Here is a 142,252-nt window from a genome sequence, read left to right on the forward strand (position 1 = left end):
CTAAGCAACTCAGTGAGACCCTGTGACTAAATACAATATTAAAAAGCGCTGGGGGTGTGGCTCAGAGGTAAAGCGCCCCTGGGTTTAATTCCCAGTACCATAAAAAAAATAAATTAAAAAAAAAAAAACTAACATGGTTTAATCAAAATTTCTGAGCATGAGAAAGAAAGGGCTGAGAGAGAGACCCACACAGTCCCCGACTCAGGTTACAGATTAAAAGCCAGGTGCAGCATGGGGAAGGGCAGAGGGCTCCGTGGTTCTCGCCTACTCTGCCCCGGTTTCCTCCTTGGGCTTGCGGTGTCTCCGGGTGCCCTTGGACAAGCGTATTGCCCTCCCTGCTTCTCCAGGTCCTGCTGGTTTGTGAGGGCGCAGCGCGGAGCCGGGCCGGCTGCCTGGGTCTGAGCCCACCTCCACCACGTTCCCGATCTTGGACAATGGGCGTCTCGCTAGGCTTGTCTGCAAAGTGAATGCAGAAGTCGGTGTCAGCTCCCAGAAGGATCCACACCTGCTCTGCGGGCTTACTGACCCGGGCCACGCGCACGTACCCCAGACGCCCTGAATCTCGCTCCTCCCTCCAGGGAGGCTTGCTTGTCTTTCTCTGTCCTCCCTCTTCCTCGTGGATTTGTGGCTTTGTTCTTGTTTTTCTTGCAGAGCTGAATCACAGACACACACGCACGCACAGGCCAGCACAGAGTCCTGCCCCAACAGTGGCCCTCGTGACACGTCCGTGGTCCCATCTGTATTTAACTGTGAGCAACCAGAAGCCAGGGTCCTGGGAAATAGAGGCCAGGCTTGAAGGGGAAAGAAATGATTGAAATTGTAATTTCCCCGATCCTGCGGAGACATCTCCTTCCGGCCTGATGATGAGATGCATCGCACGTCCGTCAAAAACTGCTGCGTCTCCCAGCGAAGGCCAAACAAGCTGTTTCTGCTGGGTGACAGCGTCAGCTCTGTTCTGGTTGCTTTCTCCCCCTTTTCTTTTCTCTTTCTTCCTCTGAAGCATTTTGTCTCCAGAGCTGTTTGTGCGACGTGCTCCTATCTCCCCCCGTTCTTCTTCCTCCTTTTGCAAAGTATGGCTCCCACCTCAGGCTGGGCCCACTGAGAGCCCATTTCCCATTTCTACTCCGTTCCCAAGTGGCCACGTCTGGGCAGGCAGAGGAAGGCCATCCCTGGACGTCCTGAGTGACAGGTGGTCCAACCCACATGGGCCAGCGGTTGGCAAAGAGCCCAGGAAATCCATGGCCAGGGAGGGAGAGGGTTGGCACGGATATTCCTGGGCTATATTCAGGCACTTTCTGGGCCTCAGGACCCTAGCTTGGAAGTCCAGTCGTGACGGCTTTGAGCAGCGAGCTGCTTCCTGGAATTTCCACTGACTTCGGGCAAATCCCAGTAATGGCAGAGCAGCCTCCTCAGGGGCTCCTCGTCTGGATTTATTGATGGAACGGCCTCCGTGTCCGTGCCTCGCGCGGCTCCCCCACCTGCTTCCAGCTCTGGCTCTCCTGGCTGCCTCCCGGGCAGGCCAAGGCTCTGGTCTCGGGGAGACAAGAGATGGAAAAGTCCAGGGATGTAATTAGCACCCCTAAATCTCACTCCTTGACAGGACCAAAAACTTGGCAGAGTCCAAAGCAACGTGCGTTCGGGAGCAGAAACCCTGAGAGCCAGTCTGAGGAATCTGGATGAATTGTTCTCCAAGAAGAGATCGCTAAAGGACCCGTGAAATAGTTCTAAGGCTCTCGCGAGAGTTGAACCTGGAGAAGAAGATGCAGGCCAGCGCTGGGAAGACTGGGGAGGGTTGGGCGCCTACTGTATACAATCATGAGAGCCACAGAAGGGTTTCCAGCACAGACAGGTGATCCAAATTTGCATCTCAGAAGTCCACTTAGGCTGCAGGGTGACTGGGACTAGAGCAGAGACCACTGACCACTTGGCAAGCTGTAGAAATCCAGGTAAAACAGCCAGGCATGGTGGTGCCAACCTGTCTCAAAATAAAATGAAAAAGGGCTGAGGATGCAGCTCAGTGGTATAGTGCCCCCGGGTTCAAGCCCCAGTACTGTAAACAAACAAAAAGAGAAATCTAGGTTCCTGTTTTTGAGACCTGTCTCACGAGGGCCTCACTAAGTTGTTGAGGCTGGCCTCAAACTTGAGATCCTCCTGCCTCAGCCTCCCAAGTCCCTGGGATTACAGGCAGGCGCCAACACGCCTGGCGGCAAGGGATGAACTTCTAAAAAGCCTCCTTACCGCGAGCTTATCTAGTACAAGGGCCTATTGAAATGTTTTGTTTTTTAGTTGCGCATAGTGCTTGATCCGACCAGCTCTGAAATCAGGCTGGAGAGAGGATCAGACCACTGATGGTCAGCCCAGGTCAAGATCAGCACTCAAAAATTTAAATGGTTTCTACTGAATGGGTGTAAGCGTGCACCAGGGTAAAGTAAAAAGAAAAAAAAAAATCATCGCAAGTTAATCCATCTTAAATCCGGACTGTCCATATTCAAAACCATGAGCTGTTATTATTAGAACTTTCCATGGAGCCCCGCCTGACCTCAGTCCTCGGGATCACATGCTACTTAGCGCTTTTAATCTCCCGGCTGGCATTTCCCACTGGGAGCGGCCTGAGCACCCCTGAGCTGATAGAGTCGGGTTCAAGGTTCCTCCTCGCAAATGCGGAGCCGGGAAGGTTGTTCGAAAATGAGGAACACATTGAATTTGAAAGGAAAGCAAAACAATTGTGTTTTTTTCCTTAAGACGGGATGGGTTATCTCCAGGGGAAGGGAGTTGTCCAAGTTCTGAAGATGGCTGAGATAACGTGTGTAAAGAGCTTAGTGCAGTGATCAAAGCAGCCCCCGCGGCCTCGCCCCTACAGCCGGTGCCTGTGACATTCAGTCCAAGTCTGTTCTCCATCCCAAGCTCAGGGGGCATTTAAAAATGTTAGACTACCACCCAACCAACCAGGAACCCATTGAAAGACTACAGAGTGCGCGATTCCATTTCTTAAAAAGATTTAGTTAGAGCCAGGCATACTGGCGCACGCCTGTCATCCAGCGGCTCGGGAGGCTGAGGCAGGAGGATGGCGAGTTCAAAGCCAGCCTCAGCAACTTAGTAAGGCCCTCAGCAATTCAATGAGACCCTGTCTCTAAATAAAAAATAAAAAGGGCTGGGGATGTGGCTCAGTGGTTAAGCGCCCCTGAGTTCAATCCCCTGGAACAAAAAGAATTAATTAATTAATTAATTAAATAGGCAAAACAAACAGTAGGAAAAATCCACAGTGGCCCCTGGGGGCAGGAGAAGGGGTGTGGATGACATTTTTTGTTTGTTTTCCTGGTACTAGGGTTGGACCCAGGGATGCTCTCTCACTGAGCCACATCCCCAGTCCTTCTTCTTCTTATTTTTTTTTTTTTTTTGAGACAGAGTCTTACTAACTTGCCTTGACTGGCCTTGAACCTGCTATCATCCTGTCTCAGACTCCCAGCCACTAGGATCATAGGCATGCGCCACCGCACCCGGGCTGTTATCCGTCTTGATAAGGGTGTGGGACGCAGAGGTGTGTGCCCTGGTCGATATTTAGGGAATGACAAGCTTGACATTGGTGCATTTCACTGTGTGTAAATTTTCTCTTAAAAAAGAAATGGACCTATCAGCTCAGCTGCTCAGGAGGCTGAGGCAGGAGGATCGAGAATTCAAAGCCAGCCTCAGCAATGGGGAGGTGCTAAGCAACTCAGTGAGATTCTGTCTCTAAATAAAATGCAAACTAGGGCTGGGGAGGTGGCTCTGTGGTTGAGTGACCCTGAGTTCAGTCCCTGGTACCAAAAAAAAAAAAAGAAAGAAAGAAAGATATGTAGACAAGCCCTTAGCGATATGCAGGCTGCAGTGTTGGGAGGAGATCGCTGATACTCCGTAACCTTGAAATGCAACAAAACAATAAAAGGAGCAGATGAATAGGCGGGCAGACATGTGACAAAGCAAATACAGCCAAGCCTTGCGTGTAGAGCCCACCCGGGGACACGTGGGTTCTCACCAGACAGATTTTCAACCTTCATGGGCTTGACTTTTTTTGTAAATGAAATCTTTGGGAGGGTGGGAGGTAAGAGAGACTTATCAGTTCTTGTTTAACTTCTCCTTTTATTCAGAGGCAAAATCAAAGCTCTTAAAACAGTGCACAGATTCCGAGTCATCTGGACCCCTGCCTCAAATCTCTGGCCTCATCTCCCGTCATCTAAATGTGGCCTTTTCAAAAGTAACTGAACTGGCTCCACCACTCTACTTTCAGCCACAGAGCCTACTAGTTCTTCAGACATAACTGGCACCTTCTGACCTCAGGGCCTTTGCACATGCTATCTCCTCTGCCTAGAACAATGCCTCCCCCCTCCCCGCGCCCCAGAGCTTCACAAGCCCCATTCCCTGATATCTTCAGATCTCTACTCCAAAGTCACTTCCTTGACAACAGACAATAGATGTCCTTCCTCTGGTCACTCTCTTCCATTCGTCTGATTTATCTGCCATGTTTTGTTTCACCCATGAACACAACATTCTTTTACTTAGTATCTGCCACGTGAGGCAGGAGCTTTGCTTTGTTCCCTGTGGCAGGCCGGCACCGAGGATGGCATCTGAAAGACAATACCGCTCAGCAAATACTTCATAAATTCATGAGTAAACAGGACGAGGCCAGGGCCTACAGGAAGAGCTAATCTCCGCTGAGCCCTTGGTAAGCGCCTGGTATGGGGCTCAGCCGCGGACCTCCATTATCTCATGAATCCTCACAACAAAATTACTGCTACTTTTTTCCCCCCTTTTGTGGTTCTGGGGATTGAACCCAGAGATCTCTACCACTGAGCTACAACCCCAGTCCTTTTCATTGTTTTGAGACAGAGTCTCACTAAATTACGGAGGCTAGCCTTGATCCTCCTGCCTCAACCTCCCAAGTCACCAAGCTGACAGGGCATATGCCACCGTGCCTGGTTTATGGCTACTTTTACAACTGAAAAAGATTTAGGAAAATTTTATGATTTAGAAAGATTAAGTGATTTATCCAAAAACACATATCAAGGCTGGGCAAGTCCAACCCTATTCTTTTGGCTCCAAATTCCAGAATCTTCCCACCTCGATGCAGGACAAAGAGGGTCTAGAAGATTATGAATGTGTCTGTGGGTCACAACGTGTCCCGACTGGACACAAATCTCAGGCGCTGTGAGGGCCTCAGATTCTCAGTCATCAAACTTCAAGGTCACTCACCAGGGCCCTCTGGCCCCTGAACGGCATTCCTGGGCTTCCAGACTTGATCGTGTTTTTTGTTTGTTTGTTTATTTGTTTGTTGTGCTAGGAATTGAACTCCAGGGCAATTTACCAGCCCTTGTGTTTTTTGTTTGTTTGTGTTTCTGTTTCTTATGTTTTTGAGACAGGGTCTAACTTGCCGAGGCTGACTTTGAACTTGCAATCCTCCTGCCTCAGCCTCCCTCCCGGGTCACTGGAATGAGAGGCTTGCCCCACCGTACCTGGCCAGAGAGAATTTTTTAAATGAACAGCTCGCCCTTCTCATCCAGGAAGATGAATGTCCAGCGTGCAGTGTTCACAGACGCACCCAAAGGCTACTTTTCTCGTGATCGACTAGTTCATATCTGACGATCAGGTTCAGTAGCTGAAAGACCACAGCGAGGCTCTTGGCCGTCGGGTACAGACGGTCAGTGAACAGGCGTTTGGGAAGGGAGGGGACTCTGGCTGGAACCCCATGGACAACGAGCCCCTTCCACACACCAGACCTGCTACCAGGGGAAGCACCCTTTTCCCCGGGCAGAGGGGAAGCCATCTGTAAGGCACGGCGGCTCCCAGTTCAACTCAGAAGACTGAGGCAGGAGGGTGGCAAGTTCAAGACCAGCCGGGGCAACTTAGCTAGACCTGGTCTCAAAAGAAAATTTTTAAAAAGGGTTGGGAATGTAGCTCAGTGGTAGAGCCCCCAGGAGTTCAGTCCCCAGTACCAAATAAAATAAAATTCAGACAGAAGAAGGAACTTGAAAAAGACAGCATGACTTTACACTGAAAGAGCCTCTGGTTCTTGTCTCTTCCGTCTCATGGGAGAGATGCAGAGTCCATCTGGTGAAATCCGGGAGGGCTTCTTGGAGGAGATTGCGATTTTGACGTTGTTCTCAGAGGCTACATTATGACTTTTACAACCCAAAGCTTCGCCGTTGTCTTTCCAGCCTTGTCTTTAACCAAAGCGCTCTCTCTTCTGAGCATTGAGATGCACGAGGGTCACCACCCAATACCACTCGCCCCTGTCCCCCCTGTCCCACATTTAAAGATACTCAAGAAAGCAAGACCCTGCTCAGAGACTTTGAGAACCCTTTTCCACCAGCGGGTCACGTCAGACCTCCTTTCTGTCACTTGAAGGCAACATAAAAACAACAAAAAAAAGGTGTGTGGGGGGCGGGTAGCCAGAAAAACAGAAGGACATCCTCAGGATGGATGACCACCAGGCCACCATTTCAAACACACATGTTCTGGTGGCTTACAAGGACTTATTTGTTAGGAAAGGGCTTCTTCTCTTCCTTCCCCATCTCCTCGCTGTATATACGGCAGAAAGGACGGAGCTGGGCGTAGGAGATTTTTTTTTTTTTTTCCTGTGCTGTGTTTATCCACCCAAGAAAGTATTTTAAGTACTTTGTTTCCATTATGCTATTCTGAGCCATTACTTGCTAGGGTGATTAAAGATTGCTTTTGGCAAGAGAAGAGAAGACAATGTGTTTGTTACTTCCACGACTGTTAGCCTTTCCCAGGCGGTCTTCAAAGGAAAAAACATAAACACATGGCATACAAAATACATATTGGCTTGGGAGCCGCAGCCTGGAGAATATCTGCCCTTCACCTTGGCCTGGAATCTGAGCGGCTGGGACAGAGGCACACCGAGAGTGCTTTCTAGGGCACCTGGGAGGCTACCCACGTCTCTGGGCTCTCGTGTCTTCCTCCTTGAGCATGTGTATGTGTGCTTGCACACGTGTTGATCCTTCCCATTGGATGGGCCTTCCGAAGAACTTCCTTATCCTTCCGCAGACACAGCCATGGACCACACAGATGAGCCCTCTGCCTTCATGGAAGGTCAATCTAGTGCTGTGACGGGACCTTAATCAAAGAATTTCAAAAGCTGTGCTTTTAAGAGGTGACACATTGCATGATGTAGAAGCACAGAGCATGTGGCCGGACCTGGGGGCACACGCCTATCATCCCAGCCACTCTGGAGGCTGAGTCAGGAGGATGGCAAAAGTTTGAGGCCAGCCTCGGCAATGTAACAAGACGCTGAATCAAAATCAAAATTGAAAGGGCTGGGGATGTGGCTCAGTGGGAATGCATCTGGGTTCAATCACCAGTAGAAAAAATAAGTTCAGGGTGTGGAATGTAGGTGGGAGTAGAGACCGCTTTCTTGGAGGTCGAGTGAGGTTCCTTGGATGAGCAAAGCTGAAAGATTAGCAGAAACTGAGTAGGAAAAGTGTCTCCTGGACGTAGACAACATTGCGGAGGCGAGAGGGGTTGGTTTGTTCAAAGGGAAGGAAAACAGGGCAGCTGAATCCAGGGCCAGAGTAGCTAGAGATGCCAACGGGGTCAGAGAGGTCAGGAGCACCCAGTACAAGCACAGAGTAGGCACCAGATATCAGTTCCTTTAAATGCCAGTGGCCAGAGGGAAGCTGTCTAGCAGGAGACGCCAGCCCCTGATTTCTTATCTCAACATGGGGCAGCCCTCCAGCAAGATGTTCGGCTGCTCTAACCCACATTTCCTTATCGGTCAAACGGTATCATTAATCCTACTTCCAGGGGCTTGGGGTATATAGTTGGAGCTCAATAAGTGCTGGCTTCCATTTCCCCTCCCACTTCTCTTTGATGACTTCCTCTTCTTGTTTCACTTAGCATCTTGTTGTCTGATGGCTGCTTTGGGTGGTGGAGATGGAAGTCAAGGCCTCACTGTGCCAGACAAGAGCTCTTCCCCCGAGCCCCGACCCAGTCACCTCTCGTCTTGGGAGACCGGCTTGAAGCCCAAAGAGCCCCGGCAGCACCCGGCTGCTGGCTGGCCTGTCTGAATGAACACCAAGGCCTGACTGGGCAGGGTGGCTGTGATCCCTCGCGTCAGATGCCATTTCTTTGAAGTGAGCAGCTGATGCCTCAGGACATTAGCATCACCCTGGCCTATCTCCCAGGCTGCGGTGACAAGCAGTGGAGATTAAAGGAAAAGGGTGTGGGAGGCTCCCGAGAGGATTCCTGCTCCCCTCCCTCGGCCAGGGGAGAGATCCGCCTGGGTCTAGAGTTACACGTTGCACAAACGCGTCTTCTCTGACCCTCCAAGGCAAGCCCGGGCCTGCCAGGGGCGCCCCACCGCCTGGGGGCCGGCTCCTCCCCAGCCAAGTGGGCGAGCGCAGAGACCCGGCGTCCGTGCGCAGCGGGCCAGTGGCCGCCTAGAGCGCAGCTCCGCTCAGCCCTCTTCCCTCCTCGCCTCCGCAGGCCCCGAGAGAGCCATCTGGATCCCGTTCTCACGGAGATCAGCTGGGATCCAGTACCTGGCACAGCCCCGGGCTGGACACCAAGGGCAGAGCCCTGCTCCGAACGCGCGGTTCTTTGCTCTTCTTGTCTTGGTGGCCCTGAGCTCCCTTCCCTCCTCCCTGCCAAGCACGTTCCCGGCTCCCAGGGAGGCACCTGGGACTCTGCTCAGGTCCGACAGTGGATCTTGCTGAGCTGAGGCTGGATTCGGAGTTCTGGAGACGCCCCGGGGTCTCCGGGTAACTGACGGCCACCCCTGGGTGCCGCTCTGGAAGGCTCAAGCGCGTCCTCACCGCACACACCATTGACTAAGCACCTGAACTAGGCAACGCTTGTTTTCTCATTCAACCAACTTAAGAACCCTGTAAGATGGCTGTGAGTATCGTCCTCCCCAGTTCACAGCTGAGGAAACTGAGTTTCAGCCCAGGAAAGAGCCTTCACTTCAAGTCCCAAGAAAGTCTGCAGCAGAGTCAAGCCTGGGAAATGACGGATGCAAAGTTCAAGACCAGCCTCCGGAAGGACGGAGACCCTATCTGGACTTTTTTTTTTTTTAATCATAGTTTGTCTTTTGTTTTGTTCTGTTTTTGTTTGTACCAGGGGTTGAACCCAAGGGGTGTTTAACCACTCAGACACATCCCCAGCCCTTTCTATTTTTCATTTTGAGACAGAGTCTCCCTGAGTCACAGGACCTTGCTAGGTTACTGAGGCTGGCTCTGAACTTGTGATCCTCCTGCTTCAGCCTCCCCAGTCATTGTGGTTACAATTGTGTGCCCGCGTCCAGCTCTTGTTTTATCATTATCAAACTGGATTCTGGGCTGGGCCGGTGCGTCCGTGGTCCAGGACTTGCCTGGTCTGATTCCCAGCGTCACACACACACACACACACCCCAGATTTCTTACCTAGAAGGCTTCTTTTTTTGCAAAAGAGAAATTAAAAACGGGTCCTCAGACCCATATCCACAGGTAATTCCCACAATTTATTTGCTGGCAAAACCTAATCTCATCTTAAAGTTAAGATGTTTCTGTTAATATTTATTTTTAATTAATACAACCTGCATATCTTAGTGTACAACACAACGTTTCATTCAGAACTGTCTAAGAGCCAGAGAGAGAACCGGGTTCTAATCCCAGCTCTGCCAGCAACTACCTGCATTTTCCTCATCCTTCTGGAAGACACAGATTCAGCTTTTTAAAAAATTATTTTGAGCCGGGTGAGGTGGGCACACATCTGTAATCCCAGTGGCTCGGGAGGCTGAGGCAGGAGGATCCAGAGTTCAAAGCCAGCCTCAGCAGCTTAGCAAGGTGCTAAGCAACTCAGTGTGACCCTGTCTCTAAATAAAATATAAAAAAGGGCTGCGGATGTGGCTGAGTGGTTAAGCACTCCTGGGTTCAATACCTCAGTATTTCGACACGGAGTATCTCTCACTAAGTTGCTTAGGGTCCCACTAAGTTGCTGAGGCTGACCTCAAACATGCAATCCTCCTGCCTCAGCCTCCTGGGTCTCTGAGATTACAGTATTTGCTTCATTTGCTTTATTATTATTATTATTATTATTAATTTTACAAAAGCAAATCGCTTTAAGAAACAGCCAACCAAGGCCTGGAGTACTGCTCAGTAGACAAGCACTTGCCTAGCATGAGTGAAACCGTGGGTTCAATCCCAGTACCCCAGTACCTCGGGACCTGGGGCAGGGAGAGGCAGGGCAGGGCAGTAGGGTCAGTGTGCAGGGAAGTAAAACAGTTTTTAAAATCTTCCAGCAGCTTCTCATGACTTTAAAATAAAATCCAGGTCGGACGTGGTAGCATATGCTTGTAATCCCAGAGACTCGGGAGGCTGAGGCAGGAGGATTACAAGTTCGAGGCCAGCCTCAGAACTTAGTGAGACCTTGTCTCAAAATAAAAAAGAACTGGGGATGTGGCTCAGTGGTGGAGCACCCCTTGGTTCAATCCCCAGTGCCAGAGTGAAGACAAGAATCAAAGAATCCGTGTCACCCTCCCAGGTGGCTGGCCTTCCAGTCGCTCCTCAGCTTGGTCAGCGCTGGGATGGCCTGTCCCTGCGCTCTCGGCCCTGCAGTGGGTAGGTAGAGGAAGCCCATCGTGTTTTCCCTTTTATTTTTCCAGTGACGGATGAGCTTGAGACCTTTTTTCTGGGATCTCTGATTATTCACGTATCTTCTGTGAAGCGTCTGTTAAAAACCTCTTGCCCGTTTCTTAATTGGGTGATCTGTCTTCTGATGACTGAATTATGGGAGTCTTTTAATATTCTGGAGACATATCTTTTGTCAGATAAATGATTTATAAATAGTTTCTTCCAGACTATGACCTGCCTTTTCATTTACTTAACAGGGTCCTTCGAAGAAAAAAAAGCCAAAAATTTTTTTTTTTTTTTTGCTGCACTGGGGATTGAACCCAGGGCCTTATGCATGCCAAGCTAAAAGTATTAAATTTTGATAAAAGTCATTTATTTTTATTTGATGGTTTATGCTTTTTGTATCTAAGACATCTTTCTCTAGCTCAAGGGCACAAAGATATTCTTTTTGAGGGTTACCTATGATGAAGCCCAGGGGTGCTTAACCACTGAGCCACATCCCCAGACTTTTTTTTTTTTATATTTTATTTAGAGACAGGGTCTCACTGAGTTGCTTAGCACCTTGCTAAGTCACTGAGACTGGCTTTGAACTTGAGATCCTCCTCAGTCTCCCAAACTGCTGGGATGACTGGCATGCACCCTAATGCTCCAAAGCGCCAAGATATTCTAGCGTGATTTCTGATAGAAGTTAGACTTCTTAACATTTAGCCGTATCTGAAGTTATTTTCAGTGGGTTAAAATTGAAACTGTGCATTTGCCGTACATTCAAGCAGTACTTCTAGGTGTGGACCCAGGAAGATATCACGGGTCCACAGAAAAACCCAGCACTTGAAGGTTTCCAACAGCATTCTTCATAGTTGGCAAAATCTGGAAGCAACCTGCGTGCCCGTGACCTGGAGAGGGGATCTGCCGTAGCATCTGCTCCCAGGAAGTGGCTCCAATAGAAAGGAGCAAGCCAGGGATCCCTGCCAGGCTGGGGAAGGATCTCAAAAGATGATGCGGAGCAAAAGAGGCCAATGGAAGGAGATCCCGGTGGACAGTCTCATTTACAAACTAGAAACAATCAAGTTCATCTAGAGTGACAGAAAGCAGATCAGTGGTCACCCAGGGTCAGAGCGTATGTGTGGGAGGCAACATCTGGTCACGGGGAAGAACGTCCTGGTCAGGGACATAGCTCAGTGGTAAAGCGCATGCTCACCACGCCCAGGGCCCTATGTTCGATACCCAGTACAGGAAGGGAGGGAGGAAGGGAGGAAGGAAGGAAGGAAGGACGGAAGGAAGGAAGGAAGGAAGGAAGGAAGGAAGGAAGGAAGGAAGGAAGGAAGGAAGGAAGGAAGGGAGTGAGTGAGTTCCATGGTTTGATTGTGCTCTATCACGCACATGCATACACTTAGCAAAACTTGTTGATCTGAGCCAGGCACAGAGGCATGTGCCTGTCACCCTGGCGACTCAGGAGGCTGAGGCAGGAGGATCCCAAGTTGGAGGCCAGCCTGGGCAACTTAGTGAGACCTTGTCTCTAAATAATAAATAAAAATGGCCAGGGCTGTGGCTCAGTGGTAGAGCACCCCTGGGCTCGATCCCCAGCACTAACAATTAAAACCTTCTTATTGATCTGCGTGCTTGAAACGGACATGTTTTATTTTTGTGGAAATTAAACCTCAATAGAGTAGACTTTATAATAAAGACAGCAAAACAGATACTGGTGAGAGATGGCTGCAGGGTAGGGACAGAGAGGCACGTGAAGTCCCCGGATCACGCCGGCGGAGGATGGTGGCTTCCTGGAGGTGGCAGTGGGTCATGTCATCGGCGCTTGGTGGTCCTTGTCTGGCTGCAGATCGCCTTCAGCCAGGGACGCGCTCTGGTGAAGCAGATCCACCAGCCCGCGGCCGGCGGCAAAGGCTCTGCTGAGTCATCTCTGAAGGTTATCAGGAGAACAAAGGCTTTGTCTTCCGCCTGGGCATCTCCAAGAGCTGACGCACACACTCAGGAAACCATGTCACCGGCCAGGGCGACTGAGATCTCCTGGGCTGCCACCCACGCGGCCTCTCTCTGCGTCCCCAGCCCCTCCCCTCCCCTCCAGACCTCTTCCTAGAGCCGGGTTCAGTGCGGCGCCCACGGCTGATGGTATCTGTGAGCCAGACGCCCTTCTTAGGGGACTGTGTTGGTTCCCCGGGGGCTGCCAGAGCACAGTGCCACCAGCCAGGTGGCCCCGACAGCAGAACTGTGTTCTCTCAGGGTTCTGGAGGTCAGAAGTCAGAAACCAGGGCCTGGGCAGGACTGGCTGTTCTAGAAGCTCCCAGGGAGAATCTGTCCTTCCCCGTCTCCCACGGTTCTGGTGGTTGATGGGAATCCTCCATGTTCTTCAGCTGTCTTTATGTGGTCTTCTCTCTGTCTGTTCCTCACTTCTTTCTCTCTTTCTGTCTGTTTATCTACCTACCTATCTATCTACCATACTGAGGATTGAACCCAGGGGTGCTCTATCACTGAACTAGACCCTTTTATTTTTTGACTTTGAGAGATTCTCTCTAAATGACCGAGGCTGGCCTCCAACTTACTGTCCTCCTGCCTCAGCCTCCTGAGTGACTGGATTGCAGGTGGGCACCAAGGCACCTGGCGTTTCTCTCTTAAAAGGAGACTCGTCGCCAGGTGAGGTGGCGCACCCCCTATAATCCCAGCAACTTGGGAGGCTGAGGCAGGGGTGCTACCAGGTCCAGGCCAGCCTGGGCAGATTAACCAGACAGCGTCTCAAAATGAAAGATAAAAACGGCTGGGGATGTGGCTCAGTGGGAGAGCACCTCTGGGTTCAATCCCCAGTACCAAACAGAGAGAGAGAGAGAGAACACTAAGGGCCCAGGCCAATCTGATAGGACTTCCTCTTGTGATCACATCTACAAAGACCCATTTTCAAATGAGGTCACGTGGCAGGTGTGCATGGTGGAACGCGGTTGTGCTTTTGTGAAGGACACACTCGGCCCGCTACACGGCCCTGGCTTTCCTCTGACATAACTGAGTTTGCAAGGGGACCAGCTGACTGGAGAAGGGGTGGGGAGGGGAGAACCCCGGCCTGGGAGGCGCAGGCCTGAGCCCCTCACTTGGTTCTGCCCACTTACCGTGGGCTGCTACGCCCACTACTCACCTCCGGTCACCCTTTGTTAAATGGACCTGTCAGTCCCAGCTGGGTCACCCTACTCTTGGAAGTAATGGGTCTGGTTAGTGTTTAGTGAGCACCTACAGCATCCCAGGGAACTTGTAAGCCTCGCACGCCTCGTATCTCATTTAAACCCCACAATGACAAGGAGGGCAAAGGACTTGGCACCAATGAGGAAACCGAGGTTCTGGGAGTTTAGTAGCTGGCATGCCCCGCACCCCATCCATCACACACACCTCTCTCGGTGCCTCTCTGCTCCATTTTCTAATGCAAGGCATCCTCATGTCTGTCTTGGATTCTCAAACTAGCTAACCTCTCACCTTTCCCTCACCTTAAATCTACCTCTGAAGCCCAAATGATTTACATTTTTGGGGAAGTGGGGGGCAGTGAAGCTCCCTTGCATACATTCTTCAGTAGCTCCCTATTACCCTCAGAAAAAAAGGACCAAATTACACAAGGAGGACAAGCAGGCCCTTCCTGAGCAGAGTCCGAGCAGACTCCACCCTGGCCTGGCCCCACGCCCTTCCCAGAGATACTACGGGGGGGGGGAGTTCCACTTCGAGGCCGCTGCCTCCAGGCAGCCTTCCTGGACTGCTCCTGGGTAGCAGGGGGCTCCTGCTCAGCACTCCAGGATCATGTGTCCTACCCTGCAGTCCTGCTGCCTGTCACCCTGTCTCCTCCGGCGACACTGACCATACCACTTTGCACCCTGTTTCATATTTGTCAAACGCCGTGGGCCACACAGCCACACGCGCACAGAGCGAGGGCGGGATTGGAGGCCACTGCCGGTGAGCCCGGGGCTGTGTGGTCGCCGCCCACGCGGTGCTGGAGGAAGCCCCGGAGTCTGGACCCCCAGGCCGCTTGTGCAGGTCCCTGGAAGCACACGGCCACCTCCTCCTCCCCTGGCTCCCAGGCAGACACCGTGCCCGGATCACCAGCCTCCTCCCTGCGGGCGGGCTCGGCCAGGCCTCCGCAGCTCTGTCCCAGCCGCTCCTCCCTTGGCACGCACGTTTGGGAGAACCAGCGGCAGGTCTCCGGGCTCTGCTCTGTGCTGTCACTCCTGGCACCTGAGCCCAGCCCCTCCTGCTGGGTGGCCCACGACCCTCAGGGCCTCTGAGAAAGCGGCATCCCTGTGGAAGGGCGGCTCTTGGAAGGCTCCAGGGACAAAGTCCCCTTCTGGGGACGGTCCAGGGTACTTTCTTGTCCTTCCTTATTTTAAGCTGCCCAGAGGCCTCGGGGTCTGTGTGGTCCCGGGGCCCCAGCAGGTGAGCGCACGGCTGCACGCCCCCCAGGATGCGCAGGACTCCCGGGCCATGGCCTGCTTTTCGCTTCTGCGGAAACCAGCGCTGTGTTTGGCGACGATTTTCGGTGAAACGGGAAAGAGGCAAAGACAGCAGAGAGCCCCGTCCCCCCGCCTGGCGCTACCAACGTCACCACCTTGCGTAATTGCGGTGGCTCGTGAGTCAAAACTAAGAAACCCGCCGTGGGCGTGGCCCTGGGCCGACTCCAGAGCGGGGCAGATGCCCCCGTTTTTCTTCCCAGGGTCCAGCCAGGGTTGCCCTGGCAGGGGGCTCGTCCCCTTTCCTCCTGGCAGCCAATTCCAGAGTGGAAGCCGACGGACCTGCTGGTTGCTGCTCTGGTTCGTTTCTCGGCCTCCATTTTTTTGGTGCTTGGTTTTGGTGGTTCCGGGTGGTGGGAGTGGGGGGTTTGCTCTTTTTTGTTCTGGGTTTTTCTTTCCTTTTCTTTTTCAAAACAGGGATTGAATGTGGGGGTCACTACCACCGAGCTACCCCCTCCCCAGCCTTTTTATGTTTTATTTTAAGACAGGGGCTTTGCTAAGTTCCCCAGGCTGGCCTTGAACTTGCGATCCTCCCGCCCAGCCTCCCGGGCGGCTGGTTTTACGGGCCTGCACGCGCCGCCCAGCCCCCTGCCCCCACTTTAAAGATGTGATTTGGGGGCGAGATCCACCTAACTCTTTCTAATATTATAAGCAACCTTTCTTGGGCCACATTCATTTTTCCTCTTTCTGTTTTAAGATTTAGTTCACATCACCAAATGGCCACTGGCGCTTCCTGGAGAATTTGGCACTGTCTTTTACTGTATTAAAAAAAATAATAATAATAGTCCTGCTTTTTTGCCCTAGCCAACCCCCTCCCCCCACCCAAACTTCGTTTGTTCTTTTATGACTAAGGATATTTATCTCCTGCTGGCTTTAGAAGTTTATGAGCTGCTTTTCCTTTGAATTCCAGGCCAAGGTCAGCACGGGGGTTGTGATGTCACGGGGTGTTGCCTTGGTTACGTCTATGACGTCATCAGACCAACCTTCCATCCTGGGAGCGGGTGGTGGGGAGAAGCGCTTTGAAACCCACTGACTGCTTCACCTACAGTTTTGATCCTGCTTTTGGAAATGGCGGGAGGCGAGGAGGAAGGTTTGCCCCCCACCCCCACCAGGATGCCGCCGACCCCTGAAAGTCAGGCCATAATCAAAGGCTGCCAAACTTCTGAAGCCGGGAAAAGGCTAGAGAAATAAATGCCTTCCTGGAGACCAGAACCCTCTATTTGCGAAGAGACCACCGGTGAGCACACGGAGACACACATGCAATCCACTCTATCGGCCAAATTGCCTCCCCGTGGCAGTATTTCACGAGGTGTCCCCAAGTCTTTAATCTAATCTAATCTGTCTCTCCCTCGGCATAAAAGCAAAAGTAAAGAAAGGAACCGGGAACGGGCAGTGCTTGGTTTAAAAGGCTTTTTAATAAAAGGAGCAAAGCAAGAGAACAAAAGAATCCCGAGCAGACAGCGTTCATGTCATTAAACAGCATCTTGAAAAATGTTCATCTTTTTTCCCCCCCGTAGGGTCAGGGGAAGGGGAAAAAATGTGTTTTTATTGTGAACATGTGTCAAGAGGACTTCATCCTATAAACTCGGTACCCACAATAAGTATATTTGTGTAGTAATTAACGTGAGATCAGAGACGTAAGTTTTGCCAGAAGGCCGCTGTCAGTATGGGGTACATTATGCGGGTCAAGAATCCAGTTTTCCAAATGTGGCATACATCGCGTTGGCTGTAATTAAGTGTTTTGTCATCTAACGACAAAGCAGGCAAGAGTGTCTCCCAGACGGGATTATACCTAAAACACAATTTCCAAATGTCTCTTCTTGGCAAATCTTTTAAGGAAACTCTACGCGGAAGGAATGTCAAGACATCTGTAATGAGACCTCACAGCCACGGGGGGAGGGTTGCTGAGGCCCGTTTTCACTTTTTCTCCCCAAGAGCCGCCATGTAATCCTGCGACCTGGCTGTCCCGGGCCTTACCCATCACGTGTCCTCGGGTTAGCTCTCGGGAGGCCGGCTTTCAGCTGGGCTCTCCGGGAACAGGCTTCTGTGGCCAGTCCTCCTCCAGGAAGTTTATCGCCACCTCTCTAAAGGCACAACCAGCGACAGCGAGCCATCTGGGGCCAGGCCTGTGCTTACGGCCAGTACATGACATTTCCGAAGGTTCTGCTTTGTCATGGGCCCTGAGGCTCATGAGGAAAGCGGAGTGGAGGGCGGGCATCTCGGAAGGCATTCCTAAGGCAACACAGCTGAACTGAGAAGAGTCACCAGGATCCTCCCGTCCCCTGCCTTTCAGTCCTGGAGGGGCACAGGGAGGCCTTGCGTACTGAGCCTGCATCCCGTCCAGGTCTGACGTCCGAAGCGCATCTCCAGGCGGGGCAGTGGTCTGGGTGGGTCTGTGCCACCTGGGTCCCCCGAGCCGCCAGATGGCCTGTGGACGGAGGGCCGTGCCGGGTGGCTTGCCGCACGCACAGGGGCACTTAGGGCTTCACGTCCGTGCGCAGCAGAAAGCTGGGAAATACACGTGTCCATTACACTTTGCATTTTCCCAACCAACAGGCGATCCACAGGGATCCCGGCTCCTCGTCACCCAGATGCCATCTCAGGGTGTTCACAAAGTGAAGCACATCATAAATCTCAGGCGGGCCAGAACCCCGGGAGTCCCCGAGAGGAAGAGGAAAAGGGAGGGGCTGCTTTCTTTCTTTTTCTTCTTTGGTACTTAGAATGGACCCAGGGAGCTTTACCACCAAGCTGCCTCCCTGGTCCATGTGTCTGTGTGTCTCTGTGTGTTTGTGTGTGTGTGTGTGTGTGTGTGTGTCTTTGTTTGGGGGGGGTTGTTTGTTTACTGGAGACAGAGTCTTGCTCAGTTGCTGAGACTGGCCTCAAACTTGAGATCCTCGCGTCTCAGCCTCCCAGGTGGCTAGGATGACAGTCAGGGATCCTGGTGCCCCAAGAAGAAGGGCTTTTGGTTGAAGTGTCTCTGGCCCTTGGTGAAGCAACTTCTCCGGGACTTCGGAGCAGTTTTCTCTCGGTGGGATCCATCCTAGCGTTTGGGATTCTCCATCTCACTGACCGCCCACTTCTCCCTGCTGACAGTGGAGAACAGATGTGCCCCACTTTAGAAATGCTGACCAGCTGGGGAGGCCACAGCAAGCATTAGGAGCGCTTCCCAAATGCTGATGGCTAAGGGGGCCTCCGGGGTGAGACTAGATGTCTCTCCCACACATTCTGGAACTCACTTGCTTCCAGAAACTTGCTCAGGTTCCCCACCCCTCCAAAAAAAAAGGTCTTAAAAATATATGGACTATCTAGGGCCTTTGCCAGGGGGCACCCACGGGGCTGCATAGTGTTCCCAAAGACCCCAAGTAGGAGGACGGTGATCTAAACAGAGATGGGCCTGGCCTGAGTGGCAGGGATCCAGGAGAGAGCGAGGTTTTTCCTTTAAACGGGCACCAAGAGGCCGCTGGGACGGTGTAGATTATGCTTCCCCTTTAGGAGATTCAAAGGGCCGCGTGTTGGTAGAAGTCGCCACCCAGCAGGTTGGTCCGTTTCACGAGTCTGTGTGCAGCTTGGGAAACACAAAGGCAGGAAATTCAGTGCAGCGCAGCCCGCGACATCTCTGTTTGGGGAGTGTGTGTGCGTGTGTGTGTGTGCGTGTGTGTGTGTGTGTGTGTGTGTTTGCACAGAGGCCGACAGCGTGATCTCATCCATCAGATCCTGCTGGAGTAGACTCCGTGTTCTCGCAGCTTCACAAACAGCTGGAGGGATTCTAGAAAACACCTTGAATAAAGCTGCTTGCAGACTGTCCCCTACAGGGTTTGGGAAGACGAGACCGGTGTGATTTGGATTTTTCCTTTCACTCCGTCCTCTGGGATTCTCTGAATGGATTTGCGTAAGATGAGCGTCCACCCTCAGCACACACACAGCTTTGTGATCAAGAGTGATGTACATAGGAAAAGGCTTACGTGAGCAGACCAGCACGCGATGAAGAAACAGACATCCCCAGAAGTCCACAGCACCTCTTTCTAGCACTCTTCCCTTCTCCCCCAACCAAGCAGCCTCTGTCCTGATGGATAGTGGGACAGATTAACTCTACCTGTTTCTGCACTTTATATTAACGGAAACAAACAGCATCACACTTATTTGGCTTCTTTTGTGCAAAATTAAGTGCATGAGATTCACCCGTATTAGTCTATGTATTTGAAGATCAATGATTTCCTTTTTATCTTTTTTTTTTTTTTTTTGGTACTCCAGTTGGACCTAGGGGCACTTTGTCACCAAGCTACACCCCAGCCCTTTACACCTTTACACCCTTCTTATTTTGAGATGAGGTCTCGCTAAGCTGCCGAGGGCCTTGCTGAGTTGCTGAGGCTGCCTTTGAACTTGCAGTCCTCCTGCCTCAGCCTCCTGCGTGGCAGGAGTTGCAGATGCGTGCTGCCACACCGCAGGTCACTGATTTCCAGCGGGGGTGATTGTGTGTCCCCAGGGGACATAGGACAATGTCAAGAGACAGTTTGGGTCATCAAGAGGACACTGGATCCCAGCCAGGGAGGCTGTACTGTAGCTCACCACACGCAGGACAGTCCAGAGCAAAGAATCGTCCAGCCCCAAACGTCCACAGCGCAGGCTGAGCGCCCAAGCCCAGACCCCTGCCTGTTGGTTCCGCGCTCATTCCTGAAACACAATTCTGGCGCTTCCTGGATGCTCACGCGGATGCAGCCGAGTGAGCCTAAGCTGAACTTCAAGTTCAAAGCTCCGTGGAGGAGGCTGGTCTACTGACCTCGAGTTTTATGGCCCGGTGGGGGCGGGGAGGTGGCCAGGGGACTCAGCAGAGACCAGGAAGACGGAAGCGAGCGCACAGGGCCCTCAAGATTTCTTAATCTTGTCTGGCGGTGAAGTCACCCTCAGAAGTCCCCGGCCAGCCACATGTGCTGCTTTGGCAAGCAAAGGAAGGAAATGACAGAAAAGTTCTTAGAACAGAGCCAGGCCAACGTACACAGACATAAACAGACAACCGCGCAAGTCCAAACAGATGCCCCCACGGCTCCGAGCACACGCGGGCGCACGCACGCACGCTCGCCAGCCAACACGTGCGCGGGGCAGGCTCCGCAGACTCGCCGATGCAGACAGAGGGAGACCCACGCCAGACTTAAGGGACCCCTCTCCAAGTCCCGCTACCTACAGAAAGAGTCGAGATGACCCAGCCAGGCCTCCACCAGGGTGTCTCAGATTTGGCCCTGTCGATTAGGCCACCATGGAATTTTCTGGCTGTCCCAAGCAGTGCAAGAGTCAGTAACGGTTTCTGGGGGTCGGGGGTGGGGAGTTGCGGTCCCAGGGATGCTTTACCACCGAACCACCTCCCCGGCCCTTTTTACTTTTTATTTTTGAGACAGTTGCTGAGGCTGGCCTTGAACTTATGATCCTCCTGCCTCAGCCTCCAGAGTCACTGGGATCACAGGTGTGTGCCACCATGCCCATCTGAGTTAACAGCAATTCTGAGCCCCTACACACTAGATACACTCCAATGTGACAATTCAGATTGTCTCCAGTGTCCCCTGAGACATGACTCCTGGTGAGAATCACTGGCCTAGCTCAGGGCTGGGCTGGTAGAAGCAGGCCCCAAATGAAATGTTTGTTGATTGAATGAGCGACCCACTCTCAGGCTTTCCTGCAATCAACAGCCCCTGAGCATGGAAATGGAGTGGTCCCTGGGCTTTTTCTACCAGGGATCTCTGTGCCTAGAGCTCAGACCTGGGCAGAGGGTGGTGGAAGATCAGTGCCAGTCATGACAGCCCTGGAAGACATGTCCCCCAGAGAGAGGCCTGCACCCCATGTGTTCGGTCATGAGATCGAGGGACAGCCACACGCCTTCCCGGACCCTGCGTGGGTTCTAACTGTGTCTGGAGCCCGGCACTCCCCACGTACCAGCCAAGGTTGCTGCTGCCTGCAGAACTGCTCTCCCCTCCTCCTCTTTCCCCTGGTGTGTTGGTCACGCTGCAGCCAGTGCCGGCCAGGGTAGGCGATTCGGTCCAGAAAACATACCCACAGACGTTCCCCATGTGAACCAAGCAGGCTCTTGAGCTTCCTTTACGTGGCCAGAGAAGTCATGGTTCCGAGGACCGGCTGGCTTAGCGGTGGGCGCAGGTGTCAATAGTCCGCTTGAGGATGCTCTCCGCCATCTCCAGCCCCGGAAGGTCAGATATTCATTCAGCAAACGCCCTTTGGACGTCAGTGTGTGCGGATGCTGAGGGCGAGACATGAGAGGGCTGTCTCTCAGCAGGAGAAAGACAGACAGCGACAGTTCAGGTCTTCAGCGCGTGCTCGGCCACCAAGCCACGTCCCAGCCTCATTTCAGGGGCTGAGTCAGGACTTAAGACCCCACAGTGGTTGGGCTGGGGTGGTCCCTCTGCATAGAACTGTTAGCCCCAAATGTCGAGAGAGCCCGGGGAGAGAACCTAGGCCAGAGGTTGGTGTTGTACCCACTGTGCTACAGCCCAGGCATGTCCTGGGGACAGGCTGAGCCAATCGCGGGATCCTGCCGAGGACGCACTGCTGTGCGTGAGGACCGCTCTTGTAATGCACGAGGGAGCAGCCACGCTGGCTTGCGGCCAATCTTTGCTTTGCCCCCTGAAGTTAGGACGAGTTCCTTAACCTCAGTTTCCTCATCTGTTACCTGGGGATATTTTTAAGAGTCTATTATGGTAGAATTGACACACGAAGAACTTTCCATCTTCCAGGTGGACAGGCTGAGGCATGGGGACAGACGCACCCCCAGTGACATATCACCACAGTCAAGGTAATAGACAAGGACGTAGCCGATACCTCCAAAGATTCCTGTGGCCCTTTCTTTTGGTTTCTTTGTTTTATGATAAGAATACATAGCCAGGCACGGTGAGGGGGGGGTGGGGAGCGGCAGGCACGCCTGTCATCCCAGCGGCCCGGGAGGCTGAGGCAGGAGGATCATGAGTTCAAAGCCGGCCTCAGCAAAAGTGAGGCACTTAGCAATTCAGTGAGACTCGGTCTCTAAATAAAATACAAAACAGGGCTGCAGATGTGGTTCATGGTCAAGTACCCCTGATTCAATCCCCGGTACCCAAAATTTAAAAAAAAAATAAAGAATGCATAATTTTTGAAGTGTCAGATGTCATATTAACTCTAAGTACTGTGCTGTCCAGCACATATGGAGAATTGCTCATCTTCTATAACTGGGACTTTAGACTCAGTGAACAAAAACTCTCCATTTCCTCCACCCCGTGGCCCCTGAAAAACACTTTGTCACACTCCGCATCTATGAGTTTGACTATGACAGAGGCGGCATACAGGTGGCATCAAGCTAGTTCTTTCTGTGCCTGGCCTATTCCACTTAACACAATGACCCTGGCTTCATCTATGTGTCTCACTCACAAGATCTCCTTCCTTTTCAAGACTGAATAATATTCCATTGTGTGTATAGATCACATTTTATTGATCCATTCATGTTTTATGGGATTATAACCCAGGGGTCCTTTACCACTTGAGATAGGGTCTCACGGGGCGTGGTGGTACAAGCCTGTGATCCCAGCAGCTCAGGAGGCTGAGGCAAGCAGATTGCAGTTCAAAGCCAGTCTCAGCAACTCAGCAAGGTCCTAAGCAACCTAAGCAACCTATCAAGATCCTGTCTCAAAAAATAAAGGGTGAGGGATGTGGCTCAGTGGTTAAAGGCCTCAGCAGCAAAAAAAAAAAAACAAATTTTAAAAAGGCGGGGAGACTGGGTTTCACTGAATTGCCCATGCTGGCCTCCAACTTGGGAACCTCCTGCCCTGGCCTCCTAGGCTGCTGGGATTACAGGTGTGCACCACTGCACCCAGCTCATTTCTTTCTTTTCTTTTTTTTTTTTTTTTCTTGCTAAATTGCTCACTAATATTGCTGAGGTTGTCCTCAAAGTTTTGATCCTTTCTCAGCTCCCCAAGCTGCTGGGTTTGTAGGCATGTGCCACTTTGACTAGCCTAACTGCATTTTTTGCACTGTGTTTTTCCTTTATTTTTTTAATTAAAATATTTTTTATTTTTACAGACACATTTTGATTCATTGTACACAAATGGGATACAACTTTTCATTTCTATGGTTGTACACAATGTAGATTCACACCATTCACGTAATCATACATATACATAGAGTAATACTGTTTCATTCTACTGTTTTTCCATCCCCACCCCCTCCCCCCTTTTCCTCTACACCCTCCAAAGTTCCTTCATTCTTCTCTTCCCCCCGTCACCCCCCCTCGTTATATATTGTCATGCATTTATCAGAGAAAACATTCAGCCTTTGGTTTTTTGAGCTTGGCCTATCTCACTTAGCATGATATTTTCCAACCTCATCCATTTACCAGCAAATGCCATAATTTTTTCTTCTTTATGGCTGAGTAATATTCCATTGTATATATACCACAGTTTCTTGATCCATTCGTCAGTTGAAGGACATCCAGGTTGGTTCCACAATCTAGCTATTGTGAATTGAGCTGCTATGAACATTGATGTGGCTGTATCTCTGTAGTATGCTGACTTTAAGTCCTTTGGGTATAAACCAAGGAGTGGGACAGCTGGATCAAATGGTGGGTCCATTCCAAGTTTTCTGAGGAATCTCCACACTGCTTTCCAGAGTAGCTGCACCAATTTGCAACTCCACCAGCAATGTATGAGTGTACCTTTTCCCCCACATCCACGCCAACACTTATTATTGCTTGTGTTCTTAATAACAGCCATTCTAATTGGAGTTAGATGAAATCTTAGGGTGGTTTTAATTTGCATTTCTCTAATTACTAGGGATGCTGAGCACTTTTTCATATACTAGTTGATCACCTGTGTATCTTCTTCTCTGAAGTGTCTGCCCACTTCCTTAGCCCATTTATTGATTGGGTTCTTTGTATTTTGGGTGTAAAGTTTTTTAAGTTCTTTATAAACTTAAACTCTGTCTGAAGTGTGTGTGGAAAAGATTTTCTCCCACTCCGTAGGCTCTCTTTTCACATTATTAATTATTTCCTGTGCCGAGAAAAAACTTTTTAGTTTTAATCTCTCCCATTTATTGATTCTTCCAGCTCATTTCTTAATTCAGTAAGTGTCATACATTCCATTGGTTCTTCATTCCGTTGCTCAGGTTTAATCCTGGCTGCACATCACACTGTGTGTGATCTCGGACTGATCTTCAAACCTTTCTACCCCACATTTGTCTATTAAGTGGGTTTTAGTGTATCTCCCTCTGGCAATTTTAAATCCTACCCCAAGATTCTTTGAGATGAAGGTCAAAGAACCCTTGGGGCAGGGTCCATATGTGGATCTGGGTCTCCTTCCCATGAATGTGGGTGAGTCCGTGTCTCGCCTACAGCCCAGTTGTTCAGGGACAGTGAAGAAGGTTGCAGACAGACCAAAGTGAGTGTCCAGAAACAGCCCCAGGGACTGTCAAGTCATGAGGCCAGACCCAAATGAGACTGGGAATGGGGACTGGAGAGCCAAAAGCCAGGAAAACACAGGAAGTCAGAGTATCCTGGTGTGGGGAGAGCGGGGGAGGCCAAGCCCCAGGGCTGGCCTCGCTGTTGGTGAGGCTGTTTTAGACACCATGGCCGAACCACCAGGTAGCTGATCCAAAACCGTCCCCAAGATCTCCTCCTCCCCTACCTCCTACCACATGGTCTAAAAAATGAAAGATTCACGTCTCTAGCCTCTTCCCAGATACAGCTGGGCATGCAGCACAGTGTGGGTCAATAAAATGTAAGCAGAGGTCTTTTGAAAGGGTTTGAGGGAGAATTTTGATTAAATTCTTATAAAGAAGGAGGTTGGCTGGTTGCGGTGGCTGACTCACGCCTGTAATCCCAGTGAATCAGGGGGCTGAGACAGGAGGATCCCAAGTTTCAAGCCCAGCTTCAGCAATTTAGCAAGACTCTGTCTCAGAATGAAAAGTAAAAAGAGCTCAGGAAATAGCTCAGTGATAGAATCCACCAGGGTTCAATCCCCAGTACAAAAAAAGGGGACCAGGTGTGTTGGCACACACCTGTAATCCCAGTGAGCCCAGACACCGAGGCAGTAAAATCACAAGTTCAAGGCCAGCCTCAGCAACTGAGTGAGGACCTAAGAAATTTAGCAAGACCCTGTCTCAAAATAAAATAATAAAAAGGCAGGGGACGTGGCTCAGTGGTTAAGCACCCCGGGTTCAATCTCCAGTAACACACAAAAAAGGTTTTTTTTAATTAAAAAGTTGGGGGGAGGGGAAGAGGGCTCAAAAAGAGAAAGGCTTTTGATGCCACTCATTTTTCTTTCTTATCTTAATGACAGAAGTGACGCCCGGAGACGCGGCAGCCGTCTTTGAACAAGAGGCTAGCTAGACAGTTGGCACAGGCCACCAGAAGACATGGACGGACTAAAAAGGGGAAGGCCAAGGATGGTGGAGTGAAGAGAGGAGGCCGAGGTCCCAGTGGCCCCACGGGCAGCTGAGCCACAGCCCACCTGGGACCGCATGGCTCACAGGGAAGGGACCCTCTTGGGTTAAAGGGCTGTCATGGGAACTCTGCTGCCAAAAGCTCTCCTGGGGATTTTGAATCTGTCTTGCTGAACAGAGCCGGGGGCGGGGCTGGAGCACCTGTGTTTGACACAATCTCATCTCACAAAGCCTTGGCAACACAGCAAGTAAGCCAGGAAGACAGGGGATCAGCCCTCTCCTCCTCTTTCTTTTTGAGACAGTCTAACTAAGTTGCTTAGGACCTCACTGAGTTGCTGAGACTGACCTCAAACTCATGATCCTCCTGCCTCAGCCTCCTAAGCCACTGGAATTACAGGCACATACCACCATGCCAGCTCCTCCCATGGTTTATTCTTATAATAAGCACAACCCAGGCCCTAAGAAGTGATGGTGTAAACCATTTGACCCAGCTCTCCCACTCCTGGGCCTATACCCAAAGGACTGAAAATGACCATACTACAGTGACACAGTCACATCAATGTTCATAGCAGCTCAATTCACAATAGCTAGATTGTGGAACCAACCTAGATGACCTTCAATAGATGAATGGATAAAGAAACTGTGGTATATATACACAATGGAATATTACTCAGCCATAAAGAAGAATAAAATTATGGCATTTGCTGGTAAATGGATGGAGTGGAGAATATCATGCTAAGCAAAAATAGGCCAAGCCCAAAAAGACCAAAGTCCGAATGTTTTCTCTGATAAGTGAATCAGGATACATAAGGAGAGGGGGTGTGGCGGGGAGGGGAAGAGGAGAGTGAAGGAACTTTGCACGATGCAGAGGAAAATCGGGGGTGGGGGGAAGAAGAGGGGAAGGAAAGATAGTAGACCGAGACAGACAGTATTACCCTATGGATATGTATGATTCCATGAATGGTGTGAATCTACATTGTGTACAACCACAGAAATGAAGTTACACCCCATTTGTGTACAATGAATCAAAATGCAGTCTGTAAAAATAAAAATTTAAATTAAAAAAAAATAGAAGCGATGGTGTAGAGACAAATCTATTGACACGGAGATGCCCATCCTGTATTTTTAAGATGCTTAAAAAGTTTATTGAGTAACATGTAAAGAGACACCTAGATAGGTGCTCACTGGAAGGTAAATGGAAGGTCCAGTTGGAAGTTTTGCTGTCAATCTCTACTTTCTTCATTATTTTAAATGCACAACGGTATACATTCTTTATATTACAATATAATACTATGATGTCTATTATATACACACATTTATTTATTTATTTATTTATTTATTTATTTGTTTGTTTATTTATTTATTTTGCAGTCCTGGGTACCAATCCGGGGCCTCACATGCTAAGACAAGCACTCTACCCACTGAGCTACACCCCAGCCTACATCATATATTAATGTATGATTTTGCCTAATGATTTTGTTAGCAGCCTCTGCGTGTAATATTTATTTTTATCACAAACGCCCTGACCAGGCCGGGGTGCGGTTCAGGGGCAGCGGGCTTGCCGAGCACGTGGCCACCCTGGGCTCATCTCCAGCTCGGCAGAGGAGGGGACTGCGCATGCGCCTCCGCACCGGGCCCTGGAAGGGCGCGGCTGGCCAGCGGCTCAGGCCGACCTGTGGGGCTTGCAGGCGCAGCTCCTGTTCTTCCTTCTGCTCATCGGCCGGGGCTCCTTGTTTGCTAGTGACTATGTATTGCGGGTTGAGTTTCTCAAATGCTGTCGTTTGACAGCTGCTCCTTTTCCTTACATGTGCCAAAGCCTCAGAGCCTCCGGTGGGAAATCGCTTAGTCCAATCAAGGTCTTCGCCTCCTGGCCGCAGACCCCGGCCGCTCTTCTGTGAAGTTAAGCGTCCAGGAGGTTGTGAAATCAGGAGGTGGCCAAGTCCCCCTTTCCTGGCCATCCTCAGCTCTACAGAGCTGGCAGCCTAGGGAGTTCTCCGAACCACCGGATGCAGCCCAGGGTGCTGCCTTTACACCCCAAAGCAACAGAGAGGGTGGGAAGTGGGCAGTCCCACCTTCTGACGGCCGCGATAAGGAATACCCTCCCTGTCCTTCCAGATAAAGCACCTGACCCACCCTGCACAAAGCCCCTCTAGGAAGAAGAGCCGCAAAACTATGGAGGGCAGAGCATTCGTACAAGGTTGGTGGGATGACACAATGACGGGAAAATATACGAGCCATTCGGGGGACAGAGGCGGCTGTCCGTCTGGGGGCCCTCCAGAGTTCAGGCAGGCCCATAGAAGCCAGGACAACCCAAAGACTCCCCTGGGAGAAAGAGATCTCCCTTCAAATCCACCCTGTCACCTAGCATGGGGGTGGGGGCAGAAATTCCCCTGGGGAGCAGGAATTGGTTTATCGCTGTCTAATGGAGTCAAGATGGAAAGAAGAAGGCCAGGAGTTGAACAGAGAGTCTCCTCCCGTGACTTTGGGCTCCGGATCTTCCAGGGGAAAAAATAAGAGAGAGAGAGAGAGAGTCCCTCTGGTGCCCTGGGGTCCTGGAAAAGTCAGCCCAGAGAGGGACAACCACAGAAAGAAGACCCTAGGGGCGGCGGGAGGGCATGTCCAGGGCCCAGTTGCTGCTGTCGAGTAGAGCTGACACACAGGTCCCAGGCGTGCCTGACCTCTGCTCACTGCAGCTCTGCTGATCAAAAGGAAGCTGCTCGTCCACCCTGCCCGGGCCTCCCCGTCAGCTCCGTGGCTGGTGTGGCTTCCATTAACCCGGAGCTTGGTACTTCGGACTTGGGGAAAAGCTGAGCATCCGACGTCATGAATCACGAGAATCCAATAGCTCGGGCCAACCCGGTGACCTTTCAGGCAAGATAATATTACTTGAAAAGAACAGAGCTGTGGGCATTAAGATAAACAGGACTGCTCGGACAGTCCCTGGACTCCACGGAGGCTCACCAGCCCGCTTCTCCCACCCTGGTTCCCGCAGCCCCGGCCTCCCTGGGCCAAGCGCACTTCTTTCATTCATCCCGAGATAAACAGCAGTGCTCCTGGGAGCCGGGGTGCACGCCCTTCACCCCGGCGACTTGGGAGGCTGAGGCTGGAGGATCATGAGTTCAGAGCCAGCCTCAACAACTTAGCAAGGCTCACTAAGCAACTCAGAGAGACCTTGTCTCTAAATCAAATGTAGAAAACGGCTGGGGATATAGCTCAGTGGTTGAGCACCCCTGGGTTCAATCCCTGGTACCAAAAATAGATAGATAGATAGATAGATAGATAGATAGATAGATAGATAGATAGATAAGCTCATGCCACAGTTTGATGGGGGCCCTGAGAGATCATTTGCCACCACGAGATCCCAAAGGATTTACTGCATCAAAACCAATGAAATGCTCATCTTTGGCTTCCTGCCTGCTGCAGGGGACATGAATACTAGTGATGTGCCCTTCCCAGCATTCTCTGGGAGCCAGAATTGTCGTAGGTGATCCAAAAGATCATGTGTACACGTGTGTGTGCGCGCGCGCACAGTTTCTTCACTGCCCAGAGTTGTGCCTGGGAATAGACACCGGCTGGTTGGAGTCCTAAACAGAAACCTCACTTCAAGAACTCAGATCAGTTTCAGGCAGGGCCTGGGTTCAGTGAGAGGCCAGTCTCCCCAGAAACGTAAACCAGTTCCAGCCAGGACAAGGTGAATACTCACCAGACAGACGACCCACGTAGGTTCAGCTCCAACGCACACACCAGAGCACACATGCATACACACACACACACACTCACACGCACGCCTGCACACACTAATTTTGTGCTTAGCTCTCATAAAACTTAAGACACTTATACGAGGGTGAAAGGTCAGGAGGGGAAACATTATTTTCTGTTATTAATTACACCTTATCCATTCTACATGAGCTGCACTCGCCTTAGATAAAGTTACAGTTCTATTTTATTAGGAAGCCTCCAGGATCATGTACAGGGGGATTTTGGATGGAGACAAAGGAAATCGCGGGATGGGGAAGGGGGGTCGGGGGGGCTCATTTGTTCTCCTGCCCAGAGGCCCAGCCTGTCTCCTTCTCGGCCATTTCCAGGACTGAATGTGCACATTCTTGAAATAGCTCACTCTGCACAGGCTACATGAACCGGGTCCCAGAACCAGCTCAGTCCTGAGTGGGCCTTGGGTTTCCGGAAGGAATGAAGGAGACTGGGAAGCAGAGAACAGACTGAACCGAAGCAGCCAAGCTGCTGCAGGGCTCAAAGACAGAGTGAGGCCAGACAATCGGGGTCCACAGGCAGCTTCCTGTGAGGATTCTCAGCTCCCTGGGGGCTCCCATGGATGGGCACAGGCAGATGGAGGGTCTCAGGTCAGACAGGAGGGATCCTTGAATCCCATCACCCTTGGCCGAGCAGACAAAACTGGAGTGATCGGTCATGGGAAAGAAAAACCCAAGACTCTGCAGCCCGTGGGTTCCCCAGCTGGCAGGATGGAGAGAGGGGTTGTCCCCAGACAAGATGGGGAGCCGCCTTCCAGGACAGCAAAAACTGGACAGGAATCCTAGCCCCAACCTCTTCCTTGGGCACGTCCCTGGCTCTCTGTGAGCCTCAGTTTCCCCAGTTTGGAAACTGGGAGAGATAGCATCATCATAACGTGGAGAACAAGAACAGCAACCACGACATCCAAATGTCTACGACAAGGACCGGGAGGTAATCGGCCCTTCCTAGGGTACCGTAAGATAACGTAATGAGAAGCACATCAGGACCCGTAAATCACGGCGCAGATATAATTTATTGTTATTAATATGATCTGCCCTGTCCTTCCCCAGCCCCTCGGGCTGCCAGGAGAGCCTGTGCTCTGTCATCACGCACTTGAAGACAGGTTGTTTTCTCGTCCCTTCTCTCTCCTTGTCTCTAATCACAATGTTCTGATTCTCCAGCTGAGCTTGAATTCAATTCTCGGCCGGAGCTCAGTGCCATACATTACTCCCTGTCGGGGCTGCAATCTGGCTTGTGTCTCAGCAGCACTTGCAGTCGCCCTGGGCCGCCTCCCGAGGTGCCAGGCGCTGGGCTCTGCTTTCGGCTCCACACTTAAGGCGCCACACTTAAGGCGCCAGCGGGCAGCTCGGCCACCGAGGCATCTGTGAGACCCCCTTTTACAGCCGAGGGACTAAGGCATGGGGCACGAAGGGGACTTGGTTTCATCCCAAGGACATCTCACTGCCGACCACTCACATCACCCCACGGGGCTTCACAACTCCAATAAGCAGATGTTTATAGAATGCGTTTCTAGAATGTTCCTTTCCCATACAAGGAACCAGAGACCCCAGAGGAGCGGGCCCTGCCCCTCCGGTTCTGCGGTTCTGCGCTGCCTTCTCCAGCTCTCAGCTGGGTTTCCAGTGAACGTGGAGGAGGAGGAAGAGGGAAGAGGGAGCTGCTGGCCGCCTGGAGTTGGAGGCTTCCTATCTGCACATCAGAATGTTTCCTGGGGGTTCGGCCAGGAATTCAGGCCTGGGGGCCCCCCTGGGAGTCCTGCCAGCGAATCCTTTGATCCTCTCCACAGTCCACCCCCTCCTTGATGTGATCCTGTCTCGCAGCCCTGATGTCTAATTTGTGATAGCCCCACAGTGTCCCCAAGGGCGCCAGGTCTGGCGATGCTGATAGGGATCCCACTTGGGGGAGCAGGGGGGTCAGGAAGGCGGATGGTGGGAAGGGGCACGTCTCAGGTGTCACCACCGCTCACCGCTCCTCTCCATTCCTCTCTCTCTCCTCCTGTCTTCTGTTTCTCTTTGCTGGTGTTGGCCCTCCCACCGACTCTCTCTCCTGCTGCCCCTTTTATTCTGTCGCAGACTCTTTACCTTATGTTTGTCCCTCTTGCCTCCCCCCTCCGCGGTCTCTGTCTCCTCTAACTGGCCTCCGTCTCTCTTCACATCCCCTCGCCCTTCTGCACCATGGACTCTATCTTTCCTTCCTCTCTGTCTCCCAGGACACCAGGAAAACCCAACCATTCCACAGAATGACCTGGAAACAGCAGCGTAGAAACACCACACAGGCCTGGGAGGCTCAGTCCAACGCAGAGCCCACCCAGAGCATGCAAGGCTGGGACGAAGCTGGCCACACCCTGTTCACCAGCTCCATCCCAAGAACCAGTCCGGGCTCACAGAGGACCAAGGTCAATCCCAGAAAGTACTGCTGAAGGGCACTGTCCCAAACCTTGCTGAATGGGAGGTGGTGGCTCAGCAGCCTGCTCCCCCTGAGAACCTTCCGGACTTGCAAATCGACTTCCAGTGCAACCTCCCAACGTCACTGGGGGGTGTCCAGCCCACCCTGACAAATCGACTCTTACCTTTCATCTGTCCCATTGGTTATCACAACCAAAAATGTCCCTTTAGCTGAATTCTTCAAGCCAAATGAGTCCACGTAGGTGGACGGTCAGGGCCTCTTTGCTGCAGCACAACACACACACACACACACACACACACACACACACACAAAGTGTCTACCAAGAACCCAGCATTTGCTGAGGCCATTTCCTTAAAATTATTTTAAATTTCTCAATAGACCCGTGAATATTATCAATCCTATTATTATCAGAAACTGGAAGAGTGAGATTCAGATGAAGGAAGTGACTTTTCCAAGGTCACCTAGCCAAGACCATGGGAGCCGGCTGGTCATCTACCTGCTCGTGTTGGAAAGAGCAGGAACCTGGCGCCAGACACTGCCGTCGGTGACCAGCCTCGCACTGGTTTACGTTAGAACGGGGTTTGGTTTCCAGGGCCAACCGTACCCTGTCACCCAGCTTCTAGAACAGCACCCCCGTGCAGAGACAGGATTTCTCTATAGGAAACTGCTTTTCTGGCCTGGGAAGCTCTGTTTTCTCTATTTAGGAACACCAGGCATTCGCATATTTAGATTTATTTTTTTTAGAAGGCAAATTTGGTATACAGGATCGTTTTCTGCCTTATTAAACTTTTCAGAAACTGTATCTCTTTTAAACAGCCCGTGGGGGCTCTTTCCCCACCAAATGCCTCCTCAAGGACATCTCCCTGTCCTCAGAGGCCCAAGCCAAAACACGGCACAGGAAAGCCCGGAGGAAGGGCGAGGCAGGGAGAGAGGTCTAATCATCGCGGAAGCTTTGAAAAGAATCTTGAGCAAATCCAGTTTGTCTAAAACGCATCCAGCATTTAACGTTTAATAGGAGCTGATCCAGTTAATGCGCCACATGCTTGGGGTAAATGGATCCTTCCCCTTTAAGGGCCTGTTGACGTTAGGTGAAGGAGAAAAACAGTTGTTATGATTCGGAAACTCAGGATGAACTCAATTAATCAATGCTGAGATGATTTGAATCATGTGGCAAATGCTTGGTCACCTCTCTGATATCCTATCCTCATCCCTCGGAAGATGCAGACGTGATTAATGTCACCTGTGACCACCACGTCTCCAGGCAAGACCCCCCCAAACCCAGCAGACAGAGAAACAAATTAGATCCAAAGGCAGGGGATCAGTTTCAGAGGGGACAGGCCCCCGGCTGGGGAGGGGGGTGGTCTCTGGGGGTGCCTGGCCAGGCCCAACTGTCACAGGCGGGCAAAAGATAGAGACCAGACCATATGGGGGCTGGGAGGCAGGAGCCCGGGAGTGAGGGCCTTGGACTACTCCCCAAGTCTCTGCCGGGCCCTGAGCACGCCTGCGTCCCCAGGGCCTCCTCTGCCTCTTAAGGTTACAGCCAGGCAAGTCTGCCCCAGACCTGGGCCGGGAGGAAGTGGGTTTTGGAGAGAGAGGGTGGGAGAGTGTTGATCAGAGTTATTTTGATTGCTTTGAAAGTCTGCCTGTTACACACACACACACACACACACACACACACATTTCCAATAGCTTCTGGAATTTGCCAGCCACACCGGGGACCCATTTCCTCCCCCTCCTTCCTTCTTTTCTCTCTCCTACATCTTCCACCATCTTTCTTTCATTCATTCAACAAACATTTCCAGAGGGCTGGAGGCACCTCCCGGGCTCTTCCAGAAAGAAGAGAAAGTCTCTAGGCTGATTTCTAGGAAAGATAAGCAGCAGGAGGTAGCAAGGACGCACATGTCCTCATTTTTCTCTTCTGCTTCCAACTCAGCCACCAGCCGAGGGAAAGAGCCTTAAACCCGCTCTGAGACTCCTGGACCAGCAGCCCTGACCCTAGGATGTCATCTGGCACCACCCAGCTATCACCGAGTTCTTCTTCCCCTGGGTCCCTTATCGACCTTTTCCACACTGTGTCCCCAGCATCCAGCCCCTGTGAACCTCTGTTGAGTACCTGAATGAAGAGCGGGCCAATCCGCCCTTTGATGTCACCCTGAGGACTGGACGCTGTGCCATTGGAAGGGGCAGGGGGTTGCTGGGAGCGTATGCAGTGGTCAGCACAACCCAAGGCTCCGGGGTCCGTCCCCAGCACCGCCCACAAGAAAGAACAACTTGCTTCCTTCCAGAAAAACTTAAAGATTACCTACGATGGGTTTCTCTAGGTTCCAAAGGGTTGAAGTCCATCACTCAGCGTGGTGGCTCTGGGACCTGCATTTCATCTGCATCTCTGGCTACTCCCGTGCACACTCCTCAGACAACCCTATTAAACATCTCCTGCAGCCACTGAGGCTCTGAGAGCAAGCGCATGACTTATCAGTAAGTGGCTGAAGAAGGTCATGCTGGCCCCAGTCTAGAAAATGAAGTGGAGAACCCAGAGGTAGAGAGGAGAGATGAGCTAGACCACCTAAGAATAGAAGTTCCAGAACCTTCTTTCTTATGAAAAGAGTTTAGTAGGGCTGGGGATAAAGCTCAGTTGGTAGAGTGCTTGTCTTGCAAGCACAAGGCCCTGGGTTCAATCCCCAGCACCGCAAAAAAAAGGGGGGGGGTGGGGTTTAGTGGACTTAGCACATGTTCACTGGGGTGTTTTAGAAGAACACACAGGGATTTCTGGGAGGCTAACCCAGGAGATGTAACTCAACAGTAGAGTGCTTGCCTGGTATGCACGAGACCTGGGTTCGATCCCTCCTACAGCAAATAAAAAAAAAAAAAAAAAAAAAAAAAAAAACAACTAAGCCTTCCTAGGGTTCGTTGTTCCATGGAAGGAAGGCCATTAAAATCAAGAAACAGGCAAGTCACAAAGCTGGAATGTGCGTGGGGAAAGAGTAATGAACAAGAGGAAAGAAAGTCCCCTTTCTGCAGTTCCTTCCTCCCTGTTTCTGCAAGCCCCTGAGTGGCCCCCAAACCTGCCTTCTGAAGGGACCAGGCTTACAGCTCCTCCCCTCCCAGGGCGCTCACTAGAGCATCTGGCCGCGCACCCTGGGCTCTGGCTGCGGCATCTGTTTGCAATGTTGGACGCGGTAGTTTTATTTCTGCTCGGCGGCATGATATAAACTATCCTGTTACACGCAGGCAGGCTGGGCGCGGAGCCGGCCGCTCTGCAGCCCTGTGCAGAGCGAAACGGAGTTAAATGAGCTGGTGGGCTGGGACAAGGCCCCTCGCGTCAGAGGCGATGTCTGCTCTCCTGGAAAGTTCCGTCCCCAGTTTGGGCCTTTGCTGATTGAATCCTAGCGTAGCTTCTGGCTGACCCCTGGAATCCACACCACCCACGATACCCATGCGGACCTAGGCTGGCCTGGGCAGGGACAGGCACACCCACCCACCCTCCACCACCACACCCTGCCTCATTTCTGAGGGCTACAGAGATAAGACAGAGCTATTTGTCACAAGGGTGTGAGTTAAAAGTTAAAAGCCTGACTTTGACTTTTCCACTCAGTCTGCTTGCCTAAAATTTTTTTTTCTTTTTTCTTTTTTGCTACTAGGGCACTTTACCATTGAGACAAGGGTCTTTATTTATTTTGCAGCGCGATCTTGCTCAGGTACCCTGGCTGGCCTCAAATTTGTGATCGGCCACTGAGCTGGACCTGGCGATGAATTCTTGCCATATGACCTTAAGCAAATATGTTCATCTCTCTGGGCCTCGGTTTTGGCATCAGTAAAATGGGACTTTTGCTCACATTACAGAACTATTCTGAACCTTCCAGGAGGCAGTATCTGCCAAGAGCTCAGCTGGGCACCGTGAGTGAGCTCTCTGTAAACATTAGCTGCTAGGATGCTTGAAGTGAAACTCAAGAAAGATTTGCTTGGCACTGGAGTGCCCCAGATGGAAAGAAATTCACCTCCTCCTGGGGTGGAAAGGAAATTGAATAGCTTTCCCCCAAAATTATAGAATCTTCTTGGGGTAAAAAATGGAGTCCCCAGCTTTTGGGTAGGGGACAGGCAGGCTTCCCCGCCTGACTTCCCAAAGAAACACATGGGAACAGTTCTGAGACTCGGTGGAGAGATGAGACGCCACAGCTCTGATTTCTTATCCTGGAAGGAAGCTGGGGGTGAAGGATCTGGGTGCCCCCCAATTTGCCCCAAGCTCAGCTACCCTGTAGGGGGGATCTGGACTCCTGCCCCACCACAGACAGCGGACCATGGGGTTGGACTCCTGCGGGTGGGCGCATGGAGCGAGGAGGTGTGCGCTGGGGAGGTTGTGCTGGCTGTGTACACCCAGGTGCACAGGCCCCTGCGCCCACAGCTGGACCCGGCTCTCTGGGTCCCGGATGAGCACCCACTTCAGGCCTTACCTTGCCTTGGACAGGGCACCTCAGATACCCACTCCAGACCTGAGAGGATGAGATTCTAAAAGGGGGAAGCTAAGGGCTGGAATGAGGTCGCTAAAAAACATTTAGAAAAGCCACTTTGTCTGGAAATAAAATTAATCCCATGACCAATGGTGGCTGAAGACCCGTATGCTGAGGCCTGATGGGCAGATGCCCCTGAGCCCGGGCCCGCGGCACGTGGACGGGCCTCTCCATCCCTGCGCTCAGGCGCAGTCTCACTACCTCAACTAGAGGCAGCGGAGGCGGGAGGACGTCCCCAGCCTCTATCTGGGCCTCTCCGCGCGACTTCCTCTCGAGGCCTCGCCCCGCCCGCCCGCTGGCCTGCGGATCGTCACTCAGCGGCCCTGCCGGGTCCGGCGCGGCCCCTTTGTTCGCGGCTCCCCGCCGCCACACTCCCCACCCCGCCTGGCCCGCAGGCCGGCTCACCCTTCCTCCTTCCCAGGCCCTGCAGCCAGCCGGCCTCGCCAGCCGGTGAAGCCCAGGAGGGCGCGGCCTCCCCGGGGAGCGCTGGGGCTGGGGGAGGCGGAGGAGCAGGATCGAGCTGGGCCGACGCCACGTGACTCCTGCTGCCATTACACCGCCACCGCTGGTCCCTCCACCCCAGGATCACTGGAGCAGCGGTAGCAGCCGCGCTAAGCAGCAGACGGGACCAACTTTGTGTTGAGGCCACACCCCATTCCTCGCTCGGAGTGGCCTTGGCTCAGTCAGTGGTCCGCCTGGGTCTGTGCCTGGCTGGGGTCTGCCTTCCAACTGCAGGGGTCAGGTCATGGACGGCTCGCCGCAGGCGCTAAGTTTTATGACCATCTCAGGGTCTGTAAAGTAATGCCGGAGGCCCCATCAGCTCCTCCCATCCAACTAACCCGGCACGCCCCCCACCCCAGCTTCTTTGGTGAGTGTGTGTGTTGGGGGGTGTTCCAGGGATTGAACCCATCAGTGCTCCACCACTGAGCCACATCCCAAGCCCTTTTTATTTTTGATTTTGACACAGGGTCTTGCTACTTGCTGAGGGCCCTCACTAAGTTGCTGAGCTGGGTTTTGAACTTGTGTTCCTCCAGCCTCAGCCTCCCAACCTCCCAGTGGGGTTGTAGGAGTGCAGCCACGCGTCCCACTGGCCTTGCCTGGCTTCTGAGATGGGACTGGTCAGAGGGGATTGGCCCTGGTCTGCTCTGGCTCTCTGACTGCTGACTGCAAGGCTAACTATGGCTTATGACTGGAAGGTGCAGGCCTTGCCTCCCAGCACCCAGTAGGTGCCTGGCCCTGCCTGGGGAGGGTTTTCTCCTTTGTATGTGTGTGGGGGGTGGGTTACTGGGGACCCACAGCCTCTCACAGGCTAGGCAGGCGCTCTACCACCGAGCCCCACCCCCACGCATGCGTAGTCCAATCGACTGTAACCCACAGTAGTTATCCGAGGTCCTCACCGCTGTGCCCCGGGAACTTCGTAGTGGAAAGGTCTGCTCCCCCACTGAGACACAAGGAAAGGAAATATCCGGATAAATCAACCCCAAGCATACACCCGTATATTCTGGAGATATTCCCAGAATAAATGATACCAGTCATGACGGGAACAGATCACTTCCTGAGACTCCGGCTGTGGGCATCTGTGATGGTCCAGCCTCACACCAGGATCAGGCCCGGTGCCGGATGTTCTCTCTGCCCATCTTCCGGCTCACGCCCTTTCTCTCCGCTGTCTCGCCCTTGCTGGCTAGCCTTTAAATAACAGCAGCAGTACTAGTACCGTAGAGGAGGAGCTGGCTGAGGAAGCAGCACAGGCCAGGTCGTGGTGGGCCTGTAATCTCTGCCTGCGCCCCAGAGCGCCTCCGGTTGGTTGTACACACAGGCCCCAGCAATAAGCTTTGGGCCTCAGAGACCCCCAGGCCAAGCCCGACCTTGACCTTTGTCCTTACAAGTCCCGGTGATAGGTTATAACCTACTCTCAGTGCGGAAGTCCTGTGATCTGGAACCCAGAGGCCCCTGGCACCTGCCAAAGCCAGAGTGCTGCTTCAGAGACCCAGCGACCTGCCCATCACCACCCTCACAGAACCTTGGGCCGGGGGACTAGTGCTGCTTGGCTGTGACTCTGGATCTTGGCTGTGGCTTCCCAGAGTATTGTGATCACTGAGGACCTTAGCGACTGAATCATTTCATGCCCTCAGCCACCAGGATTTCACTGCTGGAGAAACTGAGGCCCAGAGATTGCGTGATTTGCACAAAGTCACACAGTAAAGTTGAGGACAGAAGGAAAATCAAGGTCCCTCTGCGGCTCTCCCAGGCCACTGCCTTGCTTCCTCTCCCATAGCTCTGGGAGGCTCCCTGGCCTGGGAGGGGAGAGGACCTCCTAAAACCACCGAGTCTCCACTCCTGTCTCCTCTTCTGATTTGATGTAGGATCTGAGGTCTACTCCGCCCTCACCAGGTCTCAGTCTCCCCATCTGGAAGGTAGCCAGATCTGCCGTTCCAAGATTTTCTCATTCTGTTTTGCAGCCTGTATTAGAAAAGAAGAACCTGCTTCCATGAAAATGTGCCAGATTCACAGGAAGTTTGCTCTTACTATGAACCTCATCCCTCCTAGGGCAGGCCCCTGGCTGGAGATCTGAACTCCGAACAAATAGCATGTGAGAAAAAGAATTTAGTATATAGTAAGTGCTCAATAAATGTGGGCTGCTGTTATTTTTATTCTTATTAATACCACTTGATTTTATTTATTTATTTATTTATACAAGGGGTTGAACTCAGAGCCACTTAACCACTGAGTCACATCCCCAGCTCATTTTATTTTTTATTTTCAGACAGGATTTCACTGAATTGCTGAGGTTGGCCTCCAAATTTTGATCCTCCTGCCTTAGCCTCCCAAGTCTCTGGAATTACAGGCATGTGCCACCTTGTTCATCTCCTCCTTTAATTTTGAGATCTCCCACTATAGTCCCAACATCAGTCTCCTTTACTGCCCTTGGACAGAGAGGAGATGAGGTACGTAACGGAGCGTGGACAGTCCTCGGATTGCCTACTGCTGCCTCTGGCTAGATGCCCAAAGCCAAGGCTATACACCCTAGTGGAGGCCACCTTTGAAGTCACTGCCTTATGTAACCCCCTGTTCCCTCTCATCTTCCAGTGTGTCCCTAGAGCGACCTTGGGGAGGAAAACCATAGCCCTGGGCCAGCAAGCCTGAGGTTTCTTTTATGTGACTTGGGGGAGAACTGGGACAGCAGAGGCATGGATACTGCTGACCAAGAGTGTCTCTGCCCAAGTTTTAATCCTGCCACCAGCTCTTCCTAGCTGTGCGATCGTGGGCAGGTTGCTCAACTTCTGTGTCTCAGTTCCCATCTATCATGTAGAAAGTTCCTCATGCATAAAGACGAAGTGAGAAATAGGTGTCGGGTTAGGACATAGTAGCACAGTATTTGCAGTTGTTTTGGGTATTTAAAAATGCTACATTGAGCCATAAATAAGAATAATTGTCATTAAGAGCATTCACTTGCCAGGCATGTTGGTATGTTCCTGTGATCGCAGCTACTGAAGAGGCTGAGGTCAGAGGATGGCAAGTTCAAGGCCAGCCCAGGCAACTTAGTGAGACCCTGTCTTACTATTTATTTAAAAATAAATAAATAAAAAGGGCAGGAGGAATGTAGCTCAGTGTCAGAGCATCCCTGGGTTTGATTCCCAATATCTGCCCCTCACTCCCCCCCCCAAAAAAAAGAAAAGAAAAAGCATTTGCTTAAAAATAGATTTGTGGGTTGGGCTGTAGCTCAATGGTGAGCACTTGCCTCCTATGTGTGAGGCACTGGGTTCCACCCTTAGCACCACATAAAGATAAACAAATAAAATAAAGGCATTCTGTTCATCTACAACCACCAAAAAATATTTTTTTAATTTAAATATTTTTAAAAAGCAGATTTGCATTCAAGACTGAGAAATGGACCTCGTGGCTCAGCCTCAGTTTCCCCCATCTGTACAATGGAGGGAACAGCTCTCAGCCAAGAAGCTGGCTGGAAACTGAGCAAGGAGGGAACAGCAGTCAAGGCCCAGGAGTCGCCGAAGGTCCACCAGCTGGAATCGCCTCCTGGTGCGTCTCTCCCACCTTGGTTCCCAAGACCTCTCATGTGAGTGAGGGGCTGTTCACACGTGTTTTCAGGCAGGCACCCCCAGAACCCTCGAGAAGACGGGCATGGGGCAGCTATTCGCGAGTTCCACTCCCCTCTCCCATCTCGCCCACCGCCTGAAAGCGCCGGATGCCCGGGAACTCTCAGGGTAACCGGCTCCGCCTGCCCTCGCGGGTGTAGACCGAGACTGGCGGGGACTAGCAGGAGGAAGGATGTGTGCGCAGCCTTCAGGCGACTTGGCGGGCGGCTCCGGGGAGAGTCCAGATTGAAATTACACGGAGAAGGACGTGCCGATCAGCCCTGATGCTCGTAGAAAACAAGCGAGGTGACCGCGAGGAGCGACCACGCTCCCAGAAGGCAAGTGGGAAAGTTCGCGAACGGCGCGCTTCACAGCCTGGCCGGGAGCGCAGAGGCGGCGGCCCGCGTCGGGGTCGCGGGACTGGGCCCTGCGACGCGGGGCTCCTGCGCGCTGCCCCTCCCGCCACGGACCTGGGCTGGGGCTGGGGTCTCGAGGAGGATGGTCCCGCTGGCCCAGGCAGAGCGGGGGTTAGTTCCGAAAGGCAGGCCGGCCGGAGCATCCCTTCTTTGGAGGTCGGCATTTGTTTGGGTTTTATTCGAAGAACACTCGGGAAACCTCGGCATTTCAGGGGGCGGAATTACAGGGTCCGATGGAACCTTCCAGAGCGAGATCCAGGCCTCCCTCTGCGGCGCCCTCGCCCCAGGGCGCCTTTCATGGCCTCGGGCTTCCACGTGGGAGCAGGTGAGGTCGACTCTTGGCCCCACACAGGGCGCCTCACCAGGAAAACCAGACCCCGGTTGCTGGGCGCAGGGGAAGCGTCCACGCCGGCTCCTCTGGTCCGGGTCCCCATCCGCAGCCTCCTTTGTACAATTCATTAGCTTCACAGGATAATTCCCGGACACTTTAGAGAAAAGCCTGGACATTAACCTCACGGCCCGGGCGCTGCCCGATGTCACCACAAGTGGAGTGTTCTCGGAAAAGCAACCGCGCCAGCTCCCGAATCCCGGCAGCCCCTCGGCGGGCTGTGCCAGCGTCGACGGTCTCACCCCGCCGGGGTCCACGTAGGAGAGACATTTTCTATAAACCACCGACTGGCGCTCAGCCGGAGATTGGTCCTGATGCAGGACTCTGAAGCTGCTTCCACAGCTTCCAACCCCTGTGGAGTGCCCGCCACGCGGGGCGCGGAGGTTTTGGAGGTCAGGCTGCCCCACAGGCAGGCTACCTGGAAGAGATGGAGCTGGCGTAAACCTGGGGTTTGCAGGGTTAGAGATGGGGCGAGGTTTAAGCTTGCTGACCTCTCTGTTCAATCCACCTCTGACCCAGGATGGCCTGGTGGATGGAGGGCTTGGCATGCGCCCTCCTGCTCTCACCGAGTTAAAGATAGCTCCTCGCCCCCATCCTTTCCCGGTCCTCACTGGGTCAAAGCCAACCCCTCCCCCCGTCCTGCCTTCTCTCCCCACCCCCTTCCTCGGAGGAAGCCAAAAGCTTCACCATGTAGTTGCCAGGGGATCCAAACCCACACCTTCTCATAGAGCGGCCATATCAGTGGCTCTTGAACATGAGGAAGCTTGGCAATCGCCTGAGACCTCCTGGGGCGTGAGTCGGTGGCAGAGCGCTGGCCCAGCCTGCCAGAGGCCCGAGTTCCATTCCAGCACCAACCAACCAACCTAGATTTCTGGGCCCCATCCCCCAGGGCGCCTCGCTCATTTTTTAACAAGCTCCTCGGAGAGGCTAATGCTGCTGGTCTTGAACACGCGTTGGCAACGACGGCTCTGTGGGGTGGATGGACCCTGGACTCCTCCTTCATCGGCTGTCTACTTATTATACCCAGGAGCAGAGCGCAAGTCCCTTAAAGGTGAACACACAAGCCTTCCCCGTAGGCCCCCAGCGCCTAGTACAAGGCTTGCATACAAGTGCTTAATGAATGTTGGGTGTAATCGTGAATGCTAAAGCAACTTCACTGCGGTCTACAGAGGTTTCCTGCGTGCCTGGCGCTTTCCTGGGCCCATCAGGAACAGCAGTTGCCTTAATGCTAATGACGACGTAGGAGTTAAGATCCCCATCGCTCAGGGCATGCCAGGGACTCAGAGAGGGGCAAAGGAGCATGGGACTGTCGCCCAAGCCCTTTACGGCAGGTAAAGGAGGAAAAGGGGGCGGGATTGCAGCTAGCCGGTGACCTGCGCCCCCAGGGTCCCAACGGTGGAATGCGCCCCTTACGCACTCACCTGTTTACAACCCGCAGCGCAGCGCTTTGGTGCGCTGGTGTGCGCATGTGCGTGCACCCCACTGGGAGAGACCCAGCGCTCCCCGGGCTGAGCTTTCTGCCCTGGAATCACCCCAGTCTTTCCAGAGTCCCCAGAACCCGCACCAGTGCCTCAGGGCGTCTCAGATTCCGAAGGATTCCACAATTTAGGGTCAAGAGGAACAGCCTATCGGAACAATGGGGGTGGCATGGACGATTTTGGCCTTCCGGGTAGCCAGAGCCTCCGTTGGGAGAAAACTCACCCGCTTGAGGGCCCTGGGCTGATGCCCCCGGCTGAGCGGGGAGCGCGCCCTGGAGAGCCCAGGCGCCCGGCCCACAGCCTCCAGGCAGTGGTGGGACCAGAGCGTCCCGCGTTCGGACTACACGGAGCCCCTGAGTTCAGCTCCAGCGCGGAGTGCGTGTTCCCGGGCCATCGTAAAAAGATTTACAAGACTATGTTAAACTGGCAGTAAAAACAATTAACTTTAATGGCACCTGGGTGGGTGGTTGGGTGGGTCGGAGGGAGGCCAGTCCTTCCTCCCCTCCAGACCAGGAAGTCAGGTGAGGGAGGGGACCCCCACCGTCAGCCCCTTCCAGTTTCTTCCCTTTGTGGCTCCTGATAGCCTCCCACTGTCCTGGAGGTCAAAGGTTCAAGGTTAAAGCCAAGAGGACTGGACGTGGGGGCTACTGGAGAGTCCAAGCCCCCCTGGATGGGCCCAGCTAATTAACCCCTCCACGACTCAGCCTTCTCGGCTAGTAAATGGGAATTGGGGGGTTTTAAACCCCCTTACTCCGGGTTGCAAGCACTTCAAATAACCGTGACTTCAGGTGCCTCTGGTCATTCCTGGTCGTTATTTATTTGTTTATTTTAGGCCGTGTGAGTTTAATCACGTTTGTTTCTTGAGCTCCAGGCTCCCCAGGTGTAATAGAAGGCAAATCCAGGTCTGTGCACAGGTCACAGCTGCCTTCCAGAGCCCTCGCTCGGCCAGGACGGCTTCAACGTTGGTTTCCTGCTAAAATTGACCTACTTGTCCAGCCAGTGACCCCGGAAGCGACCCCATGCTCCAGCAGACCGCAGCCCCGGGCTTTGAAAGCGACCTGGATTTCTGGAGAGCTGGTAAGGAAATGAGAGTGGCCGGGGGGTGGGGCAGGGTCTCTGCCCCCCCATGTCCCCAGGTCCAGCCCGGAAAGGCCTAATTCTGCAGGTCTCCTTGGCCTGGAGACAATTAACATCCATTTCAGAAAGACCCTGTTTGTCTGTGACTGTGTGTGGCCCGCTGGGCCAACAGGGGCTCGGGAGGGACGCCCCCAGCCGGGGACTGGCCGTGCGAGGACACTGCCCATTGGCCAGCTGCTCTGCTTTAAGCAATTAGTGCGGGTGGAAGATGGGGAGATGTCGTCATCCCTCCCGACTCCTCCTCCATCCAGGGGCCAGCTGGACTTGCTGCGGGAGAAGCTCAGACCTACCACCCTTGCTTGGACCTCTCGGTCCCCATCCATGGGCCAGACAGCTGCAAGCAGGTGGCCAGGTGCTGCCACGGGGCTCCCAGACTCCATTCAGCACCAGGGTGTGCACGCTGCCCTCTCCATCCGGGTCTTCCCAGCAGCCATTCAGTCCGCAGTTCCGTTTATGCTGCGCCCTCCCCCCACCCCGGGGAGACTCTCCCTTGTTCCTTGCAGGGAAGCAAATTTTACAAGTGGACATCAGGGGTGGGTGGGGGTAAGGTAGGCAGGGTAAGCGCACCCAGACACGACCAGCGCACCAACCGTGGGTGTAAATGCTGGTCCTCACTTGGCCCTCGGGACCTGGGCTTACCCCTGAACCTCTCTGAGCTCAGTCACTAAAAGGTGACCGCTGGGGCTAACTCTACCTTGGCCACACCACATTCCCTTTCCTTCTGCTCAAAGGGACTTGCCTCTTCCCCCCCATTTCTTGTGACCTCATGCCCCAGTGTAGCATGTGTACCATGTGTAGCATGGTGCTTTCAGAGAAGGGGTGCTAGACAGACTGCCCGGGTCCCCCCCTGTCACTCTCTAATCAAGCTATTTTCACTACTCTCAGTCTGTTTCCTCAGGTGCAAAGTGGGGGTGATAGACCAGGGGCAGTGGCCCACGCCTGTGATCCCAGCTACCCGGGAGGCTGAGGCAGGAGGATTGCAAGTTCCCGGCCAGCCTCCACAACTTAGAAAGACCGGACCTCCAAATAAAAAAATAGTTAAACCAGAAGTGGTGGAACACGTCTGTAATGCCAGCAACTCGGGAGGCTGAGGAAGGAGGATCACGAATTCAAGGCCAGCCTCATCCACTTAGCAAAGCCCTAAGCAACTCAGTGAGACCCTGTCTGAAATAAAAAAATAAAAAGGAAGGGCTGGGGATGTGGCTCAGCTGTTAAGCAGCCCTGGGTTTAATCCCCGGTACCAAAATAAATAAATAAATAAAAGGGACTGAAGATGTGGCTCAGTGGTAAAGTGCCCTGGGTTCAATCCCCAGTACCAATCAATCGATCAATAATAAAATAAATAGATAAAAAGTAAAATAAAAGATGAAAAAGACTGGGAATAGAGTTCAATGACAAAGTGACCTGGATTCAATCCGTGGAGGAGGAGGAGGAGGAGGAGGTGGAGGAGGAGGGGGAGGGGGAGGAGGAGGAGGAGGAGGAGGAGGAGGAGGAGGAGGAAGAAAAGAAGAAGAAAAGAAGAAGAAGAAGAAAAGGGGATATTAATGAATGGTCCCTGTAGGCTGTGGCCACGGAATGAGTTAATAGATGCCAAGTGTTTGCAATCATGCCTGCGCAGAGTGAGCCTTGAATGCGTGTCCTTTGCTGTTGTTTTGTAGCAAGGGAGAGGAGCTGGGACCCACCTGTGACATCCTGGCTGGAAAGGCCAGAAGCTTTCCAAAATTTTAAGATTCTCCATTCATAGATCTTTTCCAGCAAGTACTGTGGAGCCTTCCCTCCATACCTGGCTCTTCATCTTCCTTGCCCTTTGAGCATCTACTTTGTCCTCATAGGACCTGGGGATGAATCATCATCGGATTAAATCCATTAGGGTGATACCATTCTTCTTCTCATTGATATCTTTAGGAATCAGCCCATCATGGGAAGAATTCTGGACAGGAGAGAGATTCCAAGGAGGTGTCCTTGCTTTTAAAAAGTCAAAAGAGAAGAAAATATCTGCTAAATGTTGTATCTGGATGTGATGCCTGGAATGGCAGCAGCCATTTTGTGACTATGAGAAAAGATAACGTCATATCCTATGGATGGCAGAGGGCAAAGATAGAAGGAAACTATATACCTGATGACTTTTTAAGCCATTCAATAAACAAGGCTTCTTTACTTGAGGAGTTCTAATTATGCGAGGAAAAAGATCTATATTATAGGAAGTCACTAAATTGGAGTTTATTCCTTGCAGAAAAAAAAAAATACAACTGGTACACATTTTCTACACCTCCAAGTGATCTTTATTGATTGGGATATGCAGGTGGGTGGCCTCTTGAACAAGCATCTTTTGGCAGGGTTGGGGAGCAGGTGTCTTTCTCCAAAAGTGCCCTAATTCTGTTTCCCCACCGGGTGCCCAGGTCAGATTTTTGGCCTGGATTCTGCTCAACCATGGAATGCACTTGACTCCAAGTCTAGGTCAGAAATTCCCACTCAGCTTCCACTTGGTCCTCTTGGAATGCTGGCTCTTTGCTCCTCAGTGTCGAGAACTTCTAACTTGGGATCCAGCCGCCATGATGTGAGGAATCCCGAGCTACCAGAAGAGGCGGTAGTGAGTTTCTCCACTTGCTGACCCAGCTGAGTCCCGACGTGCATTGAAGACCCTACAGACGTCTCAGGCTCCCCAGCCACCTGCAGCTTTTCAGGTCTCTCCAGCCGAGGACCAAATGCTGGGGAGCAGAAACAAACATACCTACTGTTCTGAGCCCAAATCTCTGACCTGCAGAATTTGAGGACATAATAAAGTGAGTTGCTTTGGGGACACTAAGTCAGGGCTGCTATAAAGCTATAGTTGGCGAGTAAAGCAACCCTCAACAGTCTGAGCCTTAATTTGTCCATCTGCAAAATATGCATACTGAGCACCTTCCAGAGTCATGGAAGTAGACGTGCTTATACAAAAACAGGTGACTGGGGACTTGGACCCCCCGGATTCAGAGGTTGGAACACGTGAAGCAGCTCAGACAAAGGACAGGCGTACAGCCTGGACACCTGAGATTCCCAACAGCCGGGTCACCTCGCCTTTCCTGCCCCTCCCAAAGAAACTCCCATCTGCCCTTCACCCAGATCTCACGTTCAAAAGGAAGCCCCTCACCCCTCCACCACCAGCTTCCCGGTCCATTCCAACGAGATAATCAATTTCCAGAAAGCAAAAGAGAAATAAATCAACGGAGCAGGAGATGAACATTATCCAAAGTGATACAATTTAGCAAAAATCTCCTCCCCCTTCTTCGCCTTCTCCAAACCAATGACAATTCAATTATTCAGCAGCCACTGTGCATGAGGAGGCAGCCACGCAGCATCCCTGGGGTGGGAAGGAGAAGCTGCCGGGGTGGAAACCAGCCAGAAGCCACCACAGGCCACCAACAAGGCAAAGGGGGCTGGTGCTCATCCCTGGGACCAGGGAAGGAGTCACATCAGCAAGGACCCTCCTGGTCATCCGCAGAACACTTTGTTACGCGATGCTCTGACATCCTTTATCTCCTTTGTCCCTCCAAGAGAAAGCACAAGAGTTGATTGACAGCTTGTAAATGACCTCATTCAACAGTGGCGCTCAGAGAAACGCGGCCGCGTGAAGTAAAGTACGTCCAACCTGGAGAAAGAAGTCGATTTATTCGTCTGTTTCGTGACTACTTTGAAATCCTACAAAACTGCTCACAGAATGGACCTGATTATATTGCTACGTCACGTGGCCTGTACACAACCTAACAAGGAACCTTTAAGTGCGGTCACGATGCACCAATAAAAAATATGGAAAAAAGAAAATGAAGGACCAAAAATTGCTCACAGAGCTTTAATTTTAATCAGAAGGGATTTATGATAAAACAGGCATCGTAAAAAGGGAAAGAGTGGCCAGGGATTGTCCAGTCCAGGTTAAACCTTCAGATGACTGCAGTCCAGCCAACATTAAGACTGCAACTCTGGGAGCTGAGTGCAGCTCAGGGGTAGAGCACATGCTTAGCATGCAGTAAAAACAGGACTGTAACCCCCGGAGACCAGCAGCCATACCTGTCTAGCTCTGCTACTCCCAAATCCCTGGCCTAATGAACTGTGTGAGATCATAAAAGTGCATTGTTGCTTTAAGCCCTGAATTTGGGATTATTTGTTATGCAGCTGTAGCTAACTAATACAATGTGCGAATACCCAAGGAGGAAAAAAGAAAAAGATTCATTGCATAACAATCTTAGGTTTGCAGGGAAGAGAAGCATGGAATACCTTGCAGGCCACATGATTCAGCTGAGAAGCAGACCCAGCCTATCCAGAACACTGGATTTAAAAAGTCACTCTTGCAGGATACGATGACCACACCTGTATCCCAGTGACTCCGGAGCCCAAGGCAGAAGGATTGCAAGTTCAAGGTCAGCCTCAGCAACTTAGTGAGACCCTGTCTCAAAATCACACAAACAAAGAACAAGACGGACTGGGGTGTAGTTTGGTGGGGAAGTGCCCTGGGTTCAATCCCCAATGCCAATTTTTTTTCTTTTTTTAAATTAAAAAATCACCCTCAAGAAAAGCTAACAAAATGAGCACTTGTTAGAAGGAAATGTGTGGAAAAGTGCAATCGTTCTTTTTTTTTTTTTTTATATACTTGGGATTGAACTCAGGGGCCCTTAACCACTGAGCCAACTCCCCAGCTCTTTTTAATATTTTATTTAGAGACGGGGTCTTGCTAAGTTGCTTTGGGGCCTCCCTAAGTTGCTAGGGCTGGCTTGGAACTCATGATCCTCCTGTCTCAGCCTCCCGAGTCACTGGGATTACAGATGTATAATTTTATACTGATTTTTTTTTTTTTTTGCTTTCAGACTATAAATATTCAAATTCATCATGCTGCATGGAAGAAAACACACTTAAAAAGCTGTAAGCTATTTTATTTATTTTAGGACATTCTGGGGGGGCAAAAAAAAAAACCCACAAAACTGAAGGGACAGAAAACGGATCAGGAGCTGTCCAGTGCCGGCAGTGGGGTACAGAGGGGCTGATTCCAGAGAGTCTCAAGGGAAGTTTTTAGTCTGCTGGAAGCTTCTAGATCTTGGCTATAGCAGTGGGGACCCACTTGCATGCATTTATCAAAACCTGTAGAACTATATGCTTGAAAGGTTGAATTTCACTATCCATGTATGAGACCCGATTAAAGACGGAAGGTTCTGGAGCTACCGGAATATGTTTGCAGACCCAGAGAACGATGTGGTTGAGAGGGAGAGATTAGTCAGGCAGCAAAGAAGAGATGAGGCAGGAGAGATGCCAAAGACAGCCACAAAGGCAAGTTCAGCTCCACGGCTCCCTAGCTAAGCGGCCTTGAGCAAGTTCGTCTCTGACCCTCAGCCTCCTCGTCTGTAAAATGGGTGTCTCGGTCCCCAGAGCCATCAGCAAAAGAGGGTGCAAGATGTCAAGAGCCTCCCAGGGCACCTGGCCTCTGTCGACGCTCTGCATACCGTAATTACTACCTCCCCAAACCTCCCTCCTACCCCTCCTGCAAAAGCAAGTTCTATCAGGTACCCCAAAACCGTACAATTAGTGCTCAAGTCCTCGGAATTAGCAGGCTTGAGGGGAACCCACAAGGCCGACCACAAGAGCCACACCAGGTGCCGTCTAAGTGCCTGGCACCGCGCCAGCCGCCTTCCGTTCGTTCACCCTCCCTACCGCGCCACCGAGCCGGTAATTACCATCACCTCGCCAACCTCAAGTGCTCTGGAATTCCCATGATGTCACGTCACTGAGCAGGTCTCAGCTGTCACCTCAGTCTGAGACATGCAGGTGGCCCACGAGACTGCGAGAAGCCAGCCCAAGACGCAGAACTCTGTCCCTTGGGTGGGCATTGGGTGGAGAGGACCCTGCCACTGTCCCCAGTGACCTATTAGACCTAAAACTCCTCATGTCCTCTGATGTCTGCAGCTGGACTCTTCAGTCCTGCTGAAGGTCATGCAGCAGAGTCATTAAAGGCACAGCCTCCCGGCTGGGCATGGTGGCCCGTGTCCTGATGGAGAACTACAGTGGGTGCTGTGGCCCACACCTGTAATCCTGGGAGGCTGAGGCAGGAGGATGGCAAGTTTGAGGCCAGCCTCAGCAACTTAGCAAGATCCTGAATCAAAATAAAATATAGGAAGGGCTGAGGATGTGGCTCAGTGGTAAAGCGCCCGTGGGTTCAATTCCCAATACTGGAAAAAAAAAAAAAAAAAAAAAAAAATATATATATATATATATAGCTCAGCCTGCCTTCAAAGCCCAGCCCTGCGCGGACCATCATGCCTGACTCTAGGGAAGCTGTGTGAGTTCTCCACGCCTCCTCTCTCCTCTGTGAGGTGGGGCGACAATGCCACCTCTCTGGGGCCACCTGAGGATGATGTCACTGGTCCACACAAGGGGCTTAGGCCATTGTACCCATGGCTCTGCCGACAAGTCTCCCTGTCCTTCTCATGATCAGACCACTCCGGAAAGTAGGAAATGCTTCTTTAGAAAAGGATGATCTAGGACGAGCGGCAAGAAGTCACTACACAGTGAATTTTTTTTTTCTCTTTTTGGTACCCGGTGTTGAACCCAAGAGCTTGAGTCACATCCCTGGCCCTTATTATTTTTTAACTTTAAAAAAAAATTTTAGTTGTCAATGGACCTTTATTTTATTTATTTACATGTGGTGCTGAGACTCCAACCCAGTGCCTCATACGTACTCGTAGGCAGGGGTTCTACCACTGAGCCACAATCCCGGCCCCCATTATTATTTTTTTTTATTTTGAGATAGGGCTTCACTAAGTTGCGGAGGCCGGCCTTGAACCTGCAATCCTCCTGCCTCAGCCTCCTGAGTTGCTGGGATTACAGGCATGGGCCACTGGGTCGGGCTTAGGAAATGAACTTCTGTGTGGCCAGAAGCTCAGGCAGATGCCCTCCACACAACACCCGTGGGAGAGGGAAAACTGGAGGACAGGCAGATCCCAGTGTGCAAAACAACTGCAGGACAGGGACTCAGCCCGGGCAGAGGTCACCCGCTGTCTTCTGTCCTGCCTGCCACTCTCCTGCAGACGCCTCCCTGGAGTACACACAGGGGGAGCAGCACATCGGCCACTGAGATACTGTAACAAACAGGACAGAGGATGTCACGCACATCCTCAGGGAGCCCAGGACAGGCTTCGAATGAAATCACCGTGTGTGTAGGCTGAAAACGGTTGACTATGAGCAACGTCCTGAGGTCTGACTGCACGGAATCGTGAAGGTTTACATATATATGTATGTGTGTGTGTGTAAAAGCAATTCCAAAGACACCTGTTGTGGGGTGGATTTTGCCCTGCCAGTGTCCCTAACTGGAAGCCCTGGCCCCTGGTGCCTCAGAATGTGGCGGCATTTGGAGACAGGACTTACCCGTGTCATTAAGGTAGAAAAGCCCTTTAGGGTAGACCCCATTCCAAACCAGCACGTGTCCCTATAAGAAGAGACCCAGACACATGGAGAGACCACAGGGCCTGGGTGCAGAGGAACAGCCAGGTGAAGAGGCAGCCAGACGCAATGAGAGAAATGCATGTTAAAACCACACGGAGGTTCCCTCTGACCCCGGTCAGAATGGCCATGATCGGGAACACAAGCAACAGTGAGTGTTGGCGAGGACGTGGGGAAAAGGCACACTCATACATTGCTGGTGGGGCTACAAATTAGAGCAGCCACTCTGGAAAGCAGTGTAGAGATTCCTCAGAAAACTGGAAATGGAACCACCATTTGACCCAGCTATCCCACTCCTGGGTTTATACCCAAAGGACTTAAAATCAGCATAGTATAGTGATGCATCCACATCAATATTTATAGCAACGCAATTCACAATAGCTAAACTGTGGAACCAACCTGTGCCCTTCAACAGATGAATGGATGAAGAAACTATGGTATATATACACAATGGAATATTACTCAGCCTTAAAGAAGAATGAAATTATAGCAAATGTCAGTAAACGGTTGGAACTGGAGAATATCATGCTAAGTGAAATAAGCCAGTCTCAAAAAACAAAGGTCGACTGTTCTAATATGTGGCTGCTGACCCATAGCAAGGAGGGTGGGAGGGGAAGAATAGAAGCTCACTGGAGTAGACAAAGGAGACTGAAGGGAAGAGAGGGGGATGAGGAGGGCAAAGGCAGCAAGATGAATGAGACAGAGTTTTCCTCTGCTCATATATGAATACACCACCAGCCTAACTCCACATGGTGTTCAATCACAAGAATGGGATCAAAATTGTAATGGGTGGCAGCCCATGTATGTCTAATATGTCAAAATACACCCTACTGTCGTGTATATATCAAAACAACAAATTAAAAAAATAAAAGAGGCAGCCAGAGGACAGAGGTCTCTCCAGAAACCAGCCCCACCAGCACCTCCATCTAGGACTTCCAGCCTCCAGAACCCAAGAAAATAGCCTCTGTTGTTTGACACACCAAGTCCGTGTATTTTGTTACAGAACTCTCGTAAACTAGTTCGATGTTTTGGGTCGGGGCAGGTACCAGTGATGGAACCAGGGAGCACTTTACCACCGAGCCACATCCCCAGCCCTTTCTATTTTTTTTTTTTTTTTTTTTTTTAAATTTGGAGACAGGGTCTTCCTAAATTGCAGAGGCTGGCCTCTGACTTGTGATCCTCCTGCCTCAGCCTCCCGAGTAGCTGGGATTACATGCATGGGTCACCAGGCCTGGCCAGTGTTTCCTTTTTAAAGTAAGTTCTTCTAAAAAGAAAACTACAGGTCCAAAGAGCAACCCAAACCCCCATCTCCTCTCCCCAGGACTCCAGGCAAGACTCAGTCCAGAACCCATTGGGGGCTGCTTCTGGTTTCTGTGGTCCCTCTTACCCTCTGGTTCCTCCTCCACTCAAAGCAGGGGTGTGAAGTATTGGTCCATCTCAAAGAGCAGAGAGGACATCAGAGACTCCTGTGAACTGGGAGGGTGACAGCTCGGCAGAGGCGACTGCCTTGTGACAGGCAGGCTCAGATGAAAGGTCCGGATGCCAGTCCCCTTGGCTTCTCCCAGCAGAGGCTCCGCCACAGCCCTAAGAAGACACCCCCGGCCTGCTGACCCTGGGCTTCTGCTCCCCGGGCAGGTCGAGGGCTGGAACCTGCAGACGCAGAGGGCCCCGCCCAGAGCGGGCCGCTTGGAAGTCATGCTGTGAATTGCAAATCCCACTGTTTTTTATTTTTGGTGTGGTCATTCGACTTAGAATTTCCATGTCCAGGTCTTTCTTTTGCTTTCCCTGACACAGAGGGTCCATCCTCTCTGACAGAAAGAAAGAAAAGAAAAGAAAGAAAGGAAGGAAGGAGGAAGGAAGGAAGGAAGGAAGGAAGGAAGGAAGGAAGGGAAAAGAAAAGAAAAGAAAAGAAAAGAAAAGAAAAGAAAAGAAAAGAAAAGAAAAGAAAAGAAAAGAAAAAGAAAAGATGAAGGAGGAAAAATGAAGGCCAAATACTCTGTGTTTAAGTACCGTCTGTTTAGTAGTGTCCAGCACTGTCCTAAGAGCTGCCTGCATGGACACTCTTTTTTGTTCTGTTTTGTTTTTTGACGCTTTTCATTGTCACTAGAATTTTCTATTTTACTGATGATAAAATTGAGATCCAGGGAGGGGCTGTGGCTCAGGGGTGGAGCACTTGCCTGGCATATGTGAGGCCCTGGGTTCGAGTCTCAGCCCCACATACAAATAAATAAAAGAAAAAAGATCCATTGACAACTAAAAACAAAATATTTTTTTTAAATATTAAAAAAAAAAGAAAAGAAAATTGATTTGCAGAGTGGTCACGTTGCATGCCTGAGCTCACACAGCAGTAACAATACGATCAATTAATCGAGCTACTGAACACTTCCTTTTACAATACGACTCAAGAAGACAATATAAGAAAGAAAAAATAAAATAAACAAGCTGGAGCGCAGCCGGGAGACACGCTCCGAATTCTTCCCCAAGTGTGACAGCGACTCACTTGAGCCTCTATCTGGGTGCTGACAGTGCGGAGAGCGTCTGGCACAGGCGCAGGAGCGTGCCTTGGTTCCAGGAAATTCCCGGGGCACCTACGAGACGCACCCGAGAGCCCTCTTTCTGTGAGGAAAACAATCCCAAGGTCATTGGCTCTGTTCCTAATCGGAGGCCAAGGAGGCCGGGGCAGGAGGCCAGCTCGCAGGCCACGTCTGAGCTGCTGGATCTCCACCTGACCCACGCAGGTCCCTCCGGGCTCTTCCTCCTCGGCCTCGTCCCCTCCAGGACAGCCACCCTTGCAGACGCATGACCAGCCCTTGGCCAGCCAGGCTGGGGGAGGCAGGAAGGCGGTAGATGGAGAGAGGCCATGCCCTTGGTCTGCTTCCTGCCCTCTGCCTGGAGGGGCTAGGGGCCTGCTGACTGTGGTGTCCAGGGTCCACCCTCACGGGTCTCTGTGCCCTGAATCTCAACTCCTGCTGGCTCAGCCTCCCTGCCTCACTCTCTCCCCTGGCCGGCCGCCCCTGGTCTCAGATTAAACATGCCCTGGCTCAACTGTCTGCTGCCCGTGAAGTCAGCTGCCAACTGGAAGAACAGATCCCGGGTTTTGTTTGTTTGTTGTTTGTTTGTTTCAGTCCTGAGGATGCAACCCTAGGGCCTGGCCTGGCCAGCTCTCTACTAGTGAGCTACCTTCTCAGGCTCAGCTCCTGGCTTCTAATTGTCTCTCCAAAAACTAGTAGGTAAAGATAAAGATCTACGGGTCGTAGATGACAGGGATCACCGACCGTCTCCATAGGTACTGGAACCAATGTGAAGAATTGCTTTGGTTACCGGAGATTGAACGTAGGGTCACTTCACCACTGAGCTACCTCCCCAGCCTTTTTATTCTTTATTTTGATTCAGAGTCTCACTGAGTTGCTGAGGCTGGCCTCCCACTTATGATCCTCCTGCCTCAGCCTCCCCTTACAGGCGTGCACCACCACATTCAGCTGAAGAACCGACTTCTGATGATTGTGCCAAGAGGGACACCGGGTCAAGTCCTGACTCTGTCACCTCCTGGCAGCCAGGCGTGAGTCTGCTTACCTCTCCTGAGCCTTAATTTGCACAGTTGCACAGCCAGAAGGATGTGTGTCATGGGGTGGTGGAGTGACAGAGGCTGGAGAGTGGACCGTTCAGCTCCTGGGACTCCAGCAGGAGCCCGGTCGACGCTTACTCCTCTCCCCTCTCTTCCCTGCCCTTCCCTCGCTTCCTTCTTCCTTTACCTCAATTTCTGTCCTTCATCCAAAGAGGTGAGGAAAACCATCCGGATCAGCGCCCTGCCTGGCTCGGTGGCCTCATGGCCGACAGAGGACGTCCAGGGCTGCCGTTGGTCCTTCGCAGCAAGCTGAAGCCCTTGGAGGTGAAGAGCTGACGCACGTCTCCAGCCAACCCATCGGGAGTCCAAGGAGCCAGCCTCTAGGGCAAAACCACGAGCAAGATCAGGGTCCAGGCGGGGGCTGCGGCGCAGAGACGCGCTGTGTGCAATGTGCGCGACCCTGGGTTTGGTCCCCAGCACCTCGAAGGACTGTGAATACAGGTTCCTAGAAGCCAGGAGACCTCTGTCATCCGCTCTGCCAAAACCAGCCGCCCCGAATGTCCTGGCTTCGAGCTGCCATGATGTGCGCTTCCTGGAGGGAGGGCTGGTGGGGCACCTGTCACTCCACAGCCATCCTCCTCCTTCAGGAGCCCAGCTGGAGCTTCTTCCCATGGCCTGGGCCCTGGGAGGGTGAAGACCCCGCTCCACTTCAGATTTCACTTCCACCATGTCCTATGGGTCCCAGCGGGTCACAGGACCCACCCAGTTTCCAGGACAAGATAAACAGACTCTACCCTCCCAGAGAGGCAGGCGAAGTCTCAGCTCAAAGGAGCGTGGCAGGGATTTCTGTAGCCATCCTGGAAATCCACCAAGTCACTGCGCACGGCGGCCTGCACCTGTAATCCCAGAGCCTTGGGAGGCTGAGGCAGGAGGATCCCAAGTTCAAGGCCAGTCTGGGCGACTGACTCAGGGAGACCCTGTCTCAGCATAAAACCTAAAGAGGACTGGTTCAAAGGTCAAGCACCCCCTGGGTCCCCTCCCCAATCTTGTGCCAAAAAAGGAAAATGAATGAAAACTAACCCGCACGTGGCCTCGACTCTGCCACCCTCACCGTTAGCTGTGTGGAAAGTTCCAATGGAGACGTGGCCCCTCTGAAGGTCACGAGATATTCCTCACCATGTAGTAAACCTCCACCGACCGACCTGCGGTCTACCCTGAATCCACCCGAGGTATCACACGTGAACTTGGAGGAGGGCGTTTCTAGTTCCAAAGGAACAGGTCCCTGAGTCGGGAACCAGGCCCGGGGTGGTGCCCAGCTCCCTCCAGGTGTCCAGTGCACAAAGGAGCCCGGGTCCCCGCGCCCAGTCTCCCCCTTCTCTTTGGGACCCCACGGTTCTGACTGCTCCCTGCATCCCTTTCCCCAGCCGGCTGGTGAGGCCGGGCCTCCCCACCTGCCCCAGCTCCGTCCCAGGTGTTAACGAGTTAACCTGCCGCTGGGTCTGCAGATCCGCGGGTGAGACGTAATTACAGAGAATTACCATCCACAGCCTTCTGGGAAGGATTTTGTCAGAGAGGAGGTAAATAAATGATACCGTGCGGTTCTCCTTTCCCCGGGGGCCGATTAACTCTTCCCGAGAACGTTCCCCAGCGACTGAGGTGATACAGCTTCGTCGCCAGCCCGACCCACGATTTGGGGCTCCCTTTTATCTCCAGGGGCACCCTGGGCCTGCTCCCAGCCTAGGAACCCATTCTTTCTAGGGGTCGATTCTTCTCGGAATGGGTGCAAAACCCCCCGGGGCACCCAGTCCAGCCCCAGCCCCAGCCCTGGCCCCAGGTGAGCAGGACCTTAAGAGTTAACCTTCCTCTGCAGAATTCCTGGGTAAATACCAGCCAAGCTGCCAGATTTATTACCTTTTAATGTCTCCCTTGTCGTTCCATTAGCCTTTTCTTCGGATGCCTCTATCTCTTCCATCTGACTTCTCCCACTTATACACCATAACCCCGGGTGAGGTATTTTCCCATTAGCTCCTGCGCTGAGGTCCGGGCCTCAGAATCGCCGGGCGCCCCCACCGAGGGAAATATTTACTTAGATCCCTCTTATCTTTTCCCGAGCATCTCGCTGCTTCTCTCATTTCCCCCGCAAGCAGCCCATCTCTCCTGCTTCTGAGAACTTCCAGTAGAGTCCCGGGCGCCTGGCAGAAGTGGCCTCATGCTCTGTGGACGCATCACCCCGGGGCCCCCTTGCTTTGGTTCTGATTTAGCCAATGCACACCAACCCAGCTCCCTACAGCAGTCCACAGACGCCTGGCCGGGCCCTCTCATGGCTGGGACACACCATCCCCACGCAGGCTGGCTGGGGTCCAGGGCTGACCCTGCCACGCCTTTGATCTGCCACCTTGGGAAAGGGATTCAACATCCTGAGGCCTTAGTTTTCTGATCTGTAAAATGGGGTGGGATGGTGCCCACTTCCCTGGTGGTAGAAAGGGACAAGGCCAGGCTGAGAGTCCCACCTGGGTGAGAAGCAGTAAGCTCTGTTATGAGCCAACCGGTTCACCAAGCAGCCGCGGTGGCTTTGCCGCCATCCTGGAACACGGTTCGCCCCTGGTCTCCTGCGGGCTAGTTCTTCTGCCTTCAATGGTTCCCCCTCCTCCAGCCCCACCTGCTAACCCGTCTGGCCCGTCTCCAGAGTCCCCTGGTCTAGGAAGCACCCCTGACCGCACAGCACTTAGCAGCGTCTCTACAGCTATAGCCGGTGGCAGCCCCTTTCCCGGCTTCATGTCAGAATCACCAAGCTCAGCCAGAGGGCCATCAGCTCTAGAAGTTTCCCTGGCGTAGGGGGAGATTCTCAGGACCTGGATGCACCCCAGGCCTGATGAACACGGTCATCTCTTCTATGTTCTCCTCAACCTGGGTCCACTCACCTTAGTTGAGATGCTGCTATGTACAAATTTGGCTTTGCTTCAAGTCTTTATTCTCTCTGTGATGGTATTTTAGGTCACATACACTGTTTGTCTTAGGTTTATTTCTAACCCGGAGAAACTCCATTCCTTTCATTGATTTTTTTTTGGGGGGGCGGGGGGCAGTGCCAGGCATTGAACTCGTACACTTAACCACTGAGCCACCTCCCCAGCCCTTTTTTACATTTTATTTAGAGACAGGGTCTCACTGAGTTGCTTAAGGCCTCGCTAGGTTGCTGAGGCTGGCTTTGAACTCGCGGTCCTCCTGCTTCAGCCTCCATGGCTGAGCTGCTGGGGTAATAGGCATGCGCCACCCCCCACCCTCCGGCTCATGGATTCACCTTAGCAAAATGTCCGCAGCAGTGCTGTGCCCAGCGGGGCCCTCTGCTGAGCGCCAGGCTTGGGTGGGAGTCTGACAGAGTTCCCGCCTCCTCGGGAGGACTTAGACAAAGACTGAATGACCGTGTGAAAGTACCTCCGGCAAACGCCGTGAAGGAGAGCCAGAGGGCCAGGGTGCTGCACAGCCAAACCATCAGGAGCTTGCCTGCCCCTCACCAGAGGGGACAGGAGGGCTTCTCCAGGGGAGCGATTCATGAGCTGAGATCTGCAGGGCGATCCAGAGCCGCTCGGGTGATAGGAGGGGATTGCTAGAGCAGCATCCTGGGTCCCATGGCAGAGAAAACAGGGCGAGAAGGAGAAAAGGAAGCCAGGGTGTCGCGCATCTGTCAGCTACTGCCGTGAAACAAACATCCACAAAACCTCCATGCTTAAAAAGCAAGTAGCGTCCCCTCCTCACACGTCTCCAGGCTTGGCTGATCTTGGCTGGACTCAGCAAGGCTGCTCAGTCACCAGCTGCTCGTCCAGCAGGGATGAGCGTCTGGACAAAGACTGGGCTGTTCGTTGTGGTGGGACCCCAGGCCAAGGGGCCGTGGCTACTCAGGGAAAGCTCAGTAGCAGAGGTGCTGAAGGACAAGTGGAAACATGCAAAGCCTCTGGAGACCGGCGGTCAGCACTGGCTGGCTGTCCTTTCTGCCTAGTTCTGATTGGTCAAAGCAGGTCACGTGACCAAGCTTCAAGTCAAAAGTCAGGAGAGTCACCCTAAAAGTCAGGTGAGTAGAACTGCCAAGGATTGCAAAGTCACAGGCACATCAGAGGGGCATGAACTCTTAGAGTCAATAGTTCTTCGATTTGCCACCAGGTAAAAGCAGAAAAAAAATGACTCAGAACCTGAGACAAATTGAGTTGGAGAACAGGGACGGAGCTAAATCCTGCAGGGACGCTCAGGCCATTAAAACTTTTTTGATCTTTCTATTAATAACAATGGGGGAGGCTGGGGATATAGCTCAGTGGGTAGAGTGCTTGCCTTGCAAGCTCAGGGTTCTGGGTTCAAATCCCCAGCACTGCAAAGTAATAATAATAATAACAATAATAATAACCATGGAAAGCTATCAAAGAGATACAACATGGTAGCATGGTGACAGATAGGGATGTGATTTTTGAGGGCTTTTGTTTTTGTTTTTTTATTTTTTTTAAGGTTCTGGGGAGAGAATCCAGGGTGCTTTTCTGCTGAGCTATCTTGCCAGCCCCTTTTATTAAGAGCCTTGCTAAGTGGCTGAGGCTGACCTCGAACTTGTTATCCTCCCACCTCAGCCTCCCTTGTAGCTGGAATTACAGGCGAGATGTTAGATTTTTAAATGAACCTCTGGCTGCAATAGGGGAGCAGATGGAAGAGGGCAAGAAAAGACACAGTCTCCACACACCCGCCAGCTCTCCCTTCTGTATGTGCTGGAGTGTGCGTGAGTGTGCGCATGTCGCTGCCCCAGGTTCACATGCCAGGCTCCTCCCTGGAGACTGTGGCACCTAGGATTCATCTTTCAACACATCTGAAGAGCAGCTTATCTGTCCATCAGCTGGAACAATAACAGTTCTGTTTCATCATCTCGCGAACTCCGAAGGATTCGCATTGTGGGCGGCATGAGATGCCGAGAATTTCCATATGTTTTACAAATGTCAATTAATTTCACTCCCAAGAGGTGTTTCCCTTATTATCATAATTACCATACTAACAACAACAGCTTCCAAACATTCTGCGCCTTAGAGTTTGCCAAGGACTTGATCCACGGGCCCCAGGAGGGCGCCCAGGGAGCTGAGGCCCCATTGGTGGCTACTGAGGATGACAGAGGTTCTCTGGCTGACGCTGTTCCCAGTATTTTTATTTATTTATAATATATATATATATTCTTTTTTTTTACTTATTTATTTATTTATTTATTTTTTTGGCGGTGCTGGGGATTGAACCCAGGGCCTTGTGCCTGCAAGGCAAGCACTTTACCAACCGAGCTACATCCCCAGCCCCTTGCCCATTTATTTTTGTTGCTGTCTTGGCTTTGCCCGCTTGCCTGTCTGTTTGGATCACGAAATCGCAGAGGAGACGCCCACGCGTGCCCTGTCCCTAGAACTGACCAGGTACGGTAGTGACGAAGGCAAGAGGTTCAGAAAGGCCAAATCCCTTGTCTCTGTCCCCAACTCCCAGAACACCCCCTTGCCTGCAAACATTCCTGACTGGCCTCCCTCAGTCAAGGGAAACATTCATCTCAAAGCTAATCAGCCAGAAAAACCTGTTTTCCAGTAGAATCTAGTCATTTTTCACCAAAGACCCAGCAAGAGAGGAGCTGTGTGGCTTGAACAGTCATCGGCCTCAGGAGCCAGGCCTGCTGGCCACCTGCAGGACAGCCCGGTGGGAAACGGGGACGGGGGCTTGAGAAACAGCACGGGCACAGCGGGGCTGCAAGTTTGCAGAAGCCGGTGAAACACTCCAGCCGCTTCTCTTTTGTCAGCCTTTTTGAATGAAAGGGAAGATTTAGCGCTGGCCTCAGCTGACAGCCTTTTACAGCCGTGGCCAATGGATTCGAGGCCAGAGGGTGGAAGGCCGCAACTGCCCAGGGATCTCAGGAGGTTCCTGTTTAAGACCCATCCCGCAACGTGGGCGCAATCAAGAGAGGAGAGGAGGGAGGAGGATCCGCGGCGACCTTCAGAAGCAGACACTGTTCAACGTGGGGCCAAGTTGCTGAAGGTTTCAAGATGGAGATGGTTTTGGCAGGACGTGCTCAGCCTGACCCTCTCTGTCCATCTAGCAAGATCTGCCGGCTTGCAGTGTAGGCAGAAGTCTCCAGTTCCTGTTGATGGGGCACTGCGTTCATTATTAATAATGGGAGAGAAAAACATGCTTGAGTCTGGAGAAGACCAGGCCCCAGGCGTTGACTGCTTATGTAGCAATACTTGGAATTTAGCCGTGGTGGCCATGAGCTGCCCTTGCCCGTGGAGTACTGTAAAGCCCTCCATCATGCTTTTTTTTTTTGGTACGGGGGATTGAACTCAGGGTCACTCGACCACTGAGCCACACCCCCAGCCCTATTTTGTATTTTATTTAGAGACAGGGTCTCACTGGGTTGCTTAGGGCCTCACCATTGCTGAGGCTGGCTTTGAACTCTCCATCCTCCTGCCTCAGCCTCCCGAGCTGCTGGGATGACAGGCATGCACCACCACACCTGGCCTGGGGTTCCCATTCTTGCCCTAGTTTCTCTTTTTAAAATAAAGATGATTCCTTACCGTAGGATTCAATATGTACCGTGAAAAGACATCTCCTGGAAACAGATTCATAACAAACAAATCCTTGGGAGTGCAAGACACACTCTTGTCACTTGGGAGGCCGGAAGCAGGAGGATCACAAGTTGGAGGCCAGCCTCAGCAACTTAGGGAGATCCCGTTTCAAAATAAAAAATAGAAATGGCAGAAGATGTTGCTCAGTGGTACAGTGCCCCTGGGTTCCATCCCCGGCAAACACACACACAAAGATAAAAAGGAAAGAAAGAAATCCTTTACAAAGACAGTCTTTGACTTAAAAATATATTTCAAATCATGAAAGAAGCGGACAGGGAAGGGGTAGATGGAGCACCTGCCTCACGGACACAGGGCCCTGGGTACAATCCCAGTCCCGGAAAAACACATTTTTTTAAGTAAATTGAAAAGAAAGTGATGCCTGTCTTCTGGCTGTTCCCTGCTCCATCTTGGGGGGACCCAAGGGGGGACAGACCCTGCTGTCCTCTTTCTGTTGTGTGACTCTGTGTTTTCTTTCTCCTCTACGAACAAGCGCTTAAGGCTTCATGAAGAGGCTCAGACAAGCCTCCCCCAGCAAGTGAGGCCCCGCCAGGTCCCCAGCATCTCCTGCCTGGCAGGGCTGAGCTGCAGACCCTCCCGCAGGCCGCAGTCTGGGGTTTGTTCAGTCTCCGCCTGGGCCTCCCTTACCTCCCCGAGAGTGAGCGCTTCAGCCTTAAACGTGAGAGCGACAAACGCGTCCCTTCCCCAAGGCAGTTTCCGGTGTGTAAAGGTCAGCACACGGGACCGCTCCAGAGGACCAGACTCCGGCAGAGTCTCCTCCGGTCCTCATCCTCCCCGAGTCGGGGGAGGGAGGTGGGGGAATCAGACAGACAGACATCCATCCTATGGAGTTTCACAGACTCTTTTGCATTTGCTTTGCAAAGGGGTCCCAACCGGGCTCCGGATAAGGTCGAGCTCACCCCTGAATGTGGCAATCCCAGCAGGACACTGGCGGCCAGAGGGACTTCTGCGCCCTTGTTTTTCCAGAACTGAGGATGTGTGTTTATTTTTAAATGTTTTCCTTTTTTAGTTTCCATCTTAATACAGTTTAACACACACACACACACACACACACACACACACACACACACACTATGTTAACTCAGCAGAAAAGGCTGATGATTCAGAAGGGCACAGGATATTGGAAAGTGTCTCCTCAAACCTTAACTCTGAATGGTGTCTTGTCCTCTTAGTCCACGTGGGGGGACCCCACCTACCGCATGAAGAAGTTAGAGCAGGGAGTGAAATACCCTATTTTCAAACACTTACCCCAAAAATGATCATCGTGGCTGCCGACAAACCAAGAAGGAAGAGAAGTGAGAGTGAATTTCCTGTTGGAAATATCCCCACCGTCTGACACAGGTTTGTGCAAAGAATCAATGCAGAACTCACCAGGCATCTCTCTCTCTCTCTCTCTCTCTCTCTCTCTCTCTCTCTCTCTCTCTCTCTTTCCGTTCTGGTACTGGAGATTAAACCCAGGATCAGTTGACCATTAAACCACATCCCCAGCACTAAGTTGCCCAAGGCCTCAGACCTTGCAGAGGCTGGCCTCAGACCTGCGATCCTCCAGCCTCAGCCTCCCCAGTTGCTGGGATCACAGGCATGCTCTGCTGCCACGCCTGGCTCACCAGGCACCTTTCTGACACTAGTTTAATAGCAAATACCGGGGACAGAGAAACATAGCAAATAACGATGCAGGGACATAAATGTCGGGAGCCAATATGAATTCAGCTGTTGGAATGATTATTTATTATTCCATTATTTTATTCAATTTTAAACTTGTTTTCAAGGGGGGAAAAATGGAGGTGGCTATAAGAGATTTATAATCAAACAGGATGTAGACACCTTGTCTGCATCTTGACTGGAACCAATCTGATAATGGTAATAATGGAGACCGTCAGGGAACATTGCGTCTTACCTGTGTGTTTGATAAAATTATGCAAGTATTATCTTCTGGGATGTATGTGATCACAGAATGTGGATATGTTGCTTTAAAGAGTCATTCTCATCCTTTGAAGATACACACTGAAATATCTAGAGATGGATATCTGAAATATTCGGAGATGAAATGATGTGGTATCTAGATTTACATTAAACCAGTCCTCTGGGGGTAGAAATGAAATAAGAGTGACCATGAGTTAATAATTATTGAAGTTGGACTGTGGGGAGAAAGTAGTTTCTCCTACCAGGCTCTGTATTTTTTAATGTCGCATTAAAAAACAAAATAACAAAAAGTTTATGCCAGTCACGGCAGTTAAAAAAAAAAAAAAAAAGTTTATGCCAGTCACGACGGTGAACCCCTGTGATTCCAGCGGCTCAGGAGGCTGAAGCTGGAGGATCACAAGTTCTCGGCCAGCCTCCAGGACATAGTGAGGCCCTGTCTCAAAATAAAACTAGCTGGGTGCAGTGGCCACACCTGTAACCCCAGCGGCTCAGGAGGCTGAGGCAGGAGGATCTGGAGTTCCAAGCCAGCCTCAGCAATGATGAGGCTCTAAGCCACTCAGTGAGACCCTGTCTCTAAATAAAATACAAAATAGGGCTGGGATGTGACTTAGAGATCAAATGCCCCAAGTTTAATCCCTGGTACCTTCCCCAAAATAAAAATAATTAAAAATTAAAAAGGCCTGGTGGTGTAGCTCAGGGGCGGAGCACCTCCCAGCTTAATCCCTATAGTACCCCCCAAAGCTGAGAGACCACTAGGATAAACCCCCCAAATCTGCGGACACTCAAGCTCTGCTCTGCACAGATGCCGCACGTCACCGCGGAGGCCTCGCATCTCCGGGGCGCTGACTCAGTACAGCTTCTGCTCGTGGACGAAGAGGCCCTTCCTGTTCAGCAACTGTGGCACAGGATGCGCTCAGCCCTGTTCTACGGATCAGCAAGTGGAGCCTGAGAGCCAGCGACTTGCCAAGGGGAGAGGCCTTCCCGGCAGAGGGGCCGCCTGAGCAAAGGTCCCAGCCAGGGGGCTTCTTTCTCCCTGACCTTCGGGAACTACTTTCCCTCTCGGCCTCGGTTTCCCCAGCTGCAAGGCCACCACGAGGGGCAGATCTCCCTCCTATCTCTGCTTCTCCTTTTCTTTCTTTCTTCTCTCTTCCCAGAATTGCCCCCAAGGACATTCTCAAGGGGAAGAGAATGAGGATCAGCAAATTAAAGGTCAAAGATCTGTCTGATGACGATGAATGACACAGAAAGGGGCTTTGGGAGTGGGCGAGGGTGGGCTTTCATGTAAGGGATGACCAGAGAAGGTCTTGCTGAGCAGCCTGATCTTAAAAATTGCCTGGCTTGGAACACAAGGAAGTAGTGCCCCGGGTTCCAATTCTTGTTCTGTTTTCTGCTGAGTGACCTTGTGTGAGCCACTTGGCCTCTCTGAGCCTCACCTTCCCCCATGAGAAAACAGAGGCCGTAACGATTTCCTGTTAGTATCGCTGGAGTGATTAAGCGGATAACCGGAGCTGCTCACTCAAGGTGCAGTGAAGGCGGGTTTCTTGCACCTGCCTCTCATGCACCTTCCCCTGTTATTCCTGGGCTCACCTGCCACCTTCTCAGCAAGATCCACCACGCCCACCACCCGACTTCCTTTTCCTCATTTTTCCCATCTCATCCACTGCCATCAAACAGACTTTGTACCTGTTTGCTCTTCTTTATTTTGTCTTTATCTGTCTCCACTAGACTGTCCTTGGAGGCAATCTGTTTCTTCCCTGGATTCCTGGCTACACCCTCAGCCCAAGACACACAGTCATCTTCTGATAGATTTTGCTGGATGAACGAATATCGGGCCTGAATCAATGCCTGCAGAGAAAGCCAGCCCCGGGGGCGGCTGGTGGCAGCTGCCGCTGTTCACCTGGTGCTGGGACCCCCACGCCCACAGAGCTTATCCCATTGAACTTGAGATTAAACTCCACTTGACTGTGGGTGTTCTGACAGCCTCTAGCCTCCTTCTGTCTGGTGATCCCTTACATCAGCCTCCCATCCACCCATCCCTGGGGGTTCCAAGTTCTGGAAAGTGAGGCTGCTGTCCTGGGGCCTGTTTCTCCTTCTGCGAGAAGAGGTGGTTGACCAAGTGCTCTGCTTGCAGGTGGAGAAGGCTGTAGCTCAGGCCTCCGTCTTTGTGAGGGGTTACCCGCGCTAAGGCAGGGCTTCTCTGCAGATCCTTGGGGCCAAAGCCCTGCTGAGGTGCTGAGGTTGGGGGAGGGGGCCAAGGGGCTGAGGTTCCAGAGGAGCAGGGCTGCCCAGAGCTCACTCCAGAGGTGGGCTGTGAGGGGGGAGCGCAGATGGGCCTCAGCTAGGCCTCGCTCCCTCCTGGGCCTTTTGGGAAGTATTCCTTGAAATGTCACTTAGAGAATGGCCTTCCTAGTTCAAACCCCATCTCTCTGCCCTGGCTTACCCATCAGAAGGCCATACCAGCTTCCAGGAGGGCTGCTTCTCATGAGAATCTCCTCCATCCCTACAGAAACGCTGGGGTTCTGCCCCTGGTATCTTCCAACAGATGTGACCGCAGGGAAGTGGGAGTCTGTGACCGGCATTCGTGTATCCTTGAACTTGATGAGGGAAAAAGAAAGTCACACTTTCATTTTTACTAAATCTCAGTCAAATTAGCAATTCCTCCCATTAGGAAAAGAAGTGATAAATGGCAGGGAATTCTTGCCCATGGGTGTGACTTTAGTCACCAAGAAATCCCAAGTGTTTTCAGATCACATGACAGGAATAACTGAGACCCCAAAATGTGGCTTTGCTCATCCCGACTTCAAAAGTACAATTTAGAACCACTGCTAGAATTTGTTATTTCACACGTTCATAAAGAGCACTTAGGCTACTATACCTCAAGTCTGGTTTTCTTGGACGTGCGTGTGCACACACACACACACACACACTCATATTGCTCTTCTGGGGATTCTTATATATTTTAATATTGCTCCTATTTAAAATCACAATCCTGTCTTTTAAAAGAATTTTTCAGCCAGGCTCAGTGGCACATGTCTGTAATCTCAGCAACTTGGGAGGCTGAGGTAGGAGGATCCTAAGATTGAGGCCAACCTCGGCAACTTGGCTAAACCTTAAGCAACTTAGGAAGAATCTGTCTCAAAATGGAAAACAAAAAGGACAAGATGGAGCTCAGTGGTAAAGTGCCTCTGGGTTCAACGTCCAGTGCCAAAAAATAAAAAAAAAAAAAAATTATTTAGAGGAGGTATCCATAGGCATCTGGAGTCTGTGCCACTTTTATTGGCACAAAAAGGTGGGAGATGCTTTCTGGATGGTGGAGAGAAGGCAGCCAAAGGCCCAAGCCAGAACTCTGAGGTCCACAGAACAGCAGGACCTAGGAAACAGAACTCTGCACCCAGGATCCACAATGTCACCAGAGCATGCAAGGCTCCAGGTGACTTCACGGACCAGCGTGCCCACGTGTCAGGGCCGTGTGAGTGCAGAACCCAGCACAGCGTCCGAGGCACGGGAGAAAACAATCCCCTCTCGGGTTCAGTCTTCCTCATGGAGTCCTGAATCCGGGGCGTGCTAACCTGTCCCACACCCTTCTCCCCATGGCCGACCTCCCTCCGGATCAGAGAGGGCGCCTCAGGCCCAGAGCCCCGCAGCGCTGCTTGTTCACGTCACTCGCCATCTTGTGGCTTCCTTCTACTTCTGGGAAGCCAGAGACGGGCAGTGGCCCTGTGGCGCCCATGCCAGGGCCCTGGAGACCCTCGGGTCTGGCGTCTGTAGGAGCAACTGACGTGGGATCCAGGCTATTTGCATAGAGAGTGCATCTGGGCTGAGCAGGTAGGGACCTTTTCCTACGTTGTTCCTCAACAATACAGTCTAACATCTCTTTCCACTGCATTTGCATATGCCAGGCAGCAGAGGTCACCTGGATGTGACCTACAGGAAGGGGCTGGGGTGGAGCTCGGTGGTGGAGGGCAGCACCAGGCTGTGGGTTCAGTCCCAGCACCAAACAGTAACCATAGCAATCATAATAACAAAGGATGGGGGATGGGCTTAGGCTCGGTGCACGTGCTCGGCCACGAGTGTCCACGGGCTTAGGTGTCCACGGGGCTCTTGAAGCCAACTCCCCAAGGATCCCAGGGAAAACTCTCTGAAGTTCTCATTTTTAACCAGTTATTTTTTAAAAGTGAGATGAGGAGTAAAATCTATGCCAAGGAACTCCAGTGCCAGTGGTGGAGAGTCACCTCCACCCTCTCCTGCGTTTACCAGCAAGGCAGCCCAGACCCGGCTGATTCCCAGGCCGAGCGGTGGCCTCCCCTCGGTCCTTTCTGGCAGCTGGCGGCCTGTAATCTGCCCCCTCTCAGCCCTCCTAGACCTCGCTGGGGCCTGGGGTGGAGAGGCAGGGACTCGGCGTTCTTGGCCTGGGTGTCAAACACCCCTTCTGAGTGCCCTGGCTCCAGGGTCCCCGTCCTGAAGGGTTCGGCTGAGTGGGCCTTTCATCGGCTCTGAGAGGTGGCGACAAGTTTCAGAGCGGGGTGGTGCTGCCCATTGGCCCCACTTCTGCAGACCTGCCGGAGAGCTGGGAGTCCTGGACGCAGGATTCCAGAGGCATCTGGATGTTATCAGTCACTCCAGTCTGGCCAGTGGGGTGGGTGGGGCCGGTGGCAGGGGCAGAAGCTGGCTGGAGGGCAGAGCGAGGAATCCCACAGAGATGACTGGGGCGAGACCCAGCCCTGGGGGAGGGCGGATGGCCCCGGAGCTGGCCGCAAACCCTGCGCCCTGCCCAGCCCCCCAGGATGGAGGACGTCAGGGATGGTGTTTGCGTGACAGCAGAAATGGGGACGGGCTGAAGGGCACGGCCACCAGGCAGCCCTTGAGGACAAGGGCCACAGCCACCAAGAAGGCGGGGCCGGGCAGAGCTCACCCTCTGGTCCACTTGAGGATCCCTGCTTCAAAACTACCCCTGATGGCTTCCAGACTAGCCGGCACCAAGGGTCATTTCTGGTGGCTCTAAGTGTTATCGATAGCAGCTGCGGGGACAGGTGTACATCTGTCCCTGCATTCCTCTTGCCCTCCCCCAGCTTTCTGCACCTGAAGCAGGGACCATTTATTACTGGGAGCACACTCAGGGGGCCAGCACACATGCGCGTGCACACACAAGCACGTGCATGTTCACAGTCAACACCGGGCCTGCCCTGTGGGTAGGATTTTTTTTTCTTTTCGTGCTCCTTTAAAACAAACCCTATCAGCTGTTTGTTAAAGCAAAGCAAACATAAGCCTTTGCAACAAAGAGAGAGGGACGGGAAAAGGAAAAGAAACCCTTTTATTTGCTACCATTAAAATGTCCCTTTTAAAATACCACTCTTGGCCTGGGGGAGGTGAGCTCAGGAGGCGGAGCAGCAGAAGGGCAGGTGGGCTGTGGTTTATCTGCATGGTGATGAGTTGGGGGCTCTGATCTCCTGCTAAACCCCCTTCATCTTTCACAAGACCATGGGGGTGCTGCTTCCCACCCATCACTCTCCAGGGGACCCCTGGGGGATTGGAGAGCTGCTCTCCACCTGACCAAGTGCACTCTGGGAGTGGCAGGACCCTGGGAAGATTCCACATCCCCTCCTGGGCCACCTGGAGGGCACCAGCTGACCTTCCTGGTGGGTGTGTACGGAGGTATGGGGGGCTTCATTGTGAATTCCATGGCAGAAAGGACTGCAGAGTCCTTCCCTTCGAGCTCTGGGCCACAGGCTCCCCACCCCGCTACCCCAGAGGCCTTGTAGGGGCCCCTGGAAACCCCTAGTGAATGCTAACTCATCTCCCAAGTTCCTAGGATCCGATGCTTCCTATTGTTTTGGAAACCATGCTTCGCGGGCTGGAGGCTGCTGGGGCATCAGTGAAGCGGGGTCTTGATTTAATGGAAGCGTTTTCACGGGGCCTGATAATCGCCCTGGATGCTGGTGCTCCATCAGCAGGACGGGTCTCCCTTCCGCTTCCTTTCACCCCTCTTCCCAGGCTCCCTCTCCCTGTAGGTGTTTTTCTCTACCTTTGTCTCTAGGTCCCTTGGTCCCTTTTGGTCAGGCTGTGACATGACCTGGCTGTCTCTGTCTCCTCCTCCTTCTCCTCTGGTGCCTCTCAGGCTGCCTGGGTGTCTTTCAGTCTGCCTTCCTCCCTGTTTTCTCCTTCTCCCCAGGCGCCTGATCTCTCTTTCCTGCCCCCTGTCACTGTCCTTTGTCACCTTCCATCTGTCTGACTCAGTCCTCACCACCCTGCAGATCCCCCACCCCCAGCTCTCAGGAGGAAGAATGGTCAAGGGTCTTGCCCCGTGGATCTGCAGTGGCCAGAGGACTGGGCAGGGGACGGAGGGCTTCTGCAGCTGACTAGGAGTCAGCCGGGGACACTCTGGCCCTGGGGAGGGAAATGGACCACGCGCAGAGATGGGGAGCCAGAGGCCCACGGGGCCCTGCCTGGGAGTCAGAAATCCCCCTGCTCCTGGTCATGGTAGAGCTCCTCGTAGCTGGGGTCCCATCCGAGGACCCTCCAAGCACCCACCAATGTTCCCTCGTTCTCCAGAGCTCTTTTCCTGGCTAGATGGCTGTTTTCTCTCACTTCAGGAGATGGGGAAGACCTGGACAGATGAGGGTGACAGAGAAGATATCATCTTGTACTTGGGGTCAGAACACCTGGTCTCCAAGCCCAGCAAGGACACTCACCATGGTGCAAGGGGAGGGAGGGAGGATTTATCTCATGGGATCAGGAAAGGCACCCACAGAGGGCTTAGTATATGCCAGGGAGTCTTCAGCAAGAGAGACTGAAAAACAGAATATTCTCTCTCTCTCTCTCTCTCTCTCTCTCTCCACACACACACATACACTGAGCAGTCCTGATTCAAACTTTCAAAATCCAAATTGACAAGCCTGCACCTGACCTCATGTGATGAATCCCAGTCAAAACAGAGCGTGGACACATTAAAAATATTGTATAAAATCACCTTCAGTCTGTGTATAAGGTGTATATAAAACATAAATTTTAATTTCACGTTTAGACATGGGTCTCCTGCCCATGATATCTCATTACAGAGGTGCAAATATTCCAAAATATGAAAAAAAAAAATCCAAAACACTTCCGGTTACTTAACATGATGAACAAGCACTTCTTGCAAGGTGGGGGTTAGGTTGAGCAATACCACTCACATGGTCTAACTGAATCCTTGCAATGGTCACCTGTGGCTGGGCCTGTGGGTCTCGTTTCCCAGAGGGGGCAACGAGGTTTAGAGAGGTTGGTGGACTCATCCCAAAGTCCAGGGCTCTCACGTGCCCTCTCATAGTCAGCAGGCGTGACCAGCACTTTGCTGGACCCAGATGCACAACATCAACAGCGATCCCAGCAGAACAGACAGGCACACAGGAAGCAGCCTGGCCCACACCTGCAGGTGCACCTGCTGGCAAGTACCTGGCTCGCCCTCACCGAGGCTAGCCCAGTACACAGGTGTTTCCTGCTGAGCTGTCCAGGCTGTGGGCCCCACTGAGGGAAGACTAGGGTCATGGAAGCTGGTGAGCTCCGTTACTCCCGTGCAGAGACCTTCCTAATCTGGTCTGCTGAGCGTGGAGGTGGATAAAAGCCTCCGGGGCTGGGGGCAGGAAGCGTGTGGCTTTGTTTATTTATTTTAGGGTTTTGCTCTCCTTTTTCTGCACTGGAGAAGGAATCCAGGGCCTCGTGCATGCAAGACAGGCACTCTGCCGCTGAGCTCCACCCCAGCAGGCGTGTGTCCGGAGGCAGACAGCGCTGGTTCCATTGTTGATGCCTCTCCACCCCCGCGCGGAGTCCGGTCCCTTTCCCATTCATTCTACCCGCTCCCCGTCTGATCGGAAAGGAACAGGGGAACCTGAGGCCTAAAGCAGCTGGCTGTCGTGGCGCAGGGTGCTCGCCCAGCCCTCGCTGCGGGCCAGGCAGGGCTGTGGCCAGCGGAAACCACGGTCCGGGCCCCCTGCGAGCCGCGCGCGACGGGACGCACAGCGTGGCGCAGCCACCTCGGGGCCAAAGTCGGGCAGGTGGGCGAAGGAAGAAGGGAGAACGCAGTTCCGGGCTGCTGCTGGAGCGCATGCGTTCCCAGCTTCACGGCGGGAGCCTGCGAGGACCGAGGGAAGCAGCTTGCGGGGAGGATGCGGGTCCGCGGGGGAGAGGACCCGGAGCCAGATCGGGGCTGCTTCTGCAGCTCAGAGCCTGGTGACCGCACACGGATGATGACTCAGTTCCAAGTCGGGGGACGTGGGCAGCTACCGAATTACTGGAAGAAAGAGAAGGAGATTCTGACCTTGACCTCCGAATCCAGATTCTGTGTGCCTTGGGGAAAGGCAGCTGGAAAGAGGAGGGGGGCGGAGGAAGATAAGGGGAAGAGGAGGAGGAGGAGGAAGAGGAAGAGAAGAAGGAGGAGGAGGAGAGAAGGAGGAGGAAAAGAAGAGAAGGAGGAAGAAGAGGACGAGGAGGAGGGAGATTGTAGTGGAGACAAATACAGAGAGATGGACATGAGCTCAGGGTCCTAGCGCCAAGCTGAAGAGCATGGTGATTCCAGGGACTGCTCCCTTTCACTTCGGTGTCAGACCAGAGCAGGAGGACGGTGAGCCCTAAGTCCCTTGGCCAGGCCAGTCAGTGCCAGCCTGCAAACTCAGCCGGAGGATGGACCCTGGGCCTTGCCTCCCTTCGCTACGTGACTTTAGGAACACGGCCCCACTTCTCTAAGCACCAAGTTCTGTTCCTGCAGTTCAGGGAAGCGCATCCAGCACATGGCGCAAAAAGGGGAAACGGTTTGTGCCTTCTCCCGCTTCTTTCAACAGAGACAAAAACAACTGGCTCTTCACTGCCTGGGTTGACAGGGAGAGGCTGAAGGTGCTTGGCAGGGAATGTAAGGTGGGAACACCGCAGGCGCTCGATAATGACTCAAGTGTTGCAGGTCTGCGTTAATTCTACATCCTTGGAGGACACAGTGGTCACCAAGTCTTGCCATATCTCAGAGGGTACTTTCAAACTGCCATCAACATCCGGGATCCAAGGCGACACCAGAAGGAAGCGTCCTGTTAAGGAACACGCCAGACTCCTAAGCGGGTGTCCATTCCCACCCTGCCTTCCCGAGTCAGGGATTCCCGGCAGCCCCCGCGCGGCTCTAACCCCCACGTGCTGTCAGGCAGAGGCTGGGGCTTTACCGGGACCGACGACCGCGACGGCGGCGGCCGGGTAGAAAATCCGATGAGGTCCGGCGAGCAGGAGAGAAGCAGAAAAGGGGAGGGAGGCGAGGGCCAAGATCGAAGAGGGAAGGAGGCAGCGAGGAGAGAGGCAGACAAAAACAGCCAGGGAGAGCGCACCGCGCAGGGCGCGGGCGCAGGGGCACCGAGGCGTCCACGCTGGTTTTCCCGCCGCGCCCCACCCCGCCCAAGGAGAGCGCCCCACCGACCAATTTGGCCTGCACAAAACCCGCGCCCCAGGAGCCCTTGCCAGGCCGCTGGGGCTTGATTCATTTCTTGACTAATTAACTGGAAGCTCCATCGTCCCTTCTTTCAGGGCCCAATTAATTCGCCGCGGGCGGTGGGGCGGAGGCTTGCCTGAGAGGCGCCCGCCTGGAGCCCCTTTGTGAAGGACAGTCTGGGCCATATTGATTATACACACACACACACACACACACACACACACACACACACACACACACACACTTTCCCATCTTTTCCTTGTGCCATTTTTAAAAAGTCTCAACATATCTAGATTTCCAGAGTTTAAGAAGGTCATGTAGGAATGGCAACCCCTGCCCCCACCCACCAATTGCCTTTGCTTCCCGAAGGGAGCAGAGGAGGAAGGCGGTTTCCAGATCTGCCTGGGAAAGGGTTAAATGGAATCTCCTCTAAAGGACAAAGAGATCAAGAGAACTGATCGCTGCTGCGGACCTACTGTGTAAGTGATTTCACTGCCTGTCAGACCAGGAGTTGGGCCCCAGGGGGAATCCCAATTCCCCAAAACACCAGCAGTGTGACCTCACTCAAGTCTTTGTATCTCTGTGTGCTTGTCTGTCTGGGCTTCGTCACCTGCAAAATGGCCCTTCACTGGGAAAGGGCTTGCCTCCTGGGATTATTGTCCTCGATGAGCTGTTGTATGGGAAACTCTTAGGGCCTTTCTTCTTTGGTCTCCAATAGACCGCATTTTATAACAAACCCATTTCTCTAGTGGGGAACCCAGAGCCAAGGCGAGTGGGCCATCTGCGCGATGATTCGGCAGTCTGATCCCAAGGCCGAGAGGGTCAAGAACGAATTCTGCAAGGGAGCTTCGAAGACCCCATGACTGGGTGATAAATTCGCCCCTACACTCTGCGTGGAATTGGGGGATGCTCTCCTGTTCAGAGAGGTGTTCAGAGGCTTGCTGGGTGGGGCGGAAGCTTCTTCCCGCCCTCATCCTCCCTCCAGTTCAGGAACAACTTCAAGAAACCCAAAATTCCAGAACCTTTCGGGCGGAGCTCAGCGCGCAGACGCGGGAGAGACCTGATTTTGAGCGGCGGTCGAGGTCCGCATCGATTGCATTGACCTCACGGTGGGCTGGCTTGTCTCCTTCATCGATCAAATGAACGAAGTCTAGGACAAAATATAGACGAAAGGAAATCACAGGCGTCTTTTCAAAGCTGGTGGGAAGTGACCCAACCACGCCGGGAGCCCCCGCGGGTGATTTGAGCGGGTTTCACCCCAGAGCTGCGCGTGGAAGAAACGAGTTTTTCTTCCCATTCTCCCTTATTCTATCGCTGATTTTTTTTTTTTTTTTTTTAGTTCTGTCCTATTTAAAAGGAAATTAAACAAGAATTAGTTTACTCAACTAGGAAACATGTGATGATCACAAATCATGTGCCAGAGACTGCTGAAAATTGTGAATATTGGGGTCCTCCTGGAGGAGGGGTCTGCACAGATGCATAAACCTGTGGAGGATGGGCAAATCCTTTTGCTGTCATTTCTTAATGATGCGACTTTGGGTGACACTCCTTAGCTATTTAGCCCACGGTTTCCGGTGAATGAAGAGCGAAGTACAGCCCACGGTAGGCCGTGGAAGACTAGACTGGAAAGTCTAGAGGTTAGATCCTTCGGACTCAGAAGGCAGATCCAGGACGATCCTTTGGACAACCATGGTCCAAAGACTCTGGTTACTTGTTCATTCCTGGTGCCCGTCAGGAGGCCATCACAGTTTTCAGATGCTGTCTCCTCTGGGGACCGGGAACCACCCAGCATAACCTCTGCAACACAGCCGTGAGAGCTGCGACCAATTCAGATGGGCCTTTCTGCCCTGAGACCTTGAAACAGCCTCCTTCCTACCTGGCTACCCTTCCTGGACCTCATTCTAACCCATCTTCATAATGGGAATAGTATTTTTTTGGCTGTAGTAAACAAAACTCAGAACAACAAGCATCAAGTCAGAAAGGAACTTTTGTTCACCGAGTCTCCAGCCCTCCCAAAGATACGTGGCTCTCAGAATCCTCTTAGTAAATATTTGTGGAATGATGGAGTGGACTTTTCTCTCTCTTAGACCAAACATCACTTTCTGCTACCAGCTTAGACCAGGTCTGCTTTTCCCTGTCTTGTGTGGATCGGAATCCATTTGAGCAACAGCTAATAAGTTTGATACTGGTTTTCTTTAAATGCATTTTGAAAGCAGTCGCTTTGTTCCCAATACAGGGAGAGTGTCCTCTGTGCTCATTCCCTTAGCTAACAACTATATTGAGCCAAGTACTGTGGTCAGATTTGGAGAAATGAGTCCCATCCCTCCTGAAATCCTAATATTAGACTCTCCTACCAGACCATGTAGTCCCATTATTTTCTTTTTTAGATTATGGTTGTTTTCTTTTTTCCCCCAGCTTAAGTAACTTTTGACAGGACCATAAAGTCTAAAGGTAAAACCTGGTGGTGGTAGGCAGCACACACTCAATTCATGTTGAATGAATTTATTTTTCCCAATGACATAGCCCACAGCTCCCTAGAAACAGCCAGTGTTTGGAATCACCTTGATGGAGAACCTTCCCAGATGTCCCTGACAGCTGGCCATGGGTAGTGTCCACTCCCCCAGGGGCCCTAGAGCTTTATCACTGAGGAGTCATGAAGGTGGAGTGCAGCCCAGCCCTGTGGTTCCCAATTCCAGGTGCAATTCAGACTGATCCTGGGTCAGGACAGCCACTCCAATTTGCACCCTAGCCGTGGGGATCCAGCAAAGGGGCACAGTGCAGTGAGTTTCAGAATTTTGTGCTCTTGCATCTCGGAGCGTTCTTCACCACCACCACCACCACACACACACACACACACACACACACACACACACACACACACACACACACACACACACACACTCTCTCTCTCTCTCTCTGCCGGGTAAAGCGGAGCTAGTGCAGGTGGAGCCTTAGCCATGAGAAGCTCTTTTGCCCAAGGGTACTCTCCCCACATCCCGGCTCTCACCAGTCCACCTCGTCCCCCCCTCCAGATTTGGAAGACTCTGGGTGACCCTCTCCAGTCCCAGCCTCCAAGAAAAACTTTGACCTCCGGATGTGTCTGGAACTGCCTTCGCGGAGGCTCAAAGCGGGGCCCCTCCCCGCACCCCATGGGCCCTGGGAGATTCGCTCAGGCGCTGGAGGGCGCGGACTGTTGCCAGTCGCACCTCGCCGGAGCGCCATCCAGCGGCCAGACGGCAAGGTCATCTTCCGCCGAAGTCCAGGAGAGCCTTTGCAAGAGCGAAGTGTGTTGATTTCCAAGGGGCCATGGGTCCTTCCTCCATCCCTCCCCGAGCCGGGCACCTCCAACTCTGCGCTTCCTAGTGTGCTTCTCGCTCTGGTGAAGACTGATTGGGGGTCATCAAGCCCCCTCCCCTTTATTTAAGCACATCATGTGCCTTGGCAAAGAACTGTTAAAAGGGTGGAGGAAGAAAAGTGCACCACCCCTGCCTGGAAACTTCGCTGGGGCGGCTCGGGGTGGGGGGCGGGTGTTCCATCCCGGCTGGCTGACGCTTGCAATCTCCCTCCGCCTCGGACAAGTTAAGTCCTGCCTTCCTAATTCTACACCTATGACCTTATCCTGGCTGGAGTCGGGCGCCGTGACGCCCTGCCCTTACATGCACCACGGGCTAGAAAACTTCCTCCCCGAGGCCCCGGTGGGTGTCAGTCCCCCTCGTGCTGAGTCTCCAGAGTGGCAACTGAGCCGTGCACCGGAGCTTACATGCAAAGCAAGGAGAAACGCCACTCTTCATACACCCGGAATGTTATCGCTAATTTTTTGGAAAAGTGCCTGTGTACACACATATTACATATATTATTGAGCGGGTTAGTGGGAGACTAAAAACATCGAACAACAGTGGGGGGGCATATTCTCCAATTCCCTGGTAATTTGTAACAGACTGACTTTATTGCTTCGAGAGAAAAGGAGTAGCTGCGGAGCTGCAAAGCAAATTTAACTCTGTCTATATTGATCAAATAGGAGTCTGCCCGTGGGGTGTGACTGCAATGCATTTTTTAATCTGAGATTTAATTTCACATTCTGGGCTACTTGGAATGTCCCTATGTACACACTTGTACCCACAAAGAACATTTTAGAAACACATTCATATTCTCTTACATTTAAATAATGCAATGGAATGGAAGCTTAAAGTTGGACCCATGCACGGCTCAGCGAACTCTCCAAACATTAGGAAGATCTAAAGAGACGCTTTAGAACGAATCGTGGCTCTACTCTCCCCAGGAAGCCAGGCCCACCTCTCCTCCAGATTTGGTCTGGGGGCAATATTCAGATATCCCGATCAAAGGGGAGTTCCTGGGTTCCTTACCCCTCTCTACCCAATCTCCACGACTAAAAAAAAACTTCACCATTCAACTACGGTGTCTCTAGAAAACCAAAACCTAGGGTCAAAAGACCTCTCATTGACTCTCCAATTCTAGATGGAGAAATGAAATGGACAAGCCCATCCGGGTTACTCACGGCATTGATACACGCGCATCAAAGTGAATGCCACTTCACATTTTAACTTGTCCAATAGGAAAATCCTAACTCTGCCGCACGATCCCTTCTCTCCGCTTTTCTCAAAAGGTCTATAGTTGTAGGAAGGGTGGTGTGGGGGTGGGAGATGAAGTCGCTTGGAACGGAAAAAAAAAAAAAAAACCTAGGCATTATTTACACCTGCAAACTTTGGATGACTGTATTGGGCCCCAGTTGGCTTAATTGTAAATCTTTTCCGCATGGCCCCAACCCCTGGACCGAGCGTCTGGGTTTAATAATGCGTCCCGGCACCCCAGTAGGGCTGGGCTGAAAAGAGAGAATCCCCCCGCCCCACCCCCACCCAGATCAGCGGTAATTAGAGCAGCCACCCCCACCCTCCCCAAACCGTGCTCAGAGGTACCAGAAGACCAGACTCTGACATGTGGGGAACTCATATTTTACCGTCTGAAGACAAGAGGAGCCATTTCAAAAGCAAACCCTGCAAGTCAGAAGTGGGAGGCCGTGTCCCCTCCTCCCCGCCCCCCTTCGCGCTTAGCTGGCAGGGCCGACTGGTGGGAAAGACCGGCGTCTGTTCTAGAAGCTGGAGACCGACTGAAGCTCCCTGGGCTTGCAGCGCAGGGCTGACCTGTTTATGGATCTGGCTGCTAAGAAAACGTAAAAACACACCCCAGCGGTGGAGAGAAGAACGCTCCCTCCACCCGCCCCGCGCCAGTCTCCAGGGTTCTCTCCCCGCCACTTGGTCCTCCGGAGCTCCTGTTTTTCTCCCGGGAGGCCCTCTCCGTGCGATCGATTGCTGTCCCAACACTTCGGGGAGTCAGAGATCTAGTCTGGCATCCCCTATATTTCTCTTTCATTTTTGGTACACCCCCCGCCCGGGTCTTTCCCATCCACCCCCGATTTGTTCTTGGCAACAAGAGGGAGGGGGCGATAGGACTCGTGCTGAAAAACACATCTCGGGACGCCAGGGGCCGGTGAGCGGCTTCTCCTTGAATGCCTGCAATCTGGGGTTTCGGTCTCAAAAAGCGAAGACGTCCGCTTCGCGGACTGGGCCGCGCTTCCCGCGATCGCGCCCCGGGAGCCCGCCTCGCCCCGCCCCGGTAGCTGGAGAGCGAAGGCAGGTAACCAGCGCCGGGTTACCTGCCGCCGTTCGCCGGCTCCCAGGAGCGTCGGGACCTCGTCGGGACCCAGGGCGGGCGAAGGCCAGTGGGTCCCAGACCCCTTTGTTCCCCTTGCGGGTCAGTGTGGTCAAGATCCGGGCCCTGTCCCCTTCCGTGCTGCCACGGGAGCGCAGTCCGCGGCGGGGAGCGTCTTTTCGGGTTCCTTGCTCGGCCAGGCCTGGATCCGCACCGAGGCGCGTCCACGTCTGTATCTGGAACCGGGGTAAGGGGGGGACGGTAGGCGATCTCCCCAGAGCGGAGCGGCAACCATCCCCGAAAGAATCTCAACGGGCGCCGGGCTGTGCCTCACTCCCAACTCCTTCCTGGTGCCCAGATTCTGCCATTCGCAGGGAAAAAGAGGAAGGCTTCATGGAGGGAAGGCGAGGGTAGGGTCCTGGTCCTGGAGACTCCTCTCCGCCTGCCGGAGGATTTTGACTTGGGGAGGAAATGAGTGGAGACTTGGGGACCAGAGCAGAAGCACCCTCGCTTGTCTTCTATGTTATCTGCTTCCTTTTCTTTCCTTTCTCTAAAAGACAAACAACATTTTTTTAAAAGGAAAGAAAAGAAACTCTTCTCCAGCCGCATTGTACCCAACCCCAAGGAAGAGAACTTCAGGGGCTTCCGGGATCTCTCAGGTCACTACCGTCACCTCAGCCTGGGACTAGAGGAGAGAACCAACTGTCCAGTGACCACTGGCTACACTCTAGACCTCCCACCGGGCTTAGGATACTTAAAATATGCAGAATTTATTATGTCTTATTGGGAGGCAGGGATGGTTGGGTTGGGAGGGACAAACCACAACTGGAAATAAAGTCACGTTGTTGAGGCCTTCAGCTCCTTTTGGTGACAGGGGGAGGAGGCTGTTCATGTGGTTAGGTAACTAACACTAGCACAAAGGTGCAGCTGCACCTCGGCTTGGTTACCTGGGTGTATGGGTCTGTGATCACAGGCGGCTGAGGGGGTGGAAGGGCTGAGGCTTAGTTCCAAGTCTATGAGGAGCAGCTATGGCCAGAGAGTCCTCCTGGCTGTAGGACAGCTGATCGGTGGCAGGCCTGGCCTGGACTCCAGATCCCGAATCCAAGACCCATATCCTAATCTCTGCAGCAGGTTTTCCACCCCGACGCCCCATCCGCCACACATCAGAGAAGCAGGACCACCATCCTGGGTCCCAGGAATGCAAGAAGATCTAAAAAGTTTAGATTTTGTTAAGGGGGGAAAGGATTTTTATCAGTGTTTAATGAGACAGGGAAATCTGGAACCCTTCATAGGAGCACCCCCCCAATTTCTGTGCCACTCAGAGTAGGCAAAGCCCTCTCTGAAGCTGTGGCACTCAAGGTTAGCTACACCTCTGCCTGGTGGTCACCTCCCCTCTTTCCTTTAACCTAGCTGCAAATAGTCCGTGAAGGGACGCAGGTGAGCTGTGTGCAAGAGCAGAGGTGAAGCTCCAGAAGAAAACAGAAAGAACTGAGAGGGAAAACAGAAGTCCAACTTCTGTGTCCTGCTTGGAAACAGATGAAGAAGCCCCCACACCAGCAAACCTTGGGCTCTCGCCCTGTTTAACTGAAACTCAGTACGGGAAATAGTAATGGATATTGTGCTCAAATTGAGAAAACGTGTCTGAGGCTGGAAGGGGACACTTAGTTCAGCAGATTTGGAGGAGACATCTTTCTTTGACCTGTCAACCTTCCTGACAGTAGCGGTCACTGAATTTGCCATGCCCTCTTTCTGACAGACCTCCCTGTCCCCTCTGCCCGTGGGAGTGAGACCCCAATGTCCCTACAACCCTGGCATCAATAACACCAATAACAATGGAAAGAATCTAATGACAGCAAACGCCTGTCCAAGCGTCACCCTCTCTCTCTCGGTAAGGCTGGGAGGGTGTTGTCATTTTTTTTTTTCCTCTTACCCTCTCAAAATACTTTGTCCCCAGCCCCCAAACCCATCAGACAAAATTCTGGCACCAATCACTGCTGGGCCACTTACACCCTTATCTGTCTTAGCTGAAAAATCTGGGAAGATGGTGAAGTAAGCAAGATGCGGCATGGTCAAAGGGCCTGGGGCAGAAGTCAGCCCTAGCCAGCATCTTGCTGATGCTGGGTCAGAAAAAAAGGAAAGGGAAAATTTCCAGCCTCTTCCTGTGCGTTCATTTCTGCTAGACTAAGTATTTTCATTTTCTTTCTTTCTTCTTCTTCTTTTTTTTATAATTGGATAAAGCACACACTGAAGACTGCATTGAAGATAGGTTGGTTTGAAATTAGGAAACCACAATTAGTTACTTCTCCTGGGAGAGAGGAAAAGCCCTTCACAGATGTGTAAAAGTGCCCTCCCTAACACACCTTCATCCCTACCTTCTCCACTTCTCTTCTAACTCCTATAAGTCACCATGGACAAATTTGCCATTTTGCAGGGTGGTGATCTCTGGTGACAGGTAGGTGCTAATGAGACTAACACAGAGGGTGTTCTCTTTTCACTTCACCTCTACCAAAAACATACTTATTCGCAGGAGGTGAGAGAGCACGGATGGAGGGTATAATGAATGATGCTCTAGAAACAGCATAAACCAACTGGCGCCAAAGTGAGTCTCTGTACTAAAAATACTGCTTCCCCGAGTGAGACAACTTTGACAATCCTCTCTCTCACACACTTCAGACTCTTGCACTGAATCGCCCTGATCAATAATTTAGAAGGATGTCAGAGGACAGAGAAATATGTGTTACAGGAAAGCTTTGTCCTGCTGGAGGAAGGCAGAAGCTTGGAATGCAGCGCCTCGCCCTGGGCTCCTGACCTGGAAAGCAACTGGGGTGGGCAAGACGCAGAGGGAGCGGGGATGGGGCCAACTCCAGGAAGAGGTGACTTTGGAGAAGCCAAGAGGACCCAGTGCAACTTCCAACCCAGAGACGGATGAACCAAACCACTTTCTATCTCTTAAGACGCACTGTGTCTTCTTAGCCAGGGAAGTGAGGGGACGATGTTTGCCTCGGCCCCAGGAAGAGTATATCCAGTCTGTTCCAGTTACTGGAAAAGATGAGAGAGAGAGAGAGAAGGGGGGACACTGAGTTAGAAAGAACCAAGACAGGCAGAGAAAAGTAGAGAGGAAGAGAGAATAGAGAAGTTAGGAGAGGGGGCGATTAAGGCTGGGAGATTGAGACAGACAAGGAGAAATAGAAACCAAGCAAAAGTTAGATGCAAAGATGGGAAGAGAAAGGAGAGTAAAAGAAAAGAGTAAGGACGAGCCCACACCTACATTCAAAGAAGACCAAAAGAAAAGGAGGGAGAGAGAAAGAGAGTAACACAAGCAAAAGGTGAGAGATTCTACCCCGTCCGGTCCAGCCAGGAGGCTTGAGCTTAGGGTGAACCCAGGGAAACAAACGCCAGACCTTGAGGAAGGAAGCTCTCAAAGCAAACTTCGGGGAGCAGGAGGTGAGGGGGAGTGATTGCAAGACTCCAGGATGAAAAGGAAGTCTTCCAGGTCTGCCCAGGAATCCCCCCACCCCCAAGCTGGGTTCAGAACTGCAAGGCAGAGTTGGCATAGCCTAGGGGTGCTGAGGCTTGGGGTGGAGAGCAGTGGCCTGGGGGTGCTAGCAGCACAGGCAGGAGGAACCCTGGACTGTAAACTAGGTGCTCTGGACGGAGTTCTCTCACTGGGATCCAGGATAAGAATATCACATCCCCATTTGGGAATGGAACCTGAAAGAGGATGCCACCTAGTCAGTTTCAAAGCTTGTCACTATCAAAAGGATGGGAGGAGCAAATGCACCTGGGTATGGGGCACAAATGGAGCCACTTCCATGTTGCCAGGCTGCCAGAAGGTCCCTCCCCAGTACACGTTTACATATGCACCATCCCCCCTCACCCATTAGGAAATTTCTTAATTAGGCCTCAGACCCCAAGAGCGACACCAAGGCCCTTCTATCTGCAGAACTCCCCGCAGGGCGACACCTTGGACTGCAAAGGGCTCCCACCGCCAACCGGGGTGAAAGGTTTAAGAGGGAATAGGCAAGAGTGTCACCGTCCCTCGCCAGACCTCACACACGCTGGAGAGAGTACTTAGGACACACTCGCCAAAGTAAACGACCCCGCCCACCCGCCATGCAGGCCCCCACCTCTGGTTTTTTTTTTTTTTTTTTTTTTTTGGAAGCTTCAGATAAACACTATCATAAAAGGATTCATGTGTCCCCATTATAGATCCATTATAGTCAGAGGTGGGCGATACCATGGGCGAAACGTGGGACCCAGCAGAGGAATCCGGCCATCGCGCCGGCAGGGCTAGCTCCTTTGCGACCTGGGCACAGTTGGTTCGGTTTGGTTCCCCGTCCCCTCCCCATAGGAGCTTCTAGCCCCCATCCCGAACCCTCGCCTATGTGCACACATGACTCTTTTGCTTGCAACGCTGCAGGCATGACAGATACAGGAGTTTTAAAAACGTATTGTTCTAAAATTCCAGGCCTACAATTAAGCAAAAACTTTTTTTTCCCCCAAAGGTGGAGGAGTATTTGGGGGACACCAAGAAGATTCGTAGGTGGGTCCTTTTTTGACCCAGATTTTGGGTCCCTTTCTCCCTTCTCCAGCTCTTAAGACACCCTCTTCTTGGGCTCTGCTGAGGAACCGGCTCCTTCAACGTTTCCCATGTGCCTTTCATGAACCATGAGGCGGAGGGAGAGAAGATCCAGGGTCTAAAGCAGGAAGGGAAAAAAATAAAATAAAAGACCGCGCACAGCCAGCGGCTGGATTCTGCAGCCAGGGCTGGGGACGCGCGGGCCTGTGGGTCCTCCCGGAGGCCAGGCCTGGCACAAGGCTTCGCAACGCGCTAGCCAATGTTTAACCCGAATGCAGTGGCCACCAGGCCGCTTTTGTTTGTTCGCAAATTAATCACCCAGCGCACGGCCGGCGCCAGAGTGGGTTTATCACCCACCAGGAGGGGGGCGCGGCGGGCACGCAGAGACAAAGAGGAGTTCGCACCTTCGCGCTTTTGATCCCAGAATTACAGCGGCCTCCCAGCCTAATACGAGCCCCTGGGGCCGAGTCTGGGAGGTCAGTCATAATTGGCGGAAGTTTGCAGACCATTAGCAAGATGTCGACATTTTCGATTCAGAACCCCGCAAACTTTCCTCTCACCCCGCCTGGCTTGCGCGCTGGGGTGGGGGCAGGGATCAGCAGTGGCGAACTGGGGTGACCCCTGGGTTAAATGAGAGCTCCAGACAAAAACAGGCCACCGGGGAGCGGGGGGCAGGGTGAGGGTCAGAAATCGCTCCAGGTCCACCGCGGAGCCCAAAGCAGGTCGAGATGTTTACAAGTAAAACCCGCAAGCTGCCCTCCCGTGTTCAGAGCAGACGGGAGGCCAGGTGCTGGGCACCCGTACCCACGTCTCCCTGCCCGGTGCGTGGGCCCTCGGGGCACCGGGTGGGTGAGGAGGGGTCGGCCACGCCGAGGCTGCTGCCTGGCTCCTTCCACTCGACGCGACAGGGCAGAGATTGGCCGGCGAGTGCAGACAAAACCAGATCTCCGGGATTTGGGGCCGCTCTTGATAGCGCGGCCAGCGGGCCCCAGGCCCGGGCGGAGAGCACTATGGGGGAGGGGGTGGCTTTTGCCTCCAGAGAATCCCGAAACCCTGCAGTGACCTCGGCGGTGGGTGTAAGGAGGGGGAAGGCCTGGCCTCTTGCACCCTCCAGGATTCCAGGGGGCGTTCAGAGCCACCTCTCTGGGCCGCCTTCTTTCTTTGCTTGCCCTTTTTTCTCTCTCCTTAACCGCCGGCAGAGAGACCGATAGAACAGACCAAAAGGGATAGACAGGGGCGAGATGGCGAGCCAGACCAAGTTCACAGAACGCCTCTATTCTCTCTGGTGACTTCAGAGAATTCTCAGCGCTGGCGCCAAGCGCTCTTAACCATGTGCGTCAAAAATGCGAGGCTGTAAAAGCTTGTCTCCTCAAAAGTTCCTCCCCTATCTCCAGGCGGTTGGCCCACAATGGCACAGCATTTTTATCCGCCAGTAGCTGCCACTTGGGATCCGGAAGCTGGGGTGTTGGGGAAAGGGGTGGACAAAGCAAAATGTAGGAGAGGACTTTGCAGGTCTACACAGACAGCACGCCTTAACCCCTAGGCCCGGAAATCAGCCCTTTCTCCGTTCCCTGTCTACACCGGGAGGCACATCTCAGTAGGAGTCGAAGAGCCTCGTCAAGATTTCCATTCATCTAATCAGGGGCGGCCTGGTTGCCCACCCCACATCCCGAAGGGAGAACTCTGGGTTTGGGAGAATGAATGCTCTGACCCGGACAGGAGTCACGATGCGGTAACCAATGCGGAGACAGGCCAGATCAGTAAGGTCTGCTGGCCTCCCTCCCTGTCGCCCTCAATGAGGCCCCCACCCTACCTGAACTGGAACCAGTCCCCTCGCCTCTGGGGTGGGGGCGTTTCACGGTTTGTTTTACAAATTCGCCCCCGACTTCTGGTGAGATAAGTCCTGGGGGTGGAGAAAGACCTGAGACACCGAGAGATAAGTGCGATGCCTGGAGATGATAGGAGGCTGGCGCACCTCCCCCAACCAGCGGCTCCACCAGGAGCTGACCCCCGAGGTGAAAGCAGCGTCTTGAAAGGGACAGGCCCAGACCCTAGTTGGTCGCTGCACTCACTTTGTCCAGAGTCTCCATTCTCCCCTCTACGCCTCCCCGCCCCCCAACACACGCATCCAGACAGAATGACCGGGAGCCCGCATCTAAATGGAAGCCGAGATTTAAAAGGGTCGGTCAATGCATTTTTCTAAAATCCAGAGACCACGGCTTAGAGTGAGCGCAGACAGGCCGGGGGCGCAGGCTGTGGACATGTTTGCGTGTACGTGTTTTGCGGCGCGTGTTACAGTACAGAGGCACCGAGGGCAACTGGGTCCCCGCACATGGCCGCGGGTGGGGCAGTGTGGAGAGGGGCCCACGCACTCAGGTGCGGAGATCTGGCCGCATCCATGTGCTCCCGTTCCCGCGAGCCCAGATGTAGGGGAGACCCGCACCAAGATGCACGAGCTCGGGGACCCTTACTTAGCGGCGGCCAGGCGGAGCTCCGCTCCACGTGGGGCTGAAGAGCGCCGCAGCCTGGAGTCTCTGCGCGCACTTCTCGGCTGCCGCCGGCTTTTGTCGCACCCAGAAGCCGAACGCCAGCTCGCGGGAGGTTCAGCCGCCCGCTCCGCTCGCCCGGAGTCGGAGGAAGAGGGAGAGCTGGAGAGAGAACCGGCAGCGGCTGGCGGAGAGGCGAGGCGAGGCGAGCGCGCGAGAGGCGAGCGCCCCTGCCCGGCGCCCGGGCGCGCTCTTCGCCTGGCTCGGCAGGCCGGCCGGCTTGCTCCCTCCCTCTCTCCCTCCCCTTCCTCCCTGGCCCTGCCTCCTCCCTCGATCCCGGGCTGGATGACTGAGGCATTTCAGACGTGGGCTGAGCGAGAGCGAGCGAGCTCAGGGGCTGCGGCGATCTCTCGATAAGCCACCTAGAGGCGACTCTGTGCGCGCACTCCCCAGTGGCTCCCGCCCTCCCTCTGATCATGTTGACATATTCACAGGACAGGCAGTAGTACCGATGCGGCGCTGCGACGTTACAGTTTCCGACACCTTCTTTTTATAACTCGGCTCTATCCCCCAGCACTCGACCTGTGAAAACCACGCCTATGCAGCAACACAATTGGTCCGAAAGCGTCAAAGAGCCAATCAAGAGGCCTCCGGCTCCCCGCAGCCCACAGCGCAGCCCGACCTTCTAGAGCGGCCGAGCAGACGCCCGGGGAATTCTAGAGGCGGAGGAGGGTGGCGAGCAGCTCGCACTCGCTTTCCCTCGCTCCCTCCCTCGCTCCCTCCCTCGCCTCGCCTCGCCTCGCCTACTCCGTCTCCCTCTCTCTCTCTCCCTCCTTTCCATTTTCCACCTCCAAAGCTTCCCTGCCCTGCGCGCCGGGACGCAGATTTAGGAAGCGATTTCGCTCACGTTTGAGGACAAGGAAGAGGCGCTGCAGAAGAGCACGGCCAGAGTCGGACTGAAGCCGAGACACCCTCCGGAGCTCGCTCGGAGCAGAGGAAGGAGGAGGAGGGCGAACGGAAGCCAGTGTGCAGTTCAAGTTTTGATAGCGCTGGTGGAAGAGGCTTAAATCAGTGTGTGTGTGTGTGTGTGCGCGCGCGCGTTTGTGTGTGTGCGCGTGTGGTTTTTTTTTTTTTTTTCCTTTTTCTTTCTTTTTTTTTTTTTAAAGAGACTTTTTCCGCGCCCTCGCTCCCTGTTAAAGCCGAGTCTAGCGCAACTGCAGAAAGAGAGAGGAAGATAGGAAGCGGGGGCAGAAGAGGAAAAGGGGGAAAGTCTTCCAGGAGAAGCGTTCGCATTTGCAACAAAGGACCTGGGGGCTGGGGAGCGAATCCGGGGACCCAGGGCTGGAGCGTCTATTTCGAGCTCAGCGGCCAGGCTCAGGCGCCAGTCGAGACCCTGCTCGCTCTCCTTGCTTCCGAAACCGACTTCCTGGAGCGGCTTTTTAAAATCACAAGGCACAAGGACTGTCACCCCAGCGACTATGTCTTCTGATTTGTCGCCACGTCCTCTTTAAGAGCGGCATCCCCCCTCCCCAAAAGACACTTTCCCCTCTCTTTGAAGTGATTGAGTTGTGATTTCTTCCTCTTTTTTTTTTTTTTTTTTTTTTGCGTTTTTTTTTTTAAACTATGTGCTGCTGTTGAACCAAAAGCAACAAAACAACAACCAAAAGCCAGGCAGCAGCTGCGGACTTGTCCCCGCCTGGAGTGGATGAGCCTATCCATGAGAGATCCGGTTATTCCTGGGACAAGCATGGCCTACCATCCGTTCCTACCTCACCGGGCGCCGGACTTCGCCATGAGCGCGGTGCTGGGTCACCAGCCGCCCTTCTTCCCCGCGCTGACGCTGCCTCCCAACGGCGCCGCGGCGCTCTCGCTGCCCGGCGCCCTGGCCAAGCCGATCATGGATCAATTGGTGGGGGCGGCCGAGACCGGCATCCCTTTCTCGTCCCTGGGGCCCCAAGCGCATCTGAGGCCTCTGAAGACCATCGAGCCCGAAGAAGAGGTGGAGGACGATCCGAAGGTGCACCTGGAGGCTAAAGAACTTTGGGATCAGTTCCACAAGCGGGGCACCGAGATGGTCATTACCAAGTCCGGAAGGTAAGCAGGCGGTGGCAACCCCCTCCTCCAGCGATCCGGGGTTCCCCCCTCCCTTTATCTCTCTCCTCCCAGAGCAGTCTCTTTGCCCGTTGTTACGGCTTGGACGAAAACTTAGTTCTCCGAAAAATGTGTGCAGAGATTCCACGGCCCTGCCCCGGTGACAGCAAATTTCAGCTTACCTGGGCGTCTGCATGGGTCTAAGACACATCTGCATCCTCGGTTAACTGCAGAATAGATAGAATATTCCAGGGGAGTTCAGACATCTCTGAAGGAAGCAAGAAAACCACCCCATTGCAGGAAGCTCACTCTTAAAGCCTTTTCTGTAGCACCCGATTTCATTACCCATGTGTTTTTATCTGTTTTATTTTGTTCCCAGGAGAAAAACTTAAAGCCCCTTTCTTTTGAGTGGTAGGGGGAGGCTGACACTATGCCCCCGGCCTCCTGCCGCTCCACCTAGCCTCTGGGTCCGACGGGCCTGAGCCTGCCAGGGTCAGAGAGAAATGGAAAGGCGAAAGGGTTTGTGTGGTCACACGCTTCCAGAGTCTGTAACCCGCAGAAGAGTTCAGCAGGCAATTTTGGATAATTAAGATTATGTTTGTAGACCCAAGGAGCCCATGACGATATGCACGTTGCTTTTGTATATGTGAATATTATAAACCATATTTTACATAATATTTAGAGGTCTTTGCCTGAATGAAAGGTGTTTGGAAAAGGGGACCCCGGGGATCATCATTAACAATCATTCATTTTTAAAAAAATATCGAATTGGACTCTATCAGGATTAAACTAAAGTCCCCCTCTGGATGTCTGTAGCTTTCTGTCTCCTTCCAAGCTAAATGAGGCCAAAGTTTGGCATAAACTCCTCCTCAAACCCACAAGACATTTAGTCAGTTTTCCCAGCAAAGTGCTTCCTTTTAAGTCAGAAGTACAGAATGCCAACACTTGTGTGAAATTAAACAGCAGTTTTGTGGCCCGATGTTGGAGTTTGGGGCAGGCGAGAGGAATGGGGGACCGTAGTTAATAACTGAATGAGCAGCTGGCTTATCAGGCCTGGAAGTTCACCCTAATCTGCAAAATTTGTTCGGAGAACTTACTGAAGCCCGGTTCCATTTCGCCAGCAGCGGGATTGCTTGTACCGGAGGGACTCGGGCAACTTGACCTTTATTTCCTTGATAAGTTTAGCATTTTCTCATCAATGGGCGTTGGAAAATTCTAGCCTTGCGGAGCTCTTCACTGGAATTCTACCCTGAGCTGTTTAGAACTAAAGGCACAAAGAAAAAAGATAGAGGCAAGAATTTCTCTGTACAGAGGGCAATCTGTACCGTCACGTAGGAACAAAATCAAGAAATCCTTAGACTCTACAGAAATGTGGTGCCACCCTTTATTTTGAATCTTGAGATATTTAAATACAGAGAAATGGGGCATATTTCAGACTTCCATGTGGAAGAGAATAATTTTGCACCCTGTTGCTCTACTCTGAAATGCAGAAGCTCATCCGTCACAGTAGAAAATTTTCAGCTTCCTTTAAATATTTTAGAATAAACAGGAAACCAACCCCCAAGATGCTGAGTGATTTATCTTTTTCTTTCCTTTTCTTTTCTTTCTTTCTTTCTTTCTTTTTTTTTTTTTTTTTCTTTTTCATGCTTTCCTTTTGTAGGCGAATGTTTCCTCCATTTAAAGTGAGATGTTCTGGGCTGGATAAAAAGGCCAAATATATTTTGTTGATGGACATTATAGCTGCTGATGACTGTCGATATAAATTTCACAATTCTCGGTGGATGGTGGCGGGTAAGGCTGACCCTGAAATGCCAAAGAGAATGTACATTCACCCCGACAGCCCGGCTACCGGGGAACAGTGGATGTCCAAAGTTGTCACTTTCCACAAACTGAAACTCACCAACAACATTTCGGACAAACACGGATTTGTAAGTTTCAATGCTGCTTCCTGCAGAATGTTCTTTCTTCTCTTCTCTCCGAGGCGGTGGGCGTTCATGTTGCTTCTAAACTTCTGAGTGTCGGCTCAGACTTCTCCTTTGCTTGCTCTTGGGAAAGTATGGCACATGTGTGCGGTTCTTCAGCAGAACTGGGAGAGGATTCGGGGTGTTTCTCTCTGGATAGTGCAGGCCTTGGTGTTCTAAAGAAATAGGAGCGAGGAAGACACCCGGGTTCCTGTCCTGTAAGCAAGCCCAGGTCCTGGGTAGAGGGTCTCACCTGCCAGGGAAGCTTAAGCCCCTAACTGAGAGTGGCAATCAGTTGCAAAGCAGTGTGTTCATTCAGGGTTGGTTTTGTTTCCAAAATGCTACTTCTCTTCGGAGGCCAGCCGTGTTCTTTCTGGGGAGAGCTGAAGTTTTCGAGGTTTGGCTAGGCTGCTTGAAGGGTGTGAATGCGATTTTGATAATGGGCTTTCTTTTTCTCAAAGAGAACTGGGCCAAGGTGACAGGTTTACTAGAAATAAGGGTGAGGTCCTCCGGTTGAAAATAGGGCGGAGATGTGGATTCAGGGACCGAGTGCTTAGGAACTTTCAGAGGACCTGGCTTGCTTGGAGAAGTCAGGCCAGGGACCTTTTGCCCCTTCCTGCCCCCCTCCCCAACATTTCAATAAAATAAACAAAGTGATAAGCGAGGAATAAGGAGGAAGATTAGGCCCAGGAAACGTGAATGGCACGGAAATATCTTCCTCGGGCAGGAATTGCATTTAAAGCCCTTGATTTGATTAGGGCATAAATATTCCTCTCTGAGTTCAGCCTTTCAGAGCTTTAAGTGGATTGGGCTCGTCAATTAGTGGGCGCTTAAGGTACTGAATCATTTTGTAAATTAAAATGCATGTTTTTCTCTATCTTTTAAGACTTTGGCCTTCCCAAGTGATCACGCAACGTGGCAGGGGAATTATAGTTTTGGGACTCAGGTAGGCTAGGGTTCAAGGTACCTGTGAACCTTAGATGGCGAGGGTGGGGGGCACCCTTTGGAAATTGAGGAGCAATTTGGATTCTCCAGAAGATACCATCTGTGGACGCCCAGGCGGTGGGACCCCGCCGGTGGGGAAGATGTCAGCCCAGCAGGGGTCCTAAGATCCCGTTTGTCCTGCTAATCTTTTTGTAAAAATGTGTATCTCCTCTTGCCTGCCCCTGCAGACCATTCTGAACTCCATGCACAAATACCAGCCCCGGTTCCACATTGTAAGAGCCAACGACATCTTGAAACTCCCTTATAGTACATTTCGGACATACTTGTTCCCCGAAACTGAATTCATCGCTGTGACCGCATACCAGAATGATAAGGTAACCGAGGGGTTTTTCTTTTTAATGCTGATGTTTCCCCTCCCCTTTAAAAAGCCACCTTGGATCCGGGTGGGAACGTTTCAAGGGAATTGAGGACGAGAGTCTTGGATTTTCTTCTGTTGATTTGACCTTCGGTGGAGCCGTTGGGGGAAGAGGCTCTGGCACCTCAGAGAGGCAGAAACCAAAGTCCCCACTAGCCAGGGACCCAGAGCTGAGTAAGAAAAGGCTCGACTGATTTTGCCAGCAAGAAGCTCCTTTAGCCACTGTCCCTGATCACGCTACACCCCAAGCCCCGGGGCTGTTTTGTGTTGCTTTCAATGTTCATTCTCTTCTCCTTTAGGAAGAAGGATCAAGAAATCAGGTTGGGGGGGGGAGCTAAAATTTTTAAGCAAAAATCCTTTGGGATTCAAGGAGGAGAATCCTAGGAGAGACCAGCTTTTCTCCTCTAGCCAGAAACCCTGAGGAGCTGGTCTGGTTTTTATTACCTTTTATGTTGCTGTGTTTTTTATGGTGTGTGTGTGTGTGTGTGTGTGTGTGTGTGTGTGTGTGTGCACGCGCGTGCGCCCTTGTGCACGCTCTCATGTGTGTGTGCATGAGCACACACGTACGTGTGTGTGTGTGTGTGTGTGTGTGTGTGCATGGTTGGAAAAACCTGTCCTGACAGCAGGGTCATGTTAATGGAGTTGTATGTGGCTTTCCACTTGAGGTAGCCAAAGTCACCACTTCGTTTGAGAGTTTTTCCTCCCTTGGACCTGATGCTGGGGGTCAGAAGGGCCCCCAAATGGGAAGCACCTGAAATGCACAGTTCCAATGGCCTGAAGGTCATGGGCACAGAGGGGCAGAGAATGCATGACTACTTGAAGGCAGTAATCAAGAGAGAGGGGGCTGGGGCTCCTGATCTTCAGCTTCTGAGGCTGAGGGCTGGATTCAGCTCAGCTGACAGCATCCACCAATCCTGCATCTCTCGATCTCACTGTCACTCTCATGGGTCCCTGTGGGGTGACCTGGGTATTCCAGGTAGATGTCCTTAGTCTGGGGACTAAGAGGATATCATCCCCTGGTCTCCCTGTCCAGTGCAAAACCTGAAGTCAGACATCCAGCTGCTGCTTTCAAGAGCCAGAAACCAGCCAGGTCTCTTTGTCCACCTCTGGTAACTTGGTATATGTGACCCCCGCCCCCGCCCCAGGGAAGGGATTTGAAAGATTGCAAATGATGGCATTTCCTCAGCATGCATAATGCAGGCCCCCTCTAGGTCCAGAATCCTATGAAACTAAGTTGTTAATGTAATAATAAAATGTAGCATTTTTGATCAGACAAAGAGGCCACCTAATTATGGTGGCAAAGTATATAAATGAAAACAAATGTCTCCAGGGGTCACTCAGTCCTTTTAGATCTGTAATTGTCAACAGTGGGATTCCTCAAACCACCCCCCACCCTAGGAGGAAAAAAAATCAAACTTGCTTCAGCCCAAGGGTAGCAAAACCCCATAAATCAGTTTATGAGATTCATGGAAAAGGTTGGAGTGTATGATGTGTGTGTGTGTGTGTGTGTGTGTGTGTGTGTGTGTGTTTAAGAGCAGAGGAGTCTGCCTTAACATATATTAAGATTAATTACATTGTATAAAAATTCAAAATGAAGATATAATTTTAAGATCAACAGGTTGCCCCTTTTGACAACTTCAAGGAAGTTTGCATTTCTAACTGCAGGCTATCAGCTGCCCAGGGAAAATGTCTTTGGGTACTTTCAACCCAGAATCCTTCGTTTGGCCTCCTGTGGATCTTTAGCCTCATCCACATGACCTCCCTTGGCACCCAGACTCCTAGGAGACTGCTGACCTGGGGGAAGCATCTCAGAACATTCTAGAACATGAAGCCAATTTCTCTGTCTTGCTTCTGTCTCCTCCTCTAGATAACTCAGTTAAAAATAGACAACAACCCCTTTGCAAAAGGTTTTCGGGACACTGGAAATGGCAGGAGAGAGAAAAGGTGGGTTGAGACAATTATTTATTTCTCATATAATTGAGGGGAAAAATTACGTTTCTAGGACTAAACTTTCAAGTGTTAGTTAGAAGTGGGATTCAGGAATTTATTCTAAGAAGAGCAGGTAGAAACTAATTTACTTCCCCCTCAGTACACTTGGCGGATGTACATTACAATTTTTCTAGGTACTACTTGTAGCCTTTAAGGAAACAAATGAGTCTACACCATCGTTGTCTCTGGAAGACAAGCTTTAAGGATAATGGATTATAGAGGGATGCCTATTAATTGTGATTAATTTAAATTCATCTTGGGCAAGGACCAGGCCATTCACAAAATGCTTTGGAATTTTTGCAATCTTGTCTTCCAAAAACCATCAGACAGAGCTGGGCCCCCTTGAGAAATCTAGTCCCCTGCCCCTTTCAAAGGTACATGGATCATTTTGCATTAAGCAGACAGCTGGAGAATATATGAGAGCAGCTCTCCCTCCCCCCACCCATTTTCAAAGATTTTGTTCTAAAATCCAGAAAATAACCCCAAATTTCCATCCTGTCCCTTAAGGGTGAGCATTACATTTTTTTTTCTAATGTGTAAGTGAATTTTAACTCCAATTAACATGTTGGTGAAACAGTTACAGTTTAGTGCACCATGAAATGACCACTTCCTCCTGCCCTTAGCAACGATCCAGGAGTTGGGTAGGCTGTGGACACACAGCTTTGCGTTCACAGGGTTGGACACTGGCTTTCCTCCCTCTGCAAGGCTGGCATTCAGCTGTCTCTGGTCACCTCCTGTCCTCTCTCCTCCTGGTTTTAAATAAGGTTTCATAGTTCAAGCAAATGTCCTTCTCAGTGAAACCCTGATCTTGAATAAAAAGGGAACTGAAGCTCCCCACCCACCCTGTGCCACACTCTGCTTCCCAGTTAAAGGCTCAGAGACCCCCAGTTAAAGGCTCAGGGACCCCCAGTTAAAGGCTCAGGGACCCCCAGTTAAAGGCTCAGGGACCCCCAGTTAAAGGCTCAGATACTGCCGGGGCTGTGTAGCTGCTCTGGGGCAAGCAGATTTCAAAGAATGAGTGTCATCCGTGGGCGGCAGGCAGAGTGAGGTGTGTGTGCCACTTTGGCAGGAGTGAGGGAAACAAAGGGGCAATGTGAGTTCTGTCTGTGACTCGGTGTGGGCCTCTGCCACAGAAAGCAGCTCACCCTGCAGTCCATGCGGGTGTTCGATGAGAGACACAAGAAGGAGAACGGGACCTCAGATGAGTCCTCCAGCGAGCAGGCGGCCTTCAACTGCTTCACGCAGGCCTCCTCGCCCGCAGTGTCCACTGTAGGGACGTCGAACCTCAAAGGTAAGCCCGGCTGCCTCTCCAGACTCCATGGTCGCTGGGCCTGGAGGAGTTGGGGGTGGGGAGGCATGGAGGTCTAGACTGGAGACTCACCCAGTGGAGGCTGCAGACCCTTCCAGACCTCTGTAAACAGGAGCCAGAGCTCAAAAAACTAACAGTATCGGATGCGTCCCCTCTCCAGAAGGTCGTGCAGGGAAAGCTCAGAACCCTTCTCCTAAATCCTTATTTGGCTCAGGTGGGGTGGTGTGTGTTGGCAGAAGCATTTCTGACAGGGACCTGAAACTCTGGCTCTCCCTCCCTCTCTGCCCACCCTCCCAGGCACCCCCTCCCCTACCAAGGCAGTCTTCAACTACTGACAAACCCACTGGCCTGAATTCTACCTTAAAATGTGTTGGGTTGGGAGGAGGTGAGGAATTCTCTGTCCCTGAGACGGCAGAGAAGGGGGCTGAGAAGACATTAGGCTGGAGAACCACAGTTAACCCTGGAGGAGGGCGTGGAGCACTGGAGATGTGGGGCAAGGGGATGAGGAGATGGTTCAAATCCCCAGTTGGTTTCCTGTGTTTAAAGAGCAAGCACTATTTATTTGGAAAGACACACACAGTCTCTCAACTGGAGGAAACCTGTTTCTAAGTGAAATCCTTAATGTCTTCAATCCATTTAAGCTTTAAACATAAAATAGGATCTCCCCCTCCCTTTTTTTTTTCGGTAGAACACCCACAGAGGGTGTGGAGAGAGGAAAAGGAAGGAGTCTCTGATTGTCCTGGGGCACAGGGAGCTGCAGGTCACCCATTTTGTTGCAGGCTCTGGGGGCAAACTCGGAGAAGGCTCACTCGAGTGTGTGCGGGGGAGGGGTGTTTGCTTCTGCCAGGACCAATTCAGATGTCAGGATTCTTTCCAAACAAATCCTTCCAAAGTAATCTACAAATTTGTGGAAGGTGCTGATCTGCATCTCACTCACGGAACAAAGACGGATGGTAATTGGAATGTGCTTCAGCTGTGACTTTTAAAGAAACTTAGTTTTTAGTTTAAAAAGTTCATTTGCAATCGAATGGAGAAATGCCTGTAAACTTTCTGACACTGTAGGAGCTCCATCCAGACTTGTTGGGGGTGGGGAGAGTCAGTTCATTATCATAAGAAGAGCTACTGGTTTGGGGAATTTCTACATAAGGAGGGTTAAGCTCCTTCCAAATACTTTAAATTCATTGTTAGCTTGTTGAATCGGAAAGCTAAGGTGTTAGGTATCCTCCCTCCCCATTTTGCAGATGAGAAAACTGAGGTGCCAAGGCTAAGGGGCCTGCCCAGGGTTCCACAGCCAATTGAGATTCACACTGGGAACTGGATCCCCGCTGGTGCACTTGACGCTAACGCCCTTCCGCTTCGTTTTTTTTTTTTTTTTTTTTTTTTTTTTTTCCCTTCCCTTCTGGGCTTAGATCTGTGTCCCAGCGAGGCTGAGAGTGACGCGGAGGCCGAGAGCAAGGAAGAGCACGGCCCGGAGGCCTGCGACGCGGCCAAGATCACCACCACCACGTCGGAGGAGCCGTGCCGCGACAAGGGCAGCCCGGCGATCAAGGCTCACCTCTTTGCGGCCGAGCCAGGCGGCCGATCCCGGGACAGCGGGCGGCTGGACAAGGCGTCGCCGGACTCGCGCCATAGCCCGGCCACCATCTCGTCCAGCACCCGCGGTCTGGGCGCCGACGAGCGCCGGAGCCCGGGGCGCGAGGGCGCGGCCACGGCCAAGGTCGAGGAGGCGCGCGCGCTGCCGGGCAAGGAGGCGTTCGCGCCGCTCACGGTGCAGACAGACGCGGCCGCGCACCTGGCCCAGGGCCCCCTGCCCGGCCTCGGCTTCGCGCCGGGCCTGGCCGGCCAGCAGTTCTTCAACGGGCACCCACTGTTCCTGCACCCCGGCCAGTTCGCCATGGGGGGCGCCTTCTCCAGCATGGCCGCGGGCATGGGGCCCCTGCTGGCCACGGTGTCCGGGGCCTCCACCGGCGTCTCGGGCCTGGATTCCACCGCCATGGCCTCTGCCGCCGCAGCGCAGGGACTGTCTGGGGCGTCCGCGGCCACCCTGCCCTTCCACCTCCAACAGCACGTCCTGGCCTCTCAGGTATGCGTCCCGCTCCCTGCGTCAGCTGCTCTGCTTTTCCGGCCGGTGGATTGCAGACTCTCACTCAGTCCCCTTGCCTTCAAAAAATAATAATAATATATAATAACAGTAATTACATACTATTATTTTTAATCTACCCATTACTAGGTGCAAGACTTAGCTCATTGAGTCATCATGATCTCAAACCCCCCAAAGAAAAAGGCTTCCCAAGGGCTGCTTCCCGCGGTCGATGGAGCCAGAGATAACAGCTGCCTAGTGCGTACCTAGAACCCGCTCTCTTCTAGGCACTGCAGCTATTCTGACTCATGACCTAAACCTTCAGTGGGACTTTTATCACCTCCAACTCTTCCGCTGGAGAGGAAGAGGCCCATAGACGTTGAGTAACTTGTCTAAGGTCACACAGCTAATCCTTGGTGGAGCTGAGGCTCTGTCCCAGGCGCCTCTCTCAGGGTTTTTTGATTCTAGCTTTGGAGCTAAATGTCTCTTTAGTGTCAAACAGACAGCCCTCCCCCCTTCTCCCCCCCTGGAATTGGACAAGAGGGTGACTGAGGCCTGGAGATGGGAAGTGACTTCCTGGATAAGGATTCAGTCTTGCTTCTTCCAGTCTTTCCTCCCAATTCAGAGCTCTCCTCCCTACCCCCACCCCAGGCAAGCCAGCCTGTCCCCCAAAGGGTTAACAGTTGGAACACACGTGGGAAATGTCAGAGCAGAGCGACCAGCAGGGCTGTGGCAGGCCTGCCTGTGGTTCAGACAGCTGCACTGGGGCACGGGAGTGCTGGGGAGCAGGCCCAGGCCGCTGAGAACGCTTGCTCTGAACCCGGGGAAGAGGTTCTCTGGGGTTTTCTGCAAGCTCTCGCCTTTTGTTTTGTCTGAGCACATTCGTCTCCCTTGCCAGAGCCAAAAGGCAGGGAGGAGGGGGCTGAGAAAGGGGCTGGCTTGGGGCCTCTCTCAGCTCCTCTCTTGACCTCTGCAGGATTCTGGAGACCTTGTCCCAGGTGGCAGGGATAGGGCGCCCGTGAGGCTGTCTGGGCATTCAAACACTTAGTGGCACCTGTAGGCCTGGGGCACCCCCAGCTCCCTACACTGCAGAGTCTGCTGCTGCCACTTAGGAACTGAGGACATCCCTGGGCCACCTCAGTTTCCCACCTGTGACACTGGCCTCTTAGGCCAGGTGATTTCTTTGTCTCTGTTGATAGCAAATGCGCTCTGATCCACCCCCTCCAGTCGCTTTGCTTCACATCTTCCACACTTACTTGGGGGTCTCCTTTGGGAACCTTTTACAGTTAGATAAGAATGACCCCCCCAGAAAACACAAGTCTGATAACATGTCTTTGGTTTTCCTTCAGTCACCTCTGCGGGCTAGACTAAATCTGAAGCCCCACATGACAGGTGCAGCCAACCTTTGGGGGTGGGGTGGTTCTAGGTCCTGTGGACCAGCTGCTGTGGGTGACAGTTGTGGCCATTAGCTAATTTCCAAACACCAGTCCTCAATCAGTATATGAATGATTTGCTGTTCCCTGATTTTTCATATAAGGAGGGCCAGACACAGTGTTTGGGGTGACAGAGCGGAGACTTGAGCCTGGAGACAGGGATCATCCCCTGCTCCCCAAAAATGAAAGGGCTCTGTGGCTGGCCCAGCTGGTGGGGAGGACTTGGAGGAGGCTGGCTCCTCCCGCCCCGCAGCCCCTGACTCGCTGTGTGGTTTCTCTTCCTTCCCCAGGGCCTGGCCATGTCGCCTTTCGGAAGCCTGTTCCCCTACCCCTACACGTACATGGCCGCGGCGGCGGCTGCCTCCTCGGCGGCGGCCTCCAGCTCGGTGCACCGCCACCCGTTCCTCAGTCTGAACAGCATGCGCCCGCGGCTGCGCTACAGCCCCTACTCCATCCCGGTGCCGGTCCCCGACAACAGCAGCCTGCTGGCCACCGCGCTGCCGTCCATGGCGCCGGCCGCGGGGCCCCTGGACGGCAAGGCCTCCGCCCTGGCCTCCAGCCCCGCCTCGGTGGCCGTGGACTCCGGCTCGGAACTGAACAGCCGCTCCTCCACGCTCTCTTCCAGCTCTGTGTCCTTGTCGCCCAAACTCTGCTCCGAGAAGGAGGCGGCCACCAGCGAACTGCAGAGTATCCAGCGATTGGTCAGCGGCTTGGAAGCCAAGCCCGACAGGTCCCGCAGCGCGTCCCCCTAGACCCCCTCCCAGGAAAGTCTCTTCATTCCAGTTCAGTCAAATCTGCAGTGCACTTTGTTGGATGTAAACGAAACCACGGGGCCGTGGGGTTACCCGCTTCCTTTTGCAGTCCTGCCTGGGAAGGGGCGCTGGACTCCCTGGAGAGAATGTTCTAGAGACAGGCCCTGTCTTCTTGGCATGGTTTATATATCCCGGATCTGGCTCAGATTCTGGGGGCTCAGAAACCACTGTTGCATTGAGCGATCCGGGTGGGAGTGAATCATTTGTGTCCAGAGTGACTTCCATCCAGATTGGTCTGGAAGCTGTGGCCGAAGAAAGAGGTAGCTGAGCCCTCCAGGGGGGAGAGGTGTTGAAAGGCATTTCCCTCGATGTGGATTTATATATATATATATTTTTTTTTCCTTCACCGTGTCAAGTGGAAACAAATAAAATTTTTTAAAAAAACCGGGGGCAAATGAATACATTAACATGATTGTTTGTGAAGATCAGAAACTTTATAGGGACTTGCATATGGGTTCTCAATAAGTTACTGAACAGCGTTGTGTGGGGAGGGAAGTCCCTGCCATTCTTGTTTAACCTATATTAAGGAAATCTGTGTCTTTTTAATATTCTTGTGATGTTTTAAGAGCCGCTGTAGGTCTCTTCTTGCATGTTCCACAGTAATATATTTGTGGTTTTTATTTTGGACGCTTGCTTTTAGACAAAACAGAACCCCATCCTCCTCAACCTGTGCTCTCCAGTCAGCAACCCCAAGGAAGTGGGATGGGGGTACAAAAACTGAATTTATTTTATCTGAGCTCTGTAGCCGGATTTACGTCCCCTTTGGCAGTTCTCTTTCCTGTATATGCAATAACAAGGTTTTAAAAAAAATAATAAAGAAGAAGCGAGACTATTAGACAAAGTATTTATGTAATTATTTGATAACTCATGTAAATAGGTGGAATATGAATGCTTGGAAAATTAAACTTTAATTTATTGACATTGTACATAGCTCTGTGTAAATACGATGGCAATTGTGAGTTTTGTTCTTTTTCTTTTAGTCGGTTTTGTTTCCAGGTCACAGAATGACTGTTCACACTAGAAAACAGACTTTCTGCACCGACATCTCCACACTTTCAAAAGACTTGTCTGCGAAATTTATTTTTCTTTTTTAATGTCCAAGAGTGGGGGGGGGGAGTGCTGTTTCCTATTTTAGCCAAAATCGGGGAGGAGTTAGCACTTCCCAGCTCCACTTGAAGTTCCTGAAAATATAACACCCTAAGAGTGGTCCTGGGATTGCTGGGGGAAGCGGGGGGCGTGCAGAGACTGGGGTTTGACGTCCTAATTTTTTCTTCATATTTGTATCTGCTAGTCTCTGATTTCCTCCAAGCGAAGTGGGATTTACTACTGTTGTCAATCTTGATGGCGTTTTGAATTGGTGTCTATAGAGTGTCAGTTCAAAAGTCAGGTGCTGAGGGATGGTTTAAAGACAAAAATCCATGAAGGTATATTTTGTGTTATAGTTGACGAGTTCTTTGGATTTCTGTATTTTTTTTTTCCTCTTTAAAACTTCACTGAAATTTCAATAAATTTTTATTGAAATGTTTTTGGGCCTTGTGTTAAATGCTTTTCTCCAAACTTTCCCTGAAGGTAGAGAACAGGAAAAGATTCTGCCTCTTCTCTGGCCTCCCCCCCCCTTTCCTTGCCTTTAAATAATTTGAAGACCGCCCCCAGTCAACCAAAATGAGATGTCACTCAAGTTACAAAGCTAAGAACAAAAGTCCCTTACTACATACAGCCCAAGGAGCCCCTTCAATCTGAAAATACTTTTAAATTGGGAGCAAACGGCAGAGAAAAAGAGGCCTGATTAGAATTCGGAAAGAATAGTAATTTCAGAGTCTTAAGTTTTAATAGAAAAGGACCCGCCCTGTCCCTAAGTCAGCTTTTCCCACAGGAATCCGACCAAAAATAAGCTGGAGCTCCAGGAACGTTTTTCGGTTTAAGTTCGCTCTCCCTTTTGACAACGATCTGGGGACTCCAAGTCAAAAATATCTCCCTGCACGGTGTGTTGGGCGCGGGAAAAAGACTAGCAGAGTCCCCAGGCGACCAGACCCGCTGGCCAGGCGATGACTCTCCGCCAGGTTGGAGCAGAAACGCACGAAGCGGAAGGCGTCTCACCCCCACCCCACCGGCAGTCCGGGTGTCTCAGATCCCACCAGGCTGGCCCCGGGCGCCTCTGCGAGGCCCCATCCGTCCTCTGGATGGGCGAGCAAAGCGCCCATAGCTCTGCGCAAATTTAGCAGTGTCACGGGAGGGAAGAGGGAAGTCTTCCGTGCATAGGGAAGGTAATTCCAGGGCGCATAGTTCACCTCCTCAAGGTAAAAGTCGCCCCCAGGCTAACATCTTTACTTAGTTCTCCCCTCCGACCAGAATCCATGCGTCTGAGGAGCTGTCTTTTGAAGTTCAATTTATCTTTAAAATGTTCAATTTAAAAAATGGTGGGGACATGTCACTCTTAATCTCCCCACCCCCAGGCTCACCTCGGAGGTGTCTATATGTCTTGGGGCGGGGCGGGGGGAGTAAGGGAAGTTTCTCCAGGGTTAGTCCTTAGGCCTTTTCTTACCCTGGGGCCCAGGACGCAAAGACCCAACTGGAGCCCGCCTGGCGGCTGACTCCCCGCCCCGCCCCCCCTCCGGAGCCCGCCTGCCCGGCCCCACGTCCCTGTCACCTTCAGGCCTCTTGAACGGCCGGCGAGGAGGACCCCCCTCCTCTCCCTCCCTGGTCCTGTACTTGGAGAGGATCGAGGTCGAGACCTTTTGGAGAGGGGGACAAAACCCCTTCGATCCTCGGCCAGGCACGTGGGGACCCCCACGGCCTCTCCAGAGCTGTCTCCCGTTGTGGGAGGGAAGACAACCAGAGTGGAGGGGGAGGGCTTGGAGGGCCCGAAGACCTTTAGGGTCAGAGCAACCCCTTCGGGCCAGGAATTCCCAGGGCGCGCAGCCTCGGCGCGGCGGCTGGTGCCGAGTGGGGCTGGTTCTCGGCCCAACGACAACGCTCGGTGCCCGCGCGCCTGACAAGGTGGTAGTGGGCTCAGCTGTGCGCCCCCCAATTGGGGAGGAAATAACTCGGCCTCGAAGAGGGACAACGCGTTCCTTTTTCGGCCCAGATTTCTTACCTCCTCCCTACTCCCCACCCCACCCCCCAAATTTAGGGACAGTGCTCAGACATGTGTCCAGCCGGTCCCGCGGGCTGTCCTTCCTCCTTACAGTTTTTTAATCTCCTGGATATCTTATTTGTATATACCGATGTTAATAAGTAACTCTCCCGGCGCTGATGGACTGGAGGTGAACGGCTTGCAATCTCTCTGGATTTCGTTGTCTATTACTCACCTGGCGCCGGTCGCAATCTCGCCGCGGGCTTTATGGTGGCGGCGGCGGCGGCCGCCGAGGCCACTCGGGACAGGCGCCTTCGCCTTTTTTTCCGGGCTTCGAGTGCCACCTATCTGTCTGGCCCACAAATGCGCCCTGGTCGCTGCGGCTTGCTGGGCGCCCCAGCGCCTCCCGGGTCCCGGAACTTGGGCGCTTCACCTTTGCCCCTTCTCATCCCCGCCACCTCCAGCCCGCAACCCGCCCGGTCAGCCCCACTCCCGTCGGAAGAAGGGCCGTCGTCTCTTTCCTGGATATCACTTTCATTCCTGTTTGGGCCTCAGATGAGAAAAACAGCCCTCTCCTTTGGGTTTCCAAGGAATGTTCGGAAACTCAGTGTTGGGGGGGGGCGGGCATGCTCGTGATCCTCTGGCCAAGGTCTTTGCAGCTCCTTGTAGAAATCGACCCTGGCAGGGACTAACCCGAGCCCGGGAGCAGGAGACCGAGGAAGGACACCCTGGCCCCAACAGTCACACCCCCAGCTCTGCCCGGGGACAACTTCCCTAGGCTTTCTTACTCTATCACAGCCACTTTTCGTTCCTTAACCTGGCAGCGTCTACGGGGACAAAGGCCAGGGCGGGCGGGCGCAGCAGCTCTTACAGCCCCCGGCGGTGGTCAGCCCGGGAAGCCTGCAGGGCCCAGCGACTTGGTGATTTGTAGATGTGAGGTGACAAATGCGGGTGCCTGCCAGAGCCCTCGGGCCCCCGCCCGTTGGGAAGGTCGGCTCCAAGCCGGGCAGCGCCCTGGCGTCTGAGACCCGCCGAGGGAGGGGGTAGGGTCGCCTTTTGCTGAGCTTTGAGCCGCGGGCAAAGGCGTCCGGGTTCCTGCTGACCTCCCGGCGCTAATTGCTGGGGCCGAAGGGCGCGCTCGGGCAGAGGCAGGGGTCACGACCCTGTGCTCCCTCCTCCCGGTTCCCGCAGCCCCAGAGGAGCGAGGGGTGTGTGCAAGGCGGCGAGTGTGTGTGCGCGCCTAGGGCCTCTCTCTGGATCAGCGCTGTCCTGGGACCCGCCCTTTTGGTGTGCGGGGAAAGTTCCCGACGAGTAGGCCCTAAAAAAAATTCCATCCAAGAAGGAAAACCCGGGTCTGACCTTTTCCCTAAGCTAGCAGACAGGCAGCCGCCTCCGGGCGCTGCAAGACGCTGGAAACGCTTGGCGTCCGCGCACTTTCTGCCTCGCTGGTTCCCAAATTTGACCTCCCGGCACCCAGCCAAGAGAGACTGGTGGAGTGTGTAGCTCTGAGCCCGAGAGGCGACCTGGGCTCCATGTGTGTGCCCATAGCTGTGGGTACCTTTGGGCCGCTCCTGGGTGTTTTCCAATCGAGGCCAGGAGCTGCAGGTGTGGGAAGGATGTGTGTGTTTGCGTGTACTTGTGAGCGCCCCATCTGTAGCCGTCTCTTCCAATTTGGATTTAGAAGTTCATGCGCAAGACAGTTCCGGATGTAGATGCATTTGGTTGTTTTATAATCAAGATGCGTATAATCAAGAAGTATATGTTGCAGATGTCGGCGTTCAAAGTACACATAACAACGATAATAAAAATAGTTGGCATACAGGGGCCACGTGCACGCGCCAGGCACTCGGTTAAGCACCCCGCAAAAGTAACCTCCTGTCGTCCTCCTCACAGTTAACCCTATGGGGTGTGATTGGCTTTCATCCCCATTTTACAAGGGAGGAAACTGAGTCACAGAACAGCTAAGTCACTTTACCCAAGTTCACCCAGGGAAATTAAGGGACCAGAATCCTCTCTAATCACCATTACTAATTCAGGTGAAGTACTTACCTGCAGTGATTATGTCCCGGATGTAGAGAAGTATATGGGTGTGTTCTGGATCTCTCTCTCTCTCTCTCACACAACATTTTCATTTCTTCATGAATCTGTCGTGCAATGTGGAAGTACCGATTTTATTTCGGAGTTCCACTCTCCTCTGTGTCCCGAAACACCCATGGGGGTGAAGTCCCTGGGGTTTGGGGCCTTCTTTCCCAGGTAGATTAAGACCCAGGTGAGTCGTGCACGGAAAAACCCATTTTACAATGCCTGCAGCCGGGCACCAAAGCAGTACCGTGTCTCCTTCAGATCTGAGCCGGAGGGAAGCCGAAAGGGAGAGGGAATGAATGACAATAGAGCTCGCGCCGCCGCCGGGGACAGCAGGGCCACCATGCTAACTACCCGGTTTCTCCCCTGCCGGGGAGACTGTCAGGGAGCAAGACTCAGCTTTCCTCCATCAGCCTCAGATCCTGCCTCACGTCCGCAGGTTTTGCTGTGCTCTCTAACCAGGCACCGGTGCTGGGTGGCCTGCAGGTGGGGACTCAGCGGGCACAAGGATTGTTTGCTGTTTTTCTGGTTCGACCCTAACCTGCTTCTAGGAATCTAAGCAAAAGTTTTCCCTGCCTATTAATTCCAACTCTTTACCTCCAACAGGAAGACAAGGACTCCACTAGTGGAGAGATGGCTTCTACCCAGGAAGTGGAGAAGGGGTGCCCAGCCCGCAGCCCCCTGCCCAGGCAACGGTGGCCCCACGCACTTAGAGAGCCAGGCCTCTGTCTGGTGCCCACTGGGCAGGGGGAAAACGAATTGCCTGGGTAGGAAATAGCGGCCGAGCCCAGAGGCTGGGCTTTGCGTCCTGGATCTCAGCACTTGGGTGCAGCCTGGAAAGGGGGCAGAAGTGGGCTTTGAGGGGCACCGGAACTGGACAGGCACTGCGTTCCTCTCCCCCTACCCTCAGCCACCCCAACCTAGGACCGGTCAGCCAGTCCGCTTGAGCTTTTGAAATGCGATCCTGGCCACTGGGGTTTCCCACCAATGACCCGGACTCTGGTTTCGGGTTGCCGAGTTGCTCCCGGGCCGCCTCGCCTCCCGGGCTCACCACCAACCCTGCCGCTGCGCTCTCCCCGCCCGCGCGGCGGGCCAGGAACCTGCGGCCCGGCCTCGCTAGGGTCCCCGAGCGTCAAGGACGCTGCAGGCACCAAAGGCGAATTTCCTGCCGCCTCTGATGCTCCATGTCTTCCACCCGGGTCCCCAGAGCCGGCGATCGGGACGTGGCTTTTAATCTGAGTGTATGCGGGGGACCCGGGGCGCCCTTCCTCCGTCTCCCAGTGCCCTCGGCCGCCTCCCTAGCCCCAGCCGTCCTTCCCGGGCAGAGAGCCGAGGTGCAAGCTGGTTGGGAGGCCGGCGCTGACAGTGTCGCGGCCAAGCAGCACCCACCTCCCCCAGAACCCCTCCCAAGGCCCGCAGCCATGAGCTGCCATTTCCGGGGTGGGGATGCTCGGCTTCAGTCGAACCCCGGAAAACACAAACAAAACGCTGTTATTGTGCATATGTGCATTTTTGAGGGGACCTTATCATTTCTCTCAGACTCTCAGAGACATGACAGCCTAACTAAATTAAGAGCCACTCAGCTCCTTGGGGGGACAATAAGAAATGGGAGAAGGGGACATTTGGAATGATCTTGGCTAGGTAGAATTTAACTTTAGACTCTGCCCCCACACACACGTTTGGAAGCTAAGTTTACAGACCCCAAGGGCCTCAGGCACTATATAATTGCTTGATTAATTAATGATATTAACTTATCAGCCAAATGATTATGCACAGTCATTATCGCCCCCGGTACGTCCTGTGTTAATTTCCTGTTGCTGGGGTCACCCTCCCTCCACTATCACAGGTAATAAAAGGCAACCACTTTTCATAAAACAAAATTACTTTTTACTAGATGCCTCCTACTTCAAGATCAAGGGTAAAAGGAGCTGTCAGGGAGGCCCCCCTTGTGGGGGAGGACCATAGGGGCAAGGTTGGGGGCTCCCTGGCCTGGACATACATCATAGCAATATGGTTTTGATGTGGGCAGTTTTCCTCTTTGGGATCATTTTTGGATCTTAGTTCTTTCAGTAAAGCCCCCTGGTGAAATTGGGTGTTTGAATTTGGGAAGATAGTTGAGTGTGTGTGTGTGTGTGTGTGTGTGTGTGTGTGTGTGTGTGTGTGTGTGTGTGCATGCAAGCATGCATGCGCATGCAGGCCAGAAGGGGAGAGTTTGGGGCCTGAGGGTCACTTGAGTCTTTTCCCTAAGGCAGAAAAATAATAAGGTAAAGGATGGTACCTCTTTCAGTGCGGATGATTCCTTTTATCTCTATCACCCAGCAAAGCCTGTGCCACCTCGGGGTTGAGTCCTAACATGTCTGGAGACCCCTCGAGTTGGAAGGCGGAGGTCACAGTGGGTGAATTTCTCCCTTTGAACGCTCTTTCACTTTTTATTCAGCTAAACATATGAACAGCACATGAGCATTCACAAACACATAAAGAGACATCCTAGACATTGCAGAATGTTCCAGGGCTGGGGGGGTCGTTCCTCTTTTCTCCCCTTTGATAAAATAGGAACCCTAAACCCTGTCCTATTACACCCCTCTAGGTCCTGCATGGCCACTTAGCGATGGATTGTTTGTTCCTGGTGTCAAGGCAAAAGGTTGATTTGGAACAAGCTTAGCTACCTATCTATCCCTATGCCGACCCCCCACAAATCTTAGCTCCCCGAAACAAATTCCCCGCCAACCTCTATCCCACCCTTAACTTGGCCCCCAAGACTGTCTCCAAAGGGAATCACAAGGAAAGTATGACTGTCCAGCTTGTGGGAGCAGGGGACACTTCTGTGGTTTTGGTTGACATTAAAGTTCTCCTGGTGTTATTTCCCTGGTTTCTTGAAACATCCTCCTCTGCGAGTTGGGGTAGAGAGGTCAAAACCGGAAGGGGGAACTGCAGTCAATCAGCACTGCCAATTGGTTCTTCCCCAGGGAAAAACAATCAGGGCTACCTGTTTGCCTGAGCTGAGGGTAGGGAGGGTATAGAATTAGTGGACTTCCAGACCGCCCGGCGCGCCCTTGCGAGGCCGTTCCTTTGGCGCCATCTGCTGATGCTTTGGGGGAAGTGCATAGGGTCTTTCCAACAGGGAATCTGTCGCATTGATTTATCATTTTTTTCCTTCAACAATTATTAAGAAATGATTTCTCTTCTCATGGAATTTGCATCCCAGTGAAGCAAAAACTAAGGCCATTCTCAAAAATTAAGATAGGTTGGTATGTAGCTCAGTGGTGGAAGAGTATTTGCCTAGCATGCATGAGGTCTTGGATTTAATTCTCAGCACCTCAAAATAATCATAATCATGATCATGATCATGATCATGCAAAGATACAGGGGCTGTGGATGTATCCATGGTACAGTACTTGCCTTACTTGAACAGGCATCTGCTTCTTGTCTTTTGACAAGGCAACTTAACTTTTCCGGGTCTCAATTCCTCATAAAATAAAAGTACAATAGTGAAATCTACAACCCTGCAGGAATATATGCTGTAAGAGCAACAATACCTCCTGTTCCTTCCCCTTTTGGACTTTTGGGACTAAATTCCAATAAGGGCAGAGGTAGGTAGTTTTCCCTTCCTCCTGAGAGTCCTGGAGAGTTTCCTCACCCACCCCAACTGTACCAATGCCTGGCAATTTTATTTCTTGTTTAATTTTTTTCCTACCAGGGACTGAACCCAGGGTCGCCTAACCACTGAGATACATCCCCAGTCCTTTTTCTATTTTTATTTAGAGACCCGGTCTCGCTAAGTTGCTTGGGGCCTCACTAAGTTGCTGAGGCTGGCTTTGAACTCACGATCAGCCTGCCCCAGCAATTTAATTCAACCAGTTGAGCAGGTACTTAGATATGGATTAATGCTCCAAGACGCAGAAGGGTAGGTTGGCATTCTGGCTGCTTGTCCTCTGGGGAGCCCTTCTCCTGTCACATGCTTCCCAAGGGGTCTCAAGTGGTCTGGCCACTTTCTCCCATGCAGTTCTGGTCTATGGGACTTCTGCCAGCCTCCCCTCGAATCCACTGGGCGCCCACAGCAAGATGCATCTCGGGGCCTTGCCAGCCTCTTACTTCAGTGACTTCCTCTCCAGGGCCCTAAGGCGTGGTTGGTCTGGCCCCTGCCATTCTCTCCAATGACATCTTGTGCGGTTCTTTGGAATCACACCACCTGGTCCACGTCAACATCTTCCTCCTCTCCAACTCAAGGTCTTTCTGTGTTTTTCCCTTAGACTGAGGTTTTTTGACCTGAGCACTGTTGGCATTTAAATTTTTTTTATTTATTTATTTATCTATTTTTTTTATTGGCACCAGAAATTGAACCCAGGTGCACTTAACTACAGAGCCACATCCCCCAGCCCTTTTTATTTCATTTTATTTTTTTAAATTTTGAGACTGGTTCTCACTAGGTTGCTTTCAGCCTCACTAAGTTGCCGAGGCTAGCCTCAAACTAGCAATCCTCCTGCCTCAGCCCCTGAGCCACCCTGCAGCCTCCGCCATCTCAACATGAATGTCGGTGTCACCCCATAAAGGCTTCTCTAACCGGGTGACGTCTCCTTCGCAGGCTCTCAGGTTCTCTATGCCTCTTTTCTGGAGCAGACCCCCCGGGGGTCCTGTGTCTCCCCGCAGGAGGCGACCAGAGGGCGGGCCCGCTTGCCCTGCTGCGCATTCAGCCATTTATAGGAAGGGCTGGAAAATGAGAGTTGCTTTATGGGGTGAGGCGCTAGAGACCCCGCTGCCCTCCGAGTCTGCTTCAGCTCACAGGTCACTTTGGGCTCCTCCCACTTGTCCCCGCAGCCGGTTGGTTCTGCAGTCCTCAAAGGGCTCCAGGGGCACAAACAGGCATGGGGGCCTCGCTGAGCCACAGCCGCAGGCCCAGCCCACCCGCCGGTTTTCAAGCAGCCTATAAGTCAAGAAAGGTTTTTACTCTTTATTTTTATTTGAGGGTCGGGGAGTCAAATCCAGGGCCACACACAAGCCAGGCAAGTGCTATATCACTGAGCCACAAACCAGCGGTTTTCGTTATTTAAAAAAAGCTGGAGGAGACAATCCAAAGAAGAATACTCAAGGACATTGAAAATGGCATGATTTGCAAATTTTAAGATTCGTAAAGTGTCTTTGGAGCCGGGCGTGGTGGTGAACGCCTGTCATCTCAGAGGCTGGGGAGGCTGAGGCAGGAGGATCGTGAGTTCAGAGTCAGCCTCAGCAAAAGTGAGGCCATAAGCAACTCAGTGAGACCCTGTCTCTAAATCAAATATAAAAAGGGCTGGGGATGTGGCTCAGTGGTCGAGTGCCCCTGAGTTCAATCCCTGGTATCAAAACTGAATAAATGAATAAATAAACAAATAATGTATCTGGAACCCAGCCACACCCATTCATTTACATAGTGTCTTGAACAGATGCAGTATATTCGGAAAAACAGAAAGTATTTATTTTTCATCCTTTTGCAGAAAAATGTTTGCCCACCCTTGGGCTGAAGGAAGGGATAGCCATGGCAGTCCTTATTCAAAACGGAGCAGCGTGCTACAAGTTCAAGTTTACGAGAAAGTCCGGGGCCCTGTGGCTGTTACGTGGACTGAGAAGGGAAAGGCGCAGGCCAGGAACCCCCATCCCTGGAGGCGGGGCTCTGACATGCCGGATGAGGTTCCTAATAACAGGTAAAAGCTGGTTTGGAACAGAAATGACGAAAGCACCCGGCACTTAGTAGGTCCTCAATAAAGCCTGTTTGTTTTCTAAGTCACTCTCAAGGGTAGGGGACACTGGGGTCCTGGAGCAAAGCTCTGGGGGACACAGGGTGGAGGTGGTTTTCAACAGCTCAGCCCAGTTAAGGACAGAGTGTGGGAAGGGAGGGGAGGGAAGAGATTCCAGGTGAAACCAGCTTTGTTTCAGACCCCAGTCCCCAGCGGGAGCAAAACCAGGATGTCTGAAGCTGGGTGACAAAGGCCAACGTGAATGGCTTTTTCTGTGACTTGCTTTTCTTTAGGCTGAATAGAGGAGACATAAGGTCACGTTCACTCCTCTCTAATGCTCCCAGCCTCATTTGACACACAAAAGAGGCGGCAGTCATTTTCTTCTCTCCTCCTCTCTCTCTCTCTTTCCTCCCTCCCTCCTTTCCTTCCTTCCTTCCTTCCTTCCTTCCTTCCTTCCTTCCTTCCTTCCTTCCTTCCTTCCTTCCTTCCTTCCTTCCTTCCTTCCCAGCTTCCCTCCCTCTCTGTTCCAGACAATAGCCCTCACCCTGAGGGCCAGGCAGGGAAACGGAGGCTTGGAGCATGTAAAGGAGTTACCCAGGGTTCCCTGAGGCTTCTCCACAAAACCCAGGGGCCTGCCCCTCTCTCAGGATGCCCCGCTTCCCTCCCGACTTTGGCCTAAATGAGAATCTCGTTATTTTTCATTTTGAAGCCCCAGGATTTTCAGAACTCAAATCCAAGCTGAAAATGGAGGCAATTACCCAGATAATTTAGGTAAACCTCGGGGCTGAGCGCTGAGTGTTTTAACATCCACGTCTGAAGGATCGGAGTTATTGTTTCCACGGCTACTTGTCATTGTGCTGGTTGAAGAGGCCTCGTTCTGTCCCTGTGGAACAAGGCCCCGTAGCTAAGGAGAAAGCACAAGGACAAAACCCCAGGGAGGGAGGGGCAGACTCCAGAGGGCCAGGCCAATTTGCCTCCGAGGTCAATAATCTGGGACTCCACAAAACCCTACTGGGGAGGCGCCCTCAGCCCCTGGCAATTCTGCATCAGGAAAACACTCCCAAATCTCAAATTCACAATGAGGCGTGTGTGTGTGCGCGTGCGCGCATGCCCACACGTGAACAAAAATTAAATTCAGTCTAGGAGGCAGGATATTTTGCCACATACTGGAGATGGAACCCAGGGGCGCTTACTCCTGAGCCACCCTCAGCCCTTTTTACTTTTTATTTTTACCAGACAGGGCCTTGCTCAGTTGCCCCAGCTGACCTTGAACTTGCTATCCTCCTGCCTCAGCCTCCCAGATTACAGGCATGCATCAACATGCCTGGCAAAGATGCACGATTTTAAGAAACTGAAGAAAAGTCTGCTATTTCTTAGAGAAAGAGAGCAAACTTTGGAGTCAGAGATGTATGCCCCTCCCCCACCGTCGCTCACCAGCTGTAGGACCCTGGACCCTTTCGAAACTTTTACTCTCCTCTTAAAAAAGGACCAAAGGGCTGAGTTATAGCTTCATGGTAGCACGTGCAAGGTCCTGGGTTCCATCCCCAGCACCCCTTCCCTCCCCCAAACAGGACTGATAATGACCCTTGTTTTATAGGGTTGTTGGGAGATAATGCAGATCAAGCGCAGAGCCCAGGTCCAGGCGCACAGTAAGTGTGACGCACGCCTGTCATGGCCATTATTTATGGGCTCTGAGATTCCATCTGCATACCCAGAAACAGGGCAGCCGCCCCCGGACCTCCCAGCCAGCTCCTTTCCTGGCCGACACAGGCATGCCAAGGGGAAACAGGAAGCCTGGTACCCCGGACGCTCCAACAATGGAAATTCACGCATTAAACTTTTATAGACGGCGGCAGCCACTTCAAAAGGAACAGGCTCTAACGAGAAGCGAACTGGTGTCCCATGACATCACGTACAAGTGGGACCCCCAAAGGGCATATGCTTCTTGTCCCTATTCTTGTTTATTGATGACCTGCGCCCGCCAGTCAGGGCAGCAGGAGATAAGGACATGGTGGTGCAGAGGGTGAACCAAGCCATTTTGAGGATTCCATCTTCAGTCCCCATGTTCTCCTTGTCCCCAGGGCTCCTGAAACATCACCCTGCTGGTCATATCTAAAGGTCCACACCTGGGCGGATCTTTCTCCTGACCCCCAGAACCACGTGCCAAGTTGGTGTGTCTACACCTGGTGTTTCTTCAATTGCCCTCCAAGCCCTCAGAGTCCTCCCGTGATGGCCACCAGGGATCAGTGCAGGGACCCCCTCAGAGACCTAAATCTGCAGACACGCAAGTACATAAAATGGCATAGTGTCAGGAGTGGTGGCACACACTTGTCATCCCAGCGGCTCCGGAGGCTGAGGCAGGAGGATCATGAGTTCAAAGCCAGCCTCAGCACCTTAGGGAGGCCCTAAGCAACTCAGCGAGACCCTGTCTCTCAAGAAAATATAAAAAAAGAGGGCTGGGGAGATAGCTCAGTTGGTAGAGTGCTTGCCTTGCAAGCAAAAGGCCCTGGGTTCAATCCCCAGCACTGCAAAAAAAAAAAAAAAAAAAAAAAAGAAAATATAAAAAAGGGCATGCTACACCTCCTCCTGCACACCTTTTATCAGCTCTTGGCTGCTCTACTACCGACTATCTGCAAACACTCTGCAAATATTCCTTTTCCTGTGTTGTTTGGTTGTTATCCTCTTGTTTAGGAAATGATAAAAGGAAAAATGCCCGTATTTGTTCAGTATAGATGCGATTTCTTTCTCAAATATTTTTGATTCAAGCTTGGTCAGATCCACACACATGGAACCAGTTCCAATCTCTGCCTCCTTCCCCCACTGCCCCAAACTCCACCCTTCCCTTTCTGCCTTTCTGTCATTGACTGACATGCATCCATCCAGCCAGTATCTGCCGAACCTCTCCTTCATGCCAAGCCTTGTGCCAAGTGCTAAGGATGCCAGGGATGGAGGCAAGGTGGGAGCTTGGTGGCAAAGCGCTTGCCAACACACAAGAGACCCTGGGTTCCATTCCCAGTAAAGAAAAAAACCCTAGGGATCCCCAAACAGATACACCCTGCTCTCAAGGAGTTGCCCGTCTGCAGGGAGAGAGTCTTCCAGCAGGGACGCACACAATCCAACCAGCACACACACGGGCTTGCGGGTTGATCTCAAAGCAGACCAGGGGGTTCCAGGTAAAACTGTAACCCAGACTGATTCCCAAGGCCCCTGGACTCAGATGAATCCATGAGGCCTTTGAGAATAAACTGGACATTTTCAGGCTGGCCTGGGAAGGTTTCCTTGATGCGTCTGTCCTTAGAGCTGAGATGCGAATGACGAATTGGCGCTCAGCGGGCGGTATTGAAGACGTGGAGCAGGGCCAGGGAGATAGCTCAGTGGGTAGAGTGCTTGCCTCGCACGCACAAGGCCCTGGGTTCAATCCCCAGCACCGGCAGAAAGAAAAAAAAAAAAAAAAAAAACAAAGACCAAAAAAGTCTGAAGAGATGAAGATATGACAGGCAGCAGACCCCAGGAAAACCAGAGCAGCCTTCTGACTCAGCCTGAGACACCAGATGCCTCTCCAGGCAGCAGGAGGGAATTTGGCTGTTGCCACAGAGCAATGAGATGGAGCCCGTTACCTGGTTTGTACTGGAGACTGAATCCAGGAGGGCTGTAGCACTGAGCCACATCCCCAGGCCTTTCACTTTTTATTTTGGAAAAGACTCTGGCTGAATTGCCCAGGCTGGCCTCAAACCTACAATCCTCCTGCCTCAGCCTCCCCAGGAGCTGGGATTACAGGCATCAACCCCTGCACCCAGTTCCCACAGGGTTTTTCTAAAGAAATGGATGTCTGGTGCTTTTCTGAAATTTCTTCTTCTCCTCTGGTTTCTTTTTCTTTTTAGAAGAGGATGTCTTGGTCCGGGAACTCTCAAGGAATTCATTTCCTTGGCTGTTGATTTCATATTTGGATTTCTGGTGGATATATCTGATTCCCATGGGATTATATAGATATGATTCGTTTGTTAGAGACAGGGCCTCTGAGTTGCTCAGGTAGGCCTCCAAGTTGCGATCCTCCTGCCTCAGCCTCCGAGGTGTCCCCGGTTACAGCGTGCACCGCCACTCCCGGCTTGAGGATGTGAGTCTTGAATTAAGTGCCCTTGGTGCTTTTCGGAAGCAAAGGTCTGCAGACATTTTCTACAAAGGGCCCCAGTAGTAGATACTGCAGGTTTCATTAGCCACTGCTTGGCTCAAAGAAGGAGTGTGATCACTTAAAGACACTAAGTGTCATTTTAGAATTTAAGTTTCATGTATATTTTATGATATGAAGTATTTTTCTTTTGATTTTTTTTTCCAACCATTACAAGATGTAAAAAACATTCTCAGCTTGAAAATCATAAAGATAAAGTCAGCAGGTTGTGGGGGGGCAACAGGCCAGGATCTGCCTGCCAGTCATGCCCCACCCAATTTGCACGTTGAAGTCTTAACCCCTGTTATCTCAGAATGTGTCTATTTGGAGGCGCGGTCTTTAAAAAGGGAATCTAGCGGGGCGTGGTGGTGCAGGTCTATAATCCCAGCACCTGGGGAGGCTGAGGCAGGAGGCCAGCCTCAGCAACTGAGCGGGGCCCTAAGCAACTCAGTGAGACCCTGTCTCTAAATAAAATACGAAAAAGGGCTGGGGATGTGGCTTAGTGGTTAAGCACCTCTGGGTTGAAACTCTGGTGCCAAACAAACAAACGAAAAAGGTAATTAAGTTAAAATGAGGTAATTGCAGTCGACTCCCATCCAGTATGTCTGGTGCCATTGTAAGAGGAAATTAGAACAGAGACGCATAGGGGGTGATCGTGTGAGCCCAGAGAAACTGACTGCCAGCAGGAGAGGCGATACCAGCTGACCCTAACGCACCTGATCTCAGGCCTTCAGCCTCCAGAGCTGGAGGAAGTAAATGTCTATCGTTTAAGCCCCCCCAGTCTGTGAGGTTGTTACAGCAACCCCCAAATTCACATGCTACCAGCCGGCTGCATTGTCACACAATATCATTCTTTTTCTTTTCCCGGTACTGGGAATGAAACCTACTGAGCTACATCCCCAGCCCTTTTTATTTTTTATTTTGAGACAAGGTATCTCTAGGGCGCCGAGGCTGGCCTTGAACCTGTGATCCTCCTGCCTCAACCTCCCGAGCTGCTGAAAACAGATCTTGTCCATTAGGAGCCCAGAATGACTGCGTTAGGGTGTGGGAGTCTCTGGGAAGCTCCTTCCTCGCCACAGATTCTCTATTTTCGTTACTGTGAAATGGGCACATTGAACCCATGGAATTCCCAAGACTCTGGGCCAGAGTGTCAAGGTCAGAGTCAAGGCCAAGCGGACTGCCGCTGCCGTCACTCCTTTTTCTAAAAGATTCTTCGCTGGTGAGCACCCAGCTCTTGAATGACGTTTGACTGTCTGAAACCTGTGGGACTTCAGAGAAAAAACCAAATAAAAAGGAAGAGGCATGTTTATAGCCGGAGAACCCCAACATCATCCTCTGTTCTTTCCTCTGGGCTTCAAAACATGCGCCAGCTCTGTTTCCTTCCCGCGCAGGATTCGTTTTACGAGCTCCCTGGTCAGGAATACCAGCCTCCGCTTTGTTGCTGAGCCCCCACCTGGGGGCCGTCTTTGGCAGGAGGTTTAAGGAGCCTCCAGGGCGCTGGGTGCTTCCTCTCTTCCACACCCACCTTCCCCCAGGCCTGGACCGTGCACCGCGCTGGAGCACGATCCATTCTTTCTGGTACTGACATCAGTGACTGGAGTGGGAGGAAGTGCCCTGAGTGGGGACGCTGGGGGGCAGATCCTGCTGACCCCGGGAGACAGGAGAGGGGGCTGGCGGGACAATGCAGCGCCCTCCAATCAGACTCTCCTCTGAGGGTCAGGAGGGGGCCCCCGCTGGGCGGAAGTGCAGGAAGAAGCTGTGTGGCTCTGCAGGCCCGGGAGGCTGGAGTGGCCCCGTCAGGCCCCAGAGGAGCCTCTTGACCCCCACTTCAGACAGGCCGGAGTCCCGCACATTAATTAAAGGCAAGTGGAAGCCGGCGCCTGCGCACTCCTCCACCCAGCTCTGGAGGGTCAGGGCTGAGGCCTCGACGGGGACTCATGAGGAGGCCACATAGGTACTTTAAAAAAAAAATAAAATAAAAGCTCTGTTTTTGAAGATGTCCCCATCCTCAACACAGAGACACCAAAACCAAGAAACAGACCCGGAAACTGCTCAGAGGACTGATGGGTGGTATTAGGGACAAATCCAATTTTCTGAAAAAAAAAAAAAAAAAAAAAAAAAAAAAAAAACAAAACCAAAACAAAACAAAACCCCACACCACTCTGTACACCATGCTGGCTGGTACTTTTAGGCAGCCCCGGCCTGGATAATCTAGGGGACATAGCGGCCCCCCACCCCTTTGCCAGTCTCACTACAGGATGGGGAGGCAGTGCCCACGCAGAGGAGGGGCGGGGCTAGCGCGAGGAGGGCGGGGCCAGATCAATAAGGGCGGGGCTAGAATGAGAGGCGGGGCTAGCACGAGGAGGGGCAGGGCTAGAGTGTAGGTTCTGCATGCGGGTGAAACTTCATTCTTGGGGGTGCTGAAAATCAGACTCTGTATAAAGCAAGAGACGCAGGGTTCGTCCACATGCGCAGTGCACTCAGGATAACAAAATTGCACCCACCCGCGTGTCACCGTCCTCCCCCCTGTCCCCTTCTCTCCACCGCCGCAGCCCCTGGAAACCACTGCTCTGCTTCTGGAGATGGTCACTTCTAGGTCTCCCACAGAGCAAGGCGGGCAATACCCCTCTCTATGCCCGACGTCTTTCACTTGACCCTCCTTGTCGCATAGAACGAGTCCGGGGTTACTTCTAACAGCATGTGGGACAACTCCAGCTGACAACAGTTAATTATATTTCCAGCACAGAGGATGTGGAACCTTCCCAACACACAAGCATGCTCCGCGTCTGCGGGGATGGCTCTTCCAAAGGCTCCGAGGGGTGATCACACATTGCGCGACATTGTATACAGGTACTGAAATGTCACACCGTTCGCCATAAAATGTATCCTCATTACACATGCAGTTAGAAATTCTAAGAAAAAATATTCATGAGGTTGATCTATTAGGGGAAAAAATGTCTAAAGAGGTCTCTTATGGTATACAGTAATGAGCAGGATGAGAAACTCTGACCTAGAGAGTATAGATTCTGCTCCATTCAAAACCTACCCTTGCAACTTTCTAGCTGTGTGTCCTTGGGCCAGTTACTTAACCCTTCTGAGCTATGTGTTTTCAGGTGTAGCACAGAAACTATAATACAATGCTATCTATCGATTTCAACTCTTAACACATCTATTGTGGCTAGACCAACATGTGACATCTAGCAAGCATTTTGTCACCATGAGTCAATTTTATCATCAGGAACTCATAGGATCAACTTTTTCACTCTTTAAGGCCAAGACAGAGCTCCTCCAGGATTCGAGTTTAATCGGCCTAAAACCACTGAACTTGAGTCCATGGCTATTGCCCCCGCGGCTTGATTCTTAGATCTTCACTAAGAGATGATTGCTAGAAAACTGGTTAACTCAGGTTTTATTATCAGGCTTGCTGAATTGCAGAGCCTCAGAGCCACAGGCCACCAAATGTCCTGTCCAATGTCCTACATGCTGGCCTATCAAACCCCCTCCAAGAGGTGCCCGAAAGGCCTCTGAGAACATGTCGTTTGACTATCACTTCGGCTCCGGCCTCCTCCTCCTCCTGTGGATCTGGCTGCACTTCCAGCCCACCTTCTGGGGAAGTGCCTGAGGTGCTTCTGGTTGCAAAGAGGACCTGACAGGACCTCCCGCGTCACTTTGGGCCAGCTCTATGCCTGGTCCTTTGGAAGCGTTCTCTGGAACACCACTTCCTTTGGGGTGGAATCCCATTGTGCAGGTGAGGGAGCAGGTGGGGGAGGTCACCTGACCTCTCTGCGCCCACAAAACTAGTCCCCGCAACCGCTTGAGTCCAGCTGGCCCTGTTTCCACAGCTGTCCTCAGAGTTGTGTCTTCAAGAGACGGTAGTCTGCAACTTAAGGCGAATGATGAAAATAACCGTCGTGGAGACTGGAGAGTGGCTGTCAGTCAGCTGGTGCTGCTTAGGGTGCGCGGTCAGCCCGGCACCTTTGTATCCCCATTCTCCAGATGGGGAAACTGAGGCTCAGGCAAGATAACGTCATGTCCCTATGATCACCAACCAGGAAAGTGGGGAAGACAGAACTTAATCCAGGCCTAACCCTGACCGCATGCTTCTGACCACTCGTTCATTCTATCCCGTTCCTTCTTTTGGGGTGCCAGGGATTGAACCCAGAGCACCCCACCACTCAGCCACATCCCAGCCCTTTTCGTTTTTTTATCTTGAGACAGGGTCTCACTGAGCTGCCCAGGCTGGCCTCAAACCTGCGATCCTCCTGCCTCAGCCTCCAGAGTCCCTGGGATTACAGGTGTGGGCCACCTGCCCTGCCCACTTCGTTTTCTTCCAAGGACATCCGCAGTGAGAATTGAATGCACCGAGCCTGGCAGCTGGCTCTCTGTGGCCTGCCTTCTCTTCTGGGGTTTTCTTTCTTAGTTTCCTCATGACCTCTCTCTTCCCTGCAGTTTCTAAATATGGTTGGGAAGTAAAAGCCCAAAGGTGAGAATCAGATGCCCGAGCCGTCCCACACTCCCTGGGGAGCCTCAAGAGGCACAAACACGTCGTCTCTCTGGGCCTCTGTCCCTCCACCAGGTAAGATAGGGACAATAACGTCAGGCAGAAGGAAAAGCAGGTGCTCAAAAACGCTCATGGGGCCATGAGCACAGGGGAGGAAGAACCCCTTCTGTGGGTGCTGCGCGCCCGCCTGCAGACTCCTGGGAGGCCCACTTGTCTGGTCGCTGTGCCTGTAACTGGGCCAAAGAGAGAGGCCCTCTCTCCTAAGTCAGGTCCACTCACTCCTCAGGTTCTGACCTCCCCAGCCCCGCCCGTCCGACTGCTGCTTCCCTCCCTAGTCACTGACCGCCACTCGCCCATCTGCTGCCTCACATCCATTGCCTCCTCGCTCACCCCTGCCTCCTGCCTCCAGCCTCCAGCCGCCCCCCTGGTCCCCTCATTGGCTAACTGGGCTCCTGGCCTGTTCACTCACTTTATCCTTCATTTAACACGCTGCTCCTCAGCACGGCACCCATTTCGCCTGGTTGCTTGGGACCCCCAGCGAGGGACACCACAGTCAAGGTCCCTGCGTGTTCTCGGGGGCAGAGACAAGGAGAGTGGAAACCAAGTCTGATTAAGAAAAAGAAATTGCAGGTGGCGAACATCAGGAAAAGAGCCCCAAGAAACTCCCGCGACGAGACAGTGCCAGAGCGGGCCACTTAGGCAGGGGGACCCAGGAAGGGGCTCCGGGAGGTGACCCTGGAGAAGAGAGCCGAAGAGGTCGGGGCCAGGAGCGTCCCAATCAGAACTGACCCCTTCCCGGCAGCTCTGCGACTGTCACCTGAAATGGCCCAGGGGCAGGGATGGGGACTCAGAGGGGACATCTGCCTAACCGTGGGAAGCCCTGGGTTCCATCCTAGCCCGGCCGCAAAATAAAAATAAAAAATAAAACAAAGTAGAAAAGGAATCAGGACTCCTTGTTGATTTATTTTAAGATCGAGAGACATTTTCAAGAAATGAATGCACGACCAGGGGCTCAGGACGGGCCTGAGGTGTTTCATTTTTAATAAAAACAGTATTGGGGCTGGGGTGTGGCTCGGTGGTAGAGCGCTTCCCTGGCATGTGTGAGCCACCACGTTCACATAAGTACAGTCCATTGACATCTAAAGAAAATTAAAAAATAATAATAATAATAAAGTATTGTGATATCACCCATTTATTTTATTTTATTTTATTTTTCTTACAATATGGAGAACTTTTCTTCCTCCACGTCCCCGCCCCCAGCACGTCCCCTGCACTCTTTAGGTTTGGGGTTCTGCGTGGAACCCAGGGCCTTGCGCATGCGCCCCCGGGGCCCTCCTCCCCACCCTTTCCATACAGGCCAAGTTTGGCAAAATGCGGCCAGATACCTAATTTGCACTTTAATTGGTCATTTTTTGCTCTTGCAACCCTTGTCCTCTCTTAGGGACCCCCCAGGATAAACGCCAAGAAGGAGGCAGGAGGCTGATGAACCCCATTTTGAAGGTTTCTGATCCAGGTCACCAAACTGACCTTCCCTGATTCACACGGCGACCCCCAAGGAGAAAGTCCAGGGAGCCCGGCCCTCGTGCGTCCCTTCTTCCCACCGGGGAGGGAGGGAGGTCGAGGAGCCTCCGCAGAGGCCCAGGCCAGCCTGCTGGGTTGGACTTAATTAGGGCTAATGATTTCTCGTCTTTGTGAGGACGGCCAGACGCCACTGGGTCGGGGAATCCCAGTCTGGGGACGGAGACTTTGAGTCGACATTGAAATGCAACCACCTCTCTTTGAAAACAGGGGAGGGGATGGCTTTTCAGCGGATCCGGGGCCACTGCGCAGAGTCTTAGGAAAACAAAGGGGGCGACCCTGGGGCCGCCAGCGGCCGGGGCCTGCTGGGCCCGAGGTGGCTCCTTTATGCGAGGTGGCTCCTTTATTCGCTTCCCGCCTCGTGCCTGCAGGAATTTTAAAAGAGGGGAAAACAAACATTTGCTTATTCATTCTTTGGGCTGTCCCCTGAGATCTCGCGCCACCTCAAGATCCAGTGATCTGGACTCCAGGGAATGTCAATCCAGGAATTCAAGCCCCCGCGACTGAAAGGCTGTAGGGCAGGAACTGGGGTCGAGATGGAATCAGGGGGGGTGAGGACCTTTGGAAATAGCTTTTGGAAAATTCTGAACGAGCCCAAATCTAAGGACCCTCCCCCAGCCCACCCCTTCCTAGCATCCGCTTGGACCATGATCATGATTTTGGACAAGGACTTTGGAGAGATCGTGCAGGTCCCAAGCTTACTGACTCTGGGGATCCCTTTACCCCACGTCTCAAGATGCACCCACGATACAATTTTATATGGCTAAGAGCACCGAGTTCCTGGCCCCTTGACATTTTTTACATTTTGTTGACGTTGAAGCGTTCATTCTTTTTAATCCTGCAAACTCCTTACCGGTTTTGGGTCATGGGGGAGGAAGTTGTTCTGTGCCCAAAGATTAGATTTGGCCCCATTTTAGATGTGCAAAACGACACCTACAGCAATAAAAAAGAGCAATCCCACCCAAGACAATGGCTGGAGGCCCAGGGTGCCGGAGGACAAGCTGCTGGAGATTCAGGCAAACTTTCCCTACTAATGAAAAAAAAAAAAAAAAAAAAAAAATTAAAAGGACATTCCCCGCCTGCACCTTGAATTAATTGTGCTATCCTCTTCTTGATCACTTCCTCTGTGTCTGCGTCCACGACATCACCTCATATAAAAGGGGCTGATAAGAGCAGCAGCAACTCAGGGTCCAGTGTTGGCACTGAAACTCTCCAGGATATTCATCTTTATTGCTCTCGGAAGGGAACGGGCTCAGAGAGTTGAAGTCACTGCTGTGAGGTCACACAGCACTGTTGGAGTCTGAGAGCTTAAACCCTAGTCTTACCCACCTGTCCATCAGTTCTCCCGATCTCTGCAGTCAAAGACCCCTAGGTGCAGAATTTGGCCTCCATCACTTGCAGACAAACCTGTCATTCATTCCCGCATCTCTGAGTTTTAGTGTCCCTCATGTTACACCAAGATAATAATAATATTTACCCATAGGACAAGCGGTCTCAGGCTTACACCAGAGGCTGTGTGAGGTCACCCTGTAATCAGCAACCTCTCCCTGGTTATTTTTCTACCTTGATTGCTATTTTCACAAAGGAAGGTCAGAAGCAGATTAAAAAGGGACAGTAAACCAGGGGTCTGGAATGTGTGACTGCTTGGCAGGTGATGTCTTAACATTTCACTCTCCTGTCTCACCCCTGCTCCCCCCATTGGCACACAGTAGTTTCTTTATAAATATTTACAGGAAGGAGGGCAGGAGGGAAGGGGAATTCGTGAATGGGTCTGCTGGGTTCCTAGCCCCAGGGCCCTGGGCGGAGCGCTATTTGCATGGGTCTTGGGGGTTGGTCTAGGAATTCCTGTGACTGGGAGGCCACCTACCTTTTGGGTGTGTGCTATTTCCTGGGAGGAGAATAGCAGGTCTTGGGGGGCCTCAAAGGGTCTTTGCCTCATTCAAATGTGGAGGAGCCCCACCAGCAGGATTTGCCCACAGAATTTGCTCATTGGCAATGTCCTCAAATTGCTCAGTGACAAGGTAACATATGAACATATGTTGCTATTCAATTACAGACAGTTAGATACGACGTGATAAGAGCAATAGGTGAAGCCCTCTGGCTACTTATATTTAGATATGAAATTGTGTACGTTGTTTTTTTGGACCCTATTCAATATACATATATATTATGTTGTATGTGTATGTATATAAAGAAAAGACATATGTATATGAAATATATATATATATATATATCTTTTTCTTTTTTGAGTCAGGGTCTTGCTAGGACTAGAGATAAGCATACTCTACCACCCTCGGCTAACCCTATATATTTAGAATATTAAATATTATAGATGCTACACATATCTTACTTTTTGCAAAAGCGGTTTCATAACAACAGTTTATGACACATTGGACCAATCATTCAGGGTTTACTTTTCCAAAATATCCTGTCCCTGTCCTTATGTTCAGGAATTCATTGTTGAAGAGTAACTGTCATTTTGAAATTCACTTTTTTTGTTATTACTCCCATACTGCCAGATAGATTTCACATCCATCATTTTAATTGTTATTAAATTGTGCACTCCTTCATATAATATTTCTCTTTCTTTTTTTTTTTTTTTCTTTTGATACCAGGGATTAACCCAGGGGCACTTAGTCATTGAGCCACATCTCCAGACCTTTTAAAAATATTTTATTTAGAGACAGGGACTCACTAAGTTGCTTAGTGCCTCACTTTTGCTGAGACAGGCTTTGAACTCATGATCCTCCTGCCTCAGCCTCCTGAGCCCCTGGGATGACAGGCGTGCGCCACCGCACCTGGCTCTCATATTCCATTTAACGCACTAGTAGGTGTGAGAACTGAGTTTGTGTTACAGATGAACTTGGTTTTGCTGTTCTGTGAACTGTGGCTAGAACCCAGGGCCTTGTGCACACCAGGCATGCACTCTACCACTGAGCTACACTTCCAGCCCCAACAAATGAACTTGAGCTGGTGTTGGGCCCACAGTAAATACTCAATAAAAGTCAACCTTATTTTAATTTCATCCTTACAAGTTTACAGGTAGGTTTTATAATTACACCCATTTTGTAGAAGAAGTGAAGGCACAGAGAATTTAGGTAACTTGTCCCTGGTCACAGAGCTGGTAAGGAGTGAAGCCCAGGGATCTCCCTAGGCAGGGCCACCATAGGACACAGAGACTGGCCTGGGAGGTGCTAATCCCTTTGTTTGTATGGACATCAGAACAGTATTTGTGTAGCGCCTGACTCCAAGGCCCCCAATCAGGCCTCTAGAGCTTAGAGAGAGCAGCCATTGGTTTATACAAGTTCAAGGCCCTGTACTTACCCTGATTTTATGACCTCAAGCAACATGTTCAAACTAGCAACTTCTTCATCTGGAATTTGCAGATTCTATTCCAGAGGGGGCTGGGCAGGCACTGTGGGAGGAAAGTCACCTGACCCTGGACCAAAGTCACCTCCCGGACACTCCATTTCAACATGTGCTGCCCTCTCCCTCCTCCTCCTCTTAGTGACCTACCCTGGCTACCTGCAGTCTCCCAGTAAAAATGCACTTTCCTTGCCTCTAAAATGAGAATACCATCAGGTGGTTTCTAGTATTAGTAGTAGTAGTATTTTGAAACCAGGGACTGAACCCAGAGGCAGTTAATCACTGAGCTGCATCTCCAGCCCCTTTTTATATTTTTTTTATTTAGAGACAGGGACTCCCTGTTGCTTAGCGACCTTGCTAAGTTGCTGAGGCTGGCCTTGAACTCAGAATCCTCCTGCCTCAGTCTCCTGAGTCACTAGGATTACAGTGGCACCACTGTGCTCGGCTATTATTGTTATTATTTTTGGAGACAGGGTCTGGCTATGCTGCCCGGGCTGGCCTCTAACTCCTGAGTACCAGTGATCCTGCCCCAGCCTCTCAGGAGGCTGGGGTTACAGCTGTGCACTACCAAGTCCAGCCCATTTAATACTGATTAGGACTCAGACTCCGGGAAGTTTGACATTATACTATGGAAGACTGAGAAGCCGGGATCAATTTTTTTGGCCTGGGACACATATAAATTATTTCTGTCCAGAAGACTAGAAAGCCTAAAAGAATATAATTTTATTGTCATATAGGGCATTTGCCAGTTTTTATTTTTTTATGTAAATTTATTGCAATGCAATTTGATTTTGTTTTGAGAGAGAGTCTCACTGTGCAGTGGCCCTGGCTGGCCCCAGACTTCTGGGCTGAAGTGATTCTCCTGTCTCAGTCTCTCAAGTATTTGGGACTATAGGTGGACCTGGCTCTAAGGTCAGAATTTTTTTCCCCCTTTTTTCATTCCCAGTACGAGAAATGAACCCAGGAATGCTTTACCTGAGCTGCATCCAATGGCAATTTAAACGTTTGTTTGTTTAGAGACTGGATCTCACTAAGTTGCTCAGGACCTTGCAAAATTGCTGAGGCTGGCCTCGAATTTGCAATCCTCATGCCTCCGTCTCCCGAGTTGCTGGGATTATAGGCAGGCCCCACCGTGCCTGAAATTTTGATGAGGGATATTTGTGGTCACTGTTGTTTTGTAGTGCTGGGGCTGGTCCCCAGGTCCTTGAGTCTGCTAGGCAAGCATTCCACCACAGAGCTACACCTCCAGCCCCAAATATATTTTAAAAAACAGTGTATTGTTAAAAAAATAAAGGTATGATTCTGCTGGGTTATTGTTGTTAGAGAGTAACACATCCAACTTGTTAGGGAACCAGCACTAACTGGATTGGCTAGTTAACCTTTTGCAGATGGACGACTCTTCTTGGATAGTTTTACATTTCTTTTCTTTTTGATACTGGGCATTGACCCGAGGCGCTTAACCACTGAGAAACAGCCACAGCCCTATTTTGTATTTATTTAGAGACAGTGTCTCACAGAGTTGCTTACTTAGGGCCTCGCTTGTGCCGAGACTGGCTTTGAACTCGCGATCCTCCTGCCTCAGCCTCCCGAGCCGCTGGGATAACAGGTAAGTGCCACCGTGTCAGCCCATAACATTTCTGACCCATGCAGCAAAAGTTACATCCAACTTGCTACTGGATTGGGAGAAATTTTCTCTGCTGAGAACAAAGGCCAGGTGAAGCTGTGGACCATCAAGAAGGCAAGTACCCAAGTGGCCACCAGGTGGCGCTCCCGAGAGGCCAGGCTTGGAGAAAGATGTGTTCCAGAAACAGCATCCTGTTTGGGATCTACAGACTCCCTCAGTCTCTCGGGGGCTCTTGTGACTGTGAATCTCTCGGAAAACGTTCCTGAACTTTCTCTCCTGGTCTCGATCTTTCCCCGGACACCCACTTTCCAGGCGCTGACGTGGCTGTCTGGTTTGGCCTGCTCTCTGGTATGTGGAGGCTGGCCTCCAGATAGGTGAACTTGCTCCACCAGCCCTTTCAAGACAAAATCAAGATGGACTCCTGGAATCACCTACCATCTCCAACCTCAGGAGCCCTGGAGGTGGTGCTAGTGGAAACGTGCCCTGGCCTGCTGGATCTTAGGTGTCTCCAGCGTTCCGTCTGATAAGGAGTCACCGCTGAGAAACCTAAGCAGCCTGCCCGGGGGGCAGAGTTTGTGGGCGGCAGAGTGGGGGTGGGGGGGTGGTTCTGCAGGGGTTTCAAGACCACCTGGCACACTGAAGGTGTGACAGTGACCACCTTCTCTGTAGGCACTGGACGTTTCCAGAAGGCTTTGCTTTCTTTGTCTCTCTTGACGTTCCCATCGCCAGGCAATGGACCCTTTGGAATAGAGGAAGATTCCAAAGTTCAGAGAGGTTAAGCGATGCCCAAGGTCACTTCAGTGGTGGAACCGGAAGGCAGACTGGAACTTTCCACACACTGGTCACTCTCAACTCTCGGTCTTCCCTTCTCTGCACGTCTCCCCCCACCCACTAACTGTCCAATATTTATTTATATTCTTTGTGCACGTGGGGGGCACTGGAGATGGAAGGCGGGCTTCGGGCATACTAGGCAAGGGCTGTACCACTGAGCAACACCCCCAGGACTGACTGTCCTATATTTAAAACCTGCTGCTAGAAACTAGAATGTTCAGGAAAGACCTGTTTGCCTTTTGCTGGTTCAGAAGTACACAGGTCCCAGGCTGCTTGTGGGTGAAAGGGATCCAGGGGTGCAGGGCTTTCCGCAGGCCTCTCGGGCCCTGGCACACACCCAGAGATCCTGGAGAGATTGGGGCAGGTGGAAGGGTGAGTCCCTGGGGCTCCTGTGACTGACGGCTGGTTTGCACGGGAGGCCTGCAAGGTCCCAGCCACCTAGAAGTTAGAAACAGGGATGTAGCCTGCTCTGCTCTCGCCGACCTCTGCGCACCCACAGGAACCTGCAGAGCTTTTTCTTAAATGGCAATGCTATGAGGCTTTTATTTGTATTTTTAATTTTTGGTACTGGGAACTGAACCCAGGGGCACTTTGCCATGGAGCCACCCCATCCCCCAGCCCTTTGTATATTTTATTTAGAGACAGGGTCTCACTGAGTTGCTCAGGGCCTTGCTAAGTTGCTGAGGCTGGCCTCAAACCCATGATCCTCCTGCCTCAGCCTCTCATGCTGCTGGGATGACAGGCATGCATACTGGGCAAGTATTCGGTTTTAATGTGACCAAAACTTGAGTGGACAAGAGAAAGCTTCAGTGCCCAGTGGAGAAAAACCATGGATGTAGAGATGCATATTTTTTATTTTTTTGGAAATAAGGTTGGAATAACCATGAATGTTAATATGAGTGTGTGTGGTGTGTGTGTGTGTGTGTGTGTGTGTGTGTGTGTGTGTGTGAGAGGGAGAGTCAGAGACAGAGATAGGGGGTGGTGTGGCTGAGTTATTCAAGATTGAATTCTTTAACTGTGGCCATAAAATTTATTTTATTTTATTTATTTTTTGGGGGGCACCAGGGATTGAACTCAGGGGCACTCGACCACTGAGCCACATTCCCAGCCCTATTTTGTATTTTATTGAGAGACAGGGTCTCACTGAGCTGCTTAGTGCCTCACTGTGGCTTTGAACATCCTCCTGCCTCAGCCTCCCGAGCAGCTGGGGTGACAGGTATGTGCCACCGCACCCAGCTAATTTATCTTATTTTAACCCTATTTTTGTTTTGTATTCTGTTTGTTTTCCATTCAAAGTTTTTTTCCCCCATAACTGGACACTTTTCAAATTAAATGCCTTAATTGCAAGTTATATACGTAACATGTAATATATAATATATACATGTATATAATATATAATATAAATATAATATATAATGCATATATACATACATATGTCTTGTTTAAGAAATATAAATATGCTCCTTCCCCCTCTTTAGTCTCCAAACTCCATATCTTAGGGTTTTGTGTGTGTGTTTAAAGATATTATTATTATTATTATTATTATTATTATTATTATTTGTACTAGGGATGGGAAAGCAGGCTAGTGCTCTACCTGATAGCCACACCCCCGACCCTTTCAATTTTTATTTTGAAACCAAGTCTCCCTAAGCTGCCGAGGCTGGCCTCCAAGTTGACATCCTCCTGCTTCAGCCTCCGGAGAAGCCGCAATTGTAGCTGAGCCCCGCCCAGCCGCAGTGGGGACGCTGAACATCAGCGGCGTTACCCTGAGCATGGCCGCGGGACCCTGTTCCAACGCCTCCCCAGCCTCCGTCATGCGAAAAGCCGCAGGCGGGCAGGATCCTCCCGGGCCTTGGAGGACACTGCCCACTCCCCTGCGACCCCGTCTCCGCCACGTTCCGACGCCCCGCGTTCATCGAGAGCCCACCTTCGAGCCAGGCGCTGCGGAGGCGCCTGGGCTCAGAGCGGCCTTCTCACAATCCGAGAGGCAGGACCGCCGTCATCTCTCCATTTTCCGTCTCCAGCCGGAGCTTGGAGAGGCAGAGGGTCCCGGGGCGCCCCACCCTCCTCGCCTACCTGCCGGCGGGCGCCTCCCCTGGGCGCTCCTGGCCTCCTGGAGCAGACATTCGGTGTCGGGCAAGGCTGGGCCGTTCTTCGGTGGCTCTCCAGTGGCATCCCCTTATCCTTACGTGTGAAAACAGAGCAGAGTGTCCAGAGGGTGCCAAATGCCTCCAAAAAATTAAAAATTAAAAAAAGACACCTGCTCTCATGCCCACTTCTCATTCCCAGGCCTCGGGTGGGACCCCAAAGTCTTCCTCCAGGTGGTGGAATTCGGGTTGCCGCTCATGAGTTTTTCTCTCATCCCTGGGGAAGTTGGACTCTGATTCCCTTTCTCCAGAAACTCTTCCCTCTAAGACACAAAGCAAGTTCGTTTTCCTTTGTGTCTCTTTGGGTTTAAGGTCACTGTGAGGCCCTTCCTGCCTCATCTGGACCAGGCAGGCCCTGAAGGCAAGCACTTTGTCTTTGGCAACTTTCTTCCACATCTTTGATCCGAAAGCCAAGCCCAAGGCTAAGCACAGAAGAGGTGTGCAAATCTGTTTGGCAAATACAAGGACTGATCTGCAAGCCTGGCGAGATGGTGCACGCCCGTGGTCCCAGGGAATCAGAAGGCCAAGGCAGGAGGATAGCACATTCGAGGCCAGCTTCTGCTATCTAGGGAGGCCCTGAGCAACTTAGCAAGACCCTGTCTTCAAATAAAAAATAAAAAGGGCTGGGGATGTGGCTCAGTGGTAAAGTGGCTCTGAGTTCCATCCCCAGTACACCCCCCCTCAAAAAAAAAAAAAAAAAAAAGAAAGAAAAAAAACAGAAAAGAAGAAAACGGAGGGAAAGTTGTAAGCTGTGTGTTTTTCTCTTTCACCTGCAGAAGTTTGCATGACTTCGAAATGAAAACGAAAGCAGTAAGAATAGACTATTTTTATAACACAAAAAATAAGACCGACTATATCACATGCTTCAAAAGAAATTAAAGAAAATATTTTATCAAGTGCAGATTCCGTTTCTCCTCTACGCCACTCAGGAGTGCTCAGGTCACACGCTGGCGGCGCCCTGCCTCTCTGCTTAGGGGCCACTGGTCCTCCTGCCCAGCTGCCTGGCTCACCAGCTGTGTGACCTCAGCGAGCAAGGCCATCTGTTAAGTGAGATGGCCTCTGGGACCCCCTTGTAGGGATTAACAGTGTTGAAGGGGGGTGGGGTGGGGCTCAGTGGTGGAGCCAAGTGCTGTGTTTAGACGTCTCAGGCACCCGACGGGGATTTGTACCAGTTCACCCACTTTCCAGGTATGTAGATTCTCAACCTTTCTTTGCTACTCAATCAGAACTATGTTCAGCACTGGCTTTGCTTGCTGATTTCTGGTTCCCTACCTGTGTCTACATACATGGCCTTAGGCCGTGACACCTCGTCTCCCATCTAAATCACCACAACCCCCATTAACTGCTCCCTCTTGCTCCTTTTAGACCACCCCAGCATGCCCTTCCACTACATCCTTCCGTGGCTCCCTACTGACTTTGCATTACCTTCTTAATGCAGCCTCCCGCTCTGAACTCTGCCTTGTGCGATCTCATCTTTCCTCTTACCCTGTTACTATCTAACCCGCCCTGCACAATCGGTCCTCATCAAAGGCCCTTCCTGGCCTGCGCCCCTGCCCCCGGGGCTCTGAACTGCCGTCTTCTCACTGCCTGGACCACAGCTATCTCTTCTTTGCCCTTTGGCTCTCATTCGGGCCCTTCTTTGAGCTTGTCCCATCACGTAGGGCTTATCCTGGGACATTGCGACACCTGCCTGTTGACTTATCTCCCCTGGAACTTGTGGCCTCAGCCTCTGGGACCGACCGGCACCGGGCGCACTGCCCCCGAGTGGGGCACTGAATGAACTTCAGAGAAGCCCGCGTGGCTGGTCTGGGGACTGCGAGTCCCAGGATGGGGGCTCCTCCCGGTGCTCAAGAACTGTCCAGGGAACGCTGGGGCTTGTTTCCTTGGTAAGGTGTTCTGGTCTTGTTCGATGAAACGTTAAAGTCTAGGACGTACAGAGCTGAACCAAACGTAAAGCCAGCCCCCGTGTCCCCCGGCTGACGAGTGGCGGCCTCCCCGGCTTCCCACGCACCCTTTTTCCATAAACGAAGCTGCCCCGGCTTTGGGGCAATCATTCTTCCTGTATGTTTTGAACCCCACACATGGATCCCTAGGCAGTAGAGTGTAATTTGGCCTCTGCCGCTTTTAAGCCTCACGCACTGGAAGCGAAGCTGCCTGCAGCGGGGATCTGGCTTCTGCCCCTGGACTCTCGGCCCCTGAGATCCATCCGCGATGTTGCCCCGGGCTGTGCCCACCTGGCCCTGCTTCTCCCTTGTGTTGATGCGTGGCCGGGCTCTCCTGGGTCTGCAAATGATGTGAGCCTCCCTGGCCAGCCTCTGCTCCCGGCGGCCCATGCACCCGAGTCTCTCCAGGGATCTGATGGAGGACTGGAGTTGCTGGCTCATCGGGACGCGAGCTTTGCCACCTAAGGGCACACGGTTCTCTGAAGTGGGCGCAGTGCCTTGACTCTTGGTCTCCCGGCTGAGCACTGGAGCTCCTGGGAGCTACCTCAGTCTCTCCAAAGGAACACGGTGGCGCACGCCGGTCATCCCAGCTGCTCGGGAGGCTGAGGCAGGAGGATCACAGGTTCAAAGCCAGCCTCAGCAATTTGGTAAGGCGCTAAACAACTCAGTGAGACCCTGCCTCTAAATAAAATATAAAGAGGGCTGGGGATGTGGTTTCATGATTGAGTGCCCCTGGGATCAATCCCTGGTACCAAAAAATAAATAAATTAGTAATAATAATAATAATAATAAAAACAATTAGAAAGGAAGGGGTGGGGAGAGAAAGAAAACGTTTAATCTCCAACTTCTAATCTCAGGTAGCTCCTGGGCTTTTCCTGTGACCTGCCTAGGCAGGCAGGCGGGCGCAGAGCCCCAAGGAGAGTTGGAACGAAGGTGAGCCTGCAGCTTTTGATGCCGATCGTGACAGCGGGATGTCATTTGGGCTTCTGCAGTGACTCAGCCAGGAAGGTCCTAGCTGAGATCCCCAGCCCCCTCCCCCCACTCCCAGGCAGCCCAGGAAGCCGCAGCAGCGACCTTGCTGGGCAGCGATGGTGGGTGGGCACAGGCCAGGCCTGAGGCTGCCCTTTTGCTCCCCAAGGTCTGGGCTGCGGTTTATCATTTCCTCCGCGGGCAGCACCTCACGGACCTGGCTGGGAGGAGGATTTTTATGTCTTTGACAACAAAAAAAGTCACATAAGTCTTCGGGATTTTTTGTTTCAGGACACTAGACTCAGGCATTCTACCACTGAGCCCCCTCCCAGCCCTATTGTGTATTTATTTAGAGGCAGAGTCTCGCTGAGTTGCTTAGCACCTTGCCAAAGTGCTAAGGCTGGCTTTGAACCTGTGATCCTCCTGCCTCAGCCTCCCAAGCAGCTGGGATGACAGGTGTGCACCACCGGGTCCCTTTGGAGAGACTGAGCTAGCTCCCAGGAGCTCCGGTTCTTAGCCAGGAGACCAAGAGGCTGGCTTTGAACTCGTGATCCTCCTGCCTGAGCCTCCCCAGCCTCTGGGATGACAGGCATGTGCCATTGCCCCCGACCCTAGAAGTCTTAAAAGTATAAACATATTTAAAACATATAAGAAGGAAAATAAAAATTACCTTGATACTATACATTAGAAATACATATGTATATATGTGTTGTGAGTATATGTGTGTGCACATGTGTTTGTGTCTATATATGTGACTGATGGCTTTGCATTTGATAATAGAAATAACTGTTCACGATTCTGTACCAGAATGTCTTTGCCCCTAGGGGAAACATGCTGAAGAACTAAGCGGGGAAGCATCTTGATGTTTGCAGCTCACTTTCAAATAGTTTCACAAAAAAATCACAGTCTGGGGGCTGGGGATGTAGTTCAGTTGGTGGAGTGCTTGCCTCGCATGCGCAAGGCCCTGGGTTCAATCCGCAGCACCGTGCACACACACACACACACACACACACACACACACACACCACACACCAATCACAATCTTAACATGGGTGCAGATGTATATAGATAGATATAGGTACCGATGCCATTTACTAAATGTGGCCCAGAGTTGGCAAAGCCAGATCAGATCTTCGGATCTGGCTAAAGAGAGTTTGGGAGGTTGTGGAAATATACCCACGACTTTTCTCTCAAATCTGAAAAAAAAAAAAAAAAAAAGGCTTTCAAGTGAAAAGTTAAAAAGTGACCTTAAAATCCCATTACCCAAAAGAAACCCCTGCTTTGCATTGGATACATTCCTCACATCGCTCTTTAAGGGTTGAGGCACATGTGTGCACACGAACACAATCGAACACGGAGCGGACTTTCTGTGTCCTACGCTCAATGCCTGGTAAGGCTTTGCTCTCTTCCTGTCAAGGTCAAGCCACGTCATGCTTATGGGTTGTTTAGCATTCCTGATGCCATTTATTTTAGCCAGTTCCTTTTGAACTGGGAATTTGGGGACTTTTAATTTTCTCATTGTCCCTGCTATTACAAACAATACCACAGCAAACATCCTTGTGTGTATCTCTCAATAATCCGTCAGTGCGCTTTTCTTATATTTTAAAACTTTTCAATGAAAAACGTCATTGTTTGCTTGGCTTTGGTGACTATTGGTTGTTCCGGGATCCTCACCCTTGCCCGCAGCACCTTACCTGATCTCAATTTGTACAGCAGATACTTCCATTATCCATATTTTAAAGTGGAGGAAACTAAGGACACAGCCCACATTATGATTCCAGAAGTCCGATCGGCTTTGCTTGTAGCAGAGGTGCCTGTAATTTCCTTCTAGGATCAAACCCCACAAAGGCAAGGCCGTTAGACCATTGAGGTCCCCAAGAAGCTGGACGCTGGGGCTGGGAATTGTGTGGGGAGGAGATTCCGTTGGTGCTCTGCTGCCCCCCTGTGGCGATTCTGCCTCATTGCTTAGGTGGTTAGTCCCTTGGAGGGGACGACATCCTTTAGGTGACAAGTATATACCTTATCGTTTTTCAAATACCCTATCAATCCAAATCTTGCAACATGACCACGATCCCCATACCACAGGGAAGAAATTAAGGCTCAAAGAGGTTGAACCCCCAAGGTCACGTGGCTTACTGGTGGCCAAGCTAGAACTCAGTTCTAGTTTTTGCTACAAGTGCTCCAAGGCGCTGGCTTTCCACTGCCCTATGCTTCCTGCCGATCGGGCACAACCACCTAGGGACCCTTCGGGAAAACGCAAGGCAGCGCGGAACAGGGATTTGGAACGTGGTTTCCAGGTTCTGACAGTCCTAAATCCTTACCCCGCCCTGCCACCTTCTGGCTACATGACCTTGACGGAGTCTCTTGACCTCTGGGAGGCTCATAAGAAAAGAAATGAGATGCGTCCTGCAAAGAGGGGGCTCAGCCAGGGGTCGAATCCAGAGGAGGCGGTTGAGAATAGAGTCCAGGATTGGGGTCCTGGTCCTTGTGAGGACTAGAGCAGGTTTCCTTGATCTCCGGGACCCCGTTTCCTCCTCCATCAAAGACATTCCCTCAAAACTCCTTGATTGGTTTGCAACAGAACCTGTTTGATTTGGTTCTGGAGCAGATGCGAACCTCACAGATTTCTCATCTCTAAAATGGACACAACAACACAACAAAACTTTTCTTAGCATTTTTGGGAGGCAGTAAATGTGACATAGCTCTGCGGGTGACTGCGCTGGCCCTAGCAATCAAGGTCCTTGAAATGTCCCCATGGTGTAAAAAAAATTAAACTAGCCCTGGCGGTGGCACACGCCTGTAATCCCAGTGGCTCAGGAGGCTGAGGCAGGAGGATGGCGAGTTCAGAGCCAGTCTCAGCAACGGCGAGGCCCTGCCTCTAAATAAAATACAAAATAGGGCCGTGGAGGTGGCTCAGTGGTACAGTGCCCCTGGGTTCAATCCCTGGTACCAAAATTAAAAAAGTAAACTGAGGACTAGTGTGTGTGGAACACCTAATACTTATCAAGTGTGTTTTTTGACTGCTCACAAATATTTACTCATTTAACGCTCTCAGGGGTTTTGGGGGAGGCAATTTTATTGGTCCCACTTTATGAATGAGGAGGGGCCACGTGACCAGGACTTGGCCAATCAAAGCCTTCCAAGTCCTGGCCTCGGTGATTGGCTCAGGGAGGGACCTAAGGCCTACGCCTGACCAGTCAGGTCAGGTTCTGGCATTGTGCGCCCAGGTGCTGGAGTTAAAAATAGTTTTTCTCTCAGTTTGGGGGAACTGTCTGTCTGCCAGGCTGTGCCCCAGGAAAGCCCCAGTTAAACTAACCCTAAAATGAGGTCAACACAAAGAGGAGGAAAGTAAGGAGAGTCGAGATCAGCCAAAATTGTTGGACTCTCTGAATCTACTGTTTTGCTTTCCAGGAACATGAATTAATGAAGCCCCCCCACCCCCTTTTTTTCCCCTGAAGCCAGTTAGAAACGGGATTTTTTTTTTCATTTGCAACTGTTGATCCTCACCAATGCATATTCATATTCATTAAAAATATTAATAGTAGCCTGCCTGTCATCCCGACGGCTCCGGAGGCTGAGGCAGGAGGATCGGGAGTTCAAAGCCAGCCTCAACAAAAGCGAGGCCCTAAGCAACTCAGTGAGACCCTGTCTCTAAATAAAATGCAAAATAGGGCTGCGGATGTGGCTCAGTGGTTCAGTGCCCCTGAGTTCAATCCCTGGTACAAAAAAAAGAAAAATTAATCTTTGCGACAAGCAATATAATAATAATTATGGCTTTGGATAGGGTGGGCATCTGACATGGTCTCCAAGACTCAGACTTCGGTTGGATGGAATTCCCCAGGGGAGGGTAACGAATGCACTTGACATAATCACCATCGAGTCTTGTTCTCTAGATTTGAGGTTGGGATGTTCCTTGACTTTACGTCTTCCTGTCCTTTTGTGGGAGAGTACTGGGGATGGAGCCCAGGGGTGCTTTATCACTGAGCCACATCCCCAGCCCTTTCTATATTCTTATTTTGAGGCAGGATCTTGCTACGTTGCTGAGGCTGGTTTTGAACTTGCCATCCTCCTGCCTCAGCCTCCCCTGTGCTGGGATGACTGGCCTGGCCTCTGCACCTGGCTGCTGATGTTTCTCCTTCCACCTGGTTTGTCCTCTCCTCCTCATCTCTACAGAGTCAGTCTTGCCATTACCGAAAGCAGCAATTTTCAAATCAGAGGGACCTGGGTTCAAATTCCACCTCTTCTACTTCCTCGGTCTCTGACGTACCGGGGCTTTTTCTCGCCCAAGTCTACACAGCACACAGGATGATGGGATTGGATTCAAGCCTGCTGGCTGGTGGGTTCTCAGCCCTTGCTCACGAGTTTTCTGAATAGCATTTTATCGGTGAGGCTGTTTCTTGGTTGTGTTTGGGGTTGAGGTCAAGGGTCAGTGGTGGGGGGTGGACTGGAGGAGAAGCTTCTGTTTGAATTTTCCCACCAACGACCTCAAGCCCTGGGTTCATCGGCTCGAACGTCAGGGGCTCCCAGTAAGCAGCCATTTATCCCCAGAGATGAAGGAATTCCCATAAAACCTTGGGCTTGCAAACAAACAGCTTCCCACACTCGGCACGTCCCATTCCCACAAACTGGGGTCTCTCCAAGGAATATAGCCGTGGACGGGAACGGGAACGGGGCTCGTTGGGGAAGTGGGGGATTTACACGATGCTCCACGCTGGGTCATCGTGTGGGAAAAAGTCTTCACAAAGATACATATCCATATCCCTCACATCCATTTGGGGGACTCGCCTCTGGGCTCCACGGTTCTGAGAGATGCCAACTCATTTTCATCCTTCCCAGCCTCATCTCGGTAGGTGTTTGGTGACAAAAGAGAGTGGTTTGCCAGGCGCAGTGCTGTTCACCTGTATTCCCAGCGACTGGGGAGGCTGAGGCAGGAGGATCAAAAGGTGGAGGCCAGCCTCAGTTATTTAGTGAGACCCTGTCTCAAAATAAACAATAAAAAGGGCTGGGCCCGAAGGACTTAAAATCAGCATACTATAGAGATACAGCCACATCAATGTTCATAGCTGCTCAATTCACAATAGCCAGACTATGGAACCAACCTAGATGCCCTTCAATTGATGAATGGATAAAGAAACTGTGGTATTTATATACAATGGAATATTACTCAGCTATAAAGAATAATAAAATTATGGCATTTGCAGGCAAATGGATGAAATTGGAGAATATCATGCTAAGTGAGATAAGCCAATCTCAAAAAGACAAGGGACAAATGATCTCACTGATAAGTGGATGATGATACGTAATGGGGGGTGGGAGGGGGGCAAGAATGGAGGAAGGAGGGACTGTATAGAGGGAAAAGAGGGGTAGGAGGGGTGGGGGGAAGGAAAAAATAACAGAATGAATCAAATCTCATTACCCTATGTAAATGTATGATTATGCAAATGGTATGCTGTTACTCCATGTGCAAACAGAAACAACATGTATCCCATTTGCTTACAATAAAAATAAATTTTAAAAAAGGGAGGGCTGGGGATGTAATTCAGGGGTAGATTATCCCTGGGTTTAATACAGGGGGCTGAGCAGGGGGGAGAAGCACGTGGGTTCTGTGATCAGAAGGACCAGGGCAGGAATTCTGGTTTGGCTTCCTGTTTGCTACGTGATTTGGTCAAGTGGGGTACTATTGGGGCTGAGTGGGAGGGCTTTAGGCCATCCGGGTGTGCTCTTGAAGGGGCCAGATCTCTCCTTTGCTCCCCGGCTCATGACGAGCTCAGTGGCTCCACTCTGCCTTGCCCTACGCCACGAGGGGCCGCCTCGCCACAGGCCCAGAGCAATGGGGCCAGTGTATCATGGACTCCAAAACCTGAGACAAAATAAACCTTTTGTCTTTACAAGCTGATTTATCTCGGGCTCTTTGTTACAGAGGTGGAAAACTGATGGACATCTCATCTGACCTCTTAAGTCCTTCATCAGTAAAACAGGGATACTTAGGTGGCTGCAGTTTCAAAGATTAAATTAGGCAACACCTTTGCTCAGCAATTTGACTCCTAATGTTTCAAGTAAGCTGTGGGGCAAACTGCCTTAATCCTTCATGGCTTGAAGTGACAGCAATATTCGTTTTACTCACAGATGTGCCGTCTGAGTGTGGCACAGTAAGGACAGTTCATCTCTGCTGCACACGGCACCCAGTGATGCGTTGAGGACTGGGGCCCGGGACCATCCGACAACGACTCAGTCCTTCATGTGTTTCGGTTGATACCTTAACTGAGGCCACTGACCAGAGGACTTCCTGGTGGCCTCTTCATGTGGTCTGGGCTGCCTTACAACATGGCAGTCGGGTGTCAAGGGTGAATGTCCCCAAAGAGAAAAAGCGCAAGCGGAAGCCAGATCCTCTGGTGTGATATAGGCTTAGAAGTCACTCAGCTTGTCCTCTGGAACTTTTGGTCCCTTAACTCAGTCACAAAGGCCTGTCCATCTTCAAGGGGAAGGGAAGTGGCCCCATCTCTGGATGGAGAATTCCAAGGTTCTGGAGAAGAACGTGACACCATACGTATTTTCGTGGTCTCTTCTAGTAAAAACTAAAGACAGAACAAGTCCCAAGACCACGTTCTCCGTCTGAGCCTTACGTACATATTTTCTAAGACGTCTCCTTGCTTATAGAGAAGTCGGAAAACTGAAAAAATAGCATATGAAAAGTTCCCGGTATGCAGTAGATGCTCAATAAATGTGTGGTTCCAATTGTGACTCGTTTACTGAGCCATTTCCAGGTACCCAGAACTTCCTGCTGAGAATTTCATGTGCTTTCATTGAATTTTCACAAAAATGCTATAATTCATGGGCTGGGGTTGTGGCTCAGCGGTACAGCGCTTGCCTGGGACGTGTGAGGCACTGGGTTCGATCCTCAGCACCACATAAAAATCCATCAATAAAAATAAAGGTTAAAAAAAATGCTGTAATTCAGGTTGGGGTATCACATTGCTATTTTATGGATGAGGAGACCGTGGCTCAGAGAGGTTAAGCAACTTGTGGAAGGGTCACACAGCTGTTGGCAGGACTGCAGGCAGTGCGGCTTTAGCATGGACGCTTTGAGACACAACAACATGCTGCCTTTTAGTGAGAAAGGTACTTGGAATTTCAGTGCCAGGGTGGCGGTGTGACCTGCTAGAAGATGTTAAATTTATAGAGTCAAGGAACAGAAAATGCTCTAAAGGGCTGGGAGGGGAGGGGCACCTGGTGGCAGGGAGTTGAAGGCCGGAGTTAAATGGTTTGCCCCACACAGCTATGACCAGCGGGGCCCAGAAATGACACCCTGTCCCTCCAACCCGCCATTGGCTGATGGGAGAGACGTGAGGGAGTCCTGGTCACCTCCCAGCTGAATCCAGCTAGCCCTTGATGACATCCTTCCCAGGCTTCTGCTCAATGCCCGCCTCACCCTGCCGAGAAGTTGAACTTTTATTGCACATATAATTTTGTGTCAGTTTTACTATGAAAATAATATAGGCTCCTTGTAAAAATGCAAAGTCAAAAGTATATTTAGAAGGAAGCAAAATTTTACTCTAGCTCGTACCCTATAATCCTGCTCCCCAGAGGAAATCAAGGTCAGTGGCTTGATGAGTAGTTTTTCTCATTTAAATTTTTTTTTTTTTTTTAAATAGAAAACATGAGATAAGCCCATTTTCTGGCAAGCTGCTTTTTAAATTCAGCAATATACTCCAGGCATCTTTCCATGACCCCATGCTACAGTTGAAATATACTGAATATTCCAGAAGATAGCTGGGCCGCAGCATGCTTCATAAATCCCCAGTTGCTGGACACTGAGGTTGTTTCTATCTTACGCTGGTTATAAACAATGCTGGGACAATCTCATTGTTGTGTGTTCATGTGGGCTGGAATACTAGAGGGAGAAGATTTGTACTTCCAAGTAAGTTAATCATGCCAGGGACGACGCGTGCTTTCTCTGTAAGCTCTTGGGGTCTGTCCTCTGTGGTCCCCTCCTGCTTCCTGAGCTGCACTTGCTGAGGACATCCCCCTGCCAGATGTCCCGCCTGAAGGCTGTGCAGCCCGCTCAGCTTGTGCACGTGGTGAACCCTGGTGGCGGGGAAGTTCAGCCAAAGGCCCACCAAGCCAATCCCAGCAGACATTCGATCTGTCCCCCATGACCAGGGAGCCTCTCCCTAGCAGCTGGCGGAGGAGAGGGGACCAATCTCGACCACCACCCTTGAGACACCCAAAAGCATCTGAGAAGAATGGAATTATGTCCAGGCCCCAGAGTCATGGCCAGATCCCCGGAGGTGCCAAGTCAAGCCCAGGCAGACCCCAAGTGAACTATGACCCTCTAGTGGAGCAGGGACTATGGGCCGCCGAGATCTTTGGCGTTCACATCACTCCTCTCTCACATCCAAGGGTCCAGTGTCCAGCCGGACGGTCCCCGAGCCATCGACTGGGAGAACAGGACACTTGGCTGCACACGGCCCTGTGACTCTCCCTGCCCTCCGCACCGTGTGATGTTGGAATTTGTTGCTCTGCTCTGTGTTCCAGCCGTGGGTGTAATTACCGTCGGGGGCAGCAATTAACCTTCCACAGAGTGACCAGGGCCTCTCGGGCCGTGTCCTGTGGCAGGAGGAGATGGCGGGTCCAGTTCCAGCGGAAGCGCCTGCAATGTCTGCCCCCAGGGAGGAGGCGGGCGGTGGGCAGAGGATGCTGGGGCCAGCCAGGGTCAGCGGTCCCTCCGGTCTCACGGAACTGGGGCTTGAGGAATCTCTGGACGTGCCGGGAGAGAGCCGTGTCTCCATTTGTGTCCCGAGGATGCCGGACCCCGCTGGAAAGTTCCCTGTCTCCTTTTCTCTTAAAAAACCTTTATTAACAAAAACAAAAGTACTTTATCTGCAAATACCCCATTGCACAGTAAATGCACACAGGCACTTGTCCCTTGGGGTCTGAGGGGATGGTTTCCAGGACCCCCTATGAGTACTAAGATCTGTGGCTGCTCAAGTCTCTTAAATATACTCGTAAAATATTTGCATATAATCTTTATATATGCACATCTTCCTATAGACTTTAAATCACCTCTAGGTTACTTATAGTACCCAATACAATGTATGCGCCATGTAAAATATTATTAAACTGTATCATCCAGGGAATTAAGTGGGGAAAAAGTATATACATGTTCAGGGCAGATGCAATTTTTCCCTCCAATATTTTCCATCTGCAGTTGACTCCATAAATATGGAATCTGTGAACAAATATGAAGTGTGCAAATGGATGACTTTTTCACGGGTTTACCATTAAGCTCAGCATGCTGCTGGACTCCCATATTTAGCGTTAAGCACTGTTCTGACTTCTATCACTGTATTTCATCTATTTTTGAACTTCAGATAAATAGGACAGCAGTCTCTTTTTCGTCAGGTTTCTTTCAGTCATATTATGTCCCTGAATTCATCCATATTGTTGTGCATGGCTGAAGATGGTTCCTTTTCACGGGTGTATAGTACTCCACTCCAGGACCATGCCCATAGTCCAGTTTATTTACCCATTCTGTTCTCAAATATTTATATTTGAGTTAAAGCAAGTCAATCTTCTCCAAATATTCTTATGTATGTCTTTTGCTGTACATAAATAAGCACTCATGTTTGGGGTGAGTGTGCATTTAGGAGTAGAATTTTTGGTTCAGGGAGTAGACATATTTTCAGTTTTATCAGATACTGCCAAGCAGTTTTCTAAAGTGAGGGTACAGCAATGTGTGACGGTCACAGTTGTTCTACAACCTTACCAGTGTTAGTAACCAACGGTTTTTTAATTTGAAGTTATTCTGGTGAGCGTGTGGCGGGGGCACATGACATAAAAATTGAACCTAGTGTGTAAGAGGGTGGCAAAGGAAAATCCTGAATGCATTGTGTTTATGACCTTTAGGGACATTTGTGGCTCAGGCTTTCTTCCCGTCCCCACCTTTGCACTTCAGATTTTGGTGATCACAGGAAGGGAGATGCGGCAGAAAGAAGGCATTGTTAAAAAGACTGAAGAAGGAAACGGAGAGAGCAGAGCTAAAGTCACCCCCGCTCCTTGGGTCAGGCCTCTTCTTTGAGGGAATAGACAAAAGGCCAGACCTCCCCCGTGGACAGAAACCCTGCTGTAACCTGTGTGATGTCAGCTGCCCTGTGCCCCCGTCCTGAATGCTGGGCATTTAAAGCAGCAGCCATCTGGCTGGGGGTGTAGCTCAGGGAGAGAGCGCATGCTTAGCCTGCAGAGAACTTGGTCCCCCTAACACCACCACCACCACCAACAGTAACAAAGCAATGTCCATCTGGCAGGACGCCAGCTTCAGCTTGATCATTGCCAACTGAGGTGTCTCCCGGCGTGGGAGGGTCGTCTGCATGTGCCCAAGAGACTACAGTGACCTCTCTACACACCTTGACCCAGGGAGGTCACCTGAACCCCAGCAAGCACGCATGTCACACATTTCCACAAGCATGCTCAGAGCGTCTTACGAATTCTGCTATGTCAGGCAGGGCTTCTGGAAATCTTTCTTCCAACGGCTGCATCCTCATCCGAACTTAAATCTCTCCCAACCCCAGTTGGCTCAGCAGGAGCTGCGAGCACTTGACTTGGGCCCAGCTACCGCAGACAGGCCTGATGCTTTAAAAATATGCTTTAAATTTTTCGAGTAACAGTGTTTTGGGGGAAAATTTTTTCAATAAAACAGAGTATTTGGGGGTGTGAGATGACTGCAATTCTTATGGAATGGAGTGATTTGTCACTGAGAAAGTGACATATGAGAGAGAATAATTAGAATAATAACTATGGAGTTTCTGATCTAACCCACATCTACAAATAGACATTCATATGCAAAATTGCACACACATACCTACCACACATACACGCCTACGTGGATGTATACTCTATTTCGTTTCTGACCTGATACTTCATATACTGACGATCCTGGACTTAATGATGGATTGCTACCTAAGAAACATGTGAGTTGAGACTATTGCAAGTTGGTATGAATCTACACCGTGCACAACCACAGAAACGAAATCATGCACCCCATTTGTGTACAATGACTCAAAATGCAGTCTGTTAAAAAAAAAAAAAAAAAAAACCTAACCTCCTGTCATCCTAGCAGTTCGGGAGGCTGAGGTAGGAGGATGTGAGTTCAAAGTCAGCCTCAGCAACTTGGCGAGGCCCTGAGCAGCTCAGTGAGACCCTGTCTCTAAATAAAATACAAAATAGGGCTGAGGAGGTGGCTCCGTGGTCGAGTGTCCCTGGGTTCAATTCCCGGAGCTTAGCGGCTCAGTGCGGGCAACCTGGGGTCCGTTTCCCCGGTGACCACGTGACTGTGGTGGCCGAGGTTGCTCCGCATCAGGACCAAGGCTCACTCTGTGCCTCGGGCAGCCAAGATCAAGATGCAAATCGTGCAGCAGAGTTTCTATCACATGAGTTTCAAGTTGCAAAATCCTCAACTGCAACTGTCAGGGGTCTATGTCTGTGACCGCGCGCAGTGACGCGCACGAATCCCCGCGGGTGCATGCTCGTGCACTCGCAGACGTGCACACGCATGGACACGCGCTCGTGCGCACACGTGTGCCCGATTATGAAACTGGCCTTCCACTCAGGGCTGCAGCGGCTGCACGCCAGCTGCCGGGCGTTGGAATCTGCTGTCCTCTGGGACCTGGGAACAGCAACGGCTCCCGCTTGGGGCTCCATGTGCGTCACCCAGGACCGTGCGCGTCGGGCTCTGCGTCCACGTCCAGCACGTGACCATGCCCGCTGTGTGCACCACCTTCGTTGGGGTGCAGACTGACGCCCC

General features: G+C 51.8%; 1 protein-coding gene across 2 annotated transcripts; it reads left to right on the forward strand.

Annotated features, from left to right (window-relative positions):
- The first annotated feature begins 9,116 nt into the window (after nucleotides 1-9,116).
- On the forward strand, nucleotides 9,117-99,990 carry TBX3 (T-box transcription factor 3). 2 transcript variants are annotated; one of them, XM_079151870.1, is made up of 9 exons: nucleotides 9,117-9,126; nucleotides 87,077-87,524; nucleotides 89,182-89,449; nucleotides 90,369-90,428; nucleotides 90,655-90,801; nucleotides 92,710-92,786; nucleotides 93,965-94,122; nucleotides 95,550-96,223; nucleotides 97,944-99,990. In XM_079151870.1, exons 2-9 carry the CDS (start codon nucleotides 87,136-87,138, stop codon nucleotides 98,403-98,405), a joined length of 2,235 nt encoding a protein of 744 aa, XP_079007996.1. In that variant the 5' UTR covers nucleotides 9,117-9,126; nucleotides 87,077-87,135; the 3' UTR covers nucleotides 98,406-99,990. The 2 variants fall into 2 exon arrangements, with proteins under 2 accessions (XP_079007996.1, XP_079007997.1); XM_079151871.1 differs by lacking the exon at nucleotides 90,369-90,428.
- The last annotated feature ends 42,262 nt before the right edge of the window (nucleotides 99,991-142,252 follow it).

The sequence above is a fragment of the Sciurus vulgaris genome (assembly GCF_902686455.1).
Source record: "Sciurus vulgaris genome assembly, chromosome: 8".
In the NCBI taxonomy this organism is placed as follows: Eukaryota; Metazoa; Chordata; class Mammalia; order Rodentia; family Sciuridae; genus Sciurus; species Sciurus vulgaris.

Bases quoted from the DNA above. Each gene is read 5' to 3' on its own strand.
- TBX3 (XM_079151870.1), top strand. From the start codon at position 87,136: ATGAGCCTATCCATGAGAGATCCGGTTATTCCTGGGACAAGCATGGCC. The intron at 90,429-90,654 runs GTAGGCTAGGGT...CTGCCCCTGCAG, and splicing joins ATTATAGTTTTGGGACTCAG to ACCATTCTGAACTCCATGCA. The intron at 94,123-95,549 runs GTAAGCCCGGCT...TTCTGGGCTTAG, and splicing joins AGGGACGTCGAACCTCAAAG to ATCTGTGTCCCAGCGAGGCT.